The sequence below is a fragment of the Canis lupus genome, chromosome 3, assembly GCF_048164855.1.
Source record: "Canis lupus baileyi chromosome 3, mCanLup2.hap1, whole genome shotgun sequence".
NCBI classification, from domain to species: Eukaryota; Metazoa; Chordata; class Mammalia; order Carnivora; family Canidae; genus Canis; species Canis lupus.
This window is the reverse complement of record NC_132840.1, coordinates 38,916,347-39,060,525: the sequence shown is the minus strand read 5'-3', so window position 1 is coordinate 39,060,525 and position 144,179 is coordinate 38,916,347. Positions and strand designations below refer to the sequence as shown.

The 144,179-nt window shown below is 37.4% G+C and overlaps 2 protein-coding genes, 1 long non-coding RNA gene and 1 other non-coding gene across 7 annotated transcripts; 1 reads left to right on the top strand and 3 right to left on the bottom strand.

Moving 5' to 3' along the window:
- Positions 1–13,610: 13,610 nt before the first annotated feature.
- On the top strand, positions 13,611–56,062 carry CYP2J2 (cytochrome P450 family 2 subfamily J member 2). Its single transcript, XM_072820470.1, has 9 exons — positions 13,611–13,948; positions 26,807–26,969; positions 38,887–39,036; positions 39,432–39,592; positions 41,762–41,938; positions 43,788–43,929; positions 46,371–46,558; positions 49,519–49,657; positions 55,570–56,062. The coding sequence occupies exons 1-9, from the start codon at positions 13,739–13,741 to the stop codon at positions 55,746–55,748; spliced, it is 1,509 nt and encodes a 502-aa protein (XP_072676571.1). The 5' UTR covers positions 13,611–13,738; the 3' UTR covers positions 55,749–56,062.
- On the bottom strand, positions 22,691–57,495 carry LOC140630395 (uncharacterized). Of its 4 annotated transcripts, XR_012028169.1 has the most exons (6): positions 57,334–57,495; positions 55,649–55,744; positions 43,036–43,220; positions 30,490–30,686; positions 25,823–25,913; positions 22,691–23,670 (listed from the first exon to the last, which is right to left on the bottom strand). It is a non-coding gene; the product is annotated as an uncharacterized lncRNA (long non-coding RNA). The 4 variants fall into 4 exon arrangements; XR_012028168.1 differs by lacking the exon at positions 25,823–25,913; XR_012028167.1 differs by lacking the exons at positions 22,691–23,670; positions 25,823–25,913; positions 30,490–30,686 and adding an exon at positions 44,068–51,183 and having other exon boundaries at positions 40,918–43,220.
- Positions 57,496–66,355: 8,860 nt separating this feature from the next.
- HOOK1 (hook microtubule tethering protein 1) lies at positions 66,356–132,012 on the bottom strand. Its single transcript, XM_072820438.1, has 22 exons — positions 131,777–132,012; positions 124,185–124,270; positions 116,927–116,999; positions 113,848–113,898; positions 112,534–112,666; positions 103,935–104,002; positions 102,725–102,787; positions 100,551–100,634; positions 96,439–96,605; positions 90,363–90,503; positions 88,849–89,050; positions 88,167–88,277; positions 84,885–84,972; positions 84,745–84,805; positions 82,624–82,764; positions 80,698–80,791; positions 79,006–79,040; positions 78,371–78,453; positions 77,651–77,751; positions 74,483–74,584; positions 71,665–71,733; positions 66,356–69,852 (listed from the first exon to the last, which is right to left on the bottom strand). Exons 1-22 carry the CDS (start codon positions 131,837–131,839, stop codon positions 69,682–69,684), a joined length of 2,187 nt encoding a protein of 728 aa, XP_072676539.1. The 5' UTR covers positions 131,840–132,012; the 3' UTR covers positions 66,356–69,681.
- Positions 101,902–102,027, bottom strand: LOC140631326 (U6atac minor spliceosomal RNA). Its single transcript, XR_012028962.1, has one exon. It is a non-coding gene; the product is annotated as a U6atac minor spliceosomal RNA (small nuclear RNA).
- Positions 132,013–144,179: the final 12,167 nt, after the last annotated feature.

Below are 144,179 nucleotides of genomic sequence, written 5' to 3'. Positions count from 1 at the left end.
AGTATTTTATTTTCTAAAAAAAGATTTAGTATTTCAAATTAGTAGGAAGAAGATAAATTAATTAGTAAATTGTATAGCTATTAGGGGTAACATGAAGTTAGAGCATACCTCCTTCTTATAGCAAAGTAAGTGTCAAATAAGTCAAAATATTAAAGTAAAAATCAAACCATAGCAGAATTCAAAGAAAATATGGTGACATTATTTTTATTATTGCAGTTAAGATGGTTTTTCTAAGCATGACACAAAGCTGTGAAGCCCTGAAAAAATGATTGGTAATGCTGACTGTGTACATTAAAAAACAAACATTTCTATATGGTGAAAAATACTATAATCAAAGTCAAAGACCTGGAAAATGTGAGAAAAATATTAACAATGTAAAAAATAGATGAAAGCGCACTGCCCTTAATAGATTATGGTATATACAAGTTAGTAAGAAGAGAACCAACTAACCTTTAGAAAAAAAAAAAATCGAACTGGGTGAATGTCATGATTTCAGAGAAAAATAAATGTAAATCTTTTACAAAGATAAGCACAACATCATTTTCAAGTTTAAAAATAATGCAATTAAAAATAATTAATAATAGGCACCCCTGGGTGTCTCAGTTGAGCATCTGACTCTTGATTTCAGCTCAGATCATGATCTCATGGTCATAGGTGGAGCCCTGCATCAGTGTGGAGTCGGCTTAAGGATTCTCTCTTCCTCTCCCTCTGCCCCTCCCCTCATGTGCTCTCATGCTCCCTCTCTGTCTCAAGTAAAAGAAATAAATAAAATCTTTAAAAAATAATAATAAAATTGAAGTCAAGTGCAATCATTCCTCATTAATCCAATTAGCAAATAAGTTGGCAAGTGAGTGTGTATAAACACACACCCTTGTATATAGGTGGTGGAGACTGTGGAAAAACCTGTCATACGAGAATTTAAAAGAACATACTCTGATCCAATTGGTTTACTTTTATGAATTTACCCTATAGACACAAGAATCTGTAAAGTGCAACTACAAGCATCTTCCCTGAAGCATTGTTTATAATCAAACTGCTAGAAACATCAATGTTCATTGCAGCAATTTTTAAAAGCTACCTAGATCTACACATACTTATATTAAATGATTGCTGAGACATAATATTACCAGCAAATTACAGACTTAGAGATGATATCTATGGTAAGCAACAATGGGTACATTAAAAGGATACAAGTATGCACTGGGAATACAGATTCATAGACACATGCAACTACATTCCGAACCCTGAACACCGCCTCTTCCTCAGCTCCCAGGCCTTCAGCACACCACTATCACGCTTTCTTGCCACAGGGATGCTCTGAGATGAGTAGTGATTTCCACAATGACGACTCCAAGTATCACTTCTCTGTATTTATCTTACTTTACCTTCACAGATTCAGTACACTGACTATTCCTTCCTTATGGAAAATCTTTCCCCCGTCCTCTGTGATTCCAGCTCCTCTTTCTCCTCCCACCTCTTGTGTAGGTTTGCAATCTCTGCTGCCACATCTTGGCAGGATTCTGCAAACTTGCTAAACCTGAAATCATGGAATGAACTCATCCAGACTGCCTGACGTTGTCTCACTACTTACTAAATTTCAGCTTCTGAATGTATTTTCCCAGATTTGTTTACTCTACTTCTAAAAACTACTAGCTCACATCTCTTTTGCCCCAACCTCACATCCTCCCTCCTCCATGCCTATTTTCTCCTGACCAACCTATGTGCTGATAAAATACCCTTTGCACTTTCAGACCTTCCCTAGTGCTAGTGATTATGAAAGCCTTTCTGTTTCTTTCTCTACTTGGCTGGTCTTTACTTCAGGATGCTTGTTTGCTCCTACTTTCTTCCACCTCTAAATGTTGGCATCCCTGAGACTCTCTCCTGGTACCTTATTTTTAAAAATATAGATTTAATTTATTTATTTGTCAGAGAAAGAGAGAGAGCACAAGCAGGAGGAACAGCAGGCAGAGGGAGAAGCAGGCTCCCTGCGGAGCAAGGAGCCCAATACAGGACTCGATCCCACGACCCTGGGATCATGACCAGAGCCAAAGGCGGATGCTTAAGGCAATGAGCCACCCAGCACCCATCCTAGGACCGCTTTATTCCTCGAGACATATTCTTCTTCAGTGATATCTCCAATCACACAATATAAACACACTTCTTCCCAGAACACCAGACCTGAACATTCAACTGTCTACTTGACATGTCCACTTGGATAGTCAATAAATACATCAAACTTAACATGGTCAAAAGGAAATTTTTTATAAAACTATTTTCCTTCAGTTTTCCCCATCTTAACAAGTAACACCACTACCTACAATCAAAATGTTAACCTAGTTTTACTTAATTATTAAAGATTAGGTACTTAAGCTTTATGTGCCTCCATTTCTTCATTTGTAAAACGGGGTTCATAACAGCATTATCTTCAGAGTGCGGTCATGTGGATTGAGTAAAATAACAAAAGATATTGCCATCATTATTTTTGATTACTCTTTTTCCATTGCCAAGCTCATCTTATCAACTCTACTTCCAAAAAACATCCCCTGAATCCCATATGCTTCTCTTCATCCCCTCTACAACTCAATGTTAAGCCATTATCCACCAGTTTGCTTATTACGATGATTTCCTAACCAGTCTCTCTTTTTCTTCTCTTACAATTACAACCCATTTTCTTCAAGGAAAATAGGGTCATTTAACAGGAAAAATAAAATCAGATCATGTCACTTTTTGATTAAAAAACTCCGATGGCTTCTATTCAAAGCTAGCATAAATTCCAAACTCTCTATCTTGGCTTACACATTCCTTGCCTGACATGATGTCTCTCCTCCTCTCAATCACTTCCTTCTCCACTCTTACTTTTTCAGCCTTTTCATTCTGCTCCAGACACACAAATATACCAAGCTTCTTCCCATCATAGTTATTAGTCCTTCAACATGGGTTCTGCCACTGTCCTTAACAACACTACCATTGTTGGCTCCTTGGCACTCACTATATGTGAGGGAGATCTTCCTAGACCCCCAAACCTTGGTGAGCCACTAGTCCTGTTCTTTGGCATCTATGTATTTTATTTTTCTAAAAAGTGCTTAGGGCTATCTGATTTTTTTTTATTGGCTTATTATCTGCCTTCAACCAGAATATAATGTCCATAAAAGCTGAAAACTTGTCTATCTCCTCCCCTACTTTGTCTCCTGTGCCCAGAATAGAAACTGACTCATGTTAAGTGTTCAATAAATGACTGTTTAGTAATAAATGAATAAAATTCCTCAGCAGCTGCAGTATGTGCACACATCACTTTACCACTCTCAAAGGTCTAGGGCAGGATTAATGGTCCTAAGTACCTGGTTTATAACAAGTTTCATCAGCAGCCATTTCATCAGACTCCACTTTGTTAAAGGTCCAGAAACAGTACAAATCAAGTCAGATCAGCAAAGTTCTATTAAGGGCGTTTAATAACAGTTTGTAGATAGGAAGTTTTCCAACCCCAAACTGATGTGAAGCTTAGAGACATGACTTTTGAGAATGGCTTATAAAATCAAAATGAGGAAGCTGTTTAACCCTTTCAAATGATTGGGTACTGCAATGGGGTTTCCAGACAGCAGGGGATTGGTAAAAGAGATTATTTTATAGCATTTCAGGAAGATGATTTAAGTTTCTTTTATGAGTATCAGAAGGATTTATGGAAAATAATCCAATTTAAGTTTGCTTATGTTCATGAAGTGAGTTAGATTTCGTTTTGCTTACATGGTTTAAATGGTGTTGTCTGCTCAGGAAATTTTCAAGTTTGGGCTCTATTTTGTATTTTACTCTAACAATCTTTGAATGTTCTAACTCTTAACCTTTTCTGGACCAACATTAGGGTAACACACCCACCTGTGTCCTTGTTTTTCTATTTTGTCCATCCTATTTTGCCATCTCTTATTGATACTTATCTATATGTTTAAACATTTGTCATATGTTGTCATATGTTATATGATGCAATGTGTGTATAATAATATATATGTATAGATACGTGTATATAATGTGAATGTGAAGATGTGTGTATTTATATACCTTTTATATGTACTACACATATAATAATGTGTGTATATGTGTGCGTGTGTATATATAAATCCAATTATATATATGTATATATGTATATCTGATATAACACATATGTGTGTGTATATATATACACACACACACTATATATATATATATATATATAAACACACACACCTTTGGACCATTTGGCATCCATTATCACTTACATCTTAATTGCACCTGATTTTCTTTTAGGAAATTACAGCTTCCTCATTATGCAGCGTCATTGTTGGATTATGAATCTAGGCCTCTGAATCTCCTAGCAGAGGAGTAAGCTCATGATCTAAGCCAGGCCAGCAGGAATCTCAAATTTTGGAGCACCAAAAGATTAAGGAAAAATAAGGTAGAGTTCATTCTTTCCAGCAGCAGCAGCACTAGATGTGGTAGTGTAATGATTCTTGCATCCTAGATGCCTGGAGATGTCTTAGTGCGGCTTAGGGTGGTCTGCCCTAAAATATGCAACTTTGGCATATTGATTATTTTTAGTTAAAATTACTTAAGAAGCAGCCAATGAAAGAAGGACACTGACTCTCCTTTGACCTCCTGAAAGGGTGAAGTAAATTCGCCGTGTGAAGGGTACCCTCCTTGCACTTGGAGGGTAGAAGGCATTCTTAGCGCCAGCTATAGGAAATTCAGGGCCAAGAAGCCTGTATAGACAAATTTTGTAACCTCTTCATTAATTTGCTACCTCAAACACATACCCCTTTGTTTTGTCAATTCTGCACAAAGTATTGTTTCTTTGTCTAAAAGGTATAAAAGCTGCTTGCTTTGGTCACTTTTTGAGCTCCCTATCTTTGGGGCTCCCCTATGTACAAAATTAAATTCGCTTTTCTCTCATTAATCTGTCTTCTGTAAATTTAATTATTAGGCCAGCTAAAGAAACTGGAAGGGAAGAAGGGAAATATTTTCTTGCCCTACAGGCTTTAATCTAGCACCAGATATCCTGTTTTGAAGCCTCTTTTCTGAATCTTCAATTAGTTCTCCAATCCTGTCCCTTTGTAAGTTTCCTAGAGTTGTTTTATTTTTCATACATGATTGTTTCTTGATTCTTAAGAATCAAATATTTTTTTCTATTTGCATATGCAATACATATCATTTTATCACTTCAATTTTCATCTCCAATAGCCACTGAAATAACACCTTTATCATATTAGCACTTCCATCCTTCCCCCTAATTTTTCTGTATTTATAAGATACAGTAGATTAATAATATTTGTAAGTCATCTCAAAACTAAATAGAACAAAACAAAGAACCTTAAAATAATAAAAATAAAGGTAGGCAATAACTTAGACATGTATGCAATCAGTAAATACCATTTGCATGTGTACACCCGTGTGCTTATGTGACGGAATGAATTGGTACAGTTCCATAGCATAGCACCATTGGAATTTATGAAAGTTTCAAATTGCATAATTTTAGTATATAGAGAATGTCAACTAAGTGCTGCAGAAAGTAAATGCTAAAGAGACTTTTTAAAGAATGTAGGAATGTAAGTTAAAATAAGAAAGGTACTTCACAGATCATTTTCACCCTCTTTATCTCACTGGAGCCCTACAATTTCAAGGAAAAGAATTAAGAATTGCTGGTCTCCATTTTAGTGCTAAAGAAAGTGCAGTTCAGAAAGGTTAAAGGATTTCTTGAAAGCCTTACAGCTATTAAGAAACAAAATCAGGAAAGACCCTGAGTCCTTAACCTATCACCTAATTCTCTTTTCTTTACATTATAGTTCCCTTTATCTTTTTTTTCCCGAAAATTTCAATCTTACAGAAGAATTGTTCAAAATATTCCCTTAGAATCTTCCCCTAGATTTGCTAGTTTTTCACTTTTTTACTGCATTTGTGTTCCTGTTTTCTCCCCTGATCCACCCCTCCCTCTTTCTCCTCTACATCTCCTCCCCTCTCTCCTCCCATTTCTAGTCATTAGAAACTTTTGAGAGTTAATTACAGGCATCATAATACCTAAACACTAAACACTTTGGCAAGTATATACTAAAAATAAAGATGTTCCTACATAATCATAATAAATTACTACATTTAGAAAATTTAGCATTGGCACCATGAAAGTTCTGTAATATGTATTCTTAGAGCAGTTTTTAAGTTTACAGAAAACTGAGCAGATACTACAGAGTTCCCATATTTTCCTTCTCTCTCTCGCTCAGTGTCCCCTATTACTGGCATCTTAACATCCTGAATTAGTGTAGTTCATTTGTTATCATTGATGAACCAGTACTGATATATTATTATTAACTGAAGTCCAAAATTTACATTAGGATTTACTCTTTGTGCTGTGCAGTTCTAGAAGTTTTGACAAATACACAATGTCATGTATCTACCATTACAGTATCATACAGAATCATTTCATCGCCTTAAAAATCCTCTGTGCTCCACCTGTTCATTTGCTACTTCCATCCCCCCAAACTCCTGGGAACCATTGATCTTGTTGCTGTCCCCATACTTTTGCCTTTTCCAGAATGTCATGCAGTATGAAGCCTTTCTTTCAGGTGGCTTCTTTCACCAAGCAATATACACTTAAGTTTCTTCCATGTCTTCTTTGGCTTGGTAGCTAATTTCTTTTTATTGCTGTATAATATTTCATTGTACCCATGAATCACAATTTGCTTATCCATTCACCTTTTGAAAGACATTTTAGTTGCTTTCTGTGTTTGTCAATTGTGGCAAAGCTGCTATAAACATTTATGGTCAGTCTTTTATATGGACATAAGTCTTCAACTCATTTGGATGGATACCTAGGAGTATGACTGCTAGATCATATGGTAAGATTATCTTTAGCTTTGTAAGAAACTGCCAAACTCTCTTCCACAGTGGCTGTACTGTTTTGTACTACCACCAGCAGTGAATGGGGAGTTCTTCTTGCTTCACATCCTTACCACCATTTGGTATTATAGTTTTTTGTTTTGGTTTGTCAGACTTCTTGGTTCCAAGAGTCAGATACCTAACTGACTGAGCCACCCAGGTGCCCCAATATCTTATTGTTTTAAGTGTACAATTCCCTAGTGATATATAATGTTAAGGATCTTTTCATGAGCTTATTTGCTATATGTATATCTTCTTCTTGTTGTCTAGTCAGATCTTTTGCCCATTTTGTAATTGGGTTGTATTGTTGAGTGCTACCAATTCTTTGTATATTTTGGATACATTTAGATGTATTTTATTGGGTATGGTTTAGGCAAATATTTTCTTCAAGTCTGTGGATTGACTTTCCATGCTCTTAAGAAGCTCTACCACAGAGCAGTTTTTAAATATTAATGAAGTACAACTTAATTTTTTTCTTTCATGGATTGTGTTTTTGCTGTTGTATGTGAAACAGAATTGTCTTTAGTGGCCAGAAGATGGTTAAGTTTCCATACCCACCTGCTAAATCTTAAAAGTATATACAGAGGCCTTCAGTTATGTAGACCATCCAGATGATTTCAACACCACATTTCTTTTAAGATTGTATTCTTGGGGCAACTTCTGTGAGCAAGAGAGGCAAGCAGAGAATACATTCCAAGGACAGGGGAGGAGATGCGGAACCTCTAATTGCCTGGATCCAGCTCTACGGTCACTGGCACTCACATATTCTTGATGACCTCCCCCAAAATCCATGAGGGAAGATTTAATCCCATGTCCTGAAACATTTGCCCTTTGACCTGGTGGGCAGAGTTTCAATTTTTGCTAGTCTCTCTGGCAAAAAACAAAAGTAAATGGTAGGATAGAGCTTGGTACAAAAATACAGAAAGTCATGGAGCAAGCAGGATTTAAATTGAGCCTTGAAAGATGAATATGGTTTGTGAGCAAAGTGTGAAGTCAGGCTTGCCTGGAGCCAAAGCACATTTTTTTTTTTTTCAATCAATTGGACACTAAATAGGATGGATTAGGCTGGGGAGGAAAGAGACTGGCAAGAAGTTTGGAGGTTTTGGAAGCTGAGAAGGAATGTTTACAGGTGACACAGGGAGGGGGAACTCCCTCCTGACTTACGGTTCAGGAAAATAGCACTAGTTCTGCTTTCAAGCAGAGCTGAGTTTGATTTTTTGCTTTGCCACTCACTGGCATTTTGAACTTGAACAAGTGATTTCAAATCTATAAACTTTAGTGCCCTAATCTGAAAAGTTAAGACAATAGCATCTACATCTCAAATCCATTAGAAGGATTCAATGAAATAATAATATACAATGACCTAGTAAAGTGCTTTGCAGTATAGGAAACCAGAGGATTAAAATTCTCATCTCAGGTGTAAGAAGAGCTAAGTGTCCATGGTATGGGGTGCTCCTTTACTCCAATCACAAGATTAGAGTCACCATGTTTTTTTTTGTTGTTGTTGTTTTTTTTTTTTTTTTTTTGCGTGAAGGTGTTTAATATTACTTCATACCCTGCCAGTGAGGAGGGAAGGAGCCAGGCTGAACAACCAGAGTCTGAAGGGAATATGTGAAAACTGACAAGAAGTCAGACACTGAAGCTGATATAGTTAGTGAGATGATCAAAAGCAAGAACAAAACTATATCTAAAAACAGGCAGCTAGCTAAATCTTTCCAAGCAGAGTGCAGCTTGGTTCAATAGGCATTAGAAAATCCTGAGTTTTATAAACCAGAGTAAAATTTACCCATGGATAAGGGATCATGTCTGGAAAGTGGCAGAGGACAGACTACTGGTAATATTTTATTTCTTATTTTATGTGCTAATTATACTGGATATGTTAATTTTATGCATACTAATTGAACTGTGCACTTATGATTTGTGCACTTTTCTGCTGTAAGATAGACTTCAAAAAAGTAGTATAAAAGCTTCATACACTATAATCTGAGGGCAAATGGTTCTACTCACCATACATTTACATAAACAAGACAGACATTTAACTGTGACTCACTATAGAAAAATGATTGGTTTTTCTGGAATTAAAAAATTGAATTGTGGTTCCATATGAATTGTAATATTATATTTTCTATTTCTGTAAAAAATACCATTGGGATTTTGATAGGGCTTGCATTGCATCACTTTAGGTAGTATGGACATTTTAACAATATTAAGTCTTCCCATCCGTGAACGTGGGATGACTTTCATTTATTTGTGTTTTCTTCAATTTCTTTCAAGAGTGTTTTATAGTCTTCAGTGTGTAAGTCTTTTGCCTCCTTGCTTTATTCCTGAGTGTTTTATTCTTTTTTAAGCTAAACTAATACTATCTCTGTTCATGATGGCATAATCTTATATATAGAAAACCCTAAAGATTCCACATACAGAAAAAACCTACCTGTCAGAACTAATAAATGAATTCAGCAAAGTTGCAGGATACAAAATCAACATACAAAAATGAGTTGCATTTCTACATACTGACAAGAAGAATCTGAAAGAGGTCCTTTTTTTTTAATCCACTCTGACAGACTTAGTCTTTTAATTAGTGCATTTAGACCATTGACATTTAAGGTGGTTGCTGATACAGTTGGATTAATCTACCATATTCATTACTGTTTTCTACTAATTGCTCTTGATTTTTGTTTCTTTCGTCTTCAACTCTCTTTCTACCTTTTTCTGGTTTTAATTGAGCATTTTATATAATTCTATTTTCTCTTTTGTCTTAGCATATCAATTATAGTTCTTTTTTTTTTATTAAGTAGTTGCCTGGGGTTTTCTTTTTTCTTTTTTGTTTTTTTTAAGATTTATTTATTTATTTATTTATGATAGACAGAGAGAGAGAGAGAGAGAGAGAGAGAGAGAGAGAGAGGCAGAGACACAGGAGGAGGGAGAAGCAGGCTTCATGCCGGGAGCCCGATGCGGGACTTGATCCCGGGACGTGACTCCAAGATCGCGCCCTGGGCCAAAGGCAGGCGCTAAACCGCTGAGCCACCCAGGGATCCCCTGGGGTTTTCAATATACATGTCCAACTGATCCAAATCCACTTTTAAATAACATTGTACTGCTTCATTGGTAGTGAAAGTACCTTTAATAGTTTTCCTACTGCCTTCCCATACAATATTTCATCATTCATATCACTTAATAATAAGCTATAATCACTGAATACATCATTGCTATTTTTATTTTGATCTGTTACTAGATCAATTGAGAATAAGAAAAACGAAAGATTTTTTGTTTTTTATCTTCACTTAGTTCTTCCCTAATGCTATTCCTTTCTTTATGTAGACCTGAGTTTCTGACCTCTATCTTTTTCCTTTTTTCTGAAGTACTTCTTTTAACATTTCTTGTAAGGCTGTTCTACTGGCATCAAATTCCCTCAACTTTTGTTTTAAAAAATTGTTACTTTTTCACTTGGAAAAGCTTAATAATTTAGGATTTACTTTTATAAAAAATAGGAGCAAATATTAAAATGTTATACTTGCAATTTGAATACTATAATGTAAACACGAGGCACAAAATATCCAATGTTAAATACTGATTTCCTTTACCTGATTCTATATAAATATTGTGTCTTTTATATTTTATAGAAAGTAACTTTTAGAGTTCTGTAAATATTTATATTATGTACTATTATTCCTCACCAAAATATTCATGAAATCTAAAAGGCTGGCATTAAGGTAGTTATTTTTTTCTTCTTGAGTATTCTAAAACATGCAAGTTTAGATCAGCCTTCAGACTTCCAGGGCACTCATGATATACTAATACAGGACACACGAGAATTTTTTTTTAGCACATTTAAGTTTGTTTTCAGTATGACAGAAATGCCTTCAACTTTCAGATATTGGGAAAAAACATCCAAAGCAAATAAAAAAAGATACAACGGGTCAAATTATTTCTTAGTAAAAAATAATGTATCACAATTTTAAAAATAAATCCTTAAAAGCATTTGAAAAATATTTGTGTCTTCTAATTGTCAATGTACTCATGCGGTGGAAGAAGATTAAGACAAGTAATAGAAATTTCAAAAATCTCAAACTATTCTAATTCATAGAATAAGGAATTTGCAAATTAAGAAGTTATCATTGTTGTTTAGAAAATAGGCCTTTCTCTTAATCTCAAATTCACTTTAGATGCTTGACATGTGATTTAATATCTAAAAATACTCTAGCATAATTATTTGTTAGTATTTATAGAGTGTTACTTCTCTGGATAGACAGGATTCACAACAGTTTTTCAACTAATGCTGAACAAAACTCACTTGATAACTGTTAATCAGTAATGCTGGTTAACTTATTAGTGGCTTAACACTTTACTCAAGAACTAAGGCCTAAGGACCAATGAAAAAAATAATTTGATAATTTTTCATAGTGCAATTCGGTCCATTAGTAAAATTAAGAATTTGATATATATTCCACTTAGTTGCTTTATGTGTTTCCATGTATGTGATTTGACCAATTAAAACATGATTTGATCAACCGCAAAGCCATGTCAAGTCAAGTCTTTTTCCTTTTCTTGATTTCTTTCCTTTTTTTTTTTTTTCTTCTTTTTAAGAGCAACTCAATGATTTGGGAGATTGGTTAGTATAAGAGAACATAGGAGAGAAACACAAAGTTGCATTTAACACCAATACCAATATTTATCTTGGTTATAACTAAGGATCTTAATAATGTTTGTGTTATTCCCTATTATTTAGAACATAAATCAAAGCCATTAACTTGAACCTGAGGTATACACAACTTTATGCAAAATACTTTTCACAAGTAACATTACATTTTAAAATATTAGAAACCAAATATCTATACCGATTTCTATTTTGACTTAATGGAACAAGAAGAGAATGATATTCAGCTAGGGAAGGTTATATTAATATTAATACGTTCTTAAAGTTAAAAATGTCTTCCTCTTCCTTTATATTTGCCAAATGCTACACAATGCCCTGAAAGTATTCATTATAGGAAAAAATGTCAATCATAGCATTGAGATTTTACTTTGGAAGGAACTAATGAGACGGAAAATAGAAGGTGAGACTTAATCTTTGTTTTCAAATAAGTGGTCTTCATTTTTCTTCTTATAGAAGTTTAAATCATAGTATTATAAATATCACTAAACCATCAGTTTTTGCGGATTTCAAGTAAAGTCCAACACTTCCTTATACAGTCTGTGAGAAGATGTCCTGATTTTGGAAACATAGAAAAGCGACTTAAATTCTGTTCTGTTCTATTGCATTATTTTATGCAGACTGTGTATCTATATGTTGAGTACTAACGTGTGCTATACTACTAGAAAACTATGCGTCATGATTTGAGTATCTCACAAATGAGGAGACACAGGTAGGCACACACAGAATGACACCGAAGGTTGGAACCTGGGGCCCTACCACTGTCTTGGGGCTTCAGAGGAGGAACCTCAGGTGGCAAACTAAAAAGGAGAAGGACTAAGACATCTTCTTTCAATGCTGACTAAGCATCTGTTACAGACTAGGCTCAGTGCTAGGGGCTTTGATGCAATGCTTTTATTTTTTAATTAAATAATTAATAAATTAATTATTTTATTTATTTATTTTTTTAGAGGCAGGGGGAAGGGGCGTGGGGGGCAGGGAATCCTGTAGAGGAAGAGGCGGGGAGAGAATCTTGCAGTAGGCTCCACACTCAGGATCCTGAGGTAAGGGACTTGAGCAGGAATCAATGGTCAAGGTCCATGGTTTAACCAACTGAGCCACCCCGGCGCCTCTTGCTGCAATGCTTTTTAATCTTCAAAAAGTCACAAATACAGAATCTTGTTCCGATGTGTGGCAGACTGGTGGATTTATTTATTCACCACCTATTCGCCACTTAACCTCTGGGTCTCAGTTTCCTCAACTGCAAGGTGGAACCCAGAAGAGCATCTTGCCTAATTGTGTCAGAACGACAGGATTCATGTACAGAGGCGAGTGTGCCGCCTGGCATTTAGTTAAGAGCCCGAGAAGTGCAGGTGCTGCTGTTAGCATCGCCGTTCACCTGGCGGGATTCCAACCGTTGGATGGGAGAGGGAGACTGAGCACCACTGAGCTCAAGTGCTGTGGTGCTCTCGGGGAGGCGCTGAAACCACAGCAGCCCGGGGGCTCCGAGACGGGCTTTCTAAACAGAGAAGAATCGTGCTCCCAGCCTGGCCTTTTCCGAGAGCGATGCGGGAGGATGTGGTCCCAGGCTTCTGGAGGTCAGCCTGGCTGGCGTGGGGTCTGGGCTGCAGGGAAGGAAGGGGGGGAAACAGGCTCACTGGGCGGGCGTGAGGAGGCTGGTGCAAAGAGCTGGGACTGAGTTCTCACGCGAGGGCGGTGGGGCGCAGGGGCGGGGCGAGCGGGGCGGGGCTATGTGGGCGGGGGCGGGAGGGGCGGGCGGCGGCGGGAGGGGCGGGGCGAGCGGGGCGAGGTGGGCGGGGCGGCAGCGGGGGGGGGGGGCGAGCGGGCGAGGTGAGCGGGGCGGCAGCGGGGCGGGCGGGGCTAGGTGGGCGGCCGGCAGCGCGGGGCGGGGCGAGCGGGCGAGGTGAGCGGGACGGCAGCGGGAGGGGCGGGGCTAGGTGGGCGGGCGGCAGCGGGAGGGGCGGGGCTAGATGGGCGGGCGGCAGCGGGGGGCGGGGCGAGCGGGGTGAGGTGGGAGGGGCGGGGCGAGCGGGGCGGCTGCACGAGGGGCGGGTCGGGGCGAGATGGGCGAGATGATGGGCGGGGCGGGGCGGGGCGGGGCGGGGCGGGCAGGCGGTCCTGCGAGCTCAGCAGCAGGGACAGGCAGGGACGTCTCCGGCTCAGCGCTCAGCAGAGCGAGAGGACGGGAGAGCCATGCTCGCGGCGGTGGGCTCCCTGGCGGCCACCCTCTGGGCAGTGCTTCATCTCCGCACCCTCCTGCTGGGTGCCGTCGCCTTTCTGTTCTTTGCTGATTTCCTCAAAAGACGGCGCCCAAAGAACTACCCGCCGGGCCCCGTTCCCCTGCCCTTCGTGGGCAACTTCTTCCATCTGGACTTTGAGCAGTCGCACCTGAAGCTGCAGCGGGTAGGAGCGGGCGAAGGTCCGGGGCCGTGCCCTGAGCCTGACCTGCAGGACAGGGGCCATCCCGGGGATCGTGGGCGGGAGGCTGGGTGGCTGTGCTGCTAATTAGGTACCGCGGTGAACCCTGCTTTGAGCCTCGGTTTCCCCACCGTCGACTGGCATGATTACACTTGCCCCTTCTAGAAGTGAAATAGTATTCACTGTTTACTATTTAAGGGTGCCAGACATACTACATTCTTTAACCCATTTAATTGTGTATCTTGTTAAATGTTAATGGAATATCCTATTTATAATGTGATCACTTTGTCCTCTTTAATATTTTTATCCTTGGAGATTAAAAACAACAACAACGCTGTGCTTACCTTCTCGAAGGCTATATTTCCTGAAGGTAAAATGATAATAGTACCACATAAATCCTCACCACTTTTCAGTAGCTGAGCTCCTCCCTTTCAGTCTCCTCGCTGCAATCTGTTCTCATTAAAGTAATTGTTTTAAAATGTCCCTCTGCTTAAATTTTATTAGTGCTTTTCATTGCCTTCCAGAGTTAGGACTTCTTAGGGAGCCTCTTTCCACCGTTTTAGAATCATATCCCACCAAGGTTTCCTAACTCTGGCCCTTCTGATTTCCTTAAAATTCCCTCCAACATCCAACCCTTTCTCAAAAATCCTCAGCTGGTTTCCTGTCACTCAGCTAGGTACCTCTGCTACCTGTCACTACCCAGCTGAATGACAACTCTGGGATTGGTGGCTATGAAGGTTAAAGAAAATAATCAATGGTCAAACATGACTTTTAGTAGGTGCACAACAAATATTAGTTCCCCTTTCCCTAGTGTACCTAGAGCACTTTAAACCCGTGCACGTGTACTCAAGAGCAGATGGAGAAGGTTTTATCACTTTCTTGGAGAAACACCCAACTGGTAACACTAAATGACAGGATTAGTCATGGAATTTTAAAGTTAGGCTCCTAAACCTATACCTTGTTTAAGAAATATGTTGTTTAGGGGACCCCTGGGTGGCTCAGCGGTTTAGCGCCTGCCTTTGGCCCAGGGCGCGATCCTGGAGTCTCGGGATCGAATCCCGCGTGGGGCTCCCGGCATTGAGCCTGCTTCTCCTTCCTGTGTCTCTGCCTCTCTCTATCATGAATAAATAAATTAAAACAAAATTTTTTTTAAAAGAAATATGTTGTTTAGGGACACGTGGCTAGCTCAGTCAGTGGAATATGGGACTCGGGGTCTCGGAGTTGTACTTTGAGCCCCCTGTTGGGTGTAGAGATTACTTAAAAATAAAATCTTAAAAAAAAAGAAATATGTTTAATTTCCAAGTATTTGGAAATTTTCCTGCTTTCTTTCTATTAATGATTTCCAGTTTGATGCCATTATGGTGAAAGGATACATATTTTGTATAATTTCAGGTCTTTTCAGTTTGTTAAGGCTTGTTTTATGACCCAGGATATAGTCCCATGCATGCTTGAAAAAATATATGTATTCTGCCATTGTTGGTCTGAGTGTTCTATATATGCCAATTATATCTCATTGGATGATCTTGTTTAGTTCTCCATACCCTGACCTCTTATCTGCTGATTCTATCAATCACTAGGAGAAGCATCTTGAAATCTCCAACTATAATTGCAGGTTTATCTATTTCTCAATCTAGTTCTGGTAGTTTTTCCTTTATGTATTTATCATCTCTGTTATTTGGTACATACACATTAAAATTGTTCTATCATCTTGTTGAATTGATTGTTTTGTTATTATGTAATGTCCCTCATCCCTGGTGATTTTCATTGCCTGAACTTTAGCTAATTTGATACAGCCACACCAGCTCTCTTTTGATGATTATTTGCATGATATATACTTCTTCATTCTTCACTTTTAACCTATTTGTATATTTGAAAAGAGATTCTTGCAGACAGCATGTCAGTGGGTCATTTTTTTTTTTTTTCATTCTGCCAATCTCTGTCTTTTAATTGGTGGATTTAATTACATTTAATGTAATTATTGATAAGTCAGTACTTAAGTCTGCCATTTTATTATTTATTATCTATTTTTACCTCTGTCTTTAATTCTATTTCTCCTTTTCTGTCTTCCTGTGGGTCACTTGAACTTTTTTTAAGAATCCCATTTTAATTTATTTTTAGTGCTTGTTAGTATACCTCTTTGCATTGTGTTTAATAGCTGTCTAAGGATTGCAATAGGCACATGTGTAACTTAATGCAGTCTATTAGTATCAACATTTTACCACTTCAAGTATAATAGATATCTTATACCCATTAAGTACTTGTATCTTTCCCACTTTATAATTGTCTTAAATTTATGTCTATATACATTGAGAACCACATCAGACAATATTATAAACTTGCTTTTAAATTGTTAAGCATATATTTTTTTAATTCAAGAGAATATTCTATTATATTTACCCATTTATCCTTTATGTTGCTCTTCCTTCATTCCCAATGTTCTAAATTTTCCACCAATATCTTTCCTTTCTACCTGAGGAACTTTATTTACCCTTCTTTTACAGCTGGTCTGCTGGCAGAAACTTCTTATAACTTTACCTAAGAATAGAACTTTAGTTTGCCTTCATTTTTGAAGTATATTTTCACTTAATAGAGAATTCTAGATTGACAGTTTCTTTCATGCAACACTTTAAAATGGGGCAGCCCAGGTGGCTCAGTGGTTTAGTGTTGCCTTCAGCCCAGGCCGTGATCCTGGAGACCTGGGATCGAGTCCCATGTCGGGCTCCCTGCACGGAGCCTGCTTCTGCCTCTGCCTGTGTCTCTGCCTCTCTCTCTCTCTCTCTCTCTCTCTCTCTCTCTGTGTGTGTCTCTTATGAATAAATAAATAAAATTTAAAAAAAAACTCTAAAATGTTATACCACTTTTTTCTGGCCTCTGTGGTTTCTAATGAGGTATTTACTATGATTTAAATTGTTGCTCCCCATAATTAATGAGTTGTTTTTCTTTGCCTGCTGTCAAGAGGTTTTTTTTTGCTTTTATTTCATTAAAAAGATTTTATTTACTTGAGAGAGAGAGTAAGAGGGAGAGAGAATCTGAAGCAGATCTGCGCTGAGCATAGAGACCAACACAAAGCTCGATCCCATGACTAAGAGATCATGACCTGCCCGGAACCCAAGAGTTGGACACTTAGCTGACTGAGTCACCCAGGCACCCCACTCTTTTTTGTTTGTTTGTTTGGCTTTTACTTTTCAGAGATTTGATTATGGTATTTCTTGGTGTTGATTTCTTTGGGCTTATTGGATCTGTAGGTTGATCTCTTATCAAATTTGAGAAGTCTTCAGCCATTATTTCTTCCAATATTTTTTCAATTCCACATTCTTTTTTTCTTCTCTTTCTGAGACTCTTGGGCAGTCATGGTGCAACTGTTAGATCTTTTGTTATTCTAACATAGGTCCCTGAGGTTCAGGTTTGTTCTTGTCAATCTATTTTCTCTGTGTTGTTCAGATTGAATACAGTTTATTGATTTGTCTTCAGTTTTACTGGTTCTTTTATCAGTACCCTTCTGCCATTGAGTTGTTCTATTAAGTTTTTTGTTTGGGTTATTATTTTTTTAAAAAGATTTTATTAATTTATTCATGAGAGACACACAGAGAGGGGCAGAGACACAGGCAGAGGGAGAAGCAGGCTCCATGCAGGGAGCTCGATGTGGGACTCGATCCTGGGACTCCAGGATCACGCCCTGGGCTGAAGGCAGGCTCTAAACCACAGAGCCATCCAGGCTTCCCTGGGTTATTATATTTTCAAATTTTAGTTTTTCCCCTTAGTTCCTATGTATATTGTTTATTTCTTTGGTTAAGATTTTCTATCTTATTTTATTTTATTTTATTTTATTTTATTTTATTTTATTTTATTTTTAGGATTTTTAATTTGAGAGAGAGAGAGCAGGGGGAGAGAAGAAAGAATCTGAAGCAGATTCCACAAGGAGCATGGAGCCTGATGCAGGGCTCGATTTCATGACCTTGAGCTCATGACCTGAGCTGAAATCAAGTCAGACACTTAACAGGCTGAGCCACTCACATGCCCCTTAACATTTTTTGAGAGTATTTGTAATTGTTTATTGAAACATATTATATATGCTTTAAAATTTTTATCCTATAATTCCAACATCTGTGCCATCTCATTATTGGTATTAACATGTTCAAATTGAGATTTTCTTGGCTCTTGCTAAGGTAATTCTGGAATATATCCTGGACATTGTGTTTTATATGACTCTGGACATGTAAATTCTTCCATTTTAGCAGAGAGTCAACCTGTTTATGTTCAGAATGCTCACTTTAATGGTTTGTAGTTCAAACGCCAGTTTAAGTTATAAAGCCTCTGCAGCGCTTCTAGTCTTCCCTGCTTATGTGTTATCTACCTACACAGGACTCCATCCTACATTCTCATCAGTGCAGGCTAGGGAGAATGAAAGTGGGAAAAAAAAGACAGCCCCCTGCTCAACCCTGGGTAGAGTAACCTATGCCTTAATGCAGAGAGGATGGAAGTCAGAGATCTATCCATATCTGCTCTATGGGGAAGGAACATCTCCTTATTTCTGTAGGAGAAAGGTAGAAATTAGAATTCTTCCTCTTGACTCCTCCAGTTCAGGAGTGATAGTTACAATTTAGCTCACAGACTGGGTGGGCAAGGGGCATCATTTGTTGGTAGGGTAAAGACAATTTTCCACCCATGTTTTCCACTGTTGCAGCATCCATCAGGGTTGGGGAGAATCATATCTTTTTTCATGGCCTCCAGAACAGGAAGGTAGAAAGGCTAAAATGTTTCTGTCCTATTGGGTCAGGCTTCTTCTGACACTTTGGCAGAAAAAAATAAAAGCAGGAGTTATTTTTGTCTGTGCCAATTAGGGTCATGATTAACAGGAGTAAAATGGAATGCTTTTACTGAATCTTATCTGGAATCAGAAATTTGATCTGTGCTTTTGTTTTACCACTAATACAGATGTGATTAGAAAGGATAAATGAGGGCAGCCCGGGTGGCTCAGTGGTTTAGCATCTGCCTTCAGCCCAGGGCGTGATCCTAGAGACCCAGGATCGAGTCCCACGTCAGGCTCCCTGCATGGAGCCTGCTTCTCCCTCTGCCTGTGTCTCTGCCTCTCTTTCTCTCTCTGTGTCTCTCATGAATAAATAAAAAATCTTAAAAAAAAAAAAAAAAAAAAAAAAGGATAAATGAGGGGCTCCAGGAGGGCTCAGTTGGTTAAGTGTCTGCCTTCAATTTAGTTCATGATCCCAGAGTCCTGGGATTGAGGCCAATGTTGAGCTCCCTGCTCAGCAAGGAGCCTGCATCTCACTCTCCCCACACCCTGCTCATGCTCTCACTAGCTCTCTCCCAAATAAATAAATAAAATCTTAAAAAAAAAAAATAAAGAAAGCATAAATGATTTGCCTGTCATAAAACTGGCTAATAATGAAACTGATGCTAGGATCTTATGCATGGCCTGATGTTTTCTCATCAGATCAGACTGTTAAATTTTACTGCATATAGATTGGCATTTTTAATATTTTCGATTGTAAAACAAATGGAGTCAAATGGTGCATTTAGTTATAATTAAATTTACATTCTAGCAGCTTGGAAACATTAAGTACCAACTCTTTGCTAGGTCTTGTATCAGGATCTATATGTCCATTTTCATTTAATCTTCACAAAAGACACACAATGTAAGCATTATCTGGTGGTGTTTCCATTTTGCCACTGAGGAAACTGGCTTAAAACAATAAAGTCATTTGAGTTACTCAGCATAGATAATGGCAAAACAAGAACTTGAATCCAAGGCTATTTGACTCTTAAATCTATTCTCTACTTATGCCACTTGACTTTTCATGATAGGGGATGATTGATTTATTCATGGATTCATTTTCCTAACACATTTATGAAATGCTTACCATAGGACAGCTACAACGCAAAACAGTGTATGATGAAATGTGTGGTGTAGACTCATGGTAACCAAATGAGGTATCAGGAGATAGGATCACAGAGAATGGAACCCCTAGAGATAACCTCTTGTAGAATGTTGGAATAAACTGGGTTGAGCTTTAAGTGAGCTTTAAATGTTAGGCAAATAAGTAAGTGAAATTAAGGGGACAAGAGATTTTAAATGGGAGAAAGTTGCAGGAGCTAAAGCATGGCAACAGCACAGTGGAGAAACCAACCTGTTTAAATGGCATTATGGGACCTTTTCTTGTGTTTTTGCCTCTACTTTCTAAGTTTTCTCTGCCATAGCTGTATGATCTATTAGAGTAACATTTATCTAAATAAGAAAAAGCCTTATTAGATCAAAGTGGAAGAATGATAGATAAGGTGGATACATGTATTAGTTAGGATACACATTGAACTGCTTATAACAGAGACCCCAAAATGCAGTAGTGTAAAAAAGATTGAAATTCACCTTTCTCCCACAAATGAGTTCAGATGTAAGCATTCCTCCCTCCAGGAGAGGACAGAGAGATTGCTTTGTACCACAAAGTCATGCAAAAGCTCCAGTTCCTTCTATGTTGTAGCTCTGGTGTTGCAATAATCTTGTGTGTGAGTTCTAGTCCAAGGAAAAGGGAATAGGGAAGGTGGTGAACAAGCAGCTTTTATTTAAGGATGAGACCCAGAGATGCACACATCACTACTTCTCATGTCCCACTGGCTATACCTGGAGAAGCTGGGGAATACGGTTTTTGATCGGGAACTCATATGGCTAGTTAATACATAGAGAGTGCCATCACTCAGAAGAAGAGAGAATATCTTCAACCCTTCATTTAAGGATGAAACCTAAAGAGTGAGTTAGAAAGAGCCCAAACTTTATACCCATAAGCTGTGTGCCAAATCTTCTTTTCTGCAAACTAAAAATGCTTTCTAGGATTGTTGTAAGAATCAAACAATCTCATGAATATCAGTTGGTTGCCAGGGTACCTAGCATACAGTTGATGGCTTATTTCTATATCTATGCCACTCTTAACTTTTTTTAAAAGTTGAAAGCAAGAAATTCAAGGAAAGTCAGTGTTGTTGCATCCCAAGCATCCCGTGATGGCCTCCTTGCTGGATAGGCTCCATTATCCCACTCTGGCTTCTTCCCCTTCATTCCTTTGTCAGTATCTTACCAGAGTCCCTTTGATAAAATATGTTCCTAGATATGTCAATAACAATAAATAATTTTATTATTAATATCAGTATTATGGCTAATCTTGCCATGGCTCCCATTTTATAGATTTGGAAACTGAAACACAGAGAAATCAGATAACTTGCCCCCAAATTACACTCTGTATGATTTCAAATGGATTTGTACAACTTCACAATCCAAGTTCTTCAACACCTGTTTACATCTCCCATTCAAACATCTTCAGATTTCTAATTACAAAGAAAACAGGATTCAAACTATTTTACTTGGCCAGAAGACTCTCCTCAATCTAGCTCAGATTACCTTGCCAGCTTCCTCTCCTTTCTCCTTACTCAAATGAGGAGATACTTTTTCCAGGAGCCTTTCCTGGCACTTGGCACCTGGTTCCTTTACATGCTTCCTAACTTGGTCCCATCAAATGATTTATTGTACAGAATAGTAAAAATAAGAACTGATGCTCCATTAGACTGTGAGCTTCTTTAATTTAAGGACTTGTTGTACCCCCCAGCACCCAGCTTTGACCTACCACATAGTCAGTGCTCCTTAATGAACCCTACACGGCAGTCAAACCACATAACTCATTTGTTGAACACCCACATTTTCCTGACTTCATATTTGCATACACTGTTCCCACAGCCTAAAAGGTCTTGCCTTCACACTGCATGTGCTTTTGCTGGCACCCTGACTTTCGTTTCAGATCTAGTTCAAATACCATCTCCTCTTAGAGGTTTTCTCCTATATCTGGGATAGAGATTCATGTCTTCTTTCAATAGCTTCATATCCTGTTATGCCCAAGATTGCGAATCCGAGAAACCACCAAGGAGCTGACACTGATGCAAGCGAACGAGGGTTTATTTGCAAGCCCCAGCTTGAGTCCAAGTATACCCGACATAGCGGAGCAAGGACTTGGAACCCGAAGTGGGTTACAGCTGGGTTTTTTATGGGCTGGTCTAGGGGATTTCCAGAAGGGATGGAGGAATTGGAGGAATTTCTCAAGTTCTGTTTACATTCTGACATGGGGCTTTCAAGGGCATTGAGCTCTGTTCTCATTCTAATATGGGACTTTCTGCCACGGGCGTGGGCGTGGGCTCTGTTCTCATTCTATTTTTTTTTTTTTAAGATTTTATTTATTCATTCATAAGAGGCACAGAGAGAGAGGCAGAGACACAGGCAGAGAGAGAAGCAGGCTCCATGCAGGGAACTGGATGTGGGACTTGATCCTGGGCCTCCAGGATCACACCCCAGGCTGAAGGCAGGCACTAAACCACTGAGCCATCCAGGGATCCTCTCTGTTCTCATTTTCTAATATGGAACTTTCTACCATGGGGATGGGCTGTTGTCTTTCTGATATGGGATTCCCAGCCGCGGACATTCTGCAGTTTTTCCTGTAAAGTTCAGCTCTTATTCCCAGGGGCCTAAGATGGCTGTACTGTGCTAATGCTAAACTTGAGTGGAATGGCCTTAATTTTTCTTGGCCTCCACAATCCCTCTCTACCAGTATATATTTTTTAAAGATCTTACTTATTTATTCATGAGAGACACAGGCAGAGGGAGAAGCAGGCTCCATGCAGGGAGCCCGATGTGGGACTGGATCCCAGGTCTCCAGGATCATGCCCTGGGCTGAAGGTGGCACTAAACTGCTGAGCCACCTGGACTGCCCATCTACCAGTATTATAGCATGCATCACTTCTGCTGTGCCTTATTTTTTTTTTTTCCTGCAGCCAGGATTGCCCCAAGAGACTTTGACACTTTAGGAAAACACCATATCATATTGACCTTTGTTTTTTTTTTAAGATTTTATTTATTTATTCATGAGAGACACGGAGAGAGAGAGAGAGGCAGAGACACAGGCAAGAGGAAGAAGCAGGCTCCATGCAGGGAACCTGACATGGGACTCGATCCCTGGTCTCCAGGATCATGCCCTGAACTGAAGGCAGACCCTTAACCTCTGAGTCACCCAGGCGTCCGGATGTTGACCTTTATATTTCCCCATGTCTAACATAGCAATATTAGGAGTTGCCTGGCAACTCTCAAGCATTTTATAACTAACGAGTTGAACTTGAATTTGCTTTCCAAAAAAAAAAAAAAAAAAAAAAAAAGAAGACTTTGCTTTCCACACACTGTTCTCAGAAACTTAGCATAGTCCCCAGGAACTATCTGTGAGACCAGTGTTCTTAGCAGTTCATGGGCCCCAGGAGACTGGTGAATTCCTGAAACTGCATGCATGACTATTCATATGTATAGGATTTTACTGGAGAGCAGATCCATGAATACAGTAGATTTTCAAAGGATTCTGTGATTCAGAAGAGTAAGAACCATTGTTAATGTGCTTTATTCCTATTTCCTTAGGTCTGTTTTCTTTTTCTTTTTATCAGATAAAAATACTTCTGAACTATAAAAGCAATACAAAGTTAAAATTTTTTTCTTTTTTTTTTTAAAGATTTTATTTATTTATTCATGAGAGACACAGGGAGAGAGAGGGGGGCAGAGACACAGGCAGAGGGAGAAGCAGGCTCCATGCAAGGAGCTTGATGCGGGACTCGATCCCGGGTCTCCAGGATCACGCCCTGGGCTGAAGGCGGCGCTAAACCGCTGAGCCACCCGGGCTGCCCTAAAAAAAATTTCAAATATAATTTAGTGAGTGAGAGGGAGAGAATCTTGCCCTTCCTTGTGCCAACCCAGCCTCATACACATACATAAACACACTGAGCAATTACTCTATAGAATTTGTTTTTTTTTTTTTTTTTTTTAAATTTTTATTTATTTATGATAGTCACAGAGAGAGAGAGAGAGGCAGAGACACAGGCAGAGGGAGAAGCAGGCTCCATGCACCGGGAGCCCGACGTGGGATTCGATCCCGGGTCTCCAGGATCGCGCCCTGGGCCAAAGGCAGGCGCTAAACTGCTGCGCCACCCAGGGATCCCACTCTATAGAATTTGATATATATTTCTCCAGACTCCTGTGTAATAAAAGTTTTCCTGTTTGTAACTTTTTATTAGAGCTTCTACATATCAGTGAGTACAAAATTGAACTTCCCAATTAAAAAAGGTTAGAAGACAAGCAGGCCATTTAAAAAATATAATATACATATTGGGGAAAAGATGTTAAACTTTAGTAACATATAGAAACAGGATTTTTTTTTTTTTTGGTCTGTTAGAATGATATGTACATGCATGTGTGCATACACACACACACACAAACACACACTGCTCAGGGCTGGTCAGAATTTAGAGAAGCAAACCTTCTCCCCTGCTGCCTGTGAAGTGAGAATCACTCTACTTTTCCTCTTTTCCTTTTCCTCTCTTTGTGTCTTTGTTCTGTGGGTTCTTGAGTTTAAGAACTTAGAAGTGGAATCTCTCCCAATTGTCCATCAAGATATTGGTAATCATGGTTTAAGCTCTTATCTCATTAACTTCCCCTCCTAATTTTTCTTTATTCTAAACATTTATTTTGCTTTATCTTACTATGTCAGTACTTAATCCCACACTTGCAATTTTGACCATTTGTGTTGAATTTCCTATTACTTTTGTTCACATTTTATCAGTTTCTGTGTTAATTCTTTTCTCTTCATTTTTCTATTTGCCTTCCTGAATCATCTTACTTTTTAACCCCTTGTATTCTATTACTTTCTCATTTTTGTAATGACTTGGCTATTGTTGTACATTGGACAGTAGTATACTCTACCTAAAAGAGTGTTCAGATGCCCGGTGTGTCATCCTGTAAAGTGACAGCATGATGACCAGCACAGTGCATGTGAAAAGTGTTAGACACCACCACAGTCAATACCAGGGCTCCAGGAGGTCACTTGATCTATCCATATTTACACAGTTGAGTATGCCATGAAAGTTTCTGATCCAGTTCTTTTTTGGTTGAGAAATCTACATGGGCAGAAAGCTGGAGGGGCTGAAACTCTGAAGGAGTTCACTCCAGTAAATACTAATGAAATGCTGTACATTTCATTAGTACAAGCTGAGATTCTAGGTTGTAGATGCACATTGTCAGTTAGGAGTCATTTAGTTTAACCTGAGATTTTTAGCCATTCCAAAAACATCTTTTCTGAATATCCTAAATTAGTCAAGAAATCCTTTTTATAAAACCTAAGAAGTTCATCCAGGCAGTCAGCAAGATGAAACAAAAAGAAAACATTTGCTTGATTTTTATGGATCCATTCCTACCATTTCTTAAAAGCAGAGACATGTACTTTAGAGGCAGATGAATCTGAGAGGGAATCTTGGGGCTACCCTTTCCAGCAAGATAGAACATACTGTGCTAGAGATGAACAAAGATTGGTGGAAGACTCTGGGCTGAACGAACAAGGGAAATATTGAGTTCAGGCTTGGTTTTTAATGTGGGAGCAGGGTGGAGAATGAGACTGCTGTAATCCATTGTATTTGCTTTGATGGGGACAGTGGGGTCCAAGGCATTGAGGGTGGAAAGGGAAAGCATAAACAGTGTGGATTAGGAAGGAGAGACCATAGATACACGGAGGAAATGGAGCCCTTCTGTTTGGTACCACTGCCTGAAGCTAGCCACAGCCCAGATGGACAAGAGGCAGGGATAAGGTCTACTCAGAGTCATCTCTTGAATAAACAAATCAGGAAATACCTTGATTTACTATTCACTTGAATAGTATTACCTTAAATACCATTCATTCTCATTCAACCCACTTGCACATACCTGCACATTTGTGTGTACTCCTGACATACCACGCACTCTTCCATTCTCTCCCTCCCTCTCTTTCTTTCACGTCTTTGTCCACAAACCTTACATAATGCCTGGCAAAGTCCCTTCACCACTCAGTAGCTTTGTGGTCACCTTGGTGACATTGCTTGGGCTTCGACTCATTTTCCTTTTCTGAAAGATCAGGAAAATCATTAATGCCACAGGGTGGTTGTGAGAGTAAATGAGATAAACATGTCACCCAGTGTCCATGTGCCCTCCTCTAGCACATCACCTGTGTGCTCTCGTCCTCTCTGCTGCCATGAGTGTGCGTTTCTTCATCCCTTTGCACACACAGAGCCCATTCATTCCTCGGGGGCTCAAGTGGCTATGCGCCAGGTACCAGAAAACAAATTGCCTTTCACACTGTTGCTCTCATTCTTCCTCACCAAAATCATTGAGGGAGGAATAATTTTTTCCTTTTTGTAGCTGAAGCTCAAAAAAAAAAAAAAAAAAAAAAAAGTAAAGCAACTTTCAGGTAGTGAACCATAGAGCTGAGTTGTCCACATAGCTCCAGAACTAGAGTGGTTTTCTACATAGCAGGCCCCAGCCCTATCATGAATTTTCAGTCATCTAGCACGTGTTGAGGAAGGGGACATTCTCTTAACTACTTCAACAGCTATGATTTACTAAGAAGTCCATGCTTGCAACCCCAGACTTACACTAAGTCTCTCAGTCTTCTTTGGCGAGTCAGGTATTCTGAATCCTCTCTCCTCACTAGACTCTAAGATGTTTCACGGTTAGAGACCTTGTTTTATTATAGTTACATCTTCATGCCTCATTCTTGGGTTCACTCAATTTGTGTAGGTTCAATATATGAGTGAATGTTTACAAGGAACATATAGTGAATTCAATCCAAGTCTAGTTGAGAGGAGGGGAAAAGCAAACAGAAGAGAAAGGTACCCATCATGCCAAGGTACACAGAGACTCTCCTTGGTACAAGACCTTCCCCAGCTACACACAACCCCTCTATTCCTGGACATACAGACACATGCATATTCAATTGTGACTATTTAACTGTTTTTCAGTTTGTAAAGAAATATGGAAACGTTTTTAGTGTGCAGATGGGTGACATGCCTTTAGTTGTTGTAACTGGATTGCCCTTGATCAAAGAAGTTCTTGTGGACCAGAACCAAGTCTTTGTGAACCGCCCTATCACACCTATCCGTGAACGTGTCTTTAAGAACAGTGGTAAGTTTCTTAACGAATGTAAGATGGGTAAGTTTGATATTCTTATAGTCTGTTAAAGGTACCTCTGTCACTAATTTTCCAGCACTCTCAAGGAGTGGGTGCATTCCTACAATTAAAGAAGGCTGGATGCCCATATTTCCCTACTGAAGGCACCCCCTTAGAGAATTTGGCAGGGTCTTATCAGGTATCTGGAAGAAGCTGTGTCTCCTGCATGAACTTGCTCTGGAAAGCTTGATAAATAAGTAAATGCATTACTCATTGATAGCAGAAGAAGAGGCAATGTATTCTCGCTCTCTCTTTCTGCTTCCCACTCCAATCTCTTCCACTAGGAAAATGGATGTGGATCTGCTTCCTTCTGCTGCTTATGTAAGTCCCTCTTCTTGCTTTCTAGTTCCTTATGCTTTCTTGTTAGGGCTGTGCCCACAGAGTATCTCAAGCCTTCCATTCTGTATTAGAACAGTTTGGCAAGAATGCTTAAAATTATCATTAAATAAACATAAACACTTAAAAAACTAAATGGATAACTCAAATCTATTACTCTACCAAACACCTTTTTTTTTTTCCAGGTGCTTCCCAATTCCTTTTTGAAATAGTTTATCTTCCAACTCTACATCCACTCACTCCATTTATTATGTGAAAAGCACAGTGCTAGGCACTAGCTACACAACAGTGAGTGCAGATCAAATCCATGTCCTTAGGTAACTTACATTCTATTCAGAAATATAGTATCAATTAGCTCTAATAACTTAAAGCATTAGGCTTATTAAGATATGTGCAGGATGCATTTATTAGGGACAGCTAATCTAGTTCTGGGATTCAAGGAAAGCTAATATACATAAGTGACAATCAATTTAATAAAGTCAGGAGGCAATAGGACAGCTGAAATAGAATAGGAAAAGTCCCTGAGGGAGGAAGGACAGTGAACTTGAGGAAGTGAAAGGTAGCCAGTGTGTCAAGTGCAGGGATTAATTAAACTGGAGGTAACTAAAGGAAGATGAACTGCTGAGCTTGGCCAGAAATCGTTCATGCTAGCTCTTGTTAAGGGTGTTGGGTTTTAAGCTAATAACAATAGAAACTCTTTAATTATTTTATTTTGTTTTAATTTCAAGATTTTATTTATTTGAGAGAAAAAGATAATGAGCAGTGGGGAGGGGCAGGGGGGAGAGAGAGAGAGATAAGTACACTCCCACTGAGCAGGAAGCCCGATACAGGACTCCATCCCAGAACCTGGAGATCATGACCGAACCTGAAGGCAGGCACTCAATTAACTGCCTAAGCCATGCAGGCACCTTACTCTTGAATGATTTTAAATAGAGAATGGAATGATCATATTTACATTATACATTTTAAAAACTTATGTAGGTTGTAATGTAGAAAATGGTATATGGGGAGCAGAAGACTACTGTAGCATTTTAGGTTAGACAAGCTCATAGCTTAGATTAGGGAGATGGCAAGAAATGATGATAGGGTAGGCTCAACCAGATTAGTGGCAGTGAAGATACATGAACTTAAGGTATCTAGGGGGATAAATCCAATAAGATATGATGACCTAAATCAAGGAAGATGGGAAGCAGAATGAAGTATTAAGGTAGACACCCAAGTGCAAAGATGATGGAAAGGAGGGAACGTTTGGAGGACAGATGTTTAGTTTGGCTTGGGTATGGAGTTATATGGACATGATGAATCCAATCATGGATATGGTGAGTTTGAAAGGCTTTTAAGTAGGCGAATCAGGCAGACCGTTGTGTATATGTGTCTGGAGCTTGGGGACAGAAATAAATGGTCACTATCAATAGATGTTATTTAAAAGTATAGGAGCTGATGAGATTTCCCAGGAATGGGGTTCCTGGGGAGAAGAGAAGAGGCTGTAGACTTTATCTTGAAGAAGTCCATCATTTCAAGATTTGATAGAAGATGAACCAGCAAAAGATATGGGAAGGAGGAAAATCTAGAGGATGTGCTGTCCTGAGCACCACTGGAAGAGAGGGCTTCAGGAAAGAAGTGCCTTATGCTGCTGAAAGATCAAGGAAGATAAGATTGAAAAGTTTCCCTGGATTTGACAGAGATGGCCATCTTGTGGAGATGGTGGAGGCCAAAGCCAGACACTATAAGGAGTTGGAAAGTACTCTGAAGGTGAAGAAAAAAATGTAGGATGGCCTTATTGGAGTTGTAAAACAAATGGTGGACTGTTGAACACAAGGTGGTTGTTTTTTTGTTTGTTTGTTTTTCCCACTTTGCCTTTCCATGTGCTATTCTTTCTGTATGAAATACTCTTCCTTGCTTTTTTGAGTCATTTCTTTGATGTAGTTTTGGAATGTAGGTGAGGTTTGATGGGGGGAAGATCTGGAGCCCATGACCAAGAAAGAATTCTTGAGACGTCTTTGGTGCAAAACGGTGTTCTTATTAAAGCTGCTACGCCACGGTTGTGAGGGGTGACTGATTATACACTTGGGAGTTGAGGGACGTAAGGAAATGGATCAGATAGTTATTAAAGGTGGTCATCCTATGCTTTGTCTACATGCATTTTACATCAATAGAGGTAGTTCCCTAGGACAAATATGACTAAAGAATAAAGTCATCAAGAAGCCCTCTTTGAGGTCTAACCTTGACAATATTCTAATTACAAGGAATCATTGGCTAGTGGGAGAAGACTTGTCTCAAGAGATAAGGCCATCCTCAAGTGCATCATCTAATCCATTTATTAAAAATTGTGGTCATCCAATATCTCCACGAGTCCATAGTTAGCCCCAGAGAGAGGGTACACTCTGGCTTTTACGGAGTGATTTTGTCATCCCAGCCATAGAGAATTGGTCAAAGTGCTAGCTGGGTTATGTAATTGTTGGGGAACCAATGCCATTTTTTTTTCCAGCTATTCAAATAATCATATGCCCATGGGGTCCTGTTATTATCCATAATAACAAGCAAGAAGATGGTCTATAAACCATTGTAACAATTTCTCTCAAGTTTACCTCAAGTTGTCTAGCATCAGTTTTTAGGGCTTTAGGAAAAAAGGCAGTTTTAGTTTTTAATGACTAAGTCAAGAGAATGGAAGAAGATTGGAAACCTTATTTGGAGAGCCGTAGCCCAAGATTTGAGGAAACCAGAATTCAAGATCTAGCCTAGTTTATAATAAATAGTGTTAAAATTTAGTATCTACAAAGATGTGTTATTGAAACATGTTCTCTCTGTAACGACCCTTATTTTTAATCAGAGATAGCCAGATCAGGACTAATTTATTTGAAAAACAGGTCTGGTTTTAACAAACGTGGCCTAATTATTTAAATAAACTTAACAAGAAAAATGATTATTACATAGATCTTTTAGAATCTGCTTTGCTGGAACTTTCATAAGGAATCTCTAGGTTGAACTCTTAGTAGCCTCTGCAAGCCAGAAGCTAAGCCAGGTACTTGCCATCAGACGTGCCTACAATACCTGTAGACGTAGGTGGCTTCCTCTTCATGAGGTCCCAAATATATCCTAAGGTTCCTACATCTGCCAGGAAGTGACATTCTTCACTCACCTCATGAGGCTGCTGGGAACTCTGTAAGCAAGGTATCAGGCCAACAGTTCCAAGGGGCTTTATATAAGGCTCCTTGTTTCATAAAGTCGATCTTAGTTCCTTAAAGCTGTTTGGTTATATTAGAGTCTATGCATGTCTCTCAAATATGACATTCCAGTCAAAGCCTTGGTAAAATGACCAATGTTTCCAATGGTGTCCTGTTGCAAAGAGAACAGATTCTTATTGAATTTATGCAAATGACTAGGATTGCCATGGAAGAAAGAATATTTACTGAGAGACCTTTTGAATTTCTGAGGGTTCAGATAGAAAAGTTAAATGCTTTAATTTGTTTTATTATTATCATTTCTGTATATAATTGATGTCTTAAAAGAAAGTTTCCTTAGTCTGGAAGACCAAATACTAGAGAACCAGCAATGTTTCAACCAAGAGTTACAAAATCTATAATCATTTTTCCCAATCACTTAGTCCCTGATACTATTCTTATTTAGTTTGAATGCAGCTTTAATTAGCTCTGGAAATTCTTACCCATTTCCATTTTATGATCTTAAAGATATTGAATACCTGTATTTGTCCTAAAAGTCCTTTACATGAATCTCCTTAAAGATGAACCATTTTATAGAATAAGGCCTATAACTATAAATGACAAAAGACTCAAAAACGGACATGGTTAAAGATCTGATGAGAGTTTACAATATAGCTGGTAAGGAAATCTGGTTATTTCTGTGACACATAACACTTCATTAACCAAAATATTAAGTAATGGCCTTATACTGGAACATATTAAAACTTTAGGAACTAGGTATCATCTTTAGAATAGTTACAGCATTTACCCAAATTTAACCTAATGCTTATCATTTGTTTAGCAGTGCTTCCAGAGTAATTTAACATACCAAATAAAAATAATATGTCAAAGAGACTTCATTTACAATTTAAATCTTGGGAAGTTTGTTAAAACCTTAGAACGTAATAGCACATGCCCAAATAGGATTACAGATCATTACAAAATTCAATTTTTTAAAATTTAATCATGGTGACAATAAGAGATTTCAAAGGTAAATATGTAGGTTTATGGAGTTGTTAGCAAAACTTAGCTTTTTTAATATTGAGACGTTTTAACCAAGTAATCAAAGACCTGATAAGGACAAAACATAGAAACTGGCTTTCTAAATAGACAAAAGAAAAAACTTTATTTACATTTTCTTATCAAGAGCAGATGAACAATTCAAGAAAACTTTGTCTTTTTAATCAGAAAGCACTTTTAATCATATACCACCAATGCACTTTAAAATCCATTCATTTCTTTTTTTTTCTTTAAGATTTTATTTATTTATTCATGAGATACATGGGAGGGGGGCATGGGGGGTGGGCAGGAGACACAGGCAGAGGGAGAAGCAGGCTCCATGCAGGGAGCCCGACATGGGACTCAATCTGGGGGGCCTCCAGGATCACACCCTGGGCTGCAGGCGGCGCTAAACCGCTGAGCCACCCGGGCTGCCCTAAAATCCATTCATTTCAATTTTAGTCTGTCCTCATCACACTAAAATTCCTTTCCAAAGATTTCCCTTCACAAACCTTCTACAACTTTGTTTTGCATTCAGATTTTGTCCCAAGCTTTTTCTTTCCAGTCTTATTTAGGCAAAATCACCTTCTTTTACCTTCAACAAAAATATATTCCCATACCTTAGATCGTTCTTACATTTGCATTACTTCTTTTATTTCCACGTCTTAATTACATTTAGCAGAACTTGGCAATCCTAGAAACCTTAGTCTCCAGTGAAAACTGAGTAGTAATCAAATATGAACTGTTACACCAAAACTCTTTAGAAGCAAATTTGTTAATCAGTTAAGCACAAAGTATGCTTACCAATAGACTCAAGATCCTTAGTTTTTTTTGCAATAAGAAGTCAAAAGCATAAACCTATGTCCAGTAATCAATGCTTTAGCACTTCATCCTTATTTGGAAAAGACTCAAATGTTCAATGAATTCAATTCCATTTATCATCCAAGCAAAACTTTAGTTTCAGGTTAACAAAGACTTTGAAAACTATGTTAACAATTACCCATGAAAATTTTGAGACAATTAACCATCATTTTAAGTCATCTTTTTGCTAACAAATTGCAACAGAGGTAACATGAACCTACTTGATGTTGAGCAAACTTTGGTAGAATAAAAGTTTCATATTTAATGCTGATAACTTTAAAGACAGATCTATCCTAATGAAACCAACAAATGTAACTTAAATGCTGAATTATGTTCCCCCTAGGCCCACCTAAAAGTCAACCAATTTGTTCCCCCTTGTCAATTTTTCACCTGAGACACTGGTGGGGAAATCTGGAGTAGGTGGTGTTAGGTCTCCAAGGGGCTGCTCTTCTTTGCTCCTTGATAGAGAGGGGGAGAAGAAGCCATGGTGCCGGAGGTGCCAAGAATGGCACAGGAACCATCTATACAGGCCTCATGCACCCAGGGTGGTGCCCAAACAAAAAGTGAGGGATGAGAAAACAGAAGAGGTAAAGTGCTGCCAGAAGGCAGAGAAAGGGTTCTCAGTTCTAGAACTTGTCAGGTCCAACAGACGAACTGACGACATGTTTTCCCCCCATAAGGAGGAATAGGCAGTGCATGTCTGGCCCTGAAACAAAGGGAGTTTCAGCAGCTGCTTGGGAATATTCCTTAAAATCCCCAGTTCGCTCCAATTATAGCCATTAACCCAGGAAATGAGGGAGAAGCCCCTACATCTATTAGGGGGAGAAGGAATACTGAAAGAGTGAGAGTCAGAGTCCCCTTCAGCTGGAATGCCCTGCTTCCTCCAGCAACCTTGGTCTATGCAGAGGAGGCCTATTTAGATAATTATCATTCAGTATCAGGAGGGGGTTTACTGGTCTAATTATGATCAAACATGCTCTGCAAGAGGTCCTTAAGTTGGGGTCCTGGAGTAGAGCATGAAGGCCTAGGTGATGTAGGAAAGATGTTAGGGGGATGCCTGGGTGGCTCAGTGGTTGAGTATCTGCCTTTGGCTCAGGGTGTGATCCAGGAGTCCCAGGATCAAGTCCCACATCCAGCTCCCTGCATGGACCCTGCTTCTCCTTTTGCCTATGTCTCTGCCTCTGTGTGTGTGTGTCTCTCTCATGAATAAATAAAATCTTAAAAAAAAAAAAAAAAGGAAAGGAAAAATGTTAGGGTTTGGCCAACAGCCAAGAAAGAATTCTTGAGATGTTTTGGTACAAAAAGGTCATTTTATCAAAGCATAGGTAAAGATGATTTTCCAACAATTGTATAACTCAACTAGCATCTTTACCAATTCTGTGTGGTGGAAGTGAGAGAATTGCTCCTTAAAAGCCAGCGTATACTCCATTCTATGGTGTTAACTATAGGCTTGTGGAGATAATGGATGATCCCACTTTCTTTATGATTGGATTGGATGATGCACTTGAGGATGCACTTATCTCTTGAGACAAGTCTTCTCCAACTTGCCAGTGATTCCTTGTAATTAGGATTCCGTTAAAACTGGGCCTCAAAGAGGGCTTCTTGATGGTATCATCCCTCAGTCATATTTATCCTAGAAGCCACTTCTATTAATGTACAATTGCAAACAAAGGCTTTAGCCAAGCATACAACAGTCCTCCTGGTAGGAGCCTCAAAGCTTACTATGGGACAGTCTCTGACTTCAATGACTTCACATCAGGTCCAGAATGTCTAGAGACCAAGGGCCTCCAATACATGATGGGAGGCCAATTTATTAAATACAAAGCTACGCTCATAGAGATGCCTGAAATATAATTAAAACCTGTCAGACTTTAAACCCAGCTACCTGACCATATTACTCTATAAAGCATACCCGTTCAGAGGTTATTGATCTTGTTTATTCTAGTCAACGAGATTTAAAAGAGTCCCCTATCAAAAATACAGGTAACAGTTGGTGTACTGATGATAATAGTGTCATAGAAAAGGGAATAAGAAAAGCTGGGGTGTGCTATAGAGCTCACTCATGCATTGAACTTACCAAAGCCTTAAAAATTATTATTTGTACTGACTCCAAATATGGTTTCCTAGTCCTACATGCCCATGGACCAATTTGGAAGAAAAGGGATTATTATAAAACTATAATTCGCCAATCAAATATAGGCCTGAAATCATTACTCTTCTTGAGGGTGTACACCTGCCTGAGGAGGTGGCTGTAACTCACCTCAAAGGACATCAAAGGATGTGACCTTAGAATCTAAAGGAAACAATTTGGCAGATTGTGCGGCCAAGCAGGCAGCACAAAATAAGCAAATATTAAGTCTTTTACCAGTCTTAACAATAAAGTCCATAAGACCAGTCTATTCAGACCAAGAAAGGCACAAGACTGGCTTGTTACTAATGAGGAAAAATCTTTATACCCAAAAATAACCAATGGAAGGTAATACAGGGTTTACAACAGGGGCTACTCATTTGGGTAAAAAGACCACAGAGGTGACAGAAAACTTTGCTTAGAGAAATTGTCCCTAGATTTGGACTCCCTTGGTTCCTGCAAAGTGACAGCAGACTTTATTACACAAATTCAAAAGATGGTCCTCTAAAACTGAATAGCCCTTGATATCTTGACTGCAGTTAAAGGAGACCCAGAACTAGATGACTGTCTCCTAACAGGACCCAGTGGCTACGTGGCTCCAACTTGAATCCATGGCTTCCCCAAAGCTGGATAGGCCACTGTACTCTGGGTTTTGCCTGGATGCACAAATGCGTTATTAAAACCATTACCAACCCAGGCAACCTTCCAAATTCAACAACGGTGGACACGTTCTGTGTCTCGTTGGTATGGCCACCTAGCATCCACCTTTGTTCCCTCTTTGGGAACTGGACATTGTTGTTTGGCACATGGTAGCTCTTAATAAGGACATGGTCAAAGCCCTACGTGAGACTACAAAACAGAATGGCATTAGATGTTTTAACTGCTACACAAGGTGGAACTTGAGCTTACATAAAAACAGAATGCTGTATGTATGTTCCAGATAATCACAAAATAGTTCTGGATTTCTGTCAAGAATACTCAAATTGGCGCTTTAAACGGTCTTTTTCTTTCCTTTAATGATTGGTTAAACTCCTAGACTGGAAGAGGATTTTTGTCAACTATCAAAGGACTCTTATTTGGTCTTCTTTTCCTTTTTGTTAGACTAATCATGTTTTGCTGTTTTCTCTCACGTGTCTTCACTTGGTGCTGAGACTCCTTCACTGCCATAACTACTTCAAGCTGACAGGCAATCCTTTCCACTCAGGAAGATCCACACATGCAGTCTCCCTTGGATTCAGCTTCCTCTGCTTTCATAACTCCTATATGTATATAAGCCCCAGCTGACCATTGTTGACCCATAGGTAGGGACATCTCTATAGCCCTATTCCACAGGAAGAAGTTACAGAATATGAGACCTTCCATCCTCAGCAGCCTTAAAGACTTAGGGTCAAAACTGTTCAGGGGAAAAAAAAAAAAAACTGTTTAGGGGAGAATGATGTGGGAAACAAAGGAAGAATAAAAGTCATTACATTTCCTTACTATCTGCAGCCCATTGATAAGTCCTTGAAACAGGCAGAGTAGCCTTCCTCTAGGGACTCAGCTGCCTCAGTGTAATACTTTCCTAAGGGTAACAGGTAATCTTAGCTTAACTCCCCAGATCCTGTAAGTCTACTTTAACATATAAAAATTATTTTGGAAACTTCCTTAATCTGTACCCCATAAGATACATATTGGCAATTACTCTCCAAGCATACAGCCCACTGATATGTATGTATTTGAAGGGTCTCATAACTAAGGTTTTATTAGATGGTAATAAGTGACCTTTCCTAACAATAGCTAGCCCCCTTAGGGTCCTGGAAACCTTGCTTCCAAAATTCCTTAGACACTTACGCTATCCCTGGCCCCCACCCAACTTGAAGGTCTATAATGGGCCATTCCTCATGATTCTGGTGTAGCTCTTTCTGCCCTTGGGTCCTGTACCCATGCTTTAATAAAGTGACCTTTTGCATCAAAACGTCTCAAGAATTCTTTCTTGGCTGTTGGCTTCAAACTCTAATGTCTTTCCTACATCATTAGGTATGAGCAATGAAGGTACCCGAGGTCCATTTGCCCTATTGCCTACAACAGAGATTTAACTGACAGACCCCACTAAGGCCATGCAGTGTTACAGGAGCTCAGTCTAAATTTTGCAACCCAAATTGTTTCCAGTGGGTTAAAAGGCATCCCAAGGGAGAGTTCTTGGGGACTGAAGAAGCCTACTGAGGCAATGCTCCTGGAAAAGTAGAGAAGGTTCATTACCAAATCCCCCTGACTCCTGGGTGGTGTCCCATGCAGGGTATATCAGGTTCCATGTGTCAAAAGCGATCAGAAGCATTGCTCAAAGGAGGAATCAGTATTGATCACCATCCTGCTTTACCACGAAGGCATTCCTGCAGTAAAAAGGTCCTGTTAGAGGGAGGCCAACATCCCTCCCCTTCCCCATCGCATCCTAGGCTACAGACGGGTGCCTGGTGAATGAACTGAAATACTGTGCCCTGCCTTCCTATGCCCTGAAGCCCGCTTTATCACTCACTGTGAGGGGCACACCTTATTTCCTATGCCCTGAAGGTTGTGTTATTTCCCTGTCATTTTATTTTTTATTTTATTTTTTAAAATATTTTGTTTATTTATTCGTGAGAGACACACAGAGAGGGGGAGAGACACAAGGCAGAGGGAAAAGCAGGCTCCATACAGGGAGCCCGATGCAGGACTTGATCCCAGGACCCCGGGGATCACGACTTGAGCTGAAGGCAGACGCTCAACCACTGAGCCACCCAGGTGTCCCTCCCTGTCATGGAAAATGCTAGAAGTTTTACAAGGGGAAATTACCCAATTTTGTAGCTTAAGTAGTTAGTAGAGGACATCGATGGAAAACGGCAAGGGTAGAAATCCACCACTATCTAAGCGACATTCCAACCCATTCAGTCCTTATAGCCAACTTCCCTAGGAAATGGTCCCCGGTTAGGTTTTAATTACATTGAGTACTGGTTTCAGCCAGCTCCCAGGGGAGGTCCTGCAGCCAGAAGCGAGTAGACCAGGGATGTGAAAGGGATCACATTAGATCAATCAGGAGGAAGCCTCACGTGGGAATCTTAAGATTGGCAGCAGTGCTGGTGACTTAGGTGGCTGTCTTGTGCCCAAGACAGACAACTTTGTATAAGGACAGGACTAAAGAGAGGGCATCAAGTTTCTGGGTCTTATTACCATTTTGGCCAGAGTACTAACTTCCAGCCAAAAGACAGACTTTCTCCTCCTCATAGAGTAGCCATGGACTAGAGGGTTGGAGCCTGAACAATCGATCAGAAAATGTTCCAATACGACCACACCCCTTGAAAAGTCCCTGCAATGAGAGTAAAGGAAGAGGAGAGAAAATACTCACCAAGTTTACACCAAAGCTCACAGTCCAGATGAAAAGACTCAAAACCCCATGTTCGGTGTCATATGATGTTTTGGAATGTAGGTGAGGTTTGGTGAGGGGTGAGGTCCAGAGCTGATGACCAAGGAAGAATTCTTGAGATGTCTTTGGTGTGAAATGTGATTTTATTAAAGCAGGGGGACAGGACCTGTGGGCAGGAAGAGCTGCTGCCCTGGAGTTGGGGTTCTGAGGGGTGACTGATTATACACTTGGGAGTTGGAGGAAGTGAGGAAAAGGGAGGTTTCAAAAGGATTTTCATATGTTAAAGAAGACTCAGAGGATTCTAGAGGCTTTGCCAATGTCAAGGTTGTTTCTCCCTCTAACAAGGCACTAACATTAGGACAGGAGCTTCCTGGAGGAATGTCACACAAATTCCATCCAGTAGTTGGGGGTGGGGTATCAGTTTGTGCTTTGTCTTCAGCTTGCCTTCTGCTCCCTCATCACCTTCATCTTTCAAGATAAGACTCTACTGGAAAGCCTCGCCTCCTTAAGAGTATGGATTTTATCTTATCCATGAGTGCATTCTTAGCATGTAGCATAAAACAAATACTTCAATATACTTATGTGACTAGTAATCAAAGTGTGGGCTTTGGAATCCAGCAGATCTGAATTTGAATGCCTCTTCAGGTACTTATTGTCACCCTGTGAAGTTGATCTTTTGTGCCTCAGTTTTCTCATCAGGAAAGTGAGAGAGGGGGAGTAATGTTTACACCTGTCTCATAGAGTTTCTGTTAAGTGCTAACTTACAAAATGCAGTAAGAACATTCAAGTTCTTGCATTGCAAGCAATCAATAATGCTAGCCACTATATCCACTTCTTTGGGATTATTTCCCTGAAGAGTTTTCACATGCCTTAATGCCCTCTCCTTCCTGCCAATGCTTATTTCCATACCAATTTGCCAGACATTTACATTATAGAATAAGAATCCATAATGTTGGCTTTCTTTTTTTCCAGGATTGATCATGTCTAGTGGCCAAATATGGAAGGAACAAAGAAGGTTCACCCTGGCAACACTAAAGAACTTTGGTCTAGGAAGGAAGAGCATAGAGGAACGCATTCAGGAGGAAGCCCATCATCTCATCCAGGCGATAGAGGAGGAGAATGGTGAGTTGTCTCCTAGGACAGGTGCAGGAGATTGTGACTCATTCGTTCACTGAAAAGATACTTATTAAGTCCCTAAGTACCTACTTGGTGCCCAGCACTGTGCCAAGCACTGAAAGTATTACAGTGAACAACTAACCATGACGCTGCTGCCTTCATGGAGCTCTAGGATTAAGCACAAGAAGACTGGTATTAAAACATTACTGATTTTAAACCCTGGTCATCAGACTTCCCAGGTATTAATCGAGTACTTGCTGTATGTCAGACCCTGTGTAGGGGGCTGTGACCGGAGCCTCATAGGCAATTCTATATTCAGTATTTCATGTCACGTAGAGCAGACTCTCAGTGGAACATAGAACAAACCAATCTGAAGGATCCATCTCTTCCTCCACCCCCAGGACAGCCTTTCAACCCTCACTTCAAGATCAACAATGCAGTTTCCAATATCATTTGCTCTATCACCTTTGGAAAGCGCTTTGAGTACCAGGATGAACAGTTTCAGGAATTGCTGAGGTTGCTGGATGAGGTCACATGTCTGGAGACATCAATGAGATGCCAGGTAAGAGGTTCTCTTTCCATATCTTGGGTAAGAATATTGGAGTTGATGTCAGACACAGGTGGGTCCTTACTTTTTTGTTTAAGCTAAAATACCACCTTTTACAATGGAATTGGCAGCCTGGGTGGCTCAGAGGTTTAGCCTGCCTTCGGCCCAGGGTGTAATCCTGGAGACCCGGGATCGAGTCCCACATGGGGCTCCCTGCATGGAGTCTGCTTCTCCCTCTGCCTGTGTCTCTGCCTCTCTGTGTGTCTCTCATGAATAAATGAATAAAACTGAGAAAAATACAGTGGACTTTAACTCAAGCTTATTTGAAGTCAATCTGTTGACTTTAGTGTTTTTTGATAATATTATTGGATATTTGCTACCCCTAAAGAACATTTCTAACATTCATGTAAAGTATAAAACTTTACATGATATGTAGATATATATTTATGCATCCATGTTGTTTTATTTATAAGTATGATATTGCCATTGCTTTTGAGTCTCGCCCCTCTGTGTCCCTCCCTAACTCAGCCACTCTGCCACCCTAAAGTACTCTTCACCGGCCTGTTCTTCTGTCAGCAGATTGCAGATTCATCTGTTAGCTGCTCTTTTCTTTTTAAAATTCTGAATAGTATTTCATTGTATGAATATGCCACTGTTTGTTGCTCAGTTCTCTATTGATGAATATTTGGGTTGTTTCCAGTTTGAGGATGTTATGAATAGCTGCCATGAACATTCTTGTACAGTTGTTCATGTGGACTGCCCACTCATTTCTCTTGAATTTATACCTGGACATAAAAGATGCCTAAAGCTTTCAAAAGCAGTTATGCTACTTACATGCCCATCAACACTTGATATTGTCAATTTCATAGGGTATAGACCTTTGGGGTTCAAACTTCACTCTTTCTTTGGTGGACCCTGTGCTCCATTTTGTCCGTCTAGGTCTATGAGTCTGTCAGAAACTCTGCTCAGCTTCTTGGTCTCGATGGACAAATATACAACTTTATCTCAGTTAAATTTTACAAAAACCCTTTAAAAATGAAGCATCATGGGGTGTATATGGAAGTGGATAAGCAAATCCAGATAGTGTTCCACTGGCTCTGTGCTAGGTGCTGTATGGATGTCATGTCATACAGTCACCAGAATTACCTCAGGGCCTATTCTCAGCTAGTTAAACAAAGGAGCAACAAATTGTATCATCATCATCATTATTACCAAAATATTATACCTAGAAAACAGCCGTGCTGATAGACCTGTATCTGTCTCATTTTAAGCCTAGGTAACTTTCCATTATGTCATGCTTCTTTCTACCAGATATTATTAGAGAAAATATCTTTTAAATACTTTATTTCAGTAAAATATGTCTTACTTACATGGATATTACATCAGAGTGGGGCAGACACAACACATTTATTTGTGATAATTACCATGAAAGAAAATAAAGTAGGGTAAGGGAATGGAGAGAGGGTGGCAGTGGTGCTTATAGGCTCATCAGGTTAAGACCTTTCCAAGGTTTCATTTGAGTAGCACCTTAATGAAATGAGGGGCTGGGGTTCTATAGATTTCAGAGGAAGAGTATTCTAGGTGGAAGGAATAGCAAATGCAAAGGCCCAAACAAGAACATGTTTGATGTCATCAGAGAGGCCAATGGTGCTGCACTGGAGTGAATAAGAGAGAGTAAGATGGCAGGGAGCGATAGCAAAGGAGGTGACAGGTGTGTGTAGGGGCTGGTACATGCAGAGCTTATATGCCAGGGGAATGAGGTAGAGCTTTGTCTGAGAATCATGGAAAGTCATTGGAGGATTGAGATCCAAGGGGTGAAATGATCTGATTAAACTATTGAGTGATGCCTCTGGTGGCTCTGTGGAAAACAAACTGGGAGTGGGTTAAGGATGGCATCAATGAAGCGGATGGAGGTTATCACAGCACCCAGGTAAGAAACGGGATTTGTAGTAGGGACAACGTGGCTAGGGTGGTGAGATGTGGTCTGAAACTGGATACATTTTGGATGGAATGCTGAAATGCTTTGCTAGCAGGTGAGAAGAGGGTGAGAGAGAAGAGTCAAGACAACCCAAGTTTTAAGAGCAAGTAAATGAGAGAAATGGAAAAAGAATATCAATGGTTTTGTCTTAGAAAGTGAAACACGGGCACCAGATTGTCTCTGAGTGTTTGGTTTTTCTCAATTAGCTCTACAATGTCTTTCCATGGATTATTAAATTTCTCCCTGGACCCCATCAAAAACTCTTTAACGACTGGGAGAAACTGAAATTGTTCATTGCTCATATGACTGAAAACCACAGGAGAGACTGGAATCCTGCTGAACCAAGAGATTTTATTGACACTTACCTCAAGGAAATGGAAAAGGTGAGGAAACCAAAGTTTTTTTTCTTGTTTGTTCTTAAAGAGCAAATGCGGGTATACTAGTTTCTTATTGTAACCTGCTGTAGTAAGTTACCACAAACCTGGGGGCTCCAAACAACACAGATTTATTCTCTTACAGTTCTGGAGGTTAGAAATTTGAAATTAGTGTCACTGGGCTGAAATCAAGGTATTGGCAGGGCTGGTTCCTTCTGAAGGCTCTAGGACAGAATCTGTTTCCTTGACTTTTCCAGCTTTTAGAGGCTACCTTGGCTTATGGCCCCTTTTTTCCATCTTCAAATCCAGTATGTAAGTCTTCTCTGCTACCATCCTTACATCTTCTCTTTACAACCCTCCCCTCCTTCTGACCCTGCTTATAAAGACACTTGTAATTACTTTGAATAATCCAGAAAAATCTCCCCACATCAAGATTTTTAACAATCATATTTACAAAGTCCCTTTTGCTGTATAAGGTAACATCCACAGGTTTCAGAAATAAGGATATGGCAATCTCTGTGGGCCATTACTTAGTTTACCACGGGGGAGTCAATATAGAGGCAGTATTTCATAGTGTGTGGGAGCAGCATTAACTCAGGATTGACAACGCAAGTAGAAATAAAGGTAGGGGTTGAATGGTGTTTGGCTTGAGGCCTTGGGGATGCCCAAATACTGCCTGTTCATCTTCTGTTCTCTGCCCTCTACCCATATTTTGAAGGAGCTTTATACAAAAGGAAAACAAACAATTGAGCTTTAAAGGACTCTTTCACTTTTAGCTGGATCTGTGCCCAGTTGCCTGTTTCTTCCCTCAGCCCCCAGCGCAAAACCAGAATAGCTGAATTGGATGCCAGAGTTCAGCCTCAGAGCCTGAGTGGGACTTTTCCCTTCCTCCCTGATCTTCCTTTCATCCACTTTCCAACATTATAGGAAAAAAGCATGGAAAAGCCAAATTGGATGTATATAGCCTTTAACACAGTAACTGCTGTGGTCAATATACATCCATGCATCAGCGTCAGTGTCATAATCTCTAAGTCATCAGATTAGTTGTGCCTCCTCTTGCAGTTGACAGAATGGTAGATTTCTATCGATCCTCTCTTTTATCTCACCTTATTGGATAGCATTAGTAGAAGCATTGACCTCTCCATAGAGGAGGAGACTTCACTTGCTAAATGTTGTGCAGGTATGCGGCCACACATTGAGAGGATTGTTGACAAATTGAAACTTCCAGCGGAAGGTAATAAAGCTGATGGAGTGCCACGAGGAATGGTTGATGGAATCAGAGTGGTTTCACCTCAAAAGGAAGAGATAACAGGGAGATATGAGAATTGTTTTATATAAGAGGAATTGTTTATTCTTCCTGGTATCAGTACAAATGTGTTGAGTATTTGTTATATGCTCTTCACATCTCATGTAATTCATAATGCTGTCTTAAAGGGTGTGTGTATCTCATTTCGATTTCCTGAAATGGGAAACTGCAGTGCAGAGAGATTAAGTAACTTGCCCTAGGTCATGCAATGTCGCTAATATTGGAGTCCAGGCCTGTTTTTCTACTAAACCGCTCCTCTTCCCATTACACTAATAAATTCTCCCATAAATAGGCATAAAATAAAAGAGTTGTCTTGATTTTCATCCACCAAAGCTAACAAAAGCTTTTAGCACTTGGGGCAGGAGGATGCTAGTGATATTGTTGTAATAAGCCTCTAGCTCTTGAGATGGCCAAAGGGAAAGATATTTTCCCTAGGGAGCTTCTCTCCCTAGGGAAAAGAGAAGGTGGACCTTCTCTCCCTAGGCTGAAGCCCCTGTGTTTTGTAACAACCAAGAACCATCTGAATAAACCAATAAACATTGTACTTTCTAGAATAGGGGCAATGCTACTTCAAGTTTCCATGAAGAAAACCTCATCTACAGCACCCTAGACCTCTTCTTTGCTGGAACTGAGACAACATCTACAACCCTGCGCTGGGGTCTGCTTTACTTGGCCCTCAACCCAGAAATTCAAGGTGAGCATGTGAGTGTGCCTGAGCCAGATGGAGTGGTGCCTCCTGGAGGGTACTGCCCCCCATGTTGAGGCCAGAAGATAGCATGGTAAAATGAAAAGGTAGGACAGTCACGAGGTGATGTGGACTTGAGAACAGTACCTTCTTCAGTTTTCCTGTTAGGGTTGTGATGGGTTCACATAATCCCAATATAACAGTCCCTGGCCCCAGGAAACTCAGTCTAGAGGGGAAGATGGTAAAGTCAATTGACACTGTGATGAGTTCCAGGAAAAGACATTCTTAGATGAAATCTGGTTACAGCCTACTGTCCTTTTAAGTAATGCCTTCCATTGCCCTGTGGATGATGTTCAAACTCCTTAGTGTAGCATATCATGCCCTCTGAGGTGCCTCCATCTGTCTGCCCAACCTTTCGGCTCCACTCACCCTGCATGGTGGCCTCACAAAATTCCATGTTGTTCTTTGCACCAACCTTATTTATACCTCTGCCATCATGTCTGCTCTTTCCCCTACCACTTGTGTGTGTAGCTCCCCAATTTCTCTACATGGTAAGTCACCAGCTGTGCTTGAAGAATCTGCTCAAATACAACCTTCTCTAAGATGTTCTCCCATGCTTACAGGAAATTACTTTCTCTAGAGATGACTTTATTATTATTAGGATTATTTTCTTCCTCTAGAGATGACCTAATGCCCCTCTACTACTGTGCTGATTGCGCATTATTCATATATCTTCCCCCAAAGACTTTTGTCCATTTAAAGGCAGTGACTTATAATATTCGCACACACACCCCCGCCCAGGACCCAGAACAGTTTGAGCACATGAGAGATGGGGTATTAGGATACTGTTTTTCAAAATGTAAGTAACAGTTTATTAATAGGACGTAAAATCAATTTAGTGGATCAAGACCAACATTTTTTCCTAAAATAAAAGTAGAATAGAAAAGATCAGAGTATTTCACATGTACTAAGATTACGGTTGTTCATGAAACTTTCCATAATCATACATAAAAGCATGTTTTATATGTGTCTATATTTATGCTTATGTGTCTTGAGTCATAATGTAAAATGAATTTGGAACTATGAAGTACATTTTCCTAAAAAGGTGAAAAGCTACCCCGCTAGGACATAGATTTGGCTTCTGTAATAAGGTCTCCAAAATAACAATAGCTTGAAATAACAGACGTTTATACCCATCTTCATAGCAACTTTATTCACAATAGCTCAAAGATTGAAGCAGCCCAAGTGTCCAACAATGGAAGAATGGATAAACACAATGTAGAACACAGTGGAGTATTATTCACCCTTAAACAGGAAGGAAATTCTGACACGTGCTATAATGTGGATGAACCTTGAGGACATTATGCTAAGTTAAATAATATCATCACAAAAAGACATATTGTATAATTTCATTTACATGAGGTTTCTAGAGTAGTCAAATTCATAGAAACAGAAAGTAGAATGGTGGTTTCCATGGGCTTGAGGCAGGGGAAAATGAGAACTTACTGTTTGTTCAATGGATATCTAGTTTTAGTTTTTCAAGATAAAAAGTTCTGCAGATTGGTTATGCGATGTGAATATATATAACATCATTAAACTGTATGCCCAAATATGGTTCACATAGTAAATTTTATGTCACATATGTTTTACTACAATTTTCAAAACATTTAACTGGCCAGTAAAACAGAAATTCTTATTTCTCGCTAAAGTAAAAACAAAACAAAACAAAGCAAAACCCCAAAAACCCAAGCTGGTCTCTGCAGAGCCATTTTGGTTCTAAGCTTCTTCAAACATGTTCCTTTGTTGTATCTAGAATGATGCCCTTGTTTGCACTCTCAAAGATGGCTTACCTCAAGGGCTGCCTTTCCATGGGTAGGATGGGAAGAAGGAGGAAACACACATCCTTCCTTTAAGGACATGTTTTAAGTATTAAACATCCTTATATATCCCATATATTCCATTGACCATAACTTAGTCACATGATCACACTTAGTCACAAGGGAATTTGGGAAATGCAGTCTGTAACTGGGCAACCAGGTATCCAGCTAAAATCTCTATTTAAAAAAAAAAAGAGGAAAACAGGTATATTGGGGCACCATTAGAAGTTTCTTTGATTTGTTGGGTGCTACCCGAATCAGTTCATGTAAAGTTCAAGACAGCCTTCAGAAGAAGGTAGATTAATCTCACTAATAAGAAAACTAAAGCCTAGAGAGTTTAAGTAACTTGCAGCAGTAATGTTGTAGAGTGAGCGTTCACAACCAGTTATGTCTAAAACCAAGGCCTGCTTTTCACTCTGACGTACCCCCTGAAAAATCAGTCTATAGAGCTATAGTTTTGGGTTTGGTTTTGTTTTAGTTTCAGCCATTTTGATCCTGGTTATTCCATTCTTTACCTTAACCAGGCTTAAGAAAGGTTGTGGAAAAACAGAATAATGGAATCTTCTTTTCCAGAAAAAGTCCAAGCTGAGATCGACAGGGTGATTGGCCAGTCACAACTGCCAGGTTTAGCTGTTCGAGAGTCCATGCCCTACACCAATGCCTTCATCCATGAGGTGCAGAGAATGGGAAACATCGTTCCCCTGAATGTGCCCAGGGAAGTGACAGGTGACACCACCCTGGCTGGATACTACCTGCCCAAGGTAACCAGAGACTCCCAGCCTCAGATCTTCAAGCCGGTTTTTTAAATGGTAAACTCTGAACTGGGAGGGTGACATGTACTCTTGTCCTAGGGAATCACTTATATGGGAAAAGAAACATTCTGAGATTCTAGCTTCTTTTCCCCCATGTGTAGTCTTTGGAATATTATTAATTCAACTAGGCAGCCATAGATATTATGAAGGGGAAGGGGGATTCATAGGGCAAATATGTTAAGGCAAAACTGGCTTTCTTTGCTATATAGGATGTCTCAGGTTGTTTTTGTGTGTGTGTGTGTTTTGTTTTTACCATGTAATGTGAATTTATGAATCTTTGTGAGGGTACAGCAAACAGCAGTTCTCAGTCAGACCTTGCCATGGCACCCCTTTCTTTGCCGTGGTGGAGCTTCTTACAGCACCACCCACCAGACTTGGAAAATTCTGCTAGAGGAATCCTGCAGTTATAAGATATTAAAATATGAAGGGACATTTTGAGACTACCTGAGCCAATATCTCATTAATGCTGGTGTTTCTAGCATGATGTTCCCCACGAGTATTTTTCCAGCTTTTACTTACAAGCCTGTAGTGGGATTGTCTCACAAGGGAAACTAATGCAGGTGCGTGCAATATGAATTATTAGAAAAGGAGAGAAGGGAACCAATGCCTATAAAGCAAACTGTGTGCCAGTGGACTCTAGAGTTTCTTTCAAAAGGCCTTAATAGTCCTCAGAATAAGGGTTATTCCCATTTTATAAATTTGAAAGTTGAGGCTCGGGAGTGATTAAGTTTGCGTTAGGTCCCTCAACTGCAAAGTGACAAGAGTTGAGTTCCAGAAGCAGATCTGTTTTGTTTCCCAGGCTGGTCTTTTTTGTATTACAGCATGCGCTCTTCACTGGAGTTGCTTCACTTGCACCTGAATAGAGTCTCCCTGCAATTGTTCTTAGTTGGTCCCAGTGAAATTCCTGTCCTCACAAAGGACATTCTGTTCTCTCTCTGCCAGGCTTAAGATCTGGGCAGACAGCTCTCCTCTGCCCCCTCGTGTCCTCTCTGGACACTGCACATTTACAGTTCTTTGCTTTCTCAAGGCCTTGGTCAGCCTCTGAGGATCCATTCCAGTTTATCTAGGTCCCTCTGTGTACGTCTTCCCTGGGGTCTCTCCCAACAGGCAGAACCAGAGCTTACCCATTCCTGTACCTATTCCTACAGCTGTTTCCATTCACTGTTTTCTTACTGATTGACATCTTGTGGGTGAAGGCTGAGGTGTAACTTATTTTACAGGTGCTGTTTACATTTTTCTAGCAATTCATTTGGCTCAACAGCCTCATCCGACCACTGATTTTTAACACCAGCTTTCATTAAAATCCTGGGAACTGAGAGACCTAATTGACTTTATCTTGTAGAGGCCAGGAGCCATGGCTTTAACATGAACTAGACTTTGTACAAATCACGGCTCTAGCTCCTCCCACTGAGTGACTCTGGGCACATCACTTAACTTCTCAGAGCTTTGCTTTATTTACCTGTAAGATACATTCAAAACTACTTCACAGGTGGAGGTAAAATAAGGTCATGCACGTAGTGTTTAGGAGAGAAAGTGCTCAAGATAGCAGTTATTGAGACGTCTGGGTGGCTCAGTGGTTGAGCATCTGCCTTCGGTTCGGGTCATGATCCTAGGGTCCTGGGATTGAGTCCCACATCCCCTGCAGGGAGCTTGTTTCTCCTTCTGCCTATGTCTCTGCCTCTCTCATGAATAAATAAATAAATAAAATCTTTTTTAAAAATAGCAGTTCTTTCTTTATTAGTTTAACAAATGTCCATTAAGTATCTAAAATGCTCCCATCTGGGAAAACAACGCTGAGTAAAAATTATACAGGTATATACTTACAAACCATGATAATGCCCAGCTGGGAGAACTCCCTGGTTTCCATTAAGATACAGGCCTGCTGGACTGGAAAGGAGGAGAGGTCGGAGAGGGCTTCCAAAGGGAAGTATTGTTTGAGCTGAGGAGTAAAGGGTGATTGGGATTTAGCTCAGTGACACAGTAGAGAAGAAGGGCATTCTAGGCCAGGTGAAGAGCTTGTAAAAAGTCTGGAAAATGAGTGGGAACACAGCATTTTTGAGAAGCTGAAAGAAGGCCTCTGTGGTGTGAGTGCAGGCAGAGAAGAAGAATGGTCCAGACAAGGGTCAGGAGGTGGGTCTCTTACCTAAGGGTGGTGGGAAGCTATTGAAAGGTATTCAAGGTGTGGGTGGGTGGCTGGATGTGGCACCATTAAATCTGGTCCAAAGTTCATTCTGCTTTCAGAGTGTGGAGCAGATTGAAAGGGAAAAGAGGCTATGAGCCTAGCTGGGCAGCTGTTACAGGAGTGTAGGCAAGCCAGTTGGTAGCCTGGACTAGGAGGCAGGGGTGGACGTACAATGAAAGTGACGGAATCAAGAGGTAAAAATTGAGCAGCGTCACTGAAGGACTAGACTAGATGGAGGCAGAAAGAGGGAAAGGGAGGCAATATGGAGGACACCTGGGTTTCTTGCTATGTACCTGGATGGATAATGTTTCCTTTCACTAGAGGACCTAACTCTATTATATTAAACCTCCTGTAGAGTGTGCCAGAAGTGGAGGAAAGAGAGTGGGAGAAGCAGAGCTGAATGAGACATCTTTTACCTGGATAGAGCTGCCCTAGTTGCCCTATATGTCCCTGTAGAAAGATCCATTCTGCAGTCAATAGAAGCTATGCTCCCTGGTAAATTTCCCTGCAAACCTGTCATTTTAAGCTGTCCCATCGCAAAGAGCAGGGTCCTGAGTCAGTGGGTGTGTGGGGAAGTGGGCTCAGAAGACGGTGAGTTGGGGAGGGTGATGGAGTCTGGGGCATAGGATGTGGTCAGGCCCCCGTGTAGGAGTCAGGGGACTTCTGCCCTTCTGAGTAGGTGTGAGCATGGGTCAAGCCTTGCCTGAGTCTTTGCTGTCTTCTCTAGGGGACCGTGATCGTGACCAACCTGACTGCACTGCACAGGGACCCTGCAGAATGGGCCACCCCTGACACGTTCAACCCAGAGCATTTTCTGGAGAATGGACAGTTTAAGAAAAGGGAAGCCTTTCTGCCTTTCTCAATAGGTGAGTTGTAACAAGTAGGTGTGTCAAAATCTAGAAGCCCTTTCTTAGCCCTCACTCTACTCTTTTTCCTGGCATCCTTGGCTTTTCAAATATCTCCAGATAGCCCTGCTCAGCATGACTCCCTCTTGATGTCATTTGTACCTATATCTATATCTATATATCTATACCTAATCTGTATCTATGTCATCTATCTACATCTAGTAACTGTTTCCGCAGAGCCCACACTGTGAAATGCATGCTAGTCTGCTTATCACTAACTTAAAAATAAATACAGATTGGTTTTCTGATCCGGTATCATTTTGCTGCTGATGATATTAAGGCTCAGAAGGGGAGGGACTGAATTTGAACCCACGTGGTATGACCTGCAGCTGAGGATGTAGCACCGCCCTGCATGCACCTGGGCTGATTCGGATTAAATCTTTGCCTTACTTCACCTGATTCTGTGTCATCTTTGCTCACATTGGACAAGTCCTTTCCTAATAGGAAAGCTACTGTGAGACGTAGGAGTACTTTCCAGTCTTCTATCTACAGTAGCTTCAAGTTTTGTATTTCAGTACCGAGTCCCAGCTGTAGATTCCAAGGCTTATAATTATTCTTGCCTCACTGGTGCTTTGCTGTTGAGAATTTTATCACACCCTCTTAATTACAGACTTCATTTGCAAGCACATTATCTCATTTAATCTTTGCAGCAACCCTGTTATTAATAATCAGACAGAAAAGTGATCAGTATTTCCTTTCTTAATCTAAGGAAACAGAGAATAAGAGAGAGTTGTTTCTTATCTAAGGTCCTGTGCCCAAGGAATTGGTGGAAAGGACCTAAGACTCCAGGTTTTGTACTTCTCGAGTACTGCTCTCTTTACCACAGCTAGGCTGTAACTCATCTTCTCACTAAAGGCCCTTCTACTTTGGTTCTGAGTTCATTCCATAGGTATGGGGTAGTATATGTATGCATAACAAACAGGCCACAAACTCAGTGGCTTAAAACAATAAATCATTACAACAATATTATTGCTTGCAAGTCTATAGTTCAACTAAGTAGCTCTGCTGGTTTTAGCTGCACTTGTTTATGTGTTTGGGAGGTCAGCTGGCTGAAAGGCTGATCTAGGATGATCTCAGCTGGAGCAAACAGGCTTGCCATGTTATCTCATTCTCTAGCAAGCTAGCTTGGTTTGTTTCCATGTTGGTGATAAGATCCCAAGAGGGAGACTGGAAGCTCACAGTGTCTCTTATGGCCCAGACTGGGAACTGGCACCCTGCCACTTCTACTGCATTCTGTTGGTCAGTGCAAGTCATCAGATCAGTCCCAATAAAGAGAGGGGAAAATACTATAATTTTTGGTGGGAAAGGGTCTGAAGTCACATTGCAAATGATGTAGATACAAGGAGAAGAGGAGAATTGGAGCCGTTTTTGCAGTTAGTCTTATCTCTCTTCATGATGGAGAAGAATGAAGTTCAAAGAAGGCAGACAGTTTGGGGATTCCCACAGGAGTTGTGACGGAATGGGCGTTAAACAGCAGAAATAGAAATCTGAAAAATCAAATGAGTTAAGAAACTGTCAACACACTCTTTTTTTCCCCCCACTGCACTCCCATCTTTTGCTTCTCCTTTACAGACAGCCTCCCTGAAAGAACAAAATATGGATAGCTCCTTCTCTTTTCTTGGGAAAAGATGACCATGTGTGAAATTACTACCTCTGCATAATCAGCACAGAATGTGAAGCTATTATTGCAAATTCCTATTTTCTTTTCCTCACTGAAGTCCTTTCAGGTTGTTCTGACATGGCAGCAGGCAGCTTCACGAAAGGCAAGAGTTCACTTCCCCATTTTTCAACTAAAATCATTTGATCATAGGAGATGAGGTTAGGAAGAACTTTTCCCAAAACACCTAGGTCATTTCTCTCATTTTACTAATGAAGTAATTGACCTTGTTAGTTGGTGATAGCCAGTTGGTGGGAGCACCAAGCAGATACCAGTTTCCTGTGACCCAGGCTGAAGCTCTGAAGGCAAGTAGTCCTCATTTTCATGCTTTGAAAACCAAATTCCTACTTGCCTTTGTTTTGGTATCATTGCCCAACCATCCACATGATCAAATTCAAGGAGAGATCGAATTCATGGATTTGACAGGTGGGTAAAATTTAGCTCTGAGATATGAATGTGCCCCAAACTCACAGCTGGTTCCCTGGTTCCTGACTCTTTGGGCCCAGTTTTGTCATCATAAATGGATTCTTCTGGAAGAATCTCAGTATTTACAGGACAGCAGACTAGGTAGCATTTTAACGAATTTCCTCAGAGTACTATGTGTGATGAGTAAAGAGATAAAGATGATGGGAAGAGAGATGAAGTAATGTAATAACAGCATAATTGTGCAGCACATTTACTGAACACTTCTGCTGGTGTTACCTAATTTTATTTCCTCAATAGCCCCTTATAGGCAAAGGACACAATGGAGGCATGCATACGTGAATGCCTTTTCAAGAGTATGTAATTACATGGGAAAATACAAAGTAGCACATGCAGCACACAGAATTAACTACAGAGAATTATACCAGTTATGGTGTCCAGGGGAATCCCCACAAGGACAATGAGGAAATATGCCAAAATGTTAGCAAGGACTCTTGTCTGGATTATGGGATTACAACCATCTTTTACATCTTTCATTAGCTTCTTTACACTTTTTTCACGCATTTTTTAAAAATGTCTGTGGTAAATACGTATTATGTATAGAGAAAGTAAGTTATCGCAAACACGTGCACAAGAGATAGTGGTAGTGAAACTGTGGGAGGTTGTTGCAATGGAGAAGACAGCAGAAGCCTAGAGCAGGTGTGAAATGAGGTGAGGCCTGCACAGGGTGACTGTGGCAGTGATGGGAGATAAGTTATGTGCAAGGGATAGTGACCCAATTAGTAAACCTACTGACAATAATGGGAGGAAATTACAAATAGGGAAAGAGAAAAGACAGAATGAGCTCTGTGGCACTGAATTGGAATCAGAGGCTATTGGTATGAACTCAAGATTTTTGATAGGTAAGTAGGTAGGTATATATAAATATAGATCTAAACATGGATGCATATACATATATTTAAATATATACTCACATTATATACATACATAGATCCCCCAGCTCTAGCCACTGATGTGCATGAGAACAACACTACCCTGATATCAACAAGCATGTCTATTGCCCAGATCTTGGTTTTGCCCAGATCTTGGTTTCTAGATATCGTTACCGACTAAGAGGAACTTGGACTTCTAGAAAGATGGCTGATTCCAGGGGTGGGGAAGGGAAAGGATAAGATGAGCCTGAAACACACTGCTGTGCCCAAAAGCTAAGGAAATACCAGCTTGAATAGGCATGTAATGGCCAAACTGGAATATCTTGAGCATTAAAACAAATAACGATAAATTATAACCCTTTGAATAAAAGCAAGAATCTTTGAACTCATACTGATACAAATAAATGGGGGTGAGAGAAAAATGGGGATGAGAGCAAGCATTTCCTTTAGTAGAATTTTAATAGATGTGGAAGGAATGATGGATTTTTAAAAATCATGATTTGGCAACCATCAGAGTAATAAATAATTTAGCCAAGAAATGGCAATGGAAACTAGTGGATGAAAGGTTAATGAGGAATGGTTCATTAACAGAAAGTATTTATTAGTTACGAAGAGAAAAAGAATCATTTTACAGGGTAGAATTTCGTAGACACCACCTTAATCAAGTGATCAAAGTTAACATCCCAATAATAGATCAAATAAAAAATGTGTACCATCCAATAGGATGAAATGAAAACACAGCCTCACTCTGGTGTTATTTCTATCAGAAATGCATGACCTCACAACCTTAATCTAATCATGGGAAACATGAATTATTTTGTCTTATGAATTATTTTCATAAGAAAATTCATTCATTGCACTTATGAATTAATTTGTCACCTTCAAAAAAGCCAGTCATATAGACCTCTTGTGTACACACACATACACACATGGGAATTCACCCATAAAAAAATGGATCTTGCCATTTGCAATAACATGGATGGAGTTGGAGAGTATTTGCTAAGTGTCAGAGAAAGACAAATACCACATGATTTCACTCATATATGAAATTTAAGAAACAAAATAAGTGAACAAGGGGAAAAAAGGAGACAAACCAATAAACAGACTCTTAACTATAGAGAACAAGCTGATGGTTACCAGAGGGGAGGTGGGGGGGATGGGTGAAATAGGTGATGGGGATTAAGAAGTGCACTTGTGTGATGAGCACTGAGTAGTGTGTATAGAATTGTTGAATCACTATATGGTACATCTGAAACTAATATAACACTATGGAATTAAAATGAAAAGCTCAGTAAAACAAAAACAAAAACAAAACCAATCTTGGAAGTAGAGAAGTCACTGGTATGACACATAAATGTAACAGTTGATACTCAACTGGTCCTTTTACAATAAAGGGAATTATAGGGACAAGTGGCAAAACCCGACTGGGCATCTCCGGGACGGGGGGCAGGGGGCAGAATTGGTGATAATGCATCAATGTTTTCCTGAATTGATGGTTATATTGAGTTATATTAGAGAATGTCCTTGTTTTTAGGAAATACATACTAAAGATTTCATAAGTAATGTAGACAATGTACTTTGAAATAAACAACTCAGAAACAAGTTCTTTGTATTATTCTTGCAAGTTTTCTGTACTTTAAAAGTGTTTCAGGGACGCCTGGGTGGCTCAGTGGTTGAGCATCTGCCTTCGGCTCAGGGCGTGATCCCAGGATCCTGGGATCGAGTCCCACGTCGGGCTCCCTGCATGGAACCTGCTTCTCCCTCTGCCTGTGTCTCTGCCTCTCTCTCTCTCATGAATAAATAAAATCTTTAAAAAAAAAAAGAATTATACAGGAACCTATTTTATAATGCTGCCACCCAAAAAGTTTTATTTAAAGGTAGTCTTTTAAATTGTATTCTTCCATTTTTTAAGAATAAACCAGATGAAGTTAATGGTATTTTACAGCTAAAATGTTTACTATTATCCAGGTGATGTGTTCAAATACTTTGTTTTGCTATATGTTATTCTTTGGTTTCTTTGGATTCAGTATATAGCCCACACAATATATAAAATAAGGTTCCCATTTTTAAAATTTTTTTTCAGGAGTAAGGGACAGAGGGAGAGAGAGAATCTGAAGTAGGCTCCATGCCCAGCACAGAGCCCAATGCCAAGCTCAATCTCATCACCCTGAGATTATGACCTGAGCCGAAATAAGGAGTAGACACTTACCTTACTGAGCCACCCTGGCACCCCTAGAATAAGCTTCCCATTTTATTTATTTTTTTAAAAAAGATTTTTATTTATTTATTATGAGAGACACAGAGAGAGGGAGAGAAGCAGAGACACAGGCAGAGGGAGAAGCAGGCTCCATGCAAGGAGTCCGATATGGGATTCGATCCCGGGACTCCAGGATCACGCCCTGGGCCAAAGGCAGGCGCCAAACCGCTAAGCCACCCAGGAATCCCAACAAGGTTCCCATTTTAAATACACACACACACACACACACACACACACACACACTTCCCCTGATGTCCAAATCACATGGCTAGAAAGTGAGAGGAGTTGAATTGGATCTCCCTTCTGCTTCTAGTTCCTCCCTCACATAACAGTGGGATGTGGCTAGGATGGTGCCAACTGTGAGCCAAGCGATCCAGCAAAGGCCCTGTACACTGCACCTTCGCCCTTGGAAGCACTGGATTTTTGGAGTCCAGACTTATACTTTGGCCCCGGTGGTTGTCAGATTAAATGAGCCTCTGTATATAAAGCTCTGGGGCCTACCAGTCCCTTCCAGAAGAAGGTTTTACAAGAAATGGAGATGTCAATGCCTGCAAGACCCTACATCAGAAGGGTCTGATGACCTGTCTTATGTTTTATCTTTCAGGAAAGCGGGTATGCATTGGAGAACAGTTGGCCAAGTCTGAGCTGTTTATTTTCTTCACTTCCCTTGTGCAAAGATTTACCTTCAGGCCCCCAGACAATGAGAAGCTGAGCCTCGAGTTCAGAACGGGACTCACCATCTCCCCAGTCAGCCACCGACTCCGTGCAATCCCTCGGTCCTGAAGGAGAGGGTGAGGGAGGGAGGGAGAGGAGTAAGGAGAGCAAGAAGAATTGGTGTGTCCTCTGAGAATACGGGAATGGAAAGTGACTCTGAGGGATGAGGATAGGAATTAGAGGATGCATGATCCAAGTTCCAGCCTTGCTGTCTCCTCTCACGGAGCTTTGAGCAGATCTTTTATGTTGTGAATGATGTTCATCTATGAGATGAAAAGCAGATGATGATTCCTCCACTAAAGGAAGAACTGTCAGAATCAAAGGGAATGATGGACTTTGAATGGTTTGGGAAATCATATCACTTATAAAAATTATAGCTGAAATCTGCCTCTTTCCCATTTGCTTTTTTAGAAATGGATTTGCTTCTAGCCTTTGGAGGTGCCTCAGGTGAAAGTGGTGCCAAACGGTTGCTAAGAGTAAAAATCTTGACCCTGGTCCAGCCAGAGGCTGACCACTAATGCTCTGACACTTGTGCAAGCTTTATCTTGCTCTGGCATCAGAATGGCCCTCTGGGAAGTCAGGAGGGTAGCTCTTACTCCCTATTTATAGGCAGGTATCTATGAAGAAGCAGTTTCTGTGACTTACCTAAGGAAATACTACTGTGGCTTTGGAATCAGGACCGAGCAGAGTGTGACCACTATCAACTAAACCTGGGGAACAGGTTTGGGAAAAAACGTGGAATTATCTTCTGTCCTAAGGGTACTTCTTTGCCTTAACTCCACCATCACGCATTCTGATTATTCTTGAGCTGTTTACATTGGGTTTAACTATAGGGTAGGTGTGAACTTCTCATGCAAATAGATGATCAGCTTTTGAATGGTGTTACCAGCCCAAACTCAACTGAGCCCTGGTACAGTCTTTTATAGTAGAGAACCAGCAATGCCAGGATCCTGCTCAATACCTCTGCATGTAGTTGCCGAGGGGAGACAATGGCCGGAAAATTGAAGGCCACGTAACATTGATGGTCCACAGAGTTTTGACACCAACCCCAAATGCAAGCAAACACACAAACACTTGCTAAACTGGACTTAAACAAGCCCATGTGACCCTAATGGATGATGAGAAACACATGGCCCAGTCATCGCTGTTGCATCCCTAGCTGACAGCTGGCCTACCATCAGAACTGTGCAAAGACCATCTGAGATGAACTGGACCCAAGCATCTCTAGCTGCTGAATCCAGATGCATTGAGTGATCCCAGCTGAGATGAGAACTGCCCGACTGAATCTAGCCGAAACTGCCAACCTTAGATTTATGAGTTAAATGGTTATTGTTTTAAGCCACTGTTTTCAGGTGCGTTGTTAGACAACAATAGTTACCTAACACATTCCTTGAGGGCAGAAATAGTACCTGTCTTGTTCAAGAACAGTCCCTGGAACATGACTGAGCTCAAAAAAATCATGAATTAATGAATAAAATAAGGTAGAAGAATTATGAGCTGGTGCTCAATTGGACCAATCACTCCAAATTAGATCTCTGCCACTACCCCTCTGTCCTTGTTACCTCATTTCAGTGACGTATTTCTCAGTCCTCATGCCAACTTCTGTAATAATCTTTCAGGAACAAAGTGGAGGAGAGTGCAGACTTGTTCTTACCTCACTGTTTCTGTTCCATTTCCCAGGTGGCTTTCTGAAATGGGGCCACCTCTTCCTTTTCCCCGTGCTTATTGCTCAAGAATAGGCTGATATCCCTGGATGGGTATTTTGTCCAATATCTGGGTCACACTGTGTTTTTGTGCATTCACCATGAGCTATGTGTTCTCTAAAAAGCTAAGAACATTTCCTTCTGCTTTTGAAGCAGATAAGAAATTAAACTAAGCAAAAATAAGGGTTACTTTTAGGGGCTGTCACGGAATCATTGATGATACCCGTTGCAACAGTCAGGGTCAGAACACAGGCTTCTTTCTCTTAGTCCAAATATATCAAAGGTCCAAAGATATCAGAGGGCTTTGATGTTCATAAAACGTAAAAGATTCAGGGGTGTGGAGGACTGTAGCATGAAGAGTTAGATGACCTGGGTGCCGGGCCTTAATTCAGTTCTAGGTTTTACCATTTATTAACTTTTGCTTGTGAATTAAACAGACTACTTTACTTTCTGGAACTCCTATCTTATTCTGCAAAATACAATGAAATAATACCTACTGTGGTCAATTATGAGACTGATCATAAGAGCCACTATCCCTCTCTGGGTTTTTCTTTGTGGTGCTCCTCCCCATGGGACCATTATGTATAATTGTCCTGATACATCCAAGAATGGCCACGTTATTTGCTCAATAAAATGAGCAGAAGTTCCACAAGTTCAACATGTTTCTTTTTTCTCTGCCGTGAGACCAGCAATGTCCCAGATAAGGGTCTGTCAGTGTATATCCAGGTGACAAAGACATAAAGCAGAGTCACAGTTGATTCAAGATGGACATGCAATAAGACAAATCTATTTTTTTTTGAGCCACTAAGATTTGGGGACTGTTAGTTATGCAGCATAAGTTATCCTAAACTGTCTGATACATCAGCATTTTAATCATTAGGACCATATTATATTTATGTTTGTAGTTACTGTGAACACCAAATGCATGTGTGTGTCTCTCTATATAAACATATATATATACATATAATATATAAACTATATATAAAATTACTTTAATACATACTAAACATAAATTTATATTATAAATATATATTGTATATTATGTAATTATTATATTAAAGTAACAGTGCGCTTGGCATATAATAGATTTAATTGTAGTTGTAATGCTGTTATAGTTATTTCAGACAAAAACTAGTTATTTCTACACCTTTTTGTCTACACAACCCCTCGCTGGGTTCATAGAACAGTATACTCTCTCTGTTGACTATAGAATCATAAATCCTTGATGGGCTGCCACATTGGAACTCCAGGTGCCATCACTGGTAGCTTGGGGAATGGTGCCCTCTATGTTTGGACTGTGCAAGGCCATATGTGTGGGCCTGCTCCTTGGCTGGGTCTATGATAATTTTTGTGATCTGAAACCTGTTCACCTCATCAATCGCATCTTTTAGTGCTTCTGCCAAACTATGAACTCCTATCAATTCCTGAGACAGGCTAGGTCCTTTGTAATCTTCATGTCTTTATATAAGCTATTTTTCTTTCCTCACGAAGTATCTCATTACACATGGCAGACCCAGACTAAATGTCAACTCTTCAAAGACATTTTTCTGGACTCTCAGCCATTTGGTTGCTCCCTCCTTCATTCTCTGAGGATTTTGTTCAGAAGTTTTAATTTCCTTTATCCATGCAATTTCCCAGTTACACTGAGCTTTTTGGAGGCAGTTGTGCCTTGCTCACACAGGCTCAGTCCCTAACAGTTTTGGTGCATAGTAGATGCTCGGTTAATATCTGTTGGATCTGCAGGATGCGGGAACACAGCCAAGTGATTATGGTAGAGCAGGAGTGCTAAAGGTGTAGGGTGTCAGACATTTCCTGCTGCTATGTAGCAAGCCTCTAAACTCCGTGAGCCTTAACTTAACAATTCAAAGACTGTATGCTAAGGTCCCTTCTGGCTCCAGAAATCTTTTTTTTTTTTTTAAAGATTTTATTTATTTATGAGACACACACACAGAGAGAGAGAGAGAGAGGCATACACACGCAGAGGGAGAAGCAGGCTCCATGCAGGGAGCCCCACGTGGGACTCGATCCTGGAACTCCAGGATCTTAGCTCAACCGCTGAGCCACCCAGGGGCCCCTGGTTCCAGAAATCTGATGTGTGGAGAGAACTTCTGAAATGGCAAAGTAAGAATCTTCGAAAAGCCACTCCTCCATATAACCAGCTAGACAACTAGCAAAAGTTGTCAAAATCCACATTTCCAGAACTCTGACAAGTAACCAAGCTCTTGCAACAGTCTGACCATTTGTTTAAGGTGAAAAAAAAAAAATTAAATAAATAAATAAAAGAGCTGAATCTCAGTAAGAACAGGAAGCTCTGTGGCATTTTAACTTACCCTATTTCCATTCTCTTCTCCCCAGCTCTGCAGTCCCCTTAAAAAACGGCAGCCTCACAGCTATGGAGCTGAGAAAACCGAGCGCCAAGTAACTGCTGGAGGGAGTAGGATGGGTTTTGGAGCATCCCAAAGGTCCCTGATCAGAGAGCTGTCACTATTTGACCTTTCTGGCAGTTTCCTGAAAAACCCCATTCTCAGGGCTTGTCTTTATTTCACCTGACTCAATGTTAGATCTGTGTAAACCACACTGTAAGGCATTTATTGAAAAAAATCGGTAACAATTGTGCAACACTGAACCCAAGGTGGTGATACCAGTTGGTGCTAACAAGAGGATTTAAAGGAAAAGGGGGCAGCCCGGGTGGCTCAGCAGTTTAGTGCAGCCTTTGGCCCAGGGCATGGTCCTGGAGACCTGGGATCAAGTCCTATGTTGGGCTCCCTGCATGGAGCCTACTTCTCCCTCTGCCTGTGTCTCTGCCTCTCTCTCTCTCTCTCTCTCTCTCTCTCTCTCTGTGTCTCATGAATAAATAAATCAATCTTTTTTTTTTTTTTTTTTTTTTAAAGGAGAAACTGGGGAAGGAGATGTCCATGGGGGCTTCAAGGAGCTCTAACATATTTCTGGGATTCTAAAAGCCCAGGCACATGCAAGGACTGTGTACATGGCCAGGAAGGACCAGAAAAGGCCCTAATCTCTCACCTTGGCTGACCTTGAGGCTCTGCATGATCAGGAAATTAAGGCTAAAACAGAGTTGCAAACTGCTAGTGTGTCCAAGATGTAACCCAACTCATAGGTAGAGCCCTGAGAGACTCCCTGGTTCAAGGCACTTAAGGAGGTCTCTGTCCAAACATGAGCTGAACACAGTACTAACAAAGCAGAACATCCAGTATCTGCCATGATGAAGAATAGAAATTTTACAGAATTAGTCTCAGAAAGTCATCAAACAAGAAGTAATGAACTCTACAACAGTAACAGTTACAGGTGTTGGTGGTCCCTGATTTCCAGTTTCCACATTGTATCATTTAAAATGTCAAATTTTTAACGAATAAATTATGAACCATGTAAAAGAATAGGAAACTATGGCCAACATGCACAATATGAAGTAAACAACAGAAGCACCTTGAGGACATGTAGACACTGGATTTATGAAACAAAAAATTCAGGATAAGTTATTTTTAACAACTTTAAAGTAGTAATAAATTCTAATTAATACTTATTTCAACTTAAAAGACTATTTGAGACATTTTTGCATATACTTATGGTGTATAACTTGTTTTTATATGTAAGTATGCATTGTGAAAAAAAATCACTACAATCACGCTAAATAACTTATCCATCATCTCTATAGTTAATCTCGTGTGTGTGGTGGGAGGTTAAGATTTATTCTCTTAGAAATTTCAAGTATGAAATGCAGTATTGCTAACTGTTGTCACCATGATGTGTATATTAGTTCTCTAGAACTTACTCATCCCACATAACTAAACCTTTGTACCCTTTAATGAGTACCACCCCTCCAGCCCCTGGGCAACCATGGTTTTACTCCCTGCTTTTATGAGATCAGTGTCTTAGATTTCACATTTAAGTGATATCATGTGGTATTTGTCTTTCACTGTCTTATTTCACTTAACATGGTGTCCTCCAGGTTCACCTTTGTGGCAAATGGCAGTGTTTCCTTCTTTTTCAAAGGCTGAAAAAACACTCCTCTTTCTCTGGATGCCACAGGAAAGGACTGTCTTCCATTTTTTTTTTTTTTTTTTTTTTTACTGTCTTCCATTTCTAATATCCCTTTACATTCTAGCCTGCCTTTTTCTTTCTTATGGATAGCACATAGTCTTGGGTTTTTTAATCCATTCAGCCAATCTAGATCTTTTGACTGAAAAGTTTCATCAATTTTTATGTAAAATAACTATTGATATGGAAGGAGGATTACCATTTTGTTAAATAATTTGTTGTGTAGTTCTTTTCTTCTTCTCTCCTTCTCTTCCTTTGCGTGTTTTTTATTTTTTTCCCTCATTTTCTTTTATGTAACTTCTGTAAGTATGTTTCTTTTGGGTGTACATAAACTATCATTGTAACAGTCCATTCCAAGTGGGTAACTTCACTTACAAACAAATCTCTACACTTTTACCTCTCTTCCCCCAACATTATATGCTAACAACGTCACAATTTACGTTTATTTATATTGTGTCCATAACATCATTTATATTTAATACTTTAGTCATTTACCCACCACTGTCATAGTAATATAGTATTCTCTTATTGTCTATATTTACCTTGGCCAATTTACCTTTCATACTTTTTTTTAAGATTATTTATTTATTTATTCATGAGACACACACAGAGACAGGCAGAGACACAGGCAGAGGGAGAAGCAGGCTCCATGCAGGGAGACCGAAGTGGGACTCGATCCCGGGTCCAGGATCATACCCCAGGCTGAAGTCGGTGCTAAACCACTGAGCCACCCGGGCTGCCCACCTTTCATACTGATGCTCTTGTGTTGCTGTTTAATATTCTTTCAACTTGAAAAACTCCCTTTAGTATTTCTTCTTAGGCAGGTCTAGTTGTGATGAATTCCTTCAGCATTTGTTTACCTGATAGTCTTTACTTCCCCTTTATTTTGGAAGGATAGGTTTCTCAGAATAAGTATTCCTGGTTGGCAGGGTTTTTTGTTTTCTTTCAGCTTTCTGAGTATATTGTCCCATTCTCTTCTGGACTACAAGATTTCTGCTGAAAAATCTGCCCATAGTCTTAAGGGAGTTCCTTTGTGTATAACATGTCATTTTTCTCTTGCTGTTTCAAAATTCTGTCTTTAACTTTTGACAATTTGATTATAACGTATCTTGGTATGAGTCTATTTCACCTTACTTGGTATCCTTTGGGACTTGTGGATTTGGATTTCTATTTTTTCTCCCAGGTTTGGAAAGATTTCAGGTATTATTTCTTTGAATAAGCTTTCCATCCATTTCTCGTTCTTCCTTCTGGGACTCCCATGATGAGTATCCTATAAGTCTCATAAACTATCTTCACTTTTTCATTCTTTTTTTCTTTTGCTCATTTTACCAAATGATTTCCAATGACCTTTTAGTTTGTTGATCCTTTCTTCTGCTTAATCTAATCTGTTTTGAATTTTTCATTTCAGTTACTGTATTCTTCAACTCTATGATTTCTGTTTGGTACTTTTTAATATTTTCTCTTTGTTGACATTCTCACTTAGCTCACGCATTGTTCTCCTGACTTCATTATTTTTAATTCTCTATTAGGTAAATCACAAATTTTCATTTCATTAGGGTCAGTTTCTGGAGATTTACCTTGTTCTTTTTTCTGGAACAGATTTTCCTCTTTCTTCATTGTACTTGACAATCTATGTTGGTTTCTGCACATTACGTAAAACACTCACCTTTCCCAGTCTTCACAGACTAGCCTCATATAGATGAGCCTCACAAGTCAGCCTGGCCAGAGATTCTGGATGCCTCTCAAACCTTTGTGCTTGTCCAAACTGCCATCTTAGTTTTTAGTGGCCCCCAAGAGAATAGAATATGCCAAGTCCTGTCAGTGCCTCAAGATAGGCGAGATAAAAGCCAATTCCTCACAATAGCAGCTGGAAAAGTTTGGAGCACTAGATGTTCCAATTCCTTCTCTCCTCAGGGAGAACCTGGGAGCTGGACTTTATCACTCACTTGCCCTATACTGAGCGGGGGAGAGGAGCTGTGATCAGTTCCTGCTTCCTCATTTAGACCACACACTCTTTCAAATGGTTGATCTGTTGTCCCCAGGGTCCTGGCAAAATGCTGGGTCATGTTACCTCTCATAGATAGCTGGGTTAGAAGCCAGTCCCTTGAGTAGCAGCTGAAAAGGATGGGGGTGGGTAGGTGTGAAGTTGAACTCCTTCTAGGGAGAAGCTGGGGACTTGGTTTTACCACTGCAGCATGCTGGGTATTGGGAGCTTTGGGAAGTGCCTATACATGTGTTCAAAAAAATCACAAGATTAATCATTACCTGTGTGGTCAGCTCCCAGAAACAGACAAGTTGGAAGCCAGACTATCAGGCAGCAAATGGAGAAGTTAGGGTAGTAGTATACAGTGTCCCTTCCAGAGAGATGATGGGTTTTATTGTGGAGTGAACTGAGAAGTCCTAAGAATAGTCTGCAGGGCCATTCAAAACTGTCACTTTCTCTGTGGACCCAAAGCGACTACTGAAGGCTGGGCCTTGTCAACTCCTAGAAACAAGAAAGAAGTTAGACCCTCACACAGCAGCTGGAAAAGTCAGAGTAGTAAATGTATAGTTCAACTCCTTCCAGGGAGAAAACGAAGGCTTGGTTTTTTTCACTGGAGTAAGATGGGGAGAAGCTACAGAAAGTGCTCACAAGCCTGCTCAAGCTCCCAGAGGACTGGTAATTGCCTACACCATCAGGTTTTACACGGAGGCTAGTTAGTAGGCAAATCCTCAGGCAGCAGCTAGAAAAGTTAAAAGTGCTAGATATACAGTGAAGCCCCTCCAGGGAGAAGCTGGGAGCTGAGCTTTATTGCCTGCCACTCAGCAGTGAACCAGAGAAAGAATCCCAGGAAGCGTTTGTGTACCCATTTAAAACCACATCCTTGTTCTCTGAGGTCCTAGGAGACTAGTGAGCACCATGGCTCATCAGCTACCAGAGACACCTTAGTTAGAAGCTAGTTCTTCAGGTAGCAGCCAAAGAAGTTGGGATGTTAGATGTATGGTTCAAACCTGTCACTCCCCAGGGAGAAACTGGTTGTTGGGGGTCTCCTTCACATTGCAAGGCACATTGCTGGGAGTCGGGTTTATGGTGAGAGTGTGTTTCAGCTTTTCTACCTGTTTCAGTGTGGGTATTTCCTTAGTCACATGGTATGCACAAATCTCAACTGTTTTTCTGGATTTCTCTCAGAAGTATTGATCAATGTGTGGCAGTTTATTCACTGAGTCCACACATGGAGCATTTCTTAATTGGTCTATTCAGAAGCTCCTTTAATTCACTTCCTTTATCTCTTCAGAGCATCTTGAGACAGGATTTCTAAAGAAAACCTGTGTATCATCATCAAGTCTAGTTCACCTAGTATATACGTACTGACTGTGTAGAAGATACTGTGCCAAGTGCTGTGAGGGAAACAGAGATGAATCAGACATGGCCAATGATCTCAAGAAACAGTGTATTGGGACAGATATTTGAAGGAAAAAATAAGTAGATCACATTAAGATCAGTAAGACAGAGTCAGAAAATTTTAGAAAAATGGCTCTCATCTCACTTGAGAAACCTTGCAAGAGTTTATGGAAAGGGGAAATAGTTGAGTTGAATGAAGCTCGAGGCAAGACACCTAAACTGCAGCTTTTACCACTTATGATAGCATGTTGCTACAGCCCAGGTGGACAAGGGAGTGGAGTGCTTCACCAACACAACCGTAGCTAGCTTAAGAATCCAACTGCAGCTCTAGCCCTGGGCATGTTGCTGCGTGCAGGAAGATGTCTGAAAGTTTTACTTCACTACATTTATGATCACATATCACCTGAAATTTCAGAGATGCAGAGTGTGTACATTCAACCTAGGCTTCTAGAATTTTCTGTGATGACTGAAAATTCCTTACTTGTATTGTCCAATACTGTAGCCCCTAGGCATGTGTGGCTGTAACGAGGGAATAAAATTTAATTAAATTTTATGCTTAAGTATCCATTGTGGCTAGCAGCCACAAGTGCAAGTCAAGTGCAGGTCAAGAGCCTTTGGTTGTTCTTAGGAAACTAATCACAAAATTATGGGATGATGTTGGGCCAGCATTTATTGCTAAGTTCAGAAAGTGAGATTTATAGAATTACATTGTTTTGAGATCATGGAGATCTATTTAAAGTGAGATGGAACTTCACTTTTTTTCCATTTTTGCATATCTGGCACATGAACTTCATTCATGTAATAAAACAAGTATTTACTGAGCATCTCTTAACAGCAAAAGAATTAAACCTTTCCAAGACATGTTCCAAGAACATGGAACACCTGCATTTTCCTAAAAATTTCACAACTCATTTACAAACATGTAGAGATTGGGAAATAAGTAGAATGCTAGAAAAAATGAAATTGCTTTAAAAAAATTGCTTCAGAGAAATTTGGGCTGGAAGTGACAGCTGAGTTGACCCAATGGCTGTATCAGAGGATCCAAGTGTCTTCTTCCTTGTAGTTCCACTGTCCCAGAGGGTTGCCCTTCACTACTTATTCACATCTCTTTGGACAGCATTTAGTTAAATGGCCCCACCTAGTTACAATGGAGTCTGGGAAGTAGTTATTCTTCCTGCCCTCACCCATTATTGGAGGAAAATGTAACAAACTAAAATATGGCATTCTATTACTAAAGGAAGGGGAGAATGGATGTTGAGTGATAAGTAGCAACTCTGCCAAAGACCCAGAAATATTCCAGATTTCACAATAATGCAAAATGTTTAGATTATAGTGATGAAACCAGAGACATAAAAGGGAACATAGAAAAATCACTTTTACACATCTTATTCACCAAAAAATTCAAATGAAAAACAAAATTAGAAGAATTAAGTCAATGTAATTAGTTCTTAAAGAAAACTAATATTTTAAATCCTTTATTTAAGACAGCAAATGAATGTGCACTTACACCCGCTAAAAAAAATCCACTGTAAATGTCAGACACATAAATCAGAAAGTTTATTTAAAACCTTTCACAACTAATTTATTGTTATTAGACAATCATTTATTTAAAATAATATCCTAAATACTTACAAAAATAAATCAAGTATTGCTTCTATATTTCAAGTGTCAAAGTCTTTGCCATAGAAAATAGAAAGAACCTCTTATAAACTAAACAATATTTAAGCTACATCAAGTTTAATAACTGAACACTATTTTCTTTAATGGTTGTGCTTTACAAGTTTCCAAACTACTTCTTTGCCATGTACAGGTTCACAATAGGAATGTATGCATACAACCATACACACACACTTTTACATAGGAATGCTTCTCATTAAATATGCAGATAGAGAACCTAATGCAGTACTGTGGCCTAAAAGCCACCCCACAGAGCCAGATGTCCAGCTATACGGAAAGAGGTGTAGATGTAGAAACATTATCTGACATTCAAATTAGCAATCTAGTTATCAGAGGTGGTGACATCTTAATGAAGGATACTCAGTTTAATGTTTCTAGATAAGACATTAATTCTTAATCTATACTAAATCATTAGTTCAGCAGCCTTATTCATTGAAAAAATAGAATGAACTTCAAATATTTCTCAATACATTAAATGATCATTGTCATATGTATACACACTTTTTATTTTAAAAAGAGAAAGGAGTATATTAACCTTAGAGCAAATGCTCAAAATTAAAGATCATTTCCAAATTGGTCTGTGGTTTTACTCTTTAATCACTGGGACATTCAATTCCTTATCAAACAGATAAATGCTGGATTTCCCTTCCCTGGCATATACACTCAAACCTCACAAAACAGACATGTAGAAGTCATGGTTCGTGATGAATATTTATAATGCTATACCACCCACAGGGTGTCAATCTCACTACATTAACCAGATGTGGAAAAGAATCTCACTTCTGATCAGTTCCTGAATTTCCGTATAGTTAATCACAATAATACAGAACTTTACATTAGTCTTGTATAAATACTTCTATATCAAGCATTTTAAATACTACTTATCAACTAGAAAAGTGATAAATCACAAAATTTGTTTCTTCTCTATTAAAAAAAAAACAACTAGCCTTCTGTCCTTATTCAGAAATTGCATGAATTGCTTAGAAATTCCAAATATAGTAACTAAAATTTATGAACGACTGTGAAAATACTAATTTATTGAAATTGATGTCTTACAACAAGTTTCAAGAAAAGGGAGTTTGAAGAGCTTGTAAAATCTCAATTATAAGTAAGTAGTAAACACCAAAGGAGGAGATGTCTTATATTGACCAAAATATACCAAAATGCCATAATATTTGGAAAATTTTAATTAGCATGCTAAAATATTTTCAAAGGGCTATTTCATTTCACTGTAAGTTGCAGGCAAGCAGACTGTAAGAATATACAAAAACGCAAACCAACAATATAATTGTACCAATAAAAAACATCAAAATCTAAGAGGTAGTCAACAGAAGTAACCCTGATAAAACAACATATCCTGATAGCTGCTCCCCAATCTTAAGAGACTTAAATGCAATATGAAATTCTTGTATTGTCAGTGATTAGTAAAAAATTTACTGGTAAAGAATCTAAAAACCAAGTATATAAATGAATAATACTGTAAATGGAACAATACTCATATATGCAAAGAAAGGCTGAAAATAAAATCTAGACACAGCCCGCAGGCCAAATCTGTCCTACTGCCAGTTTTTGTAAATAAAATTTTATTGAAATACAACAATGTCCATTTTGCTTATACAAATATTGTTTATGATTGCTGCTTTCACACTTATAGCAGAGTCCAGTAGTTGGGACAGATCATATGGCTCAAAAAGCCTATGATATTAACTAACATATCTATCGCCTGTCTCTTTACAGAAAGTTTGCTGACCCCTGGGTCAGACATATGCTGATAGGTGTGCGGTTGTTGAACAGCACTGGAAAGATTAACAATGAACATCACAACATAAGGTATTCAACTCCAAGGAATACAGAATGCTAGTTATGTCACAACTTAATTCCTTTTCATATCTGAAACAGTCCTAAAATTTTTCTTCTTTTTATTTTTGTGGTCAAACATCAAAGAGTTATTTCCCAGTTACCATAAAAAGGTTTAGTACAGCACTGTCCAATAGAACTTTTTGCAATGATGGACATCTTTTATATGTGCATTTTCCAAAATGGTAGGCAGCAGCCACGTGGCTGTTGAGCATCTGAAATGTGGCTGATGTGACCAAGGAACTTTCAGTCTGAATTAATTTTATTGAAATTGCCATACCTGGCTTAACTACAATACTGGACAGCACAGATTTAACTCAAAGTTCTAAAGTGTGACTCTTAAAAATGACACAAAAAATTAGAAAATAAATAAAAGAAGAGCTTTGGACAGAAGTAAACTGAATACTATGAATGGAGTCTTGGACAGATTCCTTAATTCGTAAACAAAATCAAACTGATCCCCGACTGTTTCCCTTACTGCACCATCTCCTTGCAGTGTAGGGGAAAACTATTACAGCATGTTTTTCAGCAAAAGCCTTGATAATTCTATGCTTAAAAGCAATAACTATAATCATATTAAGACTGGTGTGGATGTTTCACACAAATTATATTTTTTGCCCTGCTTCCCACCAGAAAAATCACCTTTTATAAAGTCCATTCAATTCCATACCCTTAGCATTTCAACTACACTATACAGAAGCCCTTGTTTATAGTAGGTATGCAGGAGAACTATGAAATCTCCTGAATCTGCAAAATCTCCAATTAGTCACTTACTACAGCAGAAGTTATTGCAATAGTCCAATCTTCCAAATGTTTTATCTTTCACTACATGATAAAATAGGCCCATTTCCTAACAGATTTGAGGATAGAGGTAAATCCTTATATATATCAAGTCAAAAAATATAACTCTTGTATAGTTCTCCATGTACCTACTTCAAGACTATTTTTATATGGACCAAAATAATAAAACAAATATAGATATATTTTTAAATTACTTATTACTGATAACACATTGCAAACTAAGTTGCTAGTATAACTGACAACATTAAACTAAAATATACAAAGTCAATTTGAAATTATAATACTCTCAGAAGACAAATGTTTAAAATGTGTGCCTAATTACATCTTCCAATTACTCAAATGTGCTCTCTTAGAGAAATAGCTAATTCTATATTTGTTTTCAAAGTAAGCTGACAAAATTAATTTTATGCATATTGACTTTAAAATAGCTGATATCCACCACCATAAATTTCTTTTTCAATCTGGCAGTTAACTGAAGGATACAAAATATTTTAAGGGCACTTCTGTTTATGTTTTCTTTTATAGTTTAATCAGGTGTTATAGCAGGAACTTTAACAGAGAGATTTCTTCTGGTGTTGGTGATATGCCGTTGCTGTGCTAAGAAAGACCGTGCAGGAGTACAGGCACCAGTGTCTTTGCATGCACCACTGCCGCTCACAAGTCTAGATTCCATCCCCAGTTTCTGGAATGCTAGACTCTGAACAAAAATAAGCAAACAAATAACAAAACTATTTAGAGTTTGTAAAGTGCTTTTCACATATATAAAGTCATTTAATCCTGAATACAATTCTATAAAGCTGATGTTTTCCTCATTTTATAGAAAAAGTAAAGGGTTCAGAAGCTAATTATTCTGCACATTGTAATATTAGCAAGGAAGAGGAAACAAAGGCATAAAATCCAGTTTCTCTATTTTAACCTACAGAATTTGAAATCATTAAAAATAGTAGCTTAAAATAATATTCTAAAATTAAGCTTAATCATAACAAAAAAGGTTCCAAAGAAATTTGTGTGTTTGGATCCTTCACTCTACCCACAATGAGCAGACATAGCACAACAAAAGCTCTTAGATCAATGGTTCTCAAATGTGGTCCCCAGATCATCATTTGTACCAGTGGGAATTTGTTAAAAATGCAAGTTCTACCTTGTAGATTCTACCCAGACCTACTAAATCAGTAGTTCTGCAGATGAGTTGAATAGCTTGTTTTAACAAGTCTTCTGATGCATGCCAAAGTTTGAGAACCATTATAGTTCAAATTCACAATTGTTTATCTATATACTGATATGAGACAAATTACTGTAGTTGTGGATGTTGGGTTTCTTAGTAAAAGAAGTCATTACTTTTTCTCAATAGACCACATAACAGATTTCTACTCAGCTTAGAATTATGAGTAACTAGTAGAAGACATAGAACATAGTAAATGCTCAAAAGATATGGGTAGAAAATGAATAATAATGCATTATTTGGCTCTAATATCTTTAATGATTCATGTATCAAGATGCTACAGAGAAGGGATGCCTGGATGGCTCAGTGGTTGAGCATCTGCCTTTGGCTCAGGGCATTATCCTGGAGTCCCAGGATCGAGTCCCACATCAGGCTCCCTGTGGGGAACCTGCTTCTCCCTCTGTCTATGTCTCTGCCTCTCTCTCTGTGCCTCACATGAATAAATAAATAAAATCTTTATATATATAAAAAAAATGCTACAGAGAAACAGGGATAATAATACACAGCTCGCAGTTTCAACTAGGATGACTGACTCATGAGGGCAGGTCCTGGGAACACTTTACATAGAATTTCCTTTAAGGCCTTGCTAAATTAGGTCAGATTTTACCAAACAGAGAAGGAAAGGAAAGAGCACAGACAAAAAGTATGGTGACATAGAAGAACAGGCATGTTTGAGGAACAGCCACCAGTTCTATGTGGTGAAGCATAGCGTTCACACATGGAGAATCCATGTGTTGATATTCTCTCATACTAAAGCAGCAGCTAAGGTAGATAATGGCTTCGTTGTTCTCTATTTGGATTAAAAGAACCCAAAAGAATACATCATGAAATGCTTGAAAACATCTTGCTAATAGTAGGATGACAAAGTAAAATACTTCAAATAATTTTATACTACTCTCTCCTTGTTGAGATAATTATTGAAGAGCACCGCTGATTTAAAAAAAACAAAAACACACAAAAAAAACAGTGAAAGACAGACATAGAGGCTTTATGGAATGTTAAAATAAATGTTGAGTACTATAAGTATTTAATTTTGCATTGCAGATATTCATACTTCAGAAACCCTTTATGAAGTATGAATTAAAGATTTTCATTCAAATAAGGCAATTCCTGAAATATTTATGAATTGCTGTATGTGTGCTTCATGTGTATCAACTAACAGTTGATGAGTCACAAAATCAATTTTAGGGATTTTAAGAAGGAGAAAATCAACCCAAAACACCTATGGTTCATGGTCAAAATGTTTGATAAACACAATATCCAATCACTGGCTGAATGTCAACTCACCTTATTGTACCAGGCAGAAACAATGAGTTTTTCTTCATAATCACGGAATTTTGCTACTTTACATTCACTCTGGAAAAAGATACAAGGACTATCAAAATCCCAGAAATAAACCCAAACAACCAAAAAATGGAATCATTTTTTCCCTGTGCCCATGTAGAGAATTTAAAAAAATGCATTGTGTGGCATAAAGCAGTCAAATTCTGAACGGGGGTTGGGGGTGCTTGGGTGGCTCTGCCTTCAGCTAAGGCCATGATTCTGGGGTTCTGGGACTGCGCTCCATATCAGGCTCCCTGCTCAGCAGGGAACCTGCTTCTCCCTCTCCCTCTGCTGCTCCCCCTGCTTGTGTGTGCTCTCTCTCTGTCAAAGTCTTAAAAAAATATCTTAATGAAATCATGGAGAATGCATGTATATGCCTTTAAGAAAGAATAAGATAATGACTAGTAAATCTTTATTTTAGAAATTTTACTGGAAGAACAGATGTTAAACAACAACAACAAACAAACTAGTGACTCTCATGCTACTATCCCCCATTATCTAGAGAAGAAAGTAACCACTGGCTTAAATGACAAAATAGGGCAGCCCAGGTGGCGCAGCGGTTTGGTGCCGCCTGCAGCCTGGGGTGTGATCCTGGAGACCCAGGATCGGGTCCCGCATCGGGCTCCCTGCATGGAGCCTGCGTCTCTCTCTCCCTCTGCCTGTGTCTCTGCCTCTCTGTGTCTATGAATAAATAAATAAAATCTTAAAAAAAAAATGACAAAATAGACTCCACCTATGGAGGAGTCAAAACTAAGGAGAAAGAGGATGTAGTAAAACATATGCCAGAAAATCCTTTAAAAATTTCCTCTAAAGCTTAACACAAATTTTTGTCTCTCTATTCTTGGTGATCTGTATACTAGATTGCCTATAGCCATATTTGCTCACTACCCTAGAGACTTACATCCATTTTTTAATTCCTGAAATACAGCAAATTTTGTAATTTCACTGAGCACCAAATACAGCTGACGCATATAAAAAGTTATAAACTAGACTATTTGAATGTTCCTACAGTAAGATGCTTATGATACAAAAGCACACAAAAAATGAGGGAGGCAAGATGACCTTTTTCTGGCTCACATCCAAACAAAGACTCCCCAAGAGGGATGGTAGATAGAATACTCACTGCTATTTCCACCACTTTTCTCATTTTTGCTTCTTGCGGTATACATACAGAAAAATATGTGTAAGCTAAAGGCCCATATGCTGTGATGTAAGTCAAGTTTCTCCTCAGAGCCCTATAGTCAGAGGTGCCACTTGTCATTCTACTTAGTGGGGAGCTGTACTTCAAGCATCAACAATGATGCTTGTACATTTTCACTGGGAAGTAAATAACCAATGCAATTTAAAAGTTCTGGGATTTTTCAGTCCAAGTCTCGTTATTTTACCAATTAGAAGATCTAGGATCAGAGAGAGGAGGTGATGACTTTAAGAGAATATACCAATAAACCAGTAACCCAGGCCTCTGATTTCTGTGATATTTAATGCTGGGAGTACAGAGATATCAGATATAGCCTCTGCTCTCAAAACACTCTCACAAACACCAAAGAGAAGAACAATGCTATTGTAGGATGAATTTATGAGTTCAGAATACATGGAATGGCTATGGAGAGATAACCAACTCTGCCTTAGGAATACACATATGAAAGCTTTATGGGGGAAGAGACATATAAGTTGGATCCTGTAGAATAACAGTGTTTCTTCAGAGAGATACCTCTATCCAGTGCTTTCTATAGCACTTTCCATGGTGTGGACAAGCACTTAGCCAGTGCACAAAAGACTAGTGTCCATTCTGAATGTGAAGTCTTTAAGTCTTTAAATAAAATGTTTCCACTACAGTCCATATCTACTGGCTCAGAAATAATATGAAGAAAACAGTAAATGAATATAATGTGTCTCTCTAAAATACAGCATTTCTAGTTGATTTAAAAAGAAACCTACTATCAATTATGAAAATTTCAAGGCTAGTATATAGAACTCATCATGGCTCTACAATTACACATACATTATTATGAGGAAGTACAAATGGACTTCAAGAACAGTATCACATCTCAACATCATATTAAAAATAGTAGCTTTGTAAAACACTTTGCAAAGAAAGCTAGAACATGCCCAATTATAAAATCTATGAATATACAACTCCAGACTGACATACTTAACCCAGCTAGTAAAAATGGTATCATCGTTAGTGCAAAAAATAACTTTTAAAACTTAAAGACTCAGCTAATTAATTAGAAGATGTCATCACTAATATAGCTGTGCATGATTAATAACCAAGACTGCCACTTTAGTCCAAGGGCTTACAGATTCTGTGAGCACTTTCTTCCCTCAGGAATTGCAACTAAGGAGTTTATTTAGTTTCAAGTGAGGAACAGAGAGAAGAAAAGAGAAGGAATATCTGGTTAGCTGAGTACAGTGCCTTTTTAAAAAGGTGAGTTTGATTTCTTTCTTTTTATTTTATTTATATTGTTTGGATGAACTCTAATCCACATAAGCTTAAAAGGAGCTAATATGGCAGAACTCTATTAGACAGTAAGGAATACCCATTTGATTGGCTGCTCTGGGGAGAGAGAGACACAATGCAGCAGAGTACATACACTCAAGAGACCAATCTTGTGGGCTAATGAGATTCTTTGTAAAAAACACAGAGTGATAAAACATATCTCTAACTTCTGACTTCAACTTCTTATGAGACTTGATCATTGATGACAGATATATGACAGCAATTAATTACCAGGGCTACACAGAATAATTAAAAGGAAATGTATGAATATGAACATTTTACCTCCAGAATCTCAATTCTTCTATCTTTCTCTGCCAACTGCTTTCTAAGTAGCATTATTTCAGCTGATGCTGGATTTAATTTGGGATCTAAAGTTTTTATTACCTGTTTAAAGAAAAAAAATATTTTACATTTACTTTACCTTACCAAGTATTGAAATATAAGAACATTGTCTATAATATCTCCATTGCTGAAGGGGAGGTGGGCAGAGGGATAGGGTGACTGGATGACAGGTATCCAGGAGGGCACATGATGTGATGATCACTGGGAGTTATACTATACGTTGGCAAATTGAACTTAAATATATATACATATTTGTACATAAAGTGAAAAATTATCCAGGAAGAGATCCAGGTGCTAACTATGGCTTAATTTGGCAACTAAATTTGAATAACAAAAATAGCATTCTATAGAGGTACAATGGTATCAAACTTCAGTACAAAAATAGGAAGATCCCTCTCCCAAAATACAATTTCCTTTCTCCAAGGCTCAGTACTCAGATAGTAATTTAGTCTTATTAAGCTCTGAGCACTAAGGTCTTGAAATAACACTTTCCATATTTATCTGACTTGAGTATTTTTTTCAAATTAAAACAAATTTGATAATTATATGGAAACTAATTGTATAAAGTAAGTAACAAAAAAAAATCATAGTAACAATCTCTTTTACTACCAAACCTACTTAATGTAATTCTATATAAGATCAATATAATAGAAATCAGCGATTTTGTCTGTAAACCAGAGGATATCTCAATTACATTTATGGAAATTATTAAAAGGTAGGTAAGAGATATTCAATCAGAATGTTGTTTGGAGACTCAACCAAACTATGTAGCCAATAGTAATAATAAGAAATTAACTCAGAAATATCAGGTGTAAATCAGGAGCAAAAACAAGTTTCCAGTAATAGGGTCATCTGTATGATGGAATTACAAATCTAGTAACAAGGATTTAAAATCATCTAAAGAGGGCAGCCTGGGTGGCTCAGCGGTTTAGTGCTGCCTTCAGCCCAGAGCATGATCCTGGAGACCCGGGATCGAGTCCCGCATCGGGCTCCCTGCATGGAGCCTGCTTCTCCCTCTGCCTGTGTCTCTGCCTCTCTCTTTCTCTGTATCTCATGAATAAATAAATAAAATCTTAGAAAAAAAATCATCTAAAGAATTAGGAAGGTTTCACCTATACTTATAGAGGTAAAGGAAAAAGCCTAAATTCAAAACATTTTGCTGAGTGCAAAACAATTTGCAGAGTGCTGAATATGGCAGGCACCGACAGTGGCACATGGGGATACAGGAGACTTGGTGCCTGCCCTCATGGAGTTCACATTATAAAAGTAGAGTTTAAATCATAATTTGTTATCTCTAAGTGATAATAAGAATGAATATGACTTCTCTCTATTTTCTGAATTTTCTAGCATGGACATCACATTCCTATAATTAACTCTCCCTCCAAGTAATGTAAAGGTAAAAAAATGAAATCCTATTTATTATACAGGCAATTGGTTCTTTTAAATGATAGTGTTCAATGATGACAAGAATATGGTATTCATTGTCATTGCTTTGTCTACTTAGTTATAATCCTTTTAAAATAACATTTAGAAATACATATCAAGCATCTCTGACCTACAACTTCCATTTGACCCATTAATCTAGGAACCTGGCTAAGATAATAAACCAAAATAAGGGGCAAGCTTTCTGTATAAATATGTTGTCTATAGTCTTATTTCTAGAAGAACAAAAAAGAAATGGAAATGAACCATTTCCAACAATAGTATGATGATGACTAAGTCAATTATGATATACCCCACTCAACTGAACATTAACAGCCATTCTTCTATTTTGAAAGGCTGCTCCATAAGTGTCTGTCTTGTTTAGCTATATTCCCAGTGCTTAGTATAACAGGTGCTCAGTAAGTGTCAAATTACATTTATATAACATGAGGAAATTATGCTCGCTTTGGCAGGACATATACTATAACATGAGGAAATTATTATTTTAATTCTTAAAATGTGTTTAACTTTTAAAATCATGTGTACCATGATCATACAAAGTGTGTGTGTGTGTGTGTGTGTGTGTCTGTATTGTGGTCAGCAGTCATGGAGACAATATACATTGAAAAAAATGCTCTGTTAAGAAAATACACCAAAAGGTTAATAGTTATCTCTGGGAACCTTTCTATGTTTTATAGTTTCTACTAAAAGCATTTCTACTTTCGTAGTTGAGAGAAACTGGACTGTGGCAGAGACAACTGCAGATGTTTACTAAGGCTCTCTAGAAGGTGGGTGGAGCTGCATGCCTGAGTTCTGCCCACTGAAATGAGAATGAAAAGTGGTTCACAGTTCCCAGGTCTACCTCATCATGAATCTTCCCCAGTATAGTCTAGGCTGGCATCCCTCATCTACCAGCTGGACTATGTTGAGTGAGCTTGGAAATGCTATGTTCAAGAAGGCAAAACCTCTGTCAGCTGGGGGCTCTAGGGGACTGCATGGAGCAGGGCCCCTCCCCCACTGAAAGATGGGCTTCCTGTGATCAAGAAGTAACTTCTACCTTTTAAGTCTTGAGATCTTAAGGTTTATCTGTTGCTGTTGGTCCTATTTATAACTTAATAAACAAAAAATTTAAATGTATTAGCAGCATTTTAAAACTTCATCATATAATCCTCTTATTTAATAAGTAGAAAAAAGTAGATTAACATTCTCTAAGAGAGAATACTTATAATTAATTAGGAAAATATATGGTATTCATGGAAATAAAAGATTTTGTGAGAATAGTACTTAGAGATATTTAAGTTTGAAATAAGAAAAAAGAAAAATTAGTTTGGCAAACAGAATAGTGCTTAACTATTAATCTAGACCGAATGCTAAAATAATTTGAAACAAGTTTGAAGAGCTAAATTTTCACAAAAGGCAAACATTCACTTTAAGAACTAAAGTTCCTGTACTTCATAATAGTCATTTCCCCAAATGAAGCCACTACAGTCCCCATTTAAAACCCATGTTTGTTTTACCTGATGCTGATGAGTGACAAGGAGAGAATTGAGAACTGATCCCCAAGGCTGGATATAGGGAGAAAAGTGACATGACACAGATAGAAGAGGAACAGTCCCACAGGTGGAACCAGCCTGATAAGAACCTGAGTCAGAAGACGACTTGGGTCCCCAAAAATAAGTCACTTACATTTCTTGCTTTTTCCAAGTACATTTTATATCTTTCCTCCATTGCTTTCATATCTTCATCTTTCTTCTGAAGAGCAGCTTCAAGTTCATTGATCTTTTGTGCTGTTATTGAAAATGAAATGAAACATGACCAATTTTAAATACTCCCTCTTCACATAAAAATTATATAATTTTTTTCTAAAGACTGATAAGAGAACTTAAGAGAAATGTTTATTTCTTCTCTGTAATGAATTCTTATCTAAAACTTTTGAGCTGCAACCAATACATCCTCAATCATTTCATTTCATTTTTTTCTTAAAAAATATCTGTAATCTGCTTTATCCAGCTATTTTTCTTTCTATCAAATGTTTCAATGACTAAACACACTTTACAGTGTTATCACAATCATCATAAGAAAATAAAGCATTCCTTCTACACAATATTTAAAACTTACTTTACTTTGATTATACATTATTTTATTTATATTTTCATAGTATTAATTCTATTATGTTTTTATAATGTTTGATACTCCTATATATCAATCAGTTCATTTTATTAGATTTTTTTTTTGCTTTAAGATTAGATCATTTATTACTTAAATCACTAAAAAATTGTCATGGTTCTTATTTACAACATATGTATTTATGGAGCGTCCAAAAACCTATACACAGTTCTTGAATCCTTTAACTAAAAAGGGCAAGTCCTTAGACGGAGTCTGATCCAAGTTTTTACAAATACCTACCATTCTGGTTTACATCTGGCTGAAGATCTTCAATGAGTTCTTGTTTCTTCTGTAATTCTTCTTGGACCTCAGTTAGTTTTTCCCTAAGTAGGGGAAAGAGCATGGAGTTTTGGAAGCAAACAGACCTAGGAATGAAGACTGATTTCTGCCACATAACATTTGTGGACTGTGGGCAAATCACTTTCTGATACTGAATCTCCTCACCTGTGAAATGGGAATAATACTTGCCAAATATTATAGGGGCTGCTGTGATAAGTAAATTGCCTGGCACATGATGGGTGCTAAAAATGTTAATTTTTTTTCCCCTTGCCATCCTTGCTTCCTTAGAAAATCAAACGAAATATTTTTTTTGGTTAAGCATCCCACGTCTTCACATAGTCAAGTTGTGACAGTTGTCTACTTTGTAAACTCTTCATATGACATTTAGTGACTGAAAAATGTAGGATCTGGGATCACTGGCAGTCAGGCTGAACATGTTAGCACTTTTTTCTTTTCATTTCTTGGGGGCAGTGATGAACATTCAATTGGCATTGGGGGATTTTTCTTACAAACAAAATCAGATAAGAATACTACCTTTAGAAGTTTTTAAAACCCTTCCCCTTTCATATTTGAAATGAAATATCAGTTTTACTTACATATGAGCTTCCAACTTCTGCTTTAGTTTGCTGGACTACAAAAATTAAAAAAAGTTGCTGTGAGATAACTATTGTGACAAAGATAAATTTTCCAGACATCAAAATCTCTTTACCTCCTTTTGAAGTGTTATTTAAAATTATAAATGTTTCAAAAATTTGTATTTCTAATAACATACTTGTAAAAATATAAAATTTTAGATATTTTTTACTTCAAAGGGAAAGGAAAGGAGGTTAGGAAATGAAAGGAGGAGCAAAACAGTAAAAAGAAAAATGCTTCATATTTCTGAATACCATGAAAATAAAATTTAAACTTGAAGAGAAATAGTAAATGCAAGCTGAATGTGATATATTGAGGAGTATCAAACATTTAAAAATCATTATTTAAAATATAAATTTTAAGATTTTAGGAGTTTAATGAAGAATAGACTTAAATAATTACCTTTACAATGAAGCTTTATCATTACAAATGCAAACACTTTAATATTAATATCAAGTGAAGCAGTGGATTTTGTTAAAAAATAAAATTTAAAACATAAAACTTCCTCTTTAAAAAGCAGGAGTTTTAAATTCCAATAGTGGGTTCAGGATCATCTACCAAATAGATGAAGAGTTTAAAATATAAAATCTGAAATATAACTCAGACACTAATTGATTTTAAAAAGATAAATATAAAATCTTTAAAAAATACTGTAATCCAAAACGTACTCCCCCAAATAGGTCCCATTTTAAAAGTATTCCCTAATGTGGCTTAAAAGAATATTTGTATTAGAGAGGTTACAATACCGTATATATGCACATATGAGATGCCGCCATGCCTGAGACGATTTCTATTTCCAAGCCCCCAGGGAAAAAAGAGAAAATCATATAAAGCATATAAAAGACAGAGAGGAAATACAACCCTTTCAGTCTTTTTCATCTCTCTACTCACTCTTCATAGCTCTCTCCCCCATCAACACAGGCATAACCACCTTATCGTCCGTCTACCCAAGTGTCTAACACACATCAAACTCTATCTTGTTTTAATTAAATGCTTTCCTCCCTCCATTGTCACTTCTTTTCCCCTCTGGGTACAGAGATCCAACTACAGACACCTGGCTAGGTATATGCAGATTCGGGCTGTTCCATCTCTGCTGAGTCCTCTTATCTGTGCCCTCGCAATGTCTGCCATCAAAGCCCATGAGAAACAGCAAGGCCATAAATGAGTCAGCATGGAAAGAGGGAAGAAATATATTTGGAGTGATGTCTTTAAAGCTGCATTGAGGTGTCTGTCCTTTGGAGGTTGGTATGATCCAATTTTTCGGTGCTCTTTGGTAGAAATCATTGTCTCACTTTCTCCCTCCTCTTAGTTTTCCCCAATCCTGACTGCTGACTACTCTTACTTGTACTTTTCTCACACCTGAGAAAAGAGCTGTGAAGACCTCTCCTGCAGCACACTCTCAACCAGGTATTACCATGAATTTAGGTGCAGATGTTGAAGTAGGATAGACAGAAATCACCTTCCAGTACACACCATTAATTTATAGGCTCCAAGTTGGCAAAACTGCTGCATCTGTTATGCAGATATATACGGTATTCGAGGGTACCCTCAAAAGATAAGGGTAGCACTTTCAAATACAAGACTAATTTGGGCATCAGAACTTATGGCAGAGAGTCCACACACAGCAGAATTATTACAATTTTTAAGTTACTTACACTTTCTCCTTCAGACTTGGAGCCTTGTTCCTGTAAAGATTTCTGGAGGTCCTCAATCTGCTGCTGCAATTCTCGGATGCGCTCTTTGCTTAGTCTATTAATAAGATGAATCATATATATATTTATTTGTATTGAAAGCCAAAGTAGTTTGGATCTATAAAGGTACATTTGTGCAATTTAACTCATGAAGTCTGTATTTAATAGCAATAACAAATGACCCACAATTATCTGTAGCTAGGTATAATATATAATGTAAGTATAGTAGGCTACTTGCAAGAAAATATTTTTAAAAAGATGACATTTTATCAAGGAAGTATATATTCCCACATTTAAAAATTTTAGATATTTATGTGCCACTTGCAAAAAGTACATCAATTCTGCACCATCCTCACTGGTATAAAAATCAGAAAAAGACAATCAGAAAAATAGCTCAATTTTCCTACATTTGTATCTTTAGTGAATGGGAATGAGGTTTCTTCTTCTTGTTTCAGATTTCATGGTGTATTGACAAAGGCCACCATTTCCCAATCATTTTTTCATAATTTTTTATTTAAATTAAAGAGACTAACACTAGCAACTAGGGTAGATTTCTTTTTTTTTTTTAAGATTTTATTTATTTATTCATGAGAGACACAGAGAGAGAGGCAGAGACATAGGTAGAGGGAGAAGCAGGCTCCATGCAGGGAGCCCGACGTGGGACTCAATCCCAGGTCTCCAGGATCAGGCCCTGGGCTGAAGGCGGCTCTAAACCGCTAAGCCACCCAGGCTGCCCCTAGAGTAGATTTCTAACTTGACAAAATCTTATTCTTTAAAACCCTGCTTAAGAGTTACCTCCACTGAGGTTACCAGCAAGAGAAAGTATCTGAATGTCTCTTTTCATGTATATACGACCTAACATACCTGCCCCTTAAAACACTCCATTATTCTACTGTTGCAGGCATCCCATAATACAATCATTATTCAAATGTCTATTTTCCCACAGTAACCCTTTAAAGGCTGACCCTTCGCATCTCCAATGCTGATATTGAACTGTATAGGATAGTAAGATCTGATGGTCCCTTCAGAAAGCTAAAATGTTATTTTCCTCTTAACCACAGTTGATGTAATACTATATATACAAGTTTGAGAGGCAAGGTTAAAGTGGGCTCTAAGATCAATAAAGGTTGGTCAGATGAAATAAAATACTTTGATAGCAAAATATGCTATTTATAAGAGGCAAGTTAGCATAGTGGTTAAGAGTCCAGACTCAGGAATCAGACAGACAGGAAGTTCAAATGTGGGATTGAGAATTTACTAGCTTAGAACTCTAGACAAGTTACTTAACCTGCTAGGACCTCAGCTTCCTTATCCATAAAAAAGAAATCATTATGATTCTTACTTCATACAGTTATTGTGTGGCTTTCCAAATGAATACTGAAAAAGTGCTTAGAAAAGCACCTGGCATATGGTGAACACTGTATCAATTTTATATATTTTTAATATAATTATTAAGTGCTTCATTGCTGTCAGATGAGTACACCATTTGCTTTCATAACTGAGGACACTAAGTGTGAGTTGCCCAGAGCAGAAAGCTAATAAATTTAAATAGAGGCAGGGCTCAAATTTGACTCCAGTCTAAGTTCCATCCATGCATAGACTGCAGTCCAAAGCCAGATTGTCATGTATCCAATTGTTAAATTTTCTGTGAATTATGAAGGCTTAAAAATGAAATTCAAGAACAAGCAACCTGGTTAATAAAGTATGCTAAAATATTGGGAGTGAGAGGCTGAAACCAAGTAACTATTTAAACTTCTTTATTTTTTTTTAAAACTTCTTTAAATCCTACTTATTTTAACTACAAAGACATCTTCAACTTCTGTAAATTCAGATTTTGTGGCTAGCCAATGGAATCATTATGAATGTCAATTACAAAAGAGTGTGTGTCACCTTTGCTCAGTTTCTAATTCATTCATCTTGCGGTGCTTCTGTTCTAGCTGCTCTTGAAGTTCCTCAATACGCTCATTCTCAGTGCCTTCTTGTTGTAAGCGGAGCATCTTATTTTCATGTTGAAGTCGAATAAATACTTCCCTGATGTGGAAAAGCAAAGTTTGCTTTTAAATTTCTTAAATGTACATTTAACATTTTTTTTTCATTCTTAACTTTTCAGAAAATTCCAATTCCTTTAATAGCTGTCATTTAAAAATGTAACTGATGTTTCTGAAAGTTTTTAAGAAAAAACTATATACATTATAAGACTATCCCAAAAATCAAGCAATAAATTTTTCAAAGCACCAGTATTAGATATTATATATCATTAAATATTATGCAAATCCCAAAAGAAATAGGAGTTATTTTACGGGTAACTTGTGATGCTGTTCACTGAAGGCATAGCACATCCTCAGATAACAAACATTAAAAGCAATAGATTAAAAAAATAAATAAAAGCAATAGATTTAAGAAATTAGTTTGCTTAATATTTTTTAAATATACTCTTAAAATGAGAGTCATATGACTGTCTCTAGATTTTTTTTGTTTTCAGAAAACAATTTTTATTAAGAGTTTACATATACACACTTTCTAAAATGCAAATGATAGGAATGATATTAAATAAAAAAGGAGGGACGCCTGGGTGGCTCAATGGTTGAGCATCTGCCTTTGGCTAAGGTTGTGATCCCGGCGTCCTGGGATGGAGTTCTGCATCAGGCTCTGCACAGGGAGCCTGCTTCTCCCTCTGCCTATGTCTCTGCCTCTCTGTGTCTCTCATGAATAAATTTTAAAAATCTTATAAATAAATAGGGGATCTCTGGGTGGCTGAGCAGTTTAGTGCCTGCCTTTGGCCCAGGGCGTGATCCTGGAGTCCCGGGACCCAGTCCCACGTCGGGCTCCCAGCATGGAGCCTGCTTCTCCCTCTGCCTATGTCTCTGCCTCTCTCTCTCTATCATGAATAAATAAATAAATAAATAAGATCTTTTAAAAAAAATCTTATAAATAAATTAAAAAAGTAATGTTCTCCTACCTGCTGCCTCCCTAAATGCAATTTCTTAAAAGGTTAATTTCAATTAATCTCATTTTATGTTCTTCTGAATGGCTGCATCATGACTTTAAAATACAGGCTCATATAGCTTTTCTCATATGGCTATTTTTAAGATGACATTAATATCACTGGATATTAATAACTAACAAGTTGCTTTCCAGTCCAGTATGTAAAGAGCTCTGTCTAAATAACAAAAAATTGAACAAAATGAAAATTTATATATTTGCAAACTATATGCTGAGTGAAAGATGTCAATCACAAAAGGCTGCCTATTATATGAGACAGAGTTGATTCTCAGGGCTTGGTGCTAGAGCTGGAGGGGAAGCAGGACCCAGGAATGACTGCTAAAAAGTATAGGATGTTTTTAGGGGAATGAAATGTTCTCAAATTAGATGGCTGCACAACGCTATGACTACAGTAAACACCCCTGAACCATATGGTCTAAATGGATGAATTGTATCTCAATAAATCTATTTAAATAAAGAGTATGAAGTAATAAATAAAACTGTTACCACAAAAAGGAAAGGAAAACCATAAACAATTGCTAGATTAGTCAAATTTCTAGAAGTAAACATAGCAGCAAAATACTAGGATAAAAGCTGGTTAAGAGGAACCTCTAAAATTTGTATTTTATTTAACTTCTGCTTAATCCTCCTGCTATTACTGACAGCTCCTTTCCTATGTGTTTCACCCATGTGGATTTGACTGCCAGGTATGAAAAAGGTTTTCCATTGAGTTTATGGGTAGGAAAAGAAGTTCAATACAATAAAAGTCGTATTATAAAAACCAGAATAGTTCATTCAGCTAGTTGGTAAAATTTTACCTTTGAATAAAGTCTAAAATTGTGGTAGTAGCAGTAACAATCTAAGAAGTTCAAACAGATGAGACAAAGTAATTCTGAGCTCCATGACTCATAAAATGGGACCCTCTAAAGGCTAATAATGTTTTTATTTTTTTATATATATTTTTTAATAATGTTTTTAAAAAGACATTTCTACCATTAAGTATAGATTTTCAATTAATAAAAAATTTACCTATATTCCACTGGCATAATCTCAGCAGCAAGATTCTCATAACTTTTTGTAGCAGATGCATCTAAACAACAACAACAAAAGATTACCATTTCAAAATTTCTACCATTAAAAAAAACCCTTCTAAATCCAATAAAATTCACCTGTTTGGTTTAGGTGATCTTGTTGTACTTGTGAACACCGAAGCTCTTCATTTGTTTCTTTCAGAGTATCACGCTGTTCTATTAGCCTCTAAAAAAGAATTGTTTATATAAGCAAAATATTTAATTCTGCTACCAGAAATGTACTTTATGCTTATAATAATTTATCTTAATTTCATAATTATTGCTTAGCTAATTATGTGACAATGTTTTAGTTTTAATGCTAAGAGATAATTTCTCTTACATAAATCACATAAATGTTTAGACAACACAAATTAAAAAAAAATTTTTTTATTGGAGTTCAATTTGCCAACATATAGCATAACACCCAGTGCGCTCATCCCACCAAGTGCCCCCCTCAGTGCCCATCACTCAGTCACCCCAACCCCCTGCCCACTTCCCCTTCCACTACCCCTTGTTCATTTCCCAGAGTTAGGTGTCTCTCATGTTTTGTCACCCTCACTGATATTTTCACTCATTCTCTCCTTTCCCTTTATTCCCTTTCACTAATTTTTATATTCCCTAAATGAATGAGACCATATAATGTTTGTCCTTTTCTGATTGATTTACTTCACTCAGCATAATACCCTTCAGTCCCTCCACATTGAAGCAAATGGTGGGTATTTGTCCTTTCTGATGGCCGAGTAATATTCCATTGTATACATAGACCACATCTTCTTTATTCATTCATCTTTCTATGGACACTGAGGCTCCTTCCACAGTTTGGCTATTGTGGACATTGCCGCTATAAACATCGGGGTGCAGGTGTCTTGGCGTTTCATTGCATCTGTATCTTTGGGGTAAATCCCCAGCAGTGCAATTGCTGGGTAGTAGGGCAGATCTATTTTCAACTCTTTGAGGAACCTCCACACAGTTTTCCAGAGTGGTTGTACCAGTTCACATTCCCACCAACAGTGCAAGAGGGTTCCCCTTTCTCCACATCCTCTCCAACATTTGTTGTTTCCTGTCTTGTTCATTTTCCCCATTTTCACTGGTATGAGGTGGTATCTCATTGTGGTTTTGATTTGTATTTCCCTGATAGCCAGTGATGCGGAGCATTTCCTCATGTGCTTGTTGGCCATGTCTATGTCTTCCTCTGACAATATAAATTTTGTGATTTCCCCATTAGATAATTAATCTTTGAAACAAACTGATGTAATTATACAGTGGAGTACAAATATTCAACAGTAATTTTTTTTAACCATAGAGTAATTAAAAAAAAAAAAAAGCATGGACTTTGGAGGCAAATAGATCATGGCTTGAATATCAGTTTCACTATTACATATTTCACTTACATCACCTATGGTGAGCTGACTCTTTGGCTTTAGTATCCACAGCATCAAATGGAAATGTGAATACATAAACCCTTGCAAAGGTGTTCTGAGTAAGGACAGGTAAAGTTAGTGGTTATTTGGAAGAACTGATGAGCCAATATTGATACATTATTACTAACCAAAGGACACTGTTTACATTAGGGTTTACTCTTTCTGTTTTACTTTTATGAGTTCTGAGAAATGTATAATGGATCTATCATTACAACGTCATGGTCAATTCAACAATGGTATCAAGACAATAGGAAAGAATAATCTTGCCAACAAACAGTGCTGGGACAACTGAATATTCACACACAAAAGAATGAAATTAGATCCCTCCTTTATACCATATATAAAAATTAATTCAAAGTTTGTCACAGACTAAGAGCTAAAACTATAAAATTAAAAGAAAATATAAGCATAAATCTTTATAAACTCACACTACTCAGTGATTTCATTGAAATACTGCCAAAAAAAGCATAAACAACAAAAGAAAAAATAGGTTAACTCTGGTTTCATCATATAAGAACCTATTTTGCTACAAATAGCACCATAAAAAAGTGGGAAGAATCCACAGAATAAAAGAACATTGGGGATCCCTGGGTGGCTCAGCGGTTCAGTGCCTGCCTTTGGCCCAGGGCATAATCCTGGAGTCCCAGGATTGAGTCCCACGTCAGGCTCCTGGCATGGAGCCTGCTTCTTCCTCTGCCTGTGTCCCTGCCTCTGTCTCTTTCTCTCTCTCTCTATCATGAATAAGTAAATAAATAAATCTTTAAAAAAAAAAAAGAACATATTTACAAATCATATATTTGAGAAGGAATTTATATCCAGAATCTATAAAGAACTCTTACAACTCAATAAAAAAGCAAATAACCTAAATAAAACATGAATATGGGATTTGAACAGTTATTTCCCCAAGAAAGACATACAAATGGCCAATAAGCACATGAGAAGATGCTCAACTTCATTAGTCATTAGGGAACTACAAATCAAAACCACAATAATACCACTTTATACTCACTAGGGATAGCTAAAATTAAAAGTCTGGTAAGTGTTGGCAAGGATATGGAGAAACTGGAAACCCTTACAAATTGCTAAGAATGAAAAATGGTTCACCTACTTTAGAAAATAGCCTGGTAGCTCCTTAAAAGGTTGACCATAGTTACCAGATGATCCAGCAGTACCATATCTACATATGTACTCAAGAAATGAGAACATATGTCTACATAAAAACTTGTACATAAATGTTCATAGCCACATTATTTAATAGCCCAAATGTCCATAAAATGATGGATGGATAAATAAAATGTGGCATATATCCATAGCATGGAGTATTATTTAGCATTAAAACAAACGAAGCACTGATTCATGCTACAACATGCATGAACTTTGAAAGCACTAAGCTACATGAAGGAATCCAGTCACAAAACCCACAAAGTATATGATGACATATTCTAGATAGACTGGGCAAATCTGTAGACGGAAAGTAGAATAAGGGTTGTGAAGGCTGAGGGGAGAGGAACCAGAATGCACAGCATATGCCAGTAGGCAAACTAATGGGGTGATGGCCCTGCTCTAAAATTTGACTAGTGATGACTGCACAACTGTGAATGTACTAACACCTACTGAATTATACATTCAAGTAGGCAAAATTTATGGTATATACATTATAACTCAATAAACCCATTAAAAAATAACATCTATGGCCCTTACTGTCAAGGAGCCAATGGTCTAGAATGGAAAAATGCACACTGAGACATGTAGCCTTGCCCCTGTGACTTCACCTTCCCTTGTGAAGGAAATTAACAACACTGCAAAGGGAATTTCTACTATTTTTTTTACACCAACACTTTAATTTGGAGAAAGACAGAAGATCTGATTGACATGACTTCCATTCTCAGAAGAGCAAGGACAATATTAAACACAAAAAGAGAAGACAGATGTATTACTCATCAACTATATTTATGTGTACCTCTTTTTCCTTAAGTAAAGCTTCATGTTTTTCTTCAAGCCGCTTCATTTCAAACGCTAGGGTATCTGCCCTTTTGGATTCAGAGGAAAGTTTATTGTGAAGATCTTGAACCTTTTGTCAGAAACAAAAGTAGATAGTAAGACCATATAATATTAAGTGTTTTTTGTAATTCAATAAATGAAAATTTGATTGGAAATAAAATTTATAGTAATAATATAATTTAGTAATCCTAAATAGTTGTGGAAATAGCATGTATATAGAAGTTAACATCGATTTTAAAATACCCAAATAATAATTTAGTAAAAAAAAAAAACCCAAAAAACAAAAATCTTACACTTTACTGTTTCTCTCGGTTGCTTGATAAATAGCAAAATGGTATTATCAGTTATACCTCCATTCTCTAGGCAATTATTATTAGTTACTAGAAATGCTAACAAACAATAAAATACCCAAAAATATATATATAAACTCAGAAGATAATAAAAAGGGAAAAGACCTAGATACTCAAATTCAATTATCAACCCCAGAATTAAAATTATAGGTAGAAGAAATCTATCATAAGTTCACAGCCAACTATAAGGCAATGCTTCTTCTCATCTCTATCATTCTTAGAGTATCAAAAGGAATCAAAAGAAATTGAGCTCTTTTGATTTTAATTTAAAAAATTAAGATATTTTCTTACCTGCCTCTTGTATGTTTCTAACTGCGTACGGGCTGCATTTGCCTTCTTTAATTCTTCTTCTAAGCTGACTGTATTATGCATATACATCATGTTTGTTTCTTGTAAAGTTTTCACTTGCTTGCGAAGGTCATTCAGATCTTGTAGCTTCTGACGATATATTTCAACTGTTGACTCTAGTTTATTTGCTTTATCAGAGGTAGCCCTATGATAATACAAACTGCACATTACTGGGTAAGAACTAGTAAATGCATATAACAATTTTATTCTGGCTGTAAAATTAGCCAGATAAGTGAGCAATTGGCCCAAACAAACAAAACAAAAGGAAGGAAGAAAATGAGAGAGACAAAAGAAATAAACTTTGTGGGAACTTTGGAAAAAGACTCAAATCCACCACTGAGCCTTTTTGTTGTAAAGGCATCAAAATAAAAATGCCTTAAATGTGACACACTAATTATCAAACCATTTCATAGAGCACAATGTATAAAAAGAATGGTTTTACAAATGCAACTGAACAAACCTAAGCTTCTCTGTAGCTTATAGGCCAGTTCTGCCTTGTGTATAGCATTCAGAATGGTTTTGTTCCAAGTATCTGATATACTTAGAAAGTTGACTTGTCAAACTTATAATTTGTCTGACAAAGCACTGTCCTTTTTAGTTGGGCTAACCTGACAAACTGGGCTAGAGCAAAAGTAAATACATAAACCAAATCACTTTCTAACACATAAGGTTCAAATGAATGGGTATAAAGATTGTTTCAAATGGACATAAAAACTGCAATAAAAATGGTTAATTGAGAAAATTTAACAGAAAATATAAATAGCACATTAATAGTCTGTTTGCTTAATATTTCAAAGGCAAAAGCCAAATACAAATTTTATATATTGTCAAAGACAATTAGAAAACATTGGGATAATCCTGAAATAAGTATTAAGGTACTTTACCTGTACCTATTTTATATCAAATGCCAAAGTGTGGATTGTGAGAATGCTTTCCCTTATGTAAAAAGTTCACAAGATATACTCTTGAGTACAAAGAGGTCAAGCTAAATGTATCTAAAAGTAATTCAGTTTACACAGTTTTAAGAAAAAGATATCACTTTGAGTTTATGAATTCTAATATGAACTTGTGTTAACATGGGGCAATTCAGTGGCTCAGTTGGTTGAACATCTGACTCTTGATTTCAGCTCAGGTCATGATCCCAGGATTGCAGGATTGGACCCCACACTGGGCTCTGCACTGGGAGTGGAACCTGCCTGGAATTCTCTCTCTCCCTCTGCCCCTTCCCTCCCCCATCCTTCTTTTCTTTAAAAAAAAATTGTGCTCACAAGAATTGAATATTATCCTTAAGCAGCAATTCCTATGAATAAGCATAAAATAAGTAAAGACTAGGAACCTAGATAAAAACTGATCAGTACTTGATAGGAATAACTAAGAATCCCTGATTAGAATATGGAATACCAAAATGACTAAGGAATAACTCAGAAGTGACATAATTATATTTAGATATGCCATACCTAAGAACGTCTATTTCATCTTTCAGGGCTCTTGTTTCTTCAGCAAGACTAGTCAGTTCATCATTCCTATGCTGAAATTCAATTAGTTGCTTTTCAAGTTCTTCGCAGTGAACACGGTAATCATCTTTTGCAGCTTCAAGCCTTTCATACAGAAAACAAGTATTTATAATGTAATTTCTATCATTTATTTTCTTACTGAGATGAATGCTTAGTAAGACATACTTAAATTATCTTTTTTTTAATTCCACACTCAAAAGAAAGACTAAAGGAATATGACACTTTCAGCTTCTGGATTTGAAATTGGCTGAGAATAAACTTAATGGTCTGAATTTTCATTTTCACTTCTGAAACACTGTACTCGATTATCTCTAGTTCTAATAAGGGTTTTAATCTCAAAAGATGAAGAGATAACATATAGCTATTTATTAAAATTTCTAAAAAATATACATCACATGCAAAGTGGTAAAATATTAACTCTACGTAAGCTATGATAAATTAAGGATAAGTATTTCAAACACTATAGTAACAACAAATAGTAAAGAGAATACAGTGGATGAAATTAAATATTTAAAAAATTATTTGATTTACCCAAAGGAATGCAGAAAAGGGAACAAAAGAACAGATATGACAAGTGAAAAACAGCATACTAAACAAAACAAAACAAAACAAAACAAAAAACAGTATACTGACAGACCTAAATACAACCATAACAAAAATTACATAAAAGACAAATAGACTAACACACCAACTAAAAAGGCAGAGACTGTCAGACTAGATAAAAAGCAAGGCTCAAATATATGCTAATTACAAGAGATAGTTTAAATATAAAGGCACAGGTAGATTAAAAGTAAAAAGATTTATAAACACCTTGCAAACAGTAAGCAAAAGGAATTGAGGTGGTTATGTTAACATCAAACAAAATAAATTTTAAAACAAAAGAGTATTATTAAAGACACAGATATTTCATAATTTTTATAAAAGGGTCATTTCATTACAAAGCCATTATCATACATGTGCCTAAAATACATGAAGCAAAAACTGACAGATTCAAAGGCAAAAATCCACAATCATGGTTTAATACCAGTCTCCAATAAATGCAGAAATAAACAAAAATATCAGTAAAACTACAGAAGAGCTCTGAACAACACTATTAACCAACTTGATTTGACATGTATAGAACATGTCTGTCATCAAAAATTACAGAATACACAGTCTTTGCAAGTGCATATGGAACACTCATCACAATGAAACATGCCAAGCAATAAAACAAGTATCAAAAGATTGAAATCTTATGAAATATGTTCTCTAACCACTAGAGACTTAAATTAGAACTTACAATAAGAAGTCTAGAAAAGTCTTAAACACTTGGAAATTAACACATTTCTAAATAATTCACAAGTCAAGAAAGAAATCACACAGAAAATTAGAAAATATTTCAGATTGATTAACAACAGAAAGACAACCAGCCAATCCTTGGGGATACAGCTAAACCAGTGCTTAGAGGAAATTTTACAATTTTAAAGGCTTATATTAGAAATAAAGGAAGGCTTAAAATCAATCATCCAAGTTTCAACCTCAAGAGTCTAGGAAAAGAACAGCAAATTAAACCCAAATAAAAGGGGAAAAAAAAAAAGAACAGCGATCTAAAACTAATAATATGGAAAGTCAATAAAGTGCTTAAAGAGTTTAATAAAATTGATGAAACCCTAGTAAGAATGATCAAGAAAAATAAGAAAAAACACAAATTACTAATATTAGGAATGAAAAAGTATCAGTATCACTCCTATAGTTGTTAAAAGGACAGTTAAAGAATATTATGAACAGCTCTATGCCCATAAATTCAATAACTTAAATGAAATAAACATACACCTTGAAAAGTACAACTTTTCAAACTGACATAGATGAACTAGAAAATCTGAGAAGTCTTATGACCATTAACGAAATTTTGTCATTAAAAGCCCTGTGTTTCACAAAGAAAACCTAGGTCCAGATTGTTTTACTGATAAATTCTATCAAACATTTAAGGAAGAAACAATATCATTCTTACATAAACTCTTTCAGAAAATAGAGGAGGAGAGAATACTTCCCAATTATTTATGAGACTAGCAGAACTCTGACAACAAAACCTGAAAAAGACATTACAAGAGAAAAAAGTTATAGACCAATATCTATTATGAAGACAATCAAAAAAATTCTTTCAACATATTAGCAAATTGAATCCAGTTATACTTATGCAGAATAATAGGTATGAACCAAACTAGTCTAACCCTCAAATAGAAGATTGTTCAACATTCAAAAATTAAACGATCATAATGAAAGAATGAAAAAGAAAAACCACACTGTTATTTCAAGATGTAGAAAAATCACTTGTCAAAAATCAATACCAATTAATGATAAAAACTTTTAGCAAACCAGAAATAAAGGGGGACTCCTCTAAAGTGATAAAAAGCACATTAAAAAAATTTTACAGCAAGCATCATACTTGATGGTACTTAATTGAATGTTTTCCCCTTAAGACCTGGAAGAAAGTAAGATGTTTGCTCTTGCTCAATGCAAGAAAAATAGAGAGCAGAAATAATAAAAGGAAGATGTAAAGCTCTATTAATAGTTTAGATGATTGTAGATGCCTTAGATTTTCTACATATATTACCAGAATCAATAGGTGAATTAAGAAACTTTACAAGACATAAAAGTTTCAAAATATAAGATCAAATTTCAACCTATAAAAATCAATTGTACATATCAGCAGCCACTTTTCAGAATAATTTTAATTGTACTTTTAATAGTACCTACTTGGGAATAAAGGTAATAAAACACATACAAGACTTCTCTGGTGGAAACAACACAACATTGCTGAGAGAAATTAAAGACTTAAATAAATGAAGACACCATATCCATAGATAGAAATTTTCAATGTACTTTTCAATTTTATACAACCTAAATCATAATCACAAAAGGTGTTTTTAAACAGAAACTGACTTGCTGACTCTCAATTTTAAGTGATAATGCAGAAGACTTGGAACAACCAAAACAAATTTTGAAAAGAAAGAATAAAATTGGAATACTTACACTACCTGATTTTAAGCTTACTCTAGAACTAAGACCATACCATATAGGTAAAAAGACAAAGTGATCAAGGGAAAAGAACTTAAAGAATCAAGAAAATGACCCAAATTTTATGGTTAAACCATTTTCCACAAAGGTACAAAGCAATGTGGAGTAAAATTAAAATCTTTCCAAATGATGATACTGTAACAACTAGATAACCATATGGAAAATAAAGCTTGACTCCCACACCTTACACTATTACAAAAAAATAAAATAAAAATGACCATAGACTTACATGTAAAAGAGAACACTAGGAAGGTTCTAGAAGAGAATAGAAGAAAGTATCTTCACGGCATGGTAGTAGACAAAGATTTCTTGGGCAGTACATAAAAACACTAATATTAAAAATACTGACAAAATAGACTTCATCTAAGTAAAGAACTCTATTCACTGAGAGACACCATTTAAAAAATGAAAAGGCAAGCCACAGGATGAGTAAAATATTACTATGCACATATCTAACAAAGAATTTGCATTCAAAATTTTCAAAATTCCCACAACTAATGGATAAGGACAAATAATCCAATTTAAAAACAAGTCAACAGTGTGAAGAGATAATTCATGAAGTAAGATATATTGCACCAAGCACATGGAAAGGAGCTTATCACATTACTGGTTATCAGGAAAATGCCATTTAAGTCATAAAGAGATGCTACTAAACTTTTCCTGAAATATTTAAAGTTAAAAAGATGGATAAGAACAAATTATGCTACTCAGGCAAAAAAAACCAGAGCAACGAGCAGCAAACTCTGCTCATGGGAGTATAAAATGTTATGACTACTTTGGAAAATGACTTGGCAGTGTCTTTTATGATTAAACACAGAGCTATTGCATAACTCAGCAATACCACTCTACATATTTACCAATGAGAAATAAGAAAAAAATATATCAACAGAAAGTCTTATATTACAACATTCAGACTCGTTTTACTCATATTAACCAAAATATGGAAACCCAAATGCCCATCATCTAAAGGAAAATTGATGAATAAAAGTGTGCTATAATGTGGAATAACTGCAAATATTTGAATACTACTCAGTCATAAAAGATAATGAATCATAGATACATTCAAAACATAGATTAATCTCACAAGCATGCTGAACAAAGGAAGCCAGTCACCAAGGAGTTTATACTGTATGATTCAATTTATATGACACTCTAAATCAGAGAAAATTCATGTATAGTGAAAAATAATCAGAAGAGTAATTAGCCTCTGAGAGGTAGGGACTGAATGGGAAGAAAGATAAAGGAACTTTCTTCAGTGATTGAGATGAACAGTAATTGATTAAAGTGTGAAATTACACAAATGTATGCATGTTAAAACATGTCAAATTGTACTATTTATTCATCTTACAATATGTAAATGTTACCTTGTAAAAGAACTGTAAACATACTGAAATCTTATTAATAGTTTGCTTTATTACAAAGGTAAGGTTAGCAATTCTTAAATTACCTTGTGTGTTTTGGGACAGAGTATATGAGTAAATATACTGAGGAAAATGGGAGACAGGTTTCTCATTATTGGAGAAAGAGTTTAAAATATGGAAATGGAGATCAGAATGAACCCTGAAAACACAGAGGACTAAAATGAAAGATGTCCATATGAACTTATAGTGAGCGAATAAAAACCAATGCAGACATGTGTATATACAAGTGTGTGAACACAGCAAGTGTGACCATGTGCAAGTATATTTCCTAGCTCTTTACAACACCAAAGGTGTCTAGAAGCAAGGACAGAAAAACTCATCTGGAGCACAAGATCTTTGTTTCTAAACAATATTGTCAAATATAAGGAATGAGGGATCCTTGGAAAAATGGCTGCTGCAGAGTCAGGAAAGGACAAGAGGAGTATTTTGTTGTTCCAGAAAGTAAGAAAGTGCTCGAAGGATAGCAACACATTGAAAGGACACCGGAGGCAGCTGACAGGCTTCCTAGAGGCCGAATCTGGGATAATTTCACCTTTAAATAAATGATAGCAGCTATGGATTTAAAGATCATTGAGTAAGAATCCATTACTAACTGCAATGCATGATCCTGGATTGGATTCTGAATCAGGAAAAAAATAGCCATAAGAGACAATGAGACAACTAATGGAATATGATCTGTGGATTAGATAACAATATTGTACCAATGACAAACCCCTGAATTTTAATCACTATACTGTGGTTTATAAGACAGTAGGTTTTTTAAGGAAAATACATGCCAAAGTATGCAGGGATAATGGTACAAGACTCCCAACTTACTTTCAAGTGGTTTAGAAAAAAAAATGTGAATCCATAAGAATATGTATACTAAAGTGAATGGTAAAAACTGCAAAAACAATTGTGGAATCTGAGTAAAAGGTATAAAGGAATTATTTGCACTATTGTTGCAACTGTTTTTTGCATTTAAATTTGATAACAAAAAAAAGGAACAAAAAAATACATATAGTACAATTAGAGTGCCTTATGGTTCCAGGCTCAGCAGCAAGCACACAAGAGACAATGTTTATTAGAGGTAAGATGTACAACACCTTTTTTTTTTAAGAAGAAATATAAAAGTTAAAATGGAAAGCACCTCTTTAGCTTAAGATGTCCATTTTTTCCACTTATTATCAGGTTCCCTCTTATACATAAGAAATGCTCCACTCTCCCCAGGCCCCAGTGATCACTCCTTTAAACTCCCAGAGGACTTGCCCATTGCCCGCATTTGGCCCTTATCATAAGTTATTTTAAACTGTTTTTTGTTGTCGTCATTGTTGTTGTTTTTTTATATACATATCCCACTTACCTAACTAGATTTTAAGCTCTGTAGAGGCAAGAACCACTTATACCATTTGGGTATCTTCAGAGCTTAATCAGTATCCTAAGCATGCTATAAAGCTCTAAGATGCTACAACATGTGATAAAATGCTTAATAATTAGTTGTTGAAAGGATTTTCTAGCTCTTAAACAGAATTCTACGGAATAATTTTTATTAAAAATGCTACCTGAAGTTTTCTTCCTGTAATTGTTCTAGTTGTAACTGCGCATGAAAATACTTTTTTGCAACCATTGTATTTGGATCATCAAAAGATCCATCCAACTGGTCAAGTTTTTCATTCATCATCTCATTCTCAGAAACTAATGAATTCTTTTCATCTTGAAGTGCAGTCACCTAAAAAACAAATATACAAACATAAGTATCAATAGCAAAAAAGTCCCGAGGTCACATTATAATTGTGACTAAGCCATTAAATTAGCTTGGTTAATCAGACTAGATAGTTCCTATGGATCCTTCCAAATCTGAAATTTTGGGTCTAGGCTGTTTAAGTCAAAGAAAAGAAATCAAAATAATTTGATTAATATAGAGAAAACAGAGTAATACATTTAAGTATCTTCAAAATGTTATGCTTGCCCTAGTTTGGGGAAGAAAATGTTTCTAAAATTTGATGTATCAATAAACTTCAAAAAATTAATTTGTTCCCCTTTTAGTTATAAATTTACTATCAGGATGCTGTTACCTAGTAAGCTAAAATACACACACATATATGCACAAAGTTATTTTAGGCTCATAGCAGAAAATTATCAGTTACATATATGCCTTCAGGCACAAGCCCATTATTTTGCTAATGAATCGGTAACAAAAAGTTGAACTGAATCCATTTGCACACTGAGGCTGTTTGCTTATATATATTTTTAAAGATTTTATTTATTTATTTGACAGAGAGAGAGAGCGTGAGCATGCCAGAGAGCACAAGCAGGGGGAACAGCAGAAGGAGAGGGATATGCAGGCTTCCTACTGAGCAGGGAACCTGATGTGGGGCTCAATCCCAGGGTCCTGGGATCATAATCTGAGCTGCGGGCACACGCTTAACTGACTTAGCCACCCAGGCATCCCGTTTACATTTTACAATTGATAAAAACATGTAATTTTAGAAGCACATCAATACCAGTGCCTAACACATTATTTTATTTACATATTTATGCAACAAATATAATTTGCTCCCTCAATTCTTTTTCTTTTCCATTTAAAAATATCTTTAAAAATTTACAGCTAGGCTGTAACCTTATACAAGACCAATTTTTATTAGGATTCATTTGAAAAAACCCGAATCTTCGGCCTCTCATGACTTTCAGCATATTACTACATAGGTTTGAGAGATTATTTTTTTCAATAATTGTAATTAATTCAACCCAATTATGTGAATGATTGGTGAGCTAGTGAGCTAGTAATAGGAAATTAAAGATTACAAACACTGTCCCTCAAATGAGCAACACAAAGGCTGAGAACTGTCCCCAGACTGACTACAGGAGAAAGAAGTTTCTCTTCCTAAATATAATGCATACATCCATCCTTGCCATGCAAGCAGTTTAGTGACTATTATCTGTTATGAACAATCCTAAATTATTGAGATACACAAAAAGAATGAGAGTTTGAACCCTCAGTATCCTTGGGGTAGAAATGTAAATAATTACACAACAGAAAACATTCAAGGTGCTTTCATGGAAGCATACCATAAGGTGGGGGTGGGACACAAAAGAAAGAATATCTCATCTTGGCTGGAGGGGAGAGGCTCTCACAAAAAGATCAACGGAAGAGAAACAATACCCTCAGTCTTCCAAAACTGGACAGGAACCCTCCAAAGAGGGTAGAGGGGCAAGGGCAAATTTAATTTTCAACACCCAGTGTGTAATCAACCTGGTTCCTATCCATGTTTTACAGTGTGGCCTCAGAGCCACCTTTAATCATAGACTGAAGGAAGGGGTAATAAACATGCAAATTCCTTGTACCACACCCTCCTATCCAGGCCTTAGAATGTCCAGGAGTGGTTCTAGGCATCATAATGTATCTGCATTTATCTCTCTCTGGTTTGTTCTCTATTTCTTTGTTTCTCTCTCCTCTGTTGCTGTCTCTCTGTCTCTGTTTCTGTTTCTCTGAGTTATTTAAGAGATAGAAAAATTCAAAAAGCTAAAAAAAAGGCTCATTTTCTCACATCACCAGATTTAACTTAACACTTGTATATCATTTGCATATTTAAAAAAATGAAACATGAAATTCTATAGCTGGAGTCCCCTTTATCTCATTAGAGTTTGAAAATCACTGTTTCAGATATACACTTATCTTGTACAATGGTGGGCAGGAGTATGTTTTCTCTAACATACCATAAGCAAGACTGGCCACTGCTACTGCAGTAAGTGAAGAATTGCTGCCTACTGCTGCCAGGTGTTATGAATAATGGCTGGGAAAAGCAGAATTAAAAAATAAAAAACACTGGCAAACACTTCAGAACTTGCCCGAAGGCCCCATAATAATCCTGACTGGAACAGAACTAGAAGACTACATCAGAGTTTCTAGAACTTCACATCAAAGTATCATGTGGAGATTTTTCTTTCTTTTTCTCAAGTACACATTATTGGACCTGCCTTCTGATTTCCTGGATCAGAATTTTGCTTGTCCCAATGTTTATAACCATAATGTGCACAGAACCAACATAGTTCTGTATTTGAAAGGATTCAAGCTTCACCAGATCTTTCACCACAAAATTCCCACTTTTGCATTCTTTGATTAAAACATGTTTGCTAGCTAAACTGTGTCAACACATAGTTTCTTTAAGAATGGCTTCATGAGGGGTGCCTGGGTAGCTCAGTGGTTAAGCACCTGCCTTTGGCTCAGGTTGTGATCCTACGGACCCAGGATGGAGTCTCACATCAGGCTCCTTGCAGGGAACCTGCTTCTCCCTCTGCCTATGTCTCTGCCTCTCTCTGTGTCTCTCACGAATAAACAAATAAAAATCTTAAAAAAAAAGAATGGCTCATGAGGTCTGCATCTGAGCGCTTTGTTTGGGTATAAGGCTGCTTCCCTGCCTAGGTACTCTGCAGAAACCTCTCTTCCATATTCTGGCATTCAAGTTGTAGGGGAACCTGATTTTGTCTTTGTGGGTGATTTGCCTTTTCTACCTGAATGACTAGTACTTGTTTTTCCTTTATTCTTGAAGTTCAGTAGCTTACCTAGGATAAAGCCTGCTGTTAAGTATTATTCATGGATTTGTTTCTATATAGCTACAATTTCCTTTTAAACCTCATTTTATTGCCCTACCACCTAGTCTATTTTACTGATGAAATTGTTATACAACATGAAGCAAAGGTTATTTTCTAAGCTTAGCTCAAGTCTTTGAGCATGCTCTTTAATCTGCAATGTTTGCACATTTGTCATGCTTTTATTCTTTTCATCTAATTCATGCTTCATCAGCAGTCAAGATACCCTATATTTTCCAGTGTGGTTGAAGACTTTTTGGGACACCCTCTCCACTGTAGCAAGACCTAGTACATCTTCCCTTCTAAGTCATGGTTGGGACTGTTTTCTCTCTTCAGCCTTGTGAATTGTCAAGGAAGGATGGGGTAAGGTTGTGTGTGATGGGTTCTGCTCTAAGTGCTTAATGTATATCAACTCATTTAATCCTTATAATCACTCTGGGGAGATACATACTATTATCACATCATTTCTAGAACAAAAGAGAAAATTGAACTATAAAGAATTTAAATAATTTGCCTGAGAGGACACAACCAATAACACGGCTAGGTTCTGAATATGGTTAGGTGGATTTAAAATCTACCCCACTAACCATTAACTATTGTCTCTCATACCAAGTTTAGTTTGCTAATGTGTAAATGCATATGAACTCAAGAATTATATATATACATGTGTTCAGATACATGTACATGTTAGCAAAACAAACTTGGTATTCTCATTTATGAAGGGTGGGGCAGGTCGATCACTTCTAAATACTTCAATAAATGACCTCACTTAAATATTCACACTCTATGCAGTAGCTATTTTAGTTTCTTCTTTTTACAAAAGAAACTAAGGGCTCATCTAAATACTTGAAATTCTACAATCAAAAGGATTTTCTCAAAGAAGTAGGTGTTAGCAATTTTCAATTCTAAGAGAAAAATAACTATGAAATTCATGCTTGAATATTCAAGCCTATAACAAATACTTTAAATTTGCCTTCTAAGAAATGAAACCCAACCTCTAAAACACTTTGCCAATGAATTATTTACAATAAAACCTTTCTAAACTTCAAGACTAAATTTTTCTCAGATTGATTTCTTTTCCCACCTGCATATCCAGTTCTTGGCATCTTTGCCTCAGTTCTTCTTTTTCTGCTAGTGCTTCCTGAAGTTCTTCCAAGGCCCTTTTAAGCTGAAACACAAAATGTCCTGATTCTTAGTAAGGTGTGTTTTGACACAAATTGAAAAATATATGTACGTACATACATATACGTATGATGTATATGTACATCATATACATATGAGAGAGGCTCAGTCAGTTAAGCATCTGCCATTGGCTCAGGTCATGATACTGGAGTCCCAGGATGGAGCTGGTATCAGACTCTGCAGGGAGTCTGCTTCTCCCTCTGCCTCTCCATCTCCCCATCCACCCCTACTCATGTTCACTCTCTCACTTGTTCCCTCTCTCAAAAAATTAATTAAAATCTTTTTTTAAAAATAGCTATTAAAATTTATTAATAAGTTTACTCTCTTTGGGTCTTCATTTGAAACTTTCTAGGGTTACCATGCAAATTATATAATAGAAGATGCACTTAGCACAGTCTCTCTGGCACATGGTAGACAATGACTGACTACTCAGAGTGAGGGGGAAGATTTTAAGGTAGCAGCTTTATGCAAATGGATAGCTGTGTGAGACAGTGGTCATTTGGGTTATGGGAGAAGGTGTTGATTAGTACAGAACAATGATGAAGGGCCTAACTGTGGATGGAAATCATGCATTTATAATGACCCCAATTCAAATGAATGGCTGTACTTTTCTCTAACAGTGCTCAACTGCATGGATATAGCAGTAAAAAAAAGGCTTTCATTGTAGTTTTGATTTCCATTTCCCTGATGATCAGTGATGTTGAACATTTTCTCATGTGTCTGTTGGCCATCTGCATGTCTTCTTTGGAAAAATGTCTATTCATGTCTTTTGCCCATTTTTTAAATTGAATTATTTGTTTTTTGGGTGTTGGATTTTATAAGTTAACCATGGAGAAGAAATTGATGGTTACCAGAAGGGAAATGGGTGGGAAGATGGGTTAAATAGGTGATGGGGACTAAGGTGTACACTTGTCGTGATGAACACCAGGTGATGTATGGAAGTGTTGAATTACCATATTGTACGCCTGAAGGTAATATTACACATTATGTTAACTGGAATTTAAATGAAAACTTTAAAAAATGTATCTGTTAAAAAATGTCTCAATTTGTTATTTTTCTGTGAGTAATATTCACAGTCTAATGTTTAAGGCTAAAGTCCCACAGAAATAAAGTTTTTTTTTTTTTTCAGAAATAAAGTTTTATGTAAATCTTTATGAAAATTTTTTATTCAATTTGCATTTTCTAAAAATTGAACTATCAGTAACAGAGTTTTATATATACACACACATACACAATACAATGATTCAACAACAACACCACAATGGTTAGATGCCATGAAGTAGATGGCAATGCCTCTTAACTGTATTGTGTGTTGTCAGGCCCAAGGGCCTCCTCCATCCTTGTCAAAGGGAGTGCTAACCTCCCCTTTCATACAACTTTCCTTATGAAATATTTAAACAACAGAGTATTAGAGGATGTTGTTTAACTTCATTTCAAAAAATTTAGAAAAAACATAGTATGTTTAAATTCAAATAAAATTTCATAGAAAAAAAGTTTTAATTTGAAATATTTCATGAAATGACTGGTGACACTCATGAAAAACAGTTGTTCAAAAATATAACAGAAAAAGTACTAGATGCATTTGGCTCTCCCTATACCCCTTCCCCTAGAATCTAGTTCAGATTATATGTCAGAGGAGAGTTCCTTTTGCTCCCTGTGAAACAGTCATGTAATAGAACCAGGGAAAGGATTCTTGAGCACAGGGTCTTGGAGCTGTTTCTTCAACATGACAAAAATTATATTATCTTATTAGATAAATTAGGTATTAGCAGAATTTGTATATTGTCTACCCTTAGAATGAGTCACATATGTATTATAAGTTTCAGAAGGGAAGTTCAACGTCACTCAACTCTTTGAACATGAGCATAAAAAATTCTGGAGACTGACAGTACTTGCATTCATGAGGGAATGCATGACAATACTCAATTGAAATGTTACAGAATAAACGACCTAAATTTTATGGAGAAAAATATTCTTGTATATGTTCCCCTATGTAAGCTTTATGATACTAATTATAATTAGCCAAGGAACTGTATGAATGTTTTCAACATTTTCCCCACATACTGAGATACTCACCTGTTGTTCTAATTCTCCAACAGTATCATTTGTAGGAGAGTTCAATATTTCTTTACTCATCAACTAAGAAATTAAAATAGTAAAGTTAAGTACAATAAAAAGATGCTACAAAGTAAAAAACAAGTTTACTTGAAAGGACAGTAAAATGCTTGATATTCAGTTTTCCTTTGCCATACTTTGATGATCCTTAGAATATTATTCCAATAAAAACTTTACTAGAGGCTTAAGCTAAATAACACAATGTTTAACCATTAGATCTGTGAGGATACCAGAAGCAAAGTGGACTTGAAGATATATTTAATACTTGTATGCTGAAAATTCACAATCCAAATTATAAAAGATGAACTACTATATAAAACTGGTAACAAAATAATAAATAATATTAAAGATTCTTCCATAAAATAAATTAACACTCTTAAAATACAACCTTTAAATGTGTGACATGGCAAAAGCCTAATTTGAGAAGTTATTTTAAAAGGAGGAGTTACAATTACATGAAAGAAAGGATCCTTATAAAAATAACTTTTTTGCATCTGAAAGGCAGATTTATGTATTTTGAGGCTTTAAATTCAAGCCAGCAATGCAAACTCAGAGCACACAAAGTGCTAACTTCCTGGGAAAGGTCTCCCTCCACATCATGCTCCTGCCAAACTAAGTTTGCCCTCACTAATTCCCTACTCTACCTACCCTCAGGTCTCCTCTGCATTCCACATACCTTAGCCTTTAAGTCTGATGTTAAGAATCAACGTGTACCACATGAATTCTGAATCCTTCTGGTTGAATTTACACAACTAGACTGGCTTGAACCCAGCCTACCTGGCTCCCAAACTTATCACCATATTTGCTTACAGTACTAACATTCTGAAAATGAATATAAGATATATTTACATACATGCTTTAAAATTTCAAGACAGACTGTCCTAATTGGTAGAAAAAAAAAGATAAAAAATTCTTATTTGGTCAGAGGTGGTTTATCCTGCTTAGGTGAAGCTATTTAAGGGATCCTGACAATATTAATTTATCTTTTAAAATATAGAAGTACTAAAATTAGGATTGAAGTCTTTTTAAGATATTTTGGGGAAAGAAAAGAAGGAAAGATATACTAGCTTAAGATAAGTCAATCTGCTGCAAAGAGCAAGCAGATTTCTGTTTGTACAAACAGAAATATATATTCATATATATGTATATATATATATGAAAAAAAACTTACCTCTTGAATAGCAGTCATAACCACATGTTGAACAGATTCTTCCAGTGTCATTATATTTTGAATATGTTCTGTGTTTAAAAAAAAAAAAGATCTGATAAAAATCTACTCTTTACCCCTGGTACCTTAGCCATTCAATTAACAGCACAAAAGTTCATTTACCACACATACTTCTTTATGTAAGTATTTTTTCATAAGATATATGTCTACTAATATTAGATAAGCAGAATTGAAATATTCATAATTTTAAATGTTTTATTTTTTCTAAAGAAGAAAACCTCTCATTTTCTTAGGAGAAAGAAATTATAATCTTAAAACAATTATGACAATTTCTTCCCTGTTGTTAAATATTCAGTATTCTAGGATGAATCCATAAATATTAAATGAATTCCTAAAATCTCCAGCCTAAAAAGTCACATTTTATCACCTACTTAGCTCATTTCAGGAGGGCTTTTTTTTTAGAATTTTTTTTTAATTTTTATTTATTTATGATAGTTACACAGAGAGAGAGAGAGAGGCAGAGACATAGGCAGAGGGAGAAGCAGGCTCCATGCACCGGGAGCCCGACGTGGGACTCGATCCCGGGTCTCCAGGATCGCGCCCTGGGCCAAAGGCAGGCGCCAAACCGCTGCGCCACCCAGGGTTCCCTCAGGAGGGCTTTTTAAAGAAGGGACTTCCTGTAAACACACACTCAACATTCATCACATCTCATCTCAAGGAGATATTTATGCCTTACCACAAACACAGAGGCAGTAAGTTGATTCTGTCCCAATAAGAAATGAGGAACCATAAGAAAAAGTGTTCCATATATTTTCATAATCCACCTCAACTATATGTTCTTCAGCTAAAACAATTTCCAAAAATTTCTAAATTTCAAAAAAAAACCCCATCACATAATTTTCAAATACTTTTATTGTTTTAATGATTCTTCTAGAAAACTTCTGAAAGTTCTCTCAATCTTTCATTCGTAAAGCCAAGACTGGACAAAGATTCTGATAGATTCTGGTATGCAACTGACCACTAAGTGGGGAGTGGGTGGGAAAGCAGAAGAATTTTTTTTTTAAAGAGTCCATTTATTTACTCATGAGAGACACAGGGAAAGAGAGAAGCAGAGACACAGGCAGAGGGAGAAGCAGGCTCCACGCAGGGAGCCCAATGTGGGATTTCATCCCGGGTCTCCAGGATCACGCCCTGGGCTGAAGGTGGTGCTAAACGCTGAGTCACCCAGGCTGCCCAGCAGAAGAATTAAGTAGAGAATGTACAAGCAATGCAATGTTTTACTTTAACTGGATTTTCTGGATAATGGAGTGTTATAAGACTGCTAAAGCCTTCAAAAAATTATATTTTCTTCCATCAAGATAAACAGAATACTTATTTAACCAAAGAAGTTCATTCTTTCAAGACTGAGGTTACTGCAATACCTTGGAATCATTCTGGAATCAACTCTCATTACAAAGTATAAAGATGTGTAAACTGTTTTACATTTTGTATGTGTTTTGTTTTTAAGTTTTAATTAATTTACTGCAAGATTTTCTTTACTTGCTCACTTCTAAAAATTGCCCACATACCTCCAAGAAGAAATCCAATTAAGTAACACTGATGTTTTTAATAGTGACAATGAAACTATTTTGTATTTACTAGTTTTATTTAAATATGTGGAAACTGAATTTCCTTTTAAAATTCTGAGGACAAAATTGCTAAATAATGCTTGGAATTAAATCATGAAAATAATGTTAAAGTTCATGGAAGGAAACAAAATCAACTTAGGGAGAAATTACAGCTTAAAATATCTAATTATAATCTATAATAGGAAGAACTGATTAATTCACAAGAAAATAGATGAAATGAGATAAAAAGAATAGATACTAAATAGTACAAATAGAGTCAAAGCTAAAAGTTGGTTCTTCGAAAAAAGATGATTAAAATTGACAAACATGGAGGAGGGAAGATGTGAGGGTTGCTGGGGGCAGGGGAGGCATTAAGGAGAGCACTTCATGTAATGAGCACTGGGTGTTATATGCAACTGATGAATCACTAAATTCTACATCTAAACTAATAAAAAAAAAAAAGAAGAAGAAGAATGTATTGCCTCTTCTCCCCAAAAAAGCATAATGATAGAGAATTTTAAAAGCAGCAAAAAATAAAAATAAAATAAAAAATAAAAACATTATATAAAAGGGCAACTCCACAAGTCTATCAGCTGATTTTTTAGCAGAAATTTTGTAGGTTAGAAGAGAATGGCATGATATATTCAAAGTGCCAAAAGGAAAGAACTAAGAATACTCTACCCAACAAGGTTATCACTGAGAATTGAAAGAGAGATAAACAGTTTCCCAAACAAAAGTTAAGCGAATTCATTATCATTAAACTAACCTTACAAGAAATGCTAAAGGGAATTCTTTAAGTGGGAAACAAAAGGACATAACCAGAAGTAAAGTTATGAAGGGAAAAAATTTCACAGATAAAAGCAAACATAAGGGCAGTAGATTAATCACTTATAAAGCTATTATGGAAGTTAAAACACAAAAGTAGTAAAATCATTTATATGTACAAAAATTAATCAAAGGATACAAAAAAACAAAAAGATGTAAAATATGACATCATATACATAAAATGTGGAGAAGGGAGTGGAGAAGGGAGTCTAAATTTAGTGCTCTCAGAACTTAAGCAACCATCAAATTAATATAAATTCCTATGCAGAATGTTATAGATCAACTCAATGGCAACCAAAAATCAAAAACCTATACCAGATATACAAAAAAAATAAAGAAGAAAGAATTCAACCATAATCCTATGGAAAAGCATCAAGCCACAAGGGAAGAGAGCAAGAGAAAAAAAAAAGGAACAGAACTACAAACACAACCAGAAAACAATAAAATGACAATAAGTATATTACTTATCAATAATTACTTTAAATGTAAATGGACCAGATACTCCAATCAGAAGACCTATGATGATGTAATGGATAAAAATAACAAGACCAATCTATATGCTACACCTGTATGAACCTACAAGAAACTCACTTCAAACCTACAGACACAAATAGACTGAAAGTAAAGGGATAGAAAAAAAAAATACTCCATGAAAATAGAAGAAGGAAAAAAAGCCAGGATAGCAATACTTCTATCAGAGAAAATAGACTTTAAAACAAAGACTGTGGCAAGAGACAGAGAAGGGTACCACATAATATTAAAGAGGTCACTCCAACAAAAGGATGTAACAACTGTCAGTATCTCTGCACTCAACACAGGAGCTACCTAAATACATAAAGAAAATAATAAGAGCCATAAAGGGAGGAATTGACAGTAATAGCAGAAGACAAAAAATTTACATCATTGGATAGAACACTGAGACAGAAAATCTACAAGGAAATAGTGGCTTCGAATGATACATTCAATCAGATGAACCTAACAGGTATATGCAGAACATACCATTCAAAACAGCAGAATACACAATCTTTTCAATTGCCCATGGAACATTCTATAGGATAGATCATGTTAGGCCACAAAACAAGCCTCAATAAATTTAAGAAAATGGAAGTCATATCAAGCATCTTTTCCAACTAAGACAGTATGAAACTAGAAATCAAATACAAAAAAAGAACTGGAAAAGAACAGACATATAAGTAGGCTAAACAACATGCAACTAAACAACCAACAGGTTAACAAAGAAATCAGAGGAAATAAAAAAATACATGAAGACAAATGGAAATGAAAACACAACAGTCCAAAACCTCTGGGATGCAGCAAAGGCAGTTCTAAGAGGGAAGTTTATAGTGAACCAAGCCTATCCTCAAGAAACCAGAAAAATCTCAAAAGGAGTTTTAGGAAAGTAAGAACAAACAAAGGCCAAAGTTAGTGGAAGAGCAGAAATAATAAAGATTCAAGTGAAAATAAATGAAACTAAAAAACCATAGAAAAGATCAATGAAACCAAGAGCTGATTATTTAAAAAGATAAAATTGATAAACCTTTAACCAGTTTCAGAAAAAAAAAAAAAGAAAAAAGAAAAAAGAGGCAATTCAAAATCAGAAATAAAGAAGGAGAAATAGTAACTGACATCACAAAAATACAAAGAATTGCAGGAAACTATTTTGAAAAATTATATGCCAACAAACTGGACAATCTACAAGAAATGGATAAATTCCTGGAAACATATAATTTTCCAAAATGGAATCAGGAAGAAATAGAAAATTTAAGCAGACCTATTACAAGTAATGAAATTGAATCAGTAATAAAAAATAACTCCCAATAAACAAATATCCAGGAACAGCTGGATTCACAGGTAAATTCTACCAAACATTTAGAGAATAGTTAATGCCTATTCTTATCAAACTGTTCCAAAAAATAGAAGAAGGAAACTTGCAAATTCATTCTATGAGGCCAGCATAACCTTGATATCAAAACCAGATAGAGACACTACAAAAAAAGAAAATTAAGAATCAATATCTCTGATTATCCCAGATTCAAAAATCTTCAACAAAATATTACCAAACTGCATTCAATAACACATTAAAAGGATCATTCACCATGATCAAGTGAGATTAATTCCAAGGATGCAAAGGTGGTTCAATATTCACAAATCGATCAATGTGATATATCAATAAGAAGAATAAAAACCATGTGATCATCTCAATAGATGCAGAAAAGCATTTGACAAAGTACAATATTCATTCATGGTTAAAAACCCTTAACAAAATAAGTTAGGGGGAACATATTTCAACATAATATAGGACATATCTAAAAATTCCGCAAGTTACATCATACTTAATGGTATAAAACTGAAGGCTTTTCCTCAAGATCAATATCAAGATAAGGATTTCCATCCTCACAACTTTTTTTGACATAGTACTGGAAATCCTCACTGTAACAAGCAGACAAGAAAGGAAATAAAAGGCACCCAAAGTCGTAAGGAAGAAGTTAAACTGTTACTATTTGCAGATGACATACTACTTTATTTTTATTTTTTTTTTAAGATTTTATTTATTTATTTATTCATGAAAGACTGGGAGACAGAGAGCGCCAGAGACAAAGGCAGAGGGAGAAGCAGGCTCCATGCACCGGTAGCCTGATGTGGGATTCGATCCCGGGTCTCCAGGATCGCGCCCTGGGCCAAAGGCAGGCGCCAAACCGCTGCGCCACCCAGGGATCCCGACATACTACTTTATATAGAAAACAACTATACCAAAAAACTATTAGAACTAATATGTGAATTCAGTAAAGTTGCAGGATACAAAATTAATATACAGAAATCTGTTGTGTCTCTATCTACCAATAATGAAGTAGCAGAAACAGATACTAAGAAAACAATCCTATTAAAATGGCACCAAAATAAAATATCTAGGAATAAATTTAACCAAGGAAGTGAAAGACTTATACTCTGAAATCTTTAAGAAATTGATGAAAGAAACTGAAGCTGACACAAATAGGTATACCAGGCTCACAGACTGAAAGAATACTGTTAAAATGTCCATAATATCCAAAGTCATCTACAGATTCACTGCAATCCCTATCAAAATACTAACAGCATTTTTCACAGAAGTAGAACAAGTTATCCTAAAACTCTATAGAACCACAACAAACCTTGAGTATCCAAAGCAATCTCGAGAAAGAACAAGGCTGGAGGTATCAGAATCCCAGATTTCAAGATAGTACTACAAAGATCTAGTAATCAGAATAGTCTGGTACTGGCTTAACAACAGACACATAGATCAATGCCACAGGATACAAAGCCTAGAATAAACCCACACTTATATGGTCAAATTAATCTATGACAAAGGAGACAAGAATATACAATGGAGCAAAGACAGTCTCTTCAATAAATAATGCTGGGAAAACTGGATAGCTACAGGCAAAACAATGAAGCTGGACTCCTTCCTTACACATTACACAAAAATAAACTCAAAATGGATTGAAGACCTAAAGGTGAGACCTAAAATCACAACTAACAAAAACCAGAGGCAGTAATCTCTTGGACATCAGCCTTAGCAACATATTTATGGATATGTCTCTTCAGCAAGGGAAACATACGACAAAATAAACTACAGAGACAATACAAAAATAGCAAAGGAAACCATCAACAAAACAAAAAGGAACTTACTGAACAGGAGAAGATATTTGCAAGTGATATATCCAATAAAGGGTTAATATACAAAATATATAAAGAACTTCTACAACTCAACACCAAAAACACAAAAAATCTCATTAAAGAATGAGCAGAGGCCCTAGACATTTTCCCAGAGAATAAATAAAAATGGCCATCAGATACATGAAAAGATTATCAACATTACTAATCACCATGGAAATATAAATCAAAACCACAAGAGGTATCACCTCACACCAGTAAGAATGGCTAAAATAAAAAACACAAGAAGCAACAAGTGTTGGCGAGGATATGGAGAAAAAGGAACACTCGTGTGCTGTTGATTGGGATATAAATTGGTGCAGCCACTGTAGTAGACAATATGGAAGGAGGTTTCTAAAAAACACAGATAGAGAAATACCATATAATCCAGTAATTCTACCTCTGAGTATTTACCCAAAGAAAACCAAAACACTAATTTAAAAAGATATATGCACTCCTGTGTTTATTGTAGCATTATTTAAATAGCCAAAATATGAAAGCAAACCAAATGTCTGTCAACAGATGAAGATGTAGTGCATACAAATGTATATATACACATATATGTGCATACACACATACATACAATGGAATATATACCTGTATGTATATATACACACCATAGAAATATTACATGTATGTAAACATATGATGGAATATTACTTAGCCATAAAAAAGAATGAGATCTGCCATTTTCAATAACATGGATGGACCTAAAAGGTATAATGACAAGTGAGGTAAATCAGATAAAGACAAACACAATATGTTCACTTACTTGTGAAATCTAAAACAAAACAAAACAGAACAGAACAAAACAGACTCTTAAATATAGAGAACAAGCTGGTGGTCATCAGAGAAGGGGTGAGTGGAAGGATGGGTTAAACAGATAAAAGGGATTAAGAGGTACAAACTCCCAGTTATAAAGTCATAGTGATGAAAAGTAGAGCATAGGAAATATAGTAAATAATATTGCAATGACATTGTATGGTGATAGATGGGGACTACACCTATCTTGGTGAGCACTGAGTAATGTATAGAATCGTCAAATCAATATGTTGTATACCTAAAACTAATATAAAATTGAATGTCAATTATACTTAAAAAAAAAAACCCTACCAAATGTGCTAAAATTAAGCAAAAAGATATTATAAACAACCAATAATTGAAATAAAGTATTAGTCAAATAAAAAGAAATAACAGAAAAGTTTTATTAATCAAATAAAAAATAAGAATAACAGAGAATTTCTAGATTTATAAATTAATTGCTATTTGTCAATTTGTAATTAAACATGTACGGAAGTTTTCCATGAGCAAATTTTGTGAAAAATCCCAATATATAGATCTTTGACATTATCTCTAAGTGAAAAATAAAAACCTATGGAGAAACACTCACTTGCCCTGGAAAAATATAGCTAATTGATGATAAAGACAGACTAATACCAAAGTTTTCTGATACCCAATTCTTTTTCTTTTTTTATTAATAAGCAATTAATTTCATGTATTTTATTTTTCTTCTTCCTGAATTTTTTCTTACTGAATTTAACCTGTCTCATATTCTTACTTCATTATTTAGATAATACTGAATTTGTCTTCTAAGGTCCTGGCTTAAAGTATTGTACAAACTTAAGCACCCAACATATTCTTATAAAGGTGATGTACGGTAAGTTTGGACAAATCATACAAAAAACATCAGCACTAGAAATCTCACCACCCAGACTGATGCAGGCCCTGAGGGAAGTAAGTCTTGGTCTGTTCAGTTCATCAATTTAGTCACTACATGCAAACAAAAATGGTCTTTTTGTACTCATTAGTCTATGGATCACTGTGTTTGTATATATCACTGTAAAATACCAATTCCAGACTGCTTAACTGGAGGATACACTAGACAGTCATTCTTCTAAAAAGAGCAGAATATTATCTGAAGAAGCTTGGATTATAATTTAATATCTGCATATTTATTTATAAAAACCTAAATCAACCTAAGTGTGCATCTTACACGTGAAACAAAATAAATCAGGTACAATTTTTACTGAATTTCCACTAAGTCTAAGCACTGAATATAGTAAGTTAATTAAACTAAAATATATTTAATTTAGCCACTGTACAAATGAATAGGAAATCTAACAAATCTAATGGATTAATCTTTCCTGGCCTTATCTTTTTTTTTCTTTTTAGCTCATTAAAAGTTTTCTTGGCATTAAAAAAAGCTCCAAAATAGTTTGAGGCATTAATAGGTTGAAAAATTTAGCCACTGTACAGGTGCTAAATTAAATAGGTACAAATCCAGGTACAAATAGGCTGGTTAAGATTTGTAGCTTTTTAATGGCAGAACTGGGTTAGACTTAAGGTCTCCTGGGTTACCTTTCCAGGTGCGTTGTGCCAAGACGTAATAGTAAATTTTTATGGTATTTTCTATACAATGTAGGTGTTTTTAGAGAGTAAATATCCCCAAATTGACTTTGAATTGACTGAAATTCACTTACCTTGCTTCTTTTCACAATTGACTGCACAACCTAAAATAAGCTGGAGCAACCTCCCAAGCTCCACAGAATCTGAACTCTCAGTTATTTGGTTTAAATCAGGGATAAGTTCTTCAGAAATTTGTTGCCCCAAAAACTGCAGAATTGAGACAATAAATTAGATCACTCTTTTATGTAGGCTACAAAAAATTTATTACATTTAATTATGACAAGGAAATTATAAACAGGATCTTGAAATGACTTGGGTAAATTAACAAATTGATAAATCCATAACTGTTGACTAAAACCAGTTAGCAAAGCTCAAGCAGCATCCCAAAATTTTGACTAACCAACCAACAACTAAAATGGTTTTACATCAAATACCCTTTAATCCCACTGTCAGTGGGATTAAGAAACCTTTAGATGTATCTATTATGACAAAACTTATGCCTTTCCAAAAATAAACAGATTTATGTTACGCTGAAGGATATGCATAAAATTTTGATGCATGACTGATTGGTAGAAAACCACAAGATAAACCATCATACTTACAAATGAACAGGAAATGTAACAAATCTAATGGATTAATCTTTTTGGGCTTATCATTTTTTTTTTCAGCTCATTAAGTCTTCAGCATTAGAAAAAAAAAAACTCCAAAATAGTTTGAGGCATTAATAGGTTGAAAAATTTCAGTCTTAAAATTATTTGGATAACAACCAGAAGTATAAATATGTGACAACTTTAAAAAATAGAAACCAAATCTTTCAATGGCAAGACCACACTAAAAATTTTCAAATATAACCAAAAAGCTTTCTTGCAACAAATAATCCTACTAGAGAACTTGCTATGGTACTAAGAAAAAACCTACTTGAATAGTATACTATCTAAACTGATTTTAAAACTACTTTCATTTTGCATTTTTCCCAATTTACTTGCACAAAAGCATAATTTCACAGCATGCATACTTCTGAGGCTGTTTGCATTGAGAAGAAATGTCAAAATAAAGCTTGACACAGGAAATACTTTAATTTAATTATAGTCTATAGCATTGCATAAAATCAAATCATATAGAGAGATGACAGTAATTCTCTTGGAGAAAATAACATGTTTCAAGAGTATCAATATAGAAGCAACATTATTTTACAAATCAATATATTAAGTTTAAGCCTGTTCATGTTCACAAAATTAGCGTGTTCTGAAAATGCCAAAAAACAATATATTCCAATTATGAATTACACTCTAGTAAGATGTATAAACAAAAATCCAGGTTATTTTCTGATGTCAATGTAATAATCACATAGCATTTTGTATTTAAACAGAGTCATATGTTTTTCATACCTCATTGTAATAACTCATAATTCCTTGAAGTACCTTCTTTAAATTACTAGCCTAATGGGGAAAAAAGAGTAAGAATTCAATAAATTATTTCATGTTACTAATGAAAAAATTTATGCTAAGGTGAAAGACAACACAAACTCTGGTTTCATAACAATGACAACAAAATACATATATTAGAGTTTTATAAATACAAGTATATGATATTGTTTAAACATGAAAGCTTTAATCAGAATCTGATTAAAAGTGTCTAAATGCTTCTGCGGGCTAACCAGGGTGGTTCTATTTAAAATGAGCTACAATGAAGAGAAGTACCAACTTTAAAGATTTAGCTATGAGCGTGTCCATCTCCAATCACAAGTAACAGGGCTTCTACTTATTCTCTTGCCACAAACAACAGACAGCAGGACAAAATGCAAGAACAATTTTTCCAAGCCTTAGATGCTGGACAGTATGGAACTCTAATTTCTGAGAGAAGGAAGACAAAAATGATGAGCCTGACTAAGATTTCTCTCTGGAGGCAATTTTCATTCCATGGTATATAGTGTGGTAGAAACTGAACAAAGCCTGATGTTCTCACTGAGTTGAGGAGATGGACATCAGAAGTTCAGGAAGGTCATGGTAGTTAGAATTTGCAGGGCAGACAAATGAAAAGAGGTGAGCACTATGGAGAGAAAATGCTCCAGAAATTTGCACAGTGGTTTGTAACTTTTAGCTGCATATTAATTGGCACGTGAATGGGTGAAGCTCATTGAGATTAAACAAAAATAATTTCACCTTTTTTTTCCATTTTTTTCCCAGTCAAGAATAATTTCCAAGGAAAAAAACAATCCAAGGAACTTTAAGACGAACAATTCCCAAGGTTACATGGGGCCAGAAATTTTGAAATTCCCATCAGCCAGAATGAAGAGACTCTGCTGCATTGACAAGCACTAACTAAAGACCCTAAAAAGGTCACATCATAGTAGTGGGTCTAATCTAGCCCTAGAGGAAAGATAATTCTACATCTGTATCCTAACACCCAAAACTTTGGAAGGATCAAACCAATTCACAAGTATCTTAACTGCCTGCAAGAACAAAGTTCAACACTCTTTAAAGGGAAAGAAAAAGGCCAGCACTCAACAATGAAATTCATACTATCCAACATCCAATAAAAAACTACTGTTTATGTGCAGAAACAGGAAAATGCAGATGATAATAAGGAGAAAACTCAGTCAATAGAAATGGGCCAAGAAATGAGATGAAAGAATTAGAAGACAATATAATGTTAAAACTGCTAATGTCAAAATGTTCAAGGATTTAAATGACAACAGGAATATAAGGACAGAAATGGAAGATTTTCTTCTTTTTTCTTAAAGAACAAAATAAAAAGATAGTCTCTAGATAAAAAAGGAAGACTCAACTGTTAGGTGTCTACATGAAAGACCTAATATAAAGATAGATTAAAAGAATTTTTAAAAAGATATACCAAAACAAAAAAAAACAATCATAAAACTGGAGTGGTTACATTAATATCAGACAAATTAGACTTCAGAAGAAGGATTGCCAGGGATAACAAAAGGCCGTTCATAATGATAAATAGATTCATTCATCAAGAAGACATTTAAAAATTGGTGTATATAAACAATAGGGATTCAAATTATATGATTTAAAAGTTAACAGAACTGAAAGGAGAAATCAACAAATCCATAATCATTGTTAGAGATATAAAGACTCCTCATCCATAACTGATAGAATAATCAAACAGAAAATCAATAAAGATACAAAAGATGCAATAGTATTATCAGTACATTTGACATAATCCAAATGCAGAATATGTTTTCAAGTACACATGGAACATTCACCAAGACAGACTATATGTTAGATCATAAAATAAGTCTCAATAAATATGAAAGAATTTCTCCATACAGAGTATGTTCTCAAGCAAAAATGGAATTAAATTAGATATCAATAAAAACAAGAAAGGTATCTGAAAATCCTCAAATATTTATAATTTAAAATACCTACTTCTAATCTACCCACGGATCAAAAGAAACCACATTTGAAATTAACGAATATTTTGAACTGAATGAAAATAGGAACACAATTTGTCAAACAGTGTGGGATGTGTAAGGCAATGTTTCATATTAGGAAAATAAAAGGCCAAAACTTATAATTTCCCACCTTAAGACACAAGAAAAAAGAAGAGAATATGTAAGTAGAGAAAAGGAAATAATACAGAGAGGACATCTATAAAATAAAAAACAAAAGCTAGTTCTTAAAAAGAAATTAATAAATTTTAAAATGTCAAGCCAAACTTATCAAGGGAAAAAAAAGGCAAAAGACATAAATTACCAACATCAGTAAAGAAAGAGGATACATCACTGAAGATCACAACCATCAGCATATTAGTAGCAACATAACAGTCAAAAATGACTGTATGCCAACAAATTGTGGACAACCTAAATGAAACACACAAATGCCCTACAAGACACAACAAAACTGACTTAAGAAGAAGTAAAAAATCAGCCTGGTAGTTTCTTATAAGGTTAAATATACACCTAGACAATGGGATACAATCATATTCAGGAATTTACCCAAGAAAAATTAGATATATGTCATTGTAATTTTACCCAAAGTAGGTAAACACAGAAACAATTCTACTATCCATCAATAGATGAGTGGGTAAGCAAATTGTAGTGTATAAATGTAATGAAATGCTATTCAGAAAGAAATCCTAATATAGGCAACATGGATGATTCTTAAAAACATCATAGTGAGTGAAAAATGCTAAACACAAAGAATATACAATGTCTAATTCCATTTACATGGACTCTAGAAATCTGTAGTAACAGAAAGCAGATCCACAGGGCCAAGTGTGAGGATTAACTGGGAAGAGGCATAAGTGCATGTTTTGGATTATGGAAATGTTCCACATCTAATTACAATGGTAGTTGCAGAAGAACATAGATGTGTCAAAACTCAAATTGTGCAAAATAAAATGCATTTTAAGATTAATTTTTAAAGAAAGATTTAATTGATCTTAGTATTAATTTTAAAATCACTGTTTGGATTAAATGCTTCTACTACTTGCTCTGTATACCTTTATTCTCCAGTTGTCACCAATATCCTCTTTAATTCGGCTTAACCAAGATTCATTGAACCAAGCTACATCACTGAAACAAAAAAACAAATGCAAAACATTACAACGTTTCTGTTACATAGAAAGTACCAAATTAAATCACTAGGTTATTTTATATCTGAAAGCTTTAATACAAGTAAATATTATTTAAACAAACTCACTGAATTTTTAGTGATTCCTAAGAATTTCTTTTGTAATTTCTCATTATAAATTACTTAATAAACATTTACTAAATATCTCATACTAGACACTCTGGTAGCAAGAAGATGTAAAAGTCCCAATTCTAAAGAGGGGGACAAAAGAAAAAAAAGAAAAAAACTAACATTCTAATGTGTCTACTCTGTATTAAGCACTGTGCTTGATGGTTTCCCCACAGTGCAATATTTCATTATCATAGTAATTGGCAAAGGATTGATTATGATTATACTCAATCTTACTCTTCAGGGAACTGAGGACGAGAGAAGATAAGAGATTTGCCCAAAGTGACCTTAGTACACAGCAAAGTCCAAAATAAATCTACTTGATTGTAATTGAGTAGAATGAGTGTAAAGAGATGTCTACAAGGACGAATTTCATTTTAAGCTTATACAGTCAAGTCATATTAATATGGAAAGGCAAGACAAAGAATTGCTACATCGATTTTTTTATGTATTTAGTAAGGTTTTAAAGAATAACATTTGGCTATAGTGAACTCTGTTAATAGATCCTATGTATATATTTTTAATGATTTTATTTATTTATTCATGAAAGACACACACACAGAGAGAAGCACAGACACAGGCAGAAGGAGAAGGAGGCTCCATGCAGGGAGCCCGACGTGGGACTCGATCCCAGGACCCTGGGATCATGCCTTGAGCCAAAGGCAGACACTCAATGGCTGAGCCACCCAGGCATCCCTAGATTCTATATATTCTAAACAAATATTTGGATACTTGCTCTGAGTAAGGAATTGAGCAAGATTAATATAAAGATGAATAATTTACTACCATGACTCTCAGGGAAATAGCTATTAAAGCAGGAAAGAAAAAAAGCACAAAACTATACTCAAAGGAGAATGTATGAAATGTAAGGGTAATTGAGGAGTTATAAGAGTAATTATATTAACTGTATTAATTATATTAACTATATTAATTATATTAACTATATTAACTCCACAAACACTGCAAAATAACAGAATAATAGTACGAGCAGAGGTCATCAAGTCTCATCTAAATTTTGTACTTCACAAATAAGCCAACAAAAGTGGGGGAAGCAATTAAAGGGATTCATTTCCAATGCCTGAATTTAAAAATATAAAGCTGAAACTAAAACAGGGTGCTTAGTTTTTCAGAAATCATTCTGCCTTAGATGCTCTAGTACAGAAGATATCACTTCCTACTGGGGTAACCACAAATTACTTTGCCATCTAATTCATCTATGTGGAATCTGTAGCCATTTTCTTTTGAGGAAATTAATGTTGATTATATTCAACTCTCCCCAGATGCTAAGGCTACAATTACCAACATAATTTGGCTACAAATGCATAAATGGTGTATTTATAACCAAATATTTACTTAAAAAGTTTGATCTATTTAGTAATGAACCAAAACTGTCATCAAAACAAATTCATTTTCTTTTGACATCAGATTAAGTAAAATAGGTGAGCCAGTTGTGATGATTAATTTTATGTATCAACTTGGCTAGGTGAAGTTACCCATTTCTTGCTTAAGCATGCTTGGATATGGCTATGAGAATATTTTTTAGATAAGATTAACACTTAAGGGCAGCCCCGGTGGCTCAGTGGAGTGGTTTAGCGCCACCTTCGGCCTGGGGTGTGATCCTGTGCCTCTCTCTCTCTCTCTCTCTCTCTGTGTGTGTGTGTGTCTCTCATGAATAAATAAATAAAATCTTTTTTTTTTTAAATATTAACACTTAAATCAGTAGACTTTTAAGTAAAACACATTACCCTCCATAATGTGGGTGGGCCTCAGCCAATCCATTGAAGCCCTGAAGAAAAAGAATAGCCTCCCTCAAGAAAGAGTGAATTCTGCCAATAGATGGTTTGTGAACTCTAGCTACATCAACTTTTCTCTGAAAATCTGACCTGCAGGCCTGACCTGTGACTTTTGGACTTGCCAGCCTCCACAATCATGTGAGCCAATTCCTAAAAACAAATTGCTCTCTCCTCTGTGTATGTGTGTGTATATACACATCCTATTGTATATATTTATATCTTATTGATTCTCTTTCTCTGGAGAACCCTGATTACTAAACCAGTCTACTAACTGACCCTAAAGAATCGTATGTGAAGAGACATATGATTCTATAATCATAACATGATTAGAAAATGGATCTCAATATAACCTCTTCTAGCTTTTGTCCCTTTATCTTGTGTGCCTCTTTGTCTTTCTACTCCAAATCAACTGCAGCCCTGTGTCTTAGTCTGCTCAAATTTCTAAAACAAAACATCACAAACTGGGTGGCTTCAACACCAGATATTTCCCACAGTTCTGAAAGCTGGAAGTTCAAAATCAAGATGCTGGCAAGGTAAGTTTAACTCTTAGATCTCTTCCCTAGGCTTGTAGGTAGCTGCCATCTCACTGTGTGCTCACATGACTTTTGGTACTCCCAAGAGTACCAAGTGAGTGAGCTCTCTGATGTATGTTCTTTTATAAGCCTATCAGATCAGGGCCCCAGTCTTATGAACTTATTCAACTTTAATTACTTCTCAGAAGCTCCAAAATAGCTACACTGGGGTTAGGGCTTCAACATATATATTTAGAATGGATACAAACATTCAATCTATAATACCCTGAGAAATACTAACTTCTTTCTTATAAACAGTTCATCCTTCTTAAACAATTGTAATGACAGTCAATCTTTCCCACAATCAAACTTGATATCCAACCTCAAAACTCTCTGGACATATTCTTCTTTTACTTTTTTTTCATTGCCACATCTACATGTCTTAACTAGACTTTTGGCCCTAACAATTAGTTCCTTTTCTCCTATTTCCCAGAACTTGAGTGAATCTCAAGGGACACCAAATAAGAGGACTCAAGACTGAGGAAGCAAAATATGGTCCAATTGTTTTCTAAAAAGGTAAGAGAGAATTCGTATAAAATTATTTTCTAACTCTACCCATGGTGTTTGTTTTCGATAGTCTTACCAACTAAATACATGCAGTAATTAACACCTACAGGTTACTATACATGACATAGTTGTTTTGGTTCAACAGACATCCTGACACTCTTCTTGAATACTCAAAAGGTCTATTTACTTAAAACATCAGATTGTGAGCTGTTCTTTGGGCATGTGCATCTGGACTTTTATGTATTAAAACACCAAAGTAAAAAAAATCTATCAGAAGTTCAAGATACTAGATTTCAATGATTACAGCTGACTGCAAGCACTGGTGTCAGAGTCAGGCCAAAGCTATGCGAATCCTGGCTTTGCTAATAACTCATTATTTGACTTTACAAAAGTTATTTCACTGCTATAAACTTCTGTTTCACAGATAGACTGAGGAATGTCTACCTCATAGAACAGTATGAATTAAATGAAATAAACATATGTTTAGGGTACCTAACAATGTCTTATAATTTAGGAAATACTCAGATGATGGCTATCATGATTTATCATTTCAAATGCTCGAATATCTACCGAATGAATGAGTGAACAAATGAGTGTGTGGTACTTGAGGCCTCTGGGCTCCTATACTCTTGATCTCACTCTTTTTCCTCTAGCAAAAATGTCTTGTCAAAGGCAAAAACAAACAAACAGAAGTTATCTGTTGCATAAAGTGGCCAAATTAAGCCTTTCTTTTAGAGGACTTTATAGAGTCACATGCTATAATATAGTTGTTGTGCACTGAATTGTGTCTCCAAAAATATTCGTTCATTTATCTCCTAACCCCTGATATCTGTGACTGTGACCTTATTTGGAAATTACTCCAGATGTAATCAAATTAAGATTGAGGTCAAAATAATTCAGGTAAGCCCCAATCCAGTATGACTGGTGTCCTTCTAAGAGGAGGAGGACACAAAGACACAGAGGGAAGACAGCCATGTGGCAGAGACAGAGACTGGAGCTTTGCTGCCATAAACCAGGAATGGGGAGTAGGGGAAGGCATCAGAAGCTGGAAGAAGGAATGATCCTCCCCTACAGGCTTTGGAGAGAACATAGCCCAGCCAATACCTTGATTTAGGACTTCTAGCCTCCAGAATTATGAAAGAACAAAATTTTGTTGTTTTGTACCTATTCTGTAGTACTTTGTTATAGTAAGCCTAGGAAAGTAATACAGTTGTAGTTATAGCTTTTCCCCCATGTGTTTTTTAAATATCAACCTATATTTTAAAAAGATAGATATACAGATATATAGATATATATAACGCATTCAGACCAGAGATAATTAGGGACTTGTAGAACCCTAGAAATAAGTCTATGACTTCCCATGTCTAAGTCATACAGTTTGGGCTTTGATTTTCTTTTTTTTAAGATTTATATATTTTAGAGAGAGAGAGAGAGCGCACACATGTACACACGTGCACATGCATCAGGAGAGAGGGGCAGAGGAGAGGGAGAGAGACAATCTTAAATAGACTCTATTTAGGAGCATGGAGCCCAATGCAGGGCTGGCTCTCACAACCCTGAGATCACAACCTGAGCTGAAATCAAGAGTCAGATGCTTAACCAATTGTGCCATCCAGATGCTCCAGGCATTAATTTTTATGATCTTAGATCTTATTCTGTAGCATACTTGCCTCAGGTAAATAATAAAAGAACTATTCATTTAATGTTGCTACTTCCTTAGAAAGCAAAGTTTCCCTTCTCATCTTCACTAACAACTTTGATGTGATTTAATATGAGTCACAATAGCAATCAATGCAATACATGATAGACTGTAACATATACAAAGTGCTTTGAAGTGTTCAATGAAATATGGTAAAATGTGCCCTTTTAGCAGGAATACGATATACTGATCCAACTAGGGAGAAATGTATGCTTCTAAGTTTCACTCTCCAGATCCAGACTTCTGTAAAGCTACAAAACAAGAAGCAGATTCAAAAAGAAAAATTAAAGTAATCCTTAGATGATAAGGAGGCTTAGACAGCTAAGTAAATGCAAAAACTGGCAAACAGCAAAAAAGAGGTTCTGATCCAGTTTTAAGTCAATCATAGTTTTATGAAGAAAGAGAGCTTTCTGATTGGTTGGCTATTATATTATTCTTGCACAAAAGCTATTAGAAGACAATAAGAGACAAAAAAGAAAACAAAAAAGAAAAGAAAATCAGAGAGCTAGAGGACCAGCAGTGACAGCGAAATCCAAAAGATTACAGAAAATGAGTTGGTGATAAGGGTCTGTAGAGTTTAACTGAATGTTTTGTTTTTTTTTTAAGATTTTATTTATTTATTCATGACAGACACAGAGAGAGAGGCAGAGACACAGGCAGAGGGAGAAGCAGGCTCCATGCAGGGAACCTGATATGGGACTCGATCCTGGGTCTCCTGGATCACACCTTGGGCCGAAGGCAGGCGCTAAACCACTGAGCCACCCAGGGATCCCCGAGTTTAACTGAATTTGAACCGACCCTACTCTAAATATTAGGTACAGTGCTAAAGTATAGGGAGTTAAAGAGTCATTGTATCACACCATGGTAAAAACAGGTCTCTTCCATTGTGTTATATAGTATAAAAGGTATCAGGGCCACTACGACACATAAAAATAAGAGCTTTGGATGGCACCGTTGAAGTCAATGAATGCACACCAGCCTTACAATCCATACTAACCACAACGTAGCTGCATCTATACTAATACCCACAACATAATGCAATAAGAAAAGACAAGGTGTACATTCTAATGACAAAAAACAATGAGGATTTTCCCAAATCAATATCCAGAATGCTTGGATCTGACCAATGAAATAACTTTGAAACTAATCAGAGTATAAAATAACGAAATGTTTAAGATCCCTTTTTAAGGAAACAGAGGAGGAAGGCATATTTTAGAATGACTACGTTTGTCTCTTAATGTGTTCATCTTGAGTTAACCATAAAACCTGTCTATTCAAATTAGATCATGTTGAAGATTCCAAGTAACTAGAATTTTGACACTTTTAAGTTGTTTGTGTGAGGGTGCAAACCTATCTACAGAAACCTCTACAGGGTTTTCAATGCCAATCACAACAAACCTTGACAAAATAATGGCAACAATTAAATCAATAATCTCTGGCTGTAACACAAGTGGCAGAGATAGGATTCTGGCTTCAGAATAGACAGACAACAAAGGCTATCATAAACGTAAGCAAAATCAATGTGACTATCAATAAATTGGCTCCATTTGTTCCTACTAAGGGTAGAGCTCATATTGCAGATGTTATTTTTTTTTAAGATTTTATTTATTTATTCACGAGAGACAGAGAGAGAGAGAGAGAGAGAGAGGCAGGCAGAGACATAGGCAGAGGGAGAAGCAGGCTCCATGCAGGGAGCCCGATGTGGGACTTGATTCCGGGACTCCAGGATCACACCCTGGGCCGAAGGCAGGCGCTAAACCACTGAGCCACCCAGGGATCCCCCTCATATTGCAGATGTTATAATCATAATCCTTGCACAATGTTTGGCAAAAATTAGGAAATAATGGACTTAAGCACTTTTGATACTATATAATATGGGCCTACCCCAAATAGAATTATTAGTTAAGATTTCCCAATATTTGTGACTTCAAATTTCATGCATACTTCATTTTATTATTGGTGGAGTTACAGAAGTCATACTTCCAATTCAAATATAGATTTTAAAATTTAATATTTTTTCCAAAGACAGTATTTATATTTCAGTTATCTCTAAAATAATAATCTTATTATTATAAGATTATTGATACCTTCCAGTGGCAGTAATATAACTGAAAAAAAAAACATTATAAACAATATACCATTCATTTCAAAGCTGTTTCTTTTCAAGTTATTTTAACTTGTGAATGTGACCAGAACAAGTTTAAAATTAAAATCTCTTAAATAGTAAGAAACTTGTTTGCTCATTTAATTAACATGTATCTCTATGAACAAGCAAGGAATAATCAGGTAGTAAAAGTTTTAATTCTCCAGATGCAATAATGCCTTAGTACCATATGGCTGGCAGGACTTCATAGGATACAATTTCAGTGACTTTTAGAATGACTCTAAGCTTTCTTCGTTGGTATTGGGTTTATAATTCTTCCAAAAACAGTCTGGACCACTACTTACATTTGATGAAGAACTTGTGCCATGGCAACTCCATTAGTCAGCTGTTTGACATCTTGACAGGGTGCAGCTGTATTGAATGTCTGCAGCTAAAATGACATAGAACAAATGACTTTACTGCCTCTGTATACTTACAGGGTAGTGTTACCACCCTCCCCCCCAAAACATACACACACACACACACACATATATATATATGAACACTACAGAGAAAAATAACTAAAAATTGTCCTGTCTTGTTTAAATTCAGACTGTGCCAAACAAATGAAACTATATTAATAAGTTTCTATGGCTATGTAATATTTTTATAAAAGCAAACACTTAACAATTCTTAAAATCATGAAAAATTGTACCTAAGACAGTGAAATGCCTTGATGTAATGTATGAAGTACTTTAGAATTTCTGAAACCCTCATGGAAAGCATTGTGTTCATTTTTAGGAGAATAACATCAGAAAGAGCTTTAGGAAAACCTATTATTTCAAGTTAAAACTTCACTCACATCATGTGGTAAGACAACAAAGGCTAGAAATGTCAAGTCTAAAACTACTTAAATTACCAGTGGGCTCTGAAATAAGCAGAGCCTTAGCCTGTCATTCAACAATTAGTCTCAGGGCATGAATGGTCCAGGGCCCACCCACTACATCTAGTTTGGCTTTAGATATTACTCTTTTCAAATCTCTACTTTTAAACATTCACATAAACATCAAAAAGAGAAGCGTGGGCAGCCCAGTGGCTCAGCGGTTTAGCACCACCTTCAGCCTAGGGTATGGTCCTGGAGACCAGGGATTGAGTCCCATGTCGGGGTCCCTGCATGGAGCCTGCTACTCTCTCTCTCTCTCTCTCTCTCTCTCTCGCTCTCTCTCTGTGTGTCTCATGAATAAATAAATAAAATCTTAAAAAAAAAAAAGATAGAGAGAGAGAGAGTGTGCGGGGGGTTCTGGGTGGCACAGGCCACGTCAGGCTCCACACTCAGCACAGCATCACCTTAAGACTCTCTCTACCTCTCCTTCTGCCTCTCCCCCCTCAAATACATACATACATACATTTTTTAAAAAGAGAGAGAAGTGGAACTGTGGCATCTTTCTCTAATAAAGTAATACAAGACAGAAGAATTTTTGAAAAGCGAATTGTAACAGAGATACAATGGTTTATATACTTCCTAGACATCTAATCTCAACCCATAATCATTTCAAATTAAATACACTATGATTCTCTTTGCCTAAACATATTCATCCCCTTTACTACTGAATTATATATAATTCCTTAGTTTACCACCTATTTTAATCTGATAAAAATCTCTCCCCATGATTCACCTTTAGTGATTGCTTATTTTGAGATTCTGCAAATCTATCTCCATTATCCTAATACAACATGGAAAGATGACACAAATAAATCTAGACACAGTTCCTTTCAAAGTACACATACAAAGATACTTTACCAAGCTCCTACTCTATGTGGGGGCACTGTAGTATATGATGGGGTTACAAAGGAAAACCACCAGTTTTCTACCTTCAAGCAGTTTCAATCAAGAGTTAAGGAGAGGAGAGATGCCTGGGTGGCTCAGTGGTTGAGCATGTGCCTTTGGTTGAGGTCATGATCCTGGGGTCCTGGGTCGAGTCCTGCATCAAGCTCCCTGTAGGGAGCCTGCTTCTTCCTCTGCCTATGTCTCTGCCTCTCTTTCTGTGTCTCTCATGAAAAAATAAAATCTTTTAAAAAAAAAAGAGTTAAGGAGAGCAGAAAAAGATATAAATTATTTCTAGATAATGCCATTCCCAGTCTCTTGACTACAATACACACAAATTGTTCTGAAATAGATGGGAGTTAACTAATTTAATTAGGGCTTGTATTTAGGAAAGACTCCTTAGGGATGATTGCCAAACGGAATGTCTTAAGTAAAGAAAGGTCCAAGACAAGGAAGCTTCAGGAAAAAGGAACATTACAAGAGCACAAATATATAAAAGAAATGGTATTCTGGGGCCACATACAGCTCAGTATTACTAGATTTCCAGTGTAGAGAGGAAAGAGAAGGGGTGACAACTAAGGGACTAAGAAAATAAACATGGGTCAAGACTCTGGAGGGCCATGACAAGAAGCCTGGACCTACCCTTGATGGTATCACCCTCATAATAAGAAACAGTAGAATACTTTCTACCACACAAGTTGGTTTTGAGAATTATGTAATTAGCAAACACAGCAAATTTAGATCAGTACCTGGCACATGGTACAAGCTCAATAGCTATTAGCAATGAACTATGATTCAGAGTTTCTCAATGTTTGGGGTCTAAGAACTGTACATATCAGAATCTCTAGACATATTCAATCAGAAAATCCCTAAGTGACTCTTATGCACATAAAATTTTTAGAACCATTGCTCTGGGTAATAATGAATCACTTTAGAGTAGTAAGGGAGTGACATCTTTAGCATATTCTGAATAGCAGCAATAGTGACACAGAGAAAGGAAGAGAGAAGGCTCCTAAAGGAGAAGGCTCCTGCAATGATCTTGTTGATAAAATGGATGGCTGAAATTAAGGTAATGCTAACTAAGAGGACAGAATGAATTTATGGAATTTAAAATATAAAATAACAAGGATTTTGCAATTTCTTAAAAAAGGTTTTACTTATTTATTCATGAGAGATATATATAGAGAGAAGCAGAGACACAGGCAGACGGAGAAGTAGGCTCCATGCAGGAAGACGGACGTGGGACTCGATCCCGGGACTCCAGGATCACACCCTGGGCCGAAGGCAGGCGCTAAACCGCTGAGCCACCCAGGGATCCCCGGATTTTGCAATTAAGTGGATGTACATTAAAGAAAAACCCCAGGGTTTAGGGCATCTTTAAAAAGAAGACAATCACATACTTTTAGGTAAACTGTGGCTTCCATTTTTCAACTCTTCCTACTCATACTTTACATGATTAACTTTTTACAAAATGGATATGATTAGTTACCTAAAAAGGATGATTTAAGAAGCATAGACTATTAAGCTAAACAGTAAAGAAATATGTAAAAGTTATACATATACTAAGTAGTTGCCTTGTTGCTCATCATGTCCAGATTAAAACAATTTTCCCTTCCTACAGACATGGAAACTGGAGCGTCTCTTGTAAGTTCTTAAATTAGTGGCAAAATAAATTAGTGACAAACATAAATGTAAGTTCATTTGGCCAAATTGAAAGGCTTTATAACCAAGTAGAGTGAATAAATTTAAAAACTCAGTATGGGTAGTGAAGCCAAAACAGACAGCTGAAGGAAAATGTCTTCTTTCACACTCTTTACGTAGAGGTGAAGAAGCAAAAGACTTTTTATAGTAAGTGGCCAGAAGGAACAGACAGGGCTTCCATCAGTAACCTCAGTGTTCTGGCAAATAACCATCTTAGTTTCTTTTTATCTTTAAATAAAAAAAAAATTAGAAATGTGGAAATGTTGTTCCTGAATTGTTTCATTGTAAATGTCTTCCCAAAATCAAGGGGAAAAAAGGATTTTCACAACTGACAGCCAATGAAAACTCAACTTTGGGTCAGCTCTATTCTCATATTCTCCTCCTCTAAATGCTCATTTCAGAAAGAAGATTATTGTTTTCATAAAAATGATTCAGCCTTTAGTATTTGTGAATTTGGGCATTATTTGGCATGAGTTTTTCCTCTACCTGCCTGTCAAAGTCAACAATACAAGAACTAAGAAAGCCATTAAAACAAAATATGGTTCAACTCTAATTTTATTGGTGAAATTAAAGTCCCAAAATTTTAAATTTCCAAATGTCACAGAGCTTAGAGGCAGAATTAAATTTATCTTCATACGAATATACTTAAAACTCCTATACTTCCTCTACCTTGTAAATGATGCCCAAATTTATCCTTCAGCCCTGAGTTTTTTGTTAAGTAGTGGTATAATGTTTCTAAGAACTAATTATTTTAAGATGAGTTCCAAATTATAAAATATAACTTCTTAATAACTGCCGGAAGAGGCATCTCTTACTAACCAACTTTTCTTTATGACTTCTTAAATTCTGTTAATGTAGGTTTTACTGTCCTAGAACACCATCTAGTGCTAAAAGAACACAGTTTACTACAACTGTCTTCTCACCTCCATGATTCAATCCCATCACAACTTTTTAAAAAAGATTTTATTTATTTATTCATGAGAGACATAGAGAGAAAGGCAGAGACATAGGCAGAGGGAGAAGCAGGCTCCCTGCAGGAAAACAGATGCAGAATTCAATCCCCCCACTGGGGATCCTGCCCTGAGCGGAAGACAGAGGCTCAACCACCCAGGCATTCCCCCCATCATAACTTTTTAATCTTATATCTCCTACTACTTCTCCTCAACATGTAAAGTTACTCAGCATGGTAGGGAACCCATTAAGAGACAAGACAAGAAATATCATGACAAGGATGTGGCTGCTACTATTTCTTTTGGATCTAATGCCAAAGGAGACCATTTACATTACTGCCAGGGGTTCTTCCCTGTGTTTAGAATATTCATTTCCCCTGATTTCTACTTGCTGAAATCCAATCCTCTATAATACAGTTAGAAGTTCACTTCAGGTATCTACAAGAATCTACTTAATGGTGAAATGCTGGTCTCTAAGGTCAGGACCAAGACAAGGATATAGCCTATCATGACTTTGATTCAATGTTGTATTAGAGATCCTGGCCAGTTCTTGCTTTCTGGGAGCAGAAAACCAGTCATACAAGGGTTCTGACCCCAAGGAGCAAATACGAGGACTTCAGACAGTGTTAAATGTTATAGGCACATAGAAAGTGGGTAACCAGTTACAAAGGGATATAGGAGTGGGGCACAAGATGGCCATTCACTGTTACTGATTCAGAAAGATGACAAGAGATCCAAGAAATGAATGGTAGGAAGAAGGTAGCCACTAAAAGAACCAGGAAGAGAATATTCTAGGTAGAGGAAAGAAAAGTTAAGAAGACCTGGTATATTAAAAACAGCTTAACTTCCTCAAGAAAGAAAACGTCAGTGCAGCATGGTGGGCATGGGGAGTGTGGCATCAGGAGAGTTTGGGAAAACATGTTGGAAGTGAAGTGACATCAATAAGGCAGTGGCTGGCAACGGCAAAATAAGATACCACAGTTCCCTGGGAATCATCTGGAGAGGTAAAGAGAAGCCAACAGACAGGTACCCAAGAAACTAAGGCAGAAGATCATTTCACAAAGGTAAGATAAGATCATTTCGCAAGTAAGATAAGCATTATATATAATAGGTTGCCAAATCTAATAGATGAAGGCCTTAAAGAAAAGAAACTCAAGTGCATTGGGTTCAGGGGTGAATGAAAGTTCAAGAAGTATAAAAGTTGAGTACTTAAAAACTCAATTCAACTGCATAGGGAAGGGAAATACAGTGTCATTTTAATAGGGAGTGGTGGCTCTTTGTTCCTTCTTTTTAAGATAAAGAAGATTTGAGTAAGTCTACATGTCGAGAGGAAGGAGCCAAAGGAGAGGAAGAAGTAGTAAATACAGAAAGAAGATAAATGATAGAGCAAAGTTTTAGAAGAGGTAGAAGGGATGGGATCTAGAGCTGGAGTCAAAGATAAGGACGAGGTCATTTTCCCGAGGGGAGAAAAATTGGGGGCTCAAAGAGGGTACCGATAAAACTTTGCAAGAAAACATGAGGGAAACTGGGTGGTTGTTGCTAGTCTTTATGCAGCTAGGCATTGTTATGGGAACAGATAGATTTGGCTGTAGCAGCATCCAAAAGGCAATAATCTGCACAATAACTCCACTTTCTCCACAGTGTTTCAACAGCCTTAGAACTCGAGAAGCAAATAACTTATTACACTGTTGTCATTTGTACCATTTTTGCAGTTTTTAAGGAATTTTGCCTCTCATTGTGAAAATGCACAGCTCTGCCTAGCTCCCCAGCAAAAAAATGGAAAGTTCTTTGATTATTCTCATTATTTGTCCTCCTCAGTCCTTGAACAAAGTAGGAACTCAATAATTACTGGTTCAAAGAATGAATACAGTCACATAATATTTTAAAATACTGCAATACAATTCAAGAAAAATCCTAAACTCTTCCTCCACCTCATATAAGTCAATGACATCATAAAGACTAAGTTTACTACTTAAGTCAGTTGTTTGGAGCAATAAAGTTACAGATTAGGATACGCTCTTTAATTAGTCACTTATTTAAACAAAACACCTCATTAAAAACAATGCTACCTTATTTCATGACAGTCTTAGGATATAGCATCTAAACCCTAATACTTATTTTGAATGAACATACAGATGAATAGTTAGCTAATTGCTTTTAACTCAGAAACCCTACATACTTGCATTATGCTTATAACAAAAGCTATTTACCTCTACACTGTAAAAGCTGCTTTAAATCATGGTTATTTCCAACAGACTTCATACGTGGCCAGAAACCTGCTCTGATTTCTCCCATTCTTTTGCATTACTCCAATTAAGAGACTGCTACAGAATCTCATCAACTAATTACCGCCTCCTGATCCAGTCTGTATACATTCCATTATGCACACACTCCTCTACACACACCAAACAACTAGTTTGGGGATGGGCACCATCAACAGCACCTTGTGGACAGACCATCAAGCAACAACCTTACCAAATGTAGGTTAGAAACCACACCTGAATGCCAGCACTCTGATGGCTGAGCACCTCCAAAAGGTGAGATATCATTTTACTGATAGGAATACTGGGGGCAGATTCTACTCGTCCACCTAACACAAATTAATTATAATATTAAACACGTACAGGGGCATTTGGGTGCCTGAGTAGGTTAAGCCTCAGGGTCTTCACCCCAGGCTCCTGAGTTCAAGGAGCATGGAGCCTACTTTAGGGGAAAAAAAAAAATACTAAGCACGCACAAAGTGCAAGTGAAAATGCCAAGTCTTTTTCTTTACAGAGAATGCTGTCCACCGGAAGGAGAAAATGGGGGCCGGCAAAAAAAAAAAAAAAAAAAAGGTAATACGAGCCCCTACCCCCAACATTTATTTTTCTCCAAACAGGAACTATGTAGAAATAACCCTTCTAAATGACTTCTACAAAATCGAATGTCCTGGGATCCTGGAGGAGCTCTCACGATCCAGGCATCAAAACCACCTCTTGGCCACCTGTGTCCAAGCAGAGCAAAGTGGTTTGGCTGGGAGGGGAGTTTCAGCGGCGGGGGGTGGGGGGTGGGGGGTGGGAGGTGGGAGGGAGGGAGGCTTCGCTCCCCAGGGGCACAAAGATCCATACAGTGAGGCTGATCAGCAGACAGAAGGCGAGAGAGTCGGTGGTCCAGAGGGAGAAAATAGGGCAGCCAAAAGGGGATGGACACCTGGCTCCAGTCACAGCTGTCAGAAGCAGGATCCGCGGGGAGAGGCAAGCCTCCTCCACCCCTATACCTGCAGAGCTCCCTTTACCCCTCCCACGTCTGCAGACACACACACACCTGCCTCGCGCCCCGCAGGTGGCACTCTCGCGGTCAAGGGCGACAGCAGCCGCGAAGGGCAACGCGCCCAGTGTGCGGCGCAGGTGGCCCGGCCGACTCCTCAGGCTCACCTGCGGGCCCCCGCGACCCGGGGCAGCTGGCCTCGGCCGCTCGGCGCCCTTCGCCCCCTCGTACTCACCCAGATGATGAGGCTGTCGCACAGCGGCAGCTCGGTCTGCGGAAGCGGCTGCGTCTCTTCCATGGCCGGGGCCGCCGTCGACCACGCCGCGGACACCGACACCTCCCTCCGCCCCGCGCTCCTCCGGGAGCCGGCGTCGACCACCTGCCCGCCGCCGGCCGGGAAAGCTCGGGAGCCAGGCCCAGCGCCCGCGCGGCTCACGCGCGAAGCCTCGCGCTGCCGACGTCGCCGGCGTAACCCCCTCCTCGCCGCCGCCCCGGGCCCCGCCCCGCCCCGGGCCCCGCCCCGGGCCCCGCCCCGGTCCCCGCCCCGGTCCCCGCCCCGCCCCGCGGAGGGCCCCCTCCCCGGCCAGGCGCCCCCGCGCGGCTCCCACCTGGGCCCCGCCCCCCGGCCCCGGCCCCGCCCCTCCGGCCCCGGCCCCGCCCCCGGCCCCGCCTCCGGCCCGCTCCCGCGCACCTCTCCCCGCCGCGCTGAGTGACCGCAGCGCGCACCAGTCACAAAGAAAGTAGGTGCCCGAGAGGGGCGTGCGGGCGGGAGGGGGCGGGAAGAGCGGGGATGGGTTGCGCAGGAGGGGTTGCTGATTGGACGCAGCCTCCGGGCTCCGACCAATCAGCGGGAGACAAGACAGCCTCCGGGAGGGAGCGCGGGAGCGTGGGGAGGGGTTTGTGACCTGGCAGGTGCGGGGAGGCCGGCGGCCGGCAGCGCGCGTGCGCGGCGGGGCGAGGGAGCGGCTGGAGCTCGCGCAGCCCCAGGCGCAGAAGAGGCCGCGGGGCCGCTGGCGCCGGCCTCCTCCCGCCTCCTTTCTCGCCGTGGGGCCGCTCCTACCTGTGGACACCCACACGCTGATGCCCTCCTGCCCTCCGGAATAGCTCTTACCCCCAGAATAAACACCACTCGCGATAGGGAGTGGATAGCTGGTTTTCTCCTGGGAGCTCACCGGCAAAGAACATTTTAATTTGCAGACGTGGCAAAGAAATGTTTGTTCTTTAAGGGGGGGGGGGGGAAATACCGTGAAGCTGCTTAAATTAAATAGGCTGTCACAAGATCACAAGCCACGGGCAATTTTATTTTAAATAGGGCAAAAGGGAAGACCTTTTTTTTTTTTTTTTTCTTTTTCAGGTAGGAAAATGGAAAATGAAATCGTCTTTTAGTTTTCAAGAATCATGGAAGATAAGAGTGTAAATAAAATGCTTCCCGACTTTCCTTTGGCGGTTGCAAACCTGTCTTTTCTGAGACAGGAATGTGAGGGAGGGTATGGCTTAAGTTGGAAGCTCTCCAAGGTACTGATGTCTGGCTTAGGCTGTTGAAATGGGTTGGGATATTCTTATTCGCGCTGTTGATTTCCATCACTTCACTCATTCATAAACTCATCAGTTCATGTGCTGTGTAAAAGTGCAGCTGGCTCATTTATATTGCCACGTCTTTATATTTAGACATTGAAAGTTTAAAACTGATGGATGACTGCAATTAAAAGCCCTCAAATGTAAATCAGTCTCATTCTAAATTTATAGTCCTTGCATTTGCTATCAAGTCTCTTAAGATTATCTCAGAACTTTCTTACCCTATGTGGAGTCATTTTCTATTTCTGGACACTAGCAACATCAGTAAAGTGACTTAAGGAAAAGGAAAAGATCTAGGAATGGAAGACCTGGTCTGAGTCTTGACTTGACTCCCCATTGGCTATTGACGGCTTTCTCCTGTGTGATCCCAACGTCCCCATTTCTACCGTGATGCTAATGACACCAACCTGCCCGGTCTCCCTCACAGGGACAAAACTGATGATGGATGTGGAAGAGTTGAATGTACTGAATACTCCTTTGTAAATATGAGTTACTATGATCATATGCTTATCACTAAGAGTCACAAGTGATTGAATTACTAGGGGCAACTGAGTTATCCTTCTGAGCTCTTTAGAAGCAGAGAACAGATTCTCGGGGATGGATGCTCAGTCTTCATGATACTAGGTCTAATGGAAAAATATGTGAAGGACATGATTGATGAATTCAAAGAAGAAAAAACAAATAATTCAAGCAAATATGAAACAGAAAAATGCAAAACATGGATCATTGAAAAAAACAACAAAAAATAATATTGAGAAGAGTGAAGTGCACTTTTATTCAGCACAAAGCTGAATGAAACATTTTAGAATAATTTTTCTGATTTTCTATCCATATGTATCAAGAAACTTTAAAATATCCGTACTATTTAAACCCATGATTCTATAATTCCACTTCTGGTCACGAATTCTCCTGAAATAATGAGAAATGTAGCCAGAGGTTAGAAACAATGTTATGTATTGCAATCCTGTATATAATGATCAATACACATTACAATAAGCAGAAAAGGTTAACTACATTATAGCCAATTTATAAGATAAAATATTTGGCAACTAATAAAAAAATGCTTTGGAGAATATTTAATACAAATTCTTCATGATACTAAATTAAATTATATTAAAATTTCATTAAATTAAAAATTCAGATATAAAAGTAAAAGCCATATGATCTCAACATTATAAATATTAATTTATTTAACATGCGCACAGTAAGAAGACAAAAAAAGGAATATTCATCAAACTCATGTTTATCTATGGGTTAAGGGATTATTTTCTGTAATCTATATTTTTCAACCTGCAATTAGTTTGTATACTTTATAATCAGAAATATATATATTTAAAAAATGCCTAATACAATATAGTCTTTTATTTTCCAACTGTTGACATTCATTTCTAAAAGTTGGCATCTATATTTGGAGCACTGAATAAAGCTTATTTTTAAACACTGCTTGTGGTGTTGTAAATTGAAATAATCTTTCCGAAAATTTTTGACAATATATATCAAGAATCTTTAAAATGCTCAAAGCCTTTAAATCAATAGTTTCACTTCCAGAATCTATTCTAAGAAAATAATCAGATGCCAAAAAAATTGTTGATTGCAGTACTAGTTATCAAAGTAAAAAAAGAAACAGCCATTAAATGTCTGAAAGAAGAGTGATTAGATACATTATGGTATATCCATACAATGATATATATTATAGCTATTAAAATATTTTGAAAGAGGTTTAATTGCTCAGGAAAAGGCTTAAAGAATAATATTAAAAGAAAATAGATGATGCAAATCCATATATACAGTATGGCTCTCTCTGTTATATATATACTATACATGTAAATTTATGTATGGATCCCTATTTGTGAATGCATGTCAGTGTATATGTACACACTGGGGAAGAGAGGAAGGGAAGAGAGACTAAACAAAATAAACTGAAGTATTAATAGTAAATTTTTAAAATTATTTATTTATTTATTTATTTATTTATTTATTTATTTATTTATTCATGGGAGACACAGAGAGAAAGGCAGAGACACAGGTAGAGGGAGAAGCAGGCTCCCTCTGGAGAGCCTAATATGGGACTCAATCCCAGGACTCCGGGATCATGACCTGAGCCTAAGGCAGCCGCTCAACCACTGAGCCACCTAGGTGCCCCATTAACAGTAATTTTGATGATATCTAGGTATTGAAATAATGGGTATGTTTTACCTTCTTTGTACTTTTTGTTAATTTAAAATTGCTCTTCGATGGTTTTATTATCAGACAAAGAAAAAAAAAACCCTAAAGGCTGAAAATGATTAAAATTTTGAGTATGGCCAGATCTTAATGTGGAAGAATATAAGAATACACACACATATCTGTGTATCTATACAGAAGGAGATTGAAAAGAGAGTTGGTTAAAATTAAGCACTCTATAGTGTTACAGAGAACTAATATAATTTCTTATTGCATGGGTGATCTTCAGCAAGTCACTTCATTTCAGTAAGTCTCAGTCTCTGCAAAATAGAGTAAGACTTGTTGATTCTATGTATTTCTATATTAGTTATGGATTTTCTGGTGGTAAGTGGGAGAAATAAAACCTAGGTAACTTTATAAAGAACTATGTTGTTGCAAGAATATGAGAAATCTTATAGATACAGAGGAATATCTAAAGAACTCAGCATGGCCAAGAGCAGGTCGGAGAGCTGCTCATCAGATCTAGGATCTGATCTATGGATCTATGGAAGTCTTTTGAAGAGAACACCACCTAGATGAATATGATCAAATGTTTGCTAAGTTTTTCTAAGTCATTCTAATCAAGATTCAAGTTCCAGTGAGACCATATGACTGGTCTGTCATAGGATGAATGTCGAATCCTTTGCCAGAAACAGAGCAAGTCCCTAGATTGTCTGCTCCAGCAGGACTGCAGATCCAAGGTGAAATCATGAGGTGGTTGATGGAGGGTGGAGAAGATGGATACATTCAGACAAAAATAAAAATGATTCTCTGCACATGACTTCACATGATTGTTGTTGAATATCAAATACATATTAAATGCTTAACAGAGGGGCACTTGGGTGACTCAGTCAGTTAAGAGTCGGCCTTGGGCTCAGGTCATGATCCCAGTGTCCTGGGATCAAGCACCATTTGGGACTCCTTGCTAAGTGGGAAGACTGTGTATCACCCCTGCTCAAACTCACTCTCTCTCAAACAAACAAACAAACAAACAAACTTACAAGAGACTCTAGCTCATAATCGCTCAATACATTTTAGTTATTATATATACAGTGTATATGTCTTGGGAGGGTGTGTGTGCAAGGTTATGTTTCTACTCACTTTTTTTTTTAAACAAAGTAAATATATTAGAATATTAGCAGTGATTATTCATTGTGATTGTTAATTTTTTTATTTTCCAATTTCATAAAAATGAACAAGTATTAACTTTTTAATTAAAACAAATACAAATAAAAGATAGTAAAATTAAATTAAATTTTAAAAAATGAATAAAAACAAATACTATCTTAGAGAGAGATGGGTTGAGATGAGATGTAAAACTCTGAATTGGACTATAAGTAGATGGAGAAATGATAAAAGAGAATCTCTGATTAGGTACCTCAAATAGAACTGTAGTAGGCTGTACTTGTGAAGAGGAAATCTGTACCTTGCACAAGCAAATGATGGTGAGAAGAGATGGAGATATCAAAGGTTTTCCCCTGCCGATATCTAGATACCTTGAATGGCTGAGAATAGACCTCAGCTAAAGGAAAACTCTGACCTGGACAGACACCAATCTAGACATTCAGACACAGCACCCATTCTAGCAGAATGACCATACCAGCTGCAAACATTCCAGGCAGACCTCATTAATAAGCCATTTATTCCTGAAGCAAACTATCGGGGCCCCTACACAAGATCCTTACAGCATTGTTTAAGTGCAGCTGTACTTTGCATTAGTCCCCCAAACAGAAGTCCTACAGCTGTTTTAGGGACAGAAGAAAGGGAAAGGGGATAAAGAAAGGGAGGGAAGAAGGAAGGAGAAAAAAAAAAAAGAAATTGCAAAATGGCTAGATCTCAGCAACAGAGAAAAGAATCCAGAATGATATAAAATCCACCATAGGGGTTAACTTGGTTTTCTAGATGATAACCCCAGGATTTGTCTGCAGTCCAGTATCCAAAGAACCATAGCAGGCTCTAGATATGTCCAATAAGCATCAAGGTCCACAGGCAGTTAAATATAACAGCAGATACTTCTAATTGACAATTTTCAGAATCTGAGAGATACTTTGAAATAATAGTGCCTAGGGCATTGGAAAGATCACAAGCCCTTTTCAGAGTTCTAGGGAAGAGAAATGGTGACAAAAATTGACATTCTAAAACTGCTTCTACTTCTTAGGCCTTTGATCCCAGTGGGCATTACTGTCTGGCTCTATTAACTACTGTACTGGGTTTAGGGAAATAAGACCAATCTCCGACACTAACCATGGGTAAGCTTTGGTTTTCTTTTTATTTTTTTATTATTTTTTAAGATTTTATTTATTTATTCATAAGAGACACAGAGACAGAGAGGCAGAGACACAGGCAGAGAGAAAAGCAGTCTCCATGCAGGGAGCCCAATGCGGGAGTCGATCCTGGGTCTCCAGGATCACGCCCTGGGCCGAAGGCAGCACCAAACCACTGAGCCACCTGGGCTGCCCAAGGCTTGGTTTTCTAATAAAGAGAAAACCTTGGAGAACATGGACTTGTATACTCATTAGGTCTGAACTTTTAGGTGATGGGGTTGGGGCAACTTTATCTCTACAGATATTTCCGGTGACGTGTCTATTTGGGTAGAGGCTGGAGGAAGGGAATCAAGAATGTGGACTACTTCTCACTGCATAAAAGGAAATACTTATCTATTCCTCACACTGACCAGGAACTGAGTGAGTCTTGTTACAAAACTAATGTTTAAGTGGAGACTGTAGGTGACACTGAGACTTTTGCTTCTAGTGCTTTTAGACTTAAGTTCAAAAGATTTTTATATCATTTAGTAAAACTGCCTTTTGATGCATTTTAGTTCCATGCTTGCAAGCAATGTCATCTGGTGGGCTACCCAAAGAAAAATTATTTTAAGATTTCAATGGAGAAGTTCAAACTAAGGGTGAAGGCATCTCTGTTACTGGGACATGTATATCTATAGTACAAAGGATTTTAAAATTACACTATAAGCAGAAAAATTGCAGGAAGTAGACTCTGAGATGGAGATTAGCAGGCAGAAGGTTTATTAAGAAGTGGTCTTGGGAATTAAGAGCTATGGAGAAGAAGAAATGGAAGCAGAAGTACACAGAGGGGGAAAGAAGGCTGTGGTGCAGTCCTAATAAAAGTTTCAACCAGGGGATCCCTGGGTGGCGCAGTGGTTTGGCGCCTGCCTTTGGCCCAGGGTGCGATCCTGGAGACCCGGGATCGAGTCCCACATCGGGCTCCCGGTGCATGGAGCCTGCTTCTCCCTCTGCCTGTGTCTCTGCCTCTCTCTCTCTCTCTGTGACTATCATAAATAAATTAAAAAAAATAAAATTAAAAAATAAAAAAAAATAAAAAATAAATAAAAAGTTTCAACCAATTTCTGGGGAGCTCTGAAGCTAGAGTGGGCCTTTCAGGTTGTCAGAGTTTAGATGAAAGCAGATTAGTTTTTATACCTCCATGTTGATGAATCATTGGATGCGAACTGTCCTGAAAAAGTGGTGTGCCAGCCAAGGCAATTCACAACAGCAGTCTCAAATGTTGGGGACCTGGGCATCACATCATATTGTTTTCTGAACAGTATTCACAGTCATTTAGGGTGGAGGTGCCATCATTCAGAATGGTAAAGCATGGAGTCAGAAATGGAAAAGTATCTCTAACTGTGCCAATAGTATAACTGCAAAGTTATAATGGTCACAGAGGAAGAATTTTGGGATTTTTGTTTCTTATACTGAAAAAGCTCCAAAATGGAAAGGGATTGTAGTCACAGCTATAATTTCATGCAGGGACTTGGTATCAAATAACTAAACAAATGTTACTTTGGAGTACTTGGGGAAACAGAAATTACAGAAAGATAAATCACAGCACAGGTAAATGTTATAAATTGTATTTATTTAAAGATTTATCTGCTTGAGAGAAGGGAAAGGGGTAGAGAGAGGGAGAGAGACAATCTCAATAAGACTCCCCACTGAGTGCAGAGCCTGACTCAGGGCTTGATCCCACAACCAATAAGATCATGACCTGAGATGAAATCATGAGTCAGATACTTAAATGATTGCGCCCATCCAGGCACCCCTATAAATTGTATTTAAACTAATGGAAAGGGTTGTTTAGTTTGCCATTTATTGAGTTAAAATTAATATAACCATTTTATTTAAATTCACCCCAAAGTCCTAGTGAAATAAAATTGGACATAATTAATTCATCATGTCCTAAAGTAACTCAGATTATAAAAAATTAATAAAAAGGTATATGCACTATTTTTTCAAACACTTAAAAACAATGTGTAATAAAGACATTTAGTAAAATGTACTGATAGTGTAATCAGTCTAAAGTATCTTTGTAACATATAAATCCTATACTTTATATTTCAGTTTAAGTGAATCACAAGATATGTCATAATTTTACACTCTGTTAAGGGATTATCCATGTTTATCATTCTGTTGGTGACCTATTTTTTTATGTACAAAAATCCTTCTAATCCATGTAAGCAGATTTTAAAAATAAAGGCCAAACACTGACACATAGTGGCTAATCATTTAATCCAGGGATGTCTGTCTCTATAAATCAAGTAAAATCTAAATTTACAGTATAAATATTTAAAGTACCTTCTATTTTTTCCAAGGGTATCGAAAATTAATATTTTAAAATGAATTATTTAGTTTATATAAATGGAAAGTAAATAGAATTCTGCTCTTGAGACAAGATTCACAGAAATAAAAGCGTGATTTCTAAAGAGGACAGGGATCACTGTGTTAGAAATACTGCTTATATTTTATCATAGCCTGAGAAAACTATATTTGATACTACTGTGGCTAAATACAGTATTCTGAAACCTCTGCACATGTATCAGTTGAAAATACATTAAAGTGATTTTTGCCAGAGGAAATATGTCTTGCTCACCCTCCATGTGTTACATAGTATAACCTATATAGAACATGAAACATCTTAAAAATATCAAAATAGGAGAAATTTATCAGGTCATTTAAGGACAGAAGACAGAAGAAGAGGAGCTGCCTAACCATGAGCAATAATAAGTGGGCTGTAGGAACAAAGAAGGAAGTGCCCGGAATGATATGTGAAGGGTTGGCTAATATGAAGAGTTGTAGGAAGTACCTGGAAATCCACTATGGCTACTGGACTTTTTGAAATTACTTAACCAAATAAACAAATACTTTGTAATGCAATTTGGAAATATTTTCCAGAAATTGCAAAAAGAAAACAAAAACATAAAGTAACAACACAAAACTGATGAGGGCTTAGCCTTATACAAGAAGTTGCACATTTCATTAAAGTAAGGAACTCCACACTTTAGTAATGTTTTATATGAACACAACTGGTAACCAAGAAAATATCCAATCCTGAGGCTAGAAGTAACACAACCACCTAAAATTATTTATCAGGTGCTATACACTATTTTAAGTGCTTCATCTGTGTTAATTCATTTATTATTAACAATCTGACAGAGTAGTAATACTTTTTATTTCATAGATAAGGAAACTGATGCATAAAAGTACCCATGCTTATATAAGAAATAAGTTGAATACTTCAGAAAAATCTCTTTCCAGAGGTGAAGAGGAAACTCCTCCTAGAGGAGATCAGAATGGCCCTTTAAAACCTTATTGAAGAAATGCCGGGACACCTGCACCCTGATGTTTCTAGCAGCAATGTCCACAATAGCCACTGTGGAAGGAGCCTCGGTGTCCATCGAAAGATGAGTGGATAAAGAAGATGTGGTTTATGTATACAATGGAATATTACTCAGCCATTAGAAACGACAAATACCCACCATTTGCTTTGACGTGGATGGAACTGGAGGGTATTATGCTGAGTGAGTACGTCAATCGGAGAAGGACAAACATTATATGGTCTCATTCATTTGGAGAATATAAAAATTAGTGAAAGGGTATAAAAGGGAAAGGAGAAAAAATGAGTGGGAAATATCAGGGAGGGAGACAGAACATGAGAGACTCCTAACTTTGGGAAACGAACTAGGGGTGGTGGAAGGGGAGGTGGGCTGGGGGATGGGGTGACTGGGTGATGGGCACTGAGGGGGGCACTTGATGGGATGAGCCCTGGGTGTTATTCTATATGTTGGCAAATTGAACACCAATAAAAAATAAATTTATAAAAAATAATAAAAAAATAAAACCTTATTGAAGTATAATTGATACTCAAAAACTTTCACACATTTAATATATACATATTGGTGAGTTTGGACATGTGTATACACCTGTGAAACTATCACCACAATCAAGGTTCCAAACATACTCATTACCTCCAAAAATTACCTTGTGTTCTTTGTATGTTTTTTTGTGGTAAGAATTGATTTTTAAAGATAATCATGCCAAAATAAAATACAACATGTACAGGTCTTCAGTCATTATTGTTTCTATATTTTCCCTTGTTACTAAAATATTTTTTTCAGGCAGTCAAGATTCTTTTTGTTCTGCGCTGTGAAGCAAGTGAAGCCATAAGATCTGGTTGAGTTAAATTAATTGTTACCTGTTTGAAAAATCTGCTGACTGAAGGTTAATGACTACAATAGATGATTCAGAGACCTTAAACATATTTTGACATTTTGACGCTTTTTTAAAAATTGAAATACAGTGTACACACAATGTTACATTAGTTTCAGGTGTATAACATAGTGATTGGACGACTCTCTACATTATGCTATGCTCACCACAAGTGTAAACTTGACCTTTTATAATTTTCCTTAAAAACTTAACATGATTTTTTTCTGAAGAATAACTAAATTGACTATTTGATTAAATAACTGGCCTACCCTTTGTGGTGTATTTTTATGTACAAAGTTCTTTTTTGGTTATAGTTAACCACATTTTCTCTGTTTCTATATATATAGAAACATATATATATATATATATTTTTTTTTAAAGTAACAAAAATAATTATCCTTTGCCAAGTACTTCAGCATCTATCTTCTAAGAATAAGGACACTCTCTTAAGATAACCATATGTATTGTCAAACATGGGAAATTTAAATTTAAATTTAAATTTTAAATTAAATTAAATATTGTTTAATATGCAATTTAAAATTTAAATTGCATCTTTTAAAAATTTACCTAATTGTCCCCATTTTTTTTCTCTTTTTTTCCTCTGGGATCCAAAATCAAGGCATCAAGGATCATGCATTGTATTTATAACCATGTCTCTTTTGTCTCCTCTGATGTAGGTTTGTTCCCTATCTGGGCCCATGAACACCCATATATGTGACGGTATTGTAATATTTCATGACAGCAATGTTTTTGAATGGTCCAGTGCAGCAAGTTTTCTCAGATTATTTCTTCATGATCAGATTTATTTCATTATCATGTTTAGCAGAGATTATATTGTGAGCTCGGTGCATCACATTGGCAGGAACATAGTATTGGATTGTCCAGTTATGGGAGATGTTAAATTTTATCATTTAGTCAGGATGGTGTCCACCAGATTTCCTCATTGTAAAGATATTTTTTCTGAATGTAATTACTAAATAGTCTTGAGAATTTTTGAATATATGATTCCTCAAAAGGTTATCACACAGTGCTTTTAGTATCCATGTCATTGCCTGAATTAACTATTACTATGTTGTCATAAAATGGTGATTTTCTGTTTCTGTTATTCCTTTTACATCCATTAGTTGGCATTATTCTGGTTTTTTTAAAAGAGTATTTCCTCTTCTGTCCACACCCAACTTTATATTTTTTAAGTGTAAATATGGATTCATAAATGTATTTTTATTTAATATGATATAATCCATTTTTGTCAGTATTCATTTTAATCATCAAATTGTCCTAAGCTCAGCCAGTGGGAACCTCTTCAAGTTCATCTCTACATCCTTTCTGCATACCTCTCCTATCTTTTAAGTACTCTATACTTCCTGGGACAAGATATTTCAGGTTTACTTGGTGCTTTAATGTCCCTATCCTGGAATCATCCATTTCTCCAAGAAGCCCTGGCTCTATTTTGTGAGGAATGATGTTTTTAATAAGACTGAATTTCTGTAACCAAGCCAGTTTCCATTTCAACATTATAATTTCATTTATTGGACATTTGATTTCAGTCCCCTGTTAAAATGAGGATGTTCCTGTAAAAATTCAATATGGACCCTAATCATCATTTGGTATACTTTAGCATGAAAGTATTTATCACCCCATGTATTTTATAAGGGATAGGAAGCTAAGGGAATGAGGACACTGAACAATGTGAAAGTGGGAGGGACAACGAAAAAGTGAGAGGGACCCATGATGAGGAAAGAAGGCTGGTGTCAATTTTTTCTCTTCCGGGCATCTCACATACAGGGCATAAATTAATCCTCACATAAATCCTTACTTTTGCAAATGAGGAAGTAACTTGTTCAAAGTTGGAATGCATATGGCAGATAACCCAGAACTAACCCTCCCCTTTTCCCCCCCTTTTCAATTTAACCTTAGGAGTCTCACCTGTGCCTTCAACTACACCATGACATTCTGAAACCCAAGCAAGGAGTTCTGGGCCTGAGAAGACAAAGTTCAACCACTTTAAACTTTGAGAAACAAGATGCTAACATGCTGCTTTCCTATTTCACTTGAAGTTATTCATTGTGACTTGCCTGCACAGCCACCCTCACAAACTTTGTCCTCGGTTGAAAAAATAGCTTCAAGTGTTTCTCTCTACTGCTCAGGAAGTCTGTGGGAAACAATTCTATTTCATTTGCTTGCAGTGTTGATTTAAAAAGAACAGATAAGCATCTCAAATTGAATGCTGTCTCAGTTGGATTATTCATTACAAGTATTGCCTATTGCCAGAAGTTACTGCTAGTGGTGGGAAAGCATGCTACAAGCTTATGAGAGGTAACTGAGACAAGCTGCCTGGAAAACAATGTTGGGTACAAAGCC

Coding starts and splice junctions, on each gene's coding strand:
- HOOK1 (XM_072820438.1), bottom strand. CDS start 131,839: ATGGAAGAGACGCAGCCGCTTCCGCAGACCGAGCTGCCGCTGTGCGAC. Junction 104,003..112,533: donor CAATTGTGAAAAGAAGCAAG/GTAAGTGAATTT, acceptor TTTTAAACACAG/AACATATTCAAAATATAATG. Junction 90,504..96,438: donor TTACAGGAAGAAAACTTCAG/GTAGCATTTTTA, acceptor TCTGTATGAAAG/GCTTGAAGCTGCAAAAGATG.
- CYP2J2 (XM_072820470.1), top strand. CDS start 13,739: ATGCTCGCGGCGGTGGGCTCCCTGGCGGCCACCCTCTGGGCAGTGCTT. Junction 13,949..26,806: donor CGCACCTGAAGCTGCAGCGG/GTAGGAGCGGGC, acceptor ACTGTTTTTCAG/TTTGTAAAGAAATATGGAAA. Junction 39,037..39,431: donor GGCGATAGAGGAGGAGAATG/GTGAGTTGTCTC, acceptor CTCCACCCCCAG/GACAGCCTTTCAACCCTCAC.